General features: G+C 39.1%; 8 protein-coding genes across 16 annotated transcripts; 3 read left to right on the top strand and 5 right to left on the bottom strand.

Annotated features, from left to right (window-relative positions):
- Positions 1–2135: 2135 nt before the first annotated feature.
- Positions 2136–22622, bottom strand: LOC121959109 (actin-binding LIM protein 1-like). Of its 5 annotated transcripts, XM_042508292.1 has the most exons (21): positions 22589–22622; positions 18298–18441; positions 15302–15485; positions 15096–15205; positions 13967–14093; positions 13754–13847; positions 13356–13443; positions 13139–13194; positions 12869–12925; positions 11295–11372; positions 10294–10461; positions 8717–8746; positions 8458–8590; positions 8208–8297; positions 6294–6341; positions 5883–5947; positions 5555–5600; positions 5436–5443; positions 5179–5250; positions 3810–3890; positions 2136–3520 (listed from the first exon to the last, which is right to left on the bottom strand). In XM_042508292.1, exons 1-21 carry the CDS (start codon positions 22599–22601, stop codon positions 3407–3409), a joined length of 1806 nt encoding a protein of 601 aa, XP_042364226.1. In that variant the 5' UTR covers positions 22602–22622; the 3' UTR covers positions 2136–3406. The 5 variants fall into 5 exon arrangements, with proteins under 5 accessions (XP_042364226.1, XP_042364228.1, XP_042364229.1 ...); XM_042508294.1 differs by lacking the exon at positions 5179–5250; XM_042508295.1 differs by lacking the exon at positions 8208–8297.
- A 4359-nt stretch (positions 22623–26981) lies between these two features.
- mfsd1l (major facilitator superfamily domain containing 1-like) lies at positions 26982–35363 on the bottom strand. Its single transcript, XM_042508404.1, has 13 exons — positions 35223–35363; positions 33524–33624; positions 33240–33349; positions 33073–33128; positions 32746–32889; positions 32501–32659; positions 32284–32399; positions 31118–31218; positions 30305–30416; positions 30085–30222; positions 29358–29497; positions 29159–29270; positions 26982–29042 (listed from the first exon to the last, which is right to left on the bottom strand). The coding sequence occupies exons 1-13, from the start codon at positions 35242–35244 to the stop codon at positions 28902–28904; spliced, it is 1452 nt and encodes a 483-aa protein (XP_042364338.1). The 5' UTR covers positions 35245–35363; the 3' UTR covers positions 26982–28901.
- A 1272-nt stretch (positions 35364–36635) lies between these two features.
- Positions 36636–41447, top strand: LOC121959193 (probable crossover junction endonuclease EME2). Of its 4 annotated transcripts, none has more exons than XM_042508412.1 (8): positions 36636–37176; positions 38361–38482; positions 38629–38724; positions 38812–38936; positions 39053–39131; positions 39889–40004; positions 40270–40459; positions 41062–41447. In XM_042508412.1, the coding sequence occupies exons 1-8, from the start codon at positions 36732–36734 to the stop codon at positions 41215–41217; spliced, it is 1329 nt and encodes a 442-aa protein (XP_042364346.1). In that variant the 5' UTR covers positions 36636–36731; the 3' UTR covers positions 41218–41447. The 4 variants fall into 4 exon arrangements, with proteins under 4 accessions (XP_042364346.1, XP_042364345.1, XP_042364344.1 ...); XM_042508411.1 differs by having other exon boundaries at positions 38809–38936; XM_042508410.1 differs by having other exon boundaries at positions 38626–38724.
- A 1280-nt stretch (positions 41448–42727) lies between these two features.
- Positions 42728–50482, bottom strand: spsb3b (splA/ryanodine receptor domain and SOCS box containing 3b). 2 transcript variants are annotated; one of them, XM_042508590.1, is made up of 7 exons: positions 50414–50482; positions 45811–45946; positions 44776–44956; positions 44350–44537; positions 44113–44215; positions 43635–43760; positions 42728–43522 (listed from the first exon to the last, which is right to left on the bottom strand). In XM_042508590.1, exons 2-7 carry the CDS (start codon positions 45937–45939, stop codon positions 42984–42986), a joined length of 1266 nt encoding a protein of 421 aa, XP_042364524.1. In that variant the 5' UTR covers positions 45940–45946; positions 50414–50482; the 3' UTR covers positions 42728–42983. The 2 variants fall into 2 exon arrangements, with proteins under 2 accessions (XP_042364524.1, XP_042364523.1); XM_042508589.1 differs by lacking the exon at positions 50414–50482 and adding an exon at positions 48372–48450.
- On the top strand, positions 49620–54170 carry nubp2 (nucleotide binding protein 2 (MinD homolog, E. coli)). The gene is given in 8 exon segments (XM_042508591.1): positions 49620–49919; positions 50441–50535; positions 50538–50558; positions 51491–51689; positions 51846–52000; positions 52129–52239; positions 52829–52898; positions 53422–54170. Coding segments are annotated over 8 exon segments (807 nt in total). The 5' UTR covers positions 49620–49903; the 3' UTR covers positions 53562–54170.
- A 269-nt stretch (positions 54171–54439) lies between these two features.
- atp6v0cb (ATPase H+ transporting V0 subunit cb) lies at positions 54440–63938 on the bottom strand. Its single transcript, XM_042508592.1, has 3 exons — positions 63668–63938; positions 57742–57925; positions 54440–55477 (listed from the first exon to the last, which is right to left on the bottom strand). Exons 1-3 carry the CDS (start codon positions 63732–63734, stop codon positions 55273–55275), a joined length of 456 nt encoding a protein of 151 aa, XP_042364526.1. The 5' UTR covers positions 63735–63938; the 3' UTR covers positions 54440–55272.
- Positions 63939–68600: 4662 nt separating this feature from the next.
- tbc1d24 (TBC1 domain family, member 24) lies at positions 68601–81143 on the bottom strand. The gene is made up of 7 exons (XM_042508668.1): positions 80966–81143; positions 76192–77302; positions 74421–74585; positions 73841–73904; positions 73094–73189; positions 70800–71046; positions 68601–69822 (listed from the first exon to the last, which is right to left on the bottom strand). The coding sequence occupies exons 2-7, from the start codon at positions 77175–77177 to the stop codon at positions 69668–69670; spliced, it is 1713 nt and encodes a 570-aa protein (XP_042364602.1). The 5' UTR covers positions 77178–77302; positions 80966–81143; the 3' UTR covers positions 68601–69667.
- A 4731-nt stretch (positions 81144–85874) lies between these two features.
- LOC121959076 (alpha-1,6-mannosylglycoprotein 6-beta-N-acetylglucosaminyltransferase B-like) lies at positions 85875–102218 on the top strand. The gene is made up of 17 exons (XM_042508254.1): positions 85875–85900; positions 88324–88439; positions 91114–91243; positions 91331–91479; positions 94025–94089; positions 95360–95533; positions 95642–95806; positions 95942–96111; positions 96287–96418; positions 97209–97342; positions 99120–99256; positions 99466–99621; positions 99834–99980; positions 100559–100675; positions 100803–100877; positions 101042–101202; positions 102020–102218. Exons 1-17 carry the CDS (start codon positions 85875–85877, stop codon positions 102216–102218), a joined length of 2253 nt encoding a protein of 750 aa, XP_042364188.1.
- Positions 102219–116740: the final 14522 nt, after the last annotated feature.

The raw sequence follows: 116740 nt of genomic DNA, 5'->3' as shown, positions 1-116740 counted from the left end.
CTGAAAGTCCCGAAATATTAAACACATGCAACAAAAGCAAATATTTCCATCAATCAACATAACTTGTGGTCAAATGGATATAATAATTACAGAACTGACTACAAAATGCCAAATACAGCTACTAATATGAACCAGTTCAACATTAGTTTGTGCTACATGCATGTGCCTTGTGTTGAAACGTTACATAGGTATACTATGTGCCAAAAAAGACAACAAGGAAATTGCATTATGAATTATTTCTCCAAAGATGATTTTTCTAGAGAAAAAAAAACACTGTTTCACTCTGCACATGCACTTTTTTGCACTCCTTTTTGAGATGCCCTGTAAAAAACTGTTTTAAAAAAAAGAGAGATCAATTAAATAAATTTAAAAAAAAGAATATAAGCGAAAAAGAAAGGACATTTTGGTCATTCATTTTTTAGCATTATTTCACCATTCATTTGTTTCATAGACTATATATGAATATATAAATAATAAATGTAATCTTTATATACAGTCTATGGTATGTGCTTTTGACCTCTTTGATCCATGCTTGCAACTAGCAGCACAGGAATTACATATTTTATAGATGGATGTGAAGTAACACATAAAATGCATTAAAAGTTTACAATTCTGCAAGTAAGTGGCACAGTTAATTTAACAGAGTTTGGATCCTTCTTTGAGATCTGCATTAACTGTTTCGAAAAAGGGTGTGACCTGGAGCAACATCACATTTCTTATGCTGCTTTCAGTTGCGTTTCACAAAGTATTTATACCTTTGAACCCTGAGGAAATTGGTGCATTTTCTTTCACAAACATGGGAAAACACTGACACTAACATTTTACTCTTGCAGATCGCACATAGAATTGATGAATTTAATAGACTTGAGTGATCATTAAATAACAGAAGAAAAGCATGCACATAATACACTTATGATTATTTAATTTGGTTACATTTTCCTATCTGTCTTGTTGTTTGGAGGCTATTTTTATACTGCTACTACTACTACTACTACTACTACTGCATGTCATTGTGATAGTTGCAAGAAAAGAAAAAGAAACATACTGCTCAAATACAAGCTTACGCAAAACCTGGCAAATGTTCACTTTAAACATGGAAAGCAAAGCTAAAGTGATGCTTTGATTCCAGGCTCCAGAGCACCATCTGTTGGTCTTAAATTTCCAATGGCTGGGTCCAAGACTGACTCACGTTTAGAGACGGAAAACATGTTGTACAAATACGTCTGAGCCAAATCAAATAGGAATGTATGAGTGATAGATAGCAGGTGAAGTTAAGTCAGGGAATTTTGCAATTTTTTCCCTACCACATGGCTGGCTTTATGAGAGAAAATATCTGTTGCTTGACGTTGGAATGTGAGGAAAATGTCATGCTTTGCCGGGTACTGGTACACCACCTGACTTATCAAAACTTAGTAGTCACACTAGAAACTCAAATGACTACATTTATTCCATACCAATAGTCAGTTTATCTTATTACACTATTAAAATCATGGAAATTTGGCAGGATGTTGTTAAAATTTTTGGAAGAATATTACAACTACTGATGCAAGTGAGTGTGGAAACTGACATACTTTGGTTTGACTGGTTTGCTTGCATTCTTCCATAATCACGATAAACATAATTATTCTCTTAAACTGAGCCTTCTGTCTCTTGATTTTGAAAGGTAGATAGAAAAGTCGGGTAGTAATTAGAATTTCAACTACATCATCGTCAAGATGATATTTTGAGTAATGTATTCAACACTGATTCTGGCTGAAATCTGCATATTAAAGACATGCGTACTGCACAGATTGAGAACTTATCATGTCTGAAGAGTGTATTAAAGCAGACACAGAATGTCTGTCATTGTGAGCAGATTCACTGAAGTCTTATATTCTTTCATTTTCCAAACTGAGCCAGAATAAATACATATATTCCAGATACTTCTGCAGAAAAGCCAAAAAGCCTTAAAAAATCACCAGAATGCAGAAAATTAGGTGTTTGACGCTCAAAATTCACCAGTGGATGACCCCCAAACCTCCCATTTCATATGTGTGTCCCCCAGTTTGGAAACTAAACCTACGCCCTTGCAAACACAACCTCATTCACTCTGTCCATAAAGAGGCATTAATTAACTCAGTTTGTAAGAAGTGCAAGATTTTATTTAGGGCGCTTGAGGTGATGTGCTGGGACTGCAGTGTGAGGGTATTTACACATACAGTAATAAGTCAGGGGGAAACATTTAATTATTCCAATAAAGAACATTTCAATGATAATTTTGTGACATAAATACACAGTTCTCAAATCTTGGCTGCTTCAACATTTGGAGACAACAAAGTGAGAATCAAGAGTGACAAAAATATAATATCATACAGAAGTGACAATGACAGCAGGGATGAGTTTACCAAAATTACACATTAATAACAATCACTGCGCCATACATCAGGTATCATTACATTATTTAGAGAGAGAATAATATTTATCTACAAAAGCTTTTCATTACAACCTAACTTTAACCAGCTTCACAGCCATTTTAGACACTAATGCCTTAGACTTTAAACACCATTAATACCCTAACCCATCTCAAACTGTAATCTAAAACCAACAACTCTTTCATTTTCAGCAGGCAACTAGACAAATGCATACTTTTCTCATAAATGATGATACATTCTTGTCATTTAATTTTAAACTGCTTCATTAATGTATCTCACTTTTACCCATCTTGCAGTAACCAAGTGCAGATATTTTAGGAATAAAACATTAGTTCCCCTCAAAGATGGTGTCAATGATCATATGATTTTACACAAATACTCCTGAATGATATAAATGAGCATTTTGCTGATCTGGTGCAACCAAGAGTCAATAATAACATCACAGCAGCACATTGTTAAAAGTTTAACCAGTTTATATCTTAGGGGTTAAATCTAGCTTAGGTGGCCTGACAGAAGGATTATCTGCATTGGTAAATGCCACAAAGGTCAACATGAATTGTCAGTTTGAAACATTTTGGTCTCTTGAATCAAAGACTCTCTTTATACTTTTTTTTAATATTTATTTTTTTTTTTTACAATGAATGGACATCAGTTGTTACAGCTGAATTGTCCAATATGAATGTTACTTTTGAGGAAATGGGGCTGACTTAGGAAAAACAAAATAATAATAGCTATCTATTAGCAAAGACTATAGTAAGTTGAGTTCTCATGTTCATGTCTGCTTTGAGGTATTACATTTAAACATTCATTACATTAGCCTACAGAAACTAACTGGAAAATCAATGTTGTATCCAGTTTTCAGGCAAAAAGAAACCCTAAACTTAACCCCTAATGTTTGTGTCAGATGCAAAGAAATAAACACAAAGGGGTCATCAGAACATAAAATGTAGCCCACTACATATTATTAGTAATTTAAAATGGGCATTAGGCAGAATTTAGAAGAGATTTGCCCTCTTCTTCATGTCATTACGTTTCCACAGTGGAAGTACGTCAAACTCTTGAATCTCCATGCCAAAGACCTCAAAGAATGAATCCGGAGAAAGGTGACGCTGCAAAGGCAAAGCAGGACACACTAAAGAGAACCGCAAAAAAGCTGCAAAGTGTATCTGTTTGGTGCATTTCTTATTCTAAAAAAACAGTCATACAGTAGGTTTGACTGAGATAAAATGTCATCTTATTTTTAAGGAAAAGCAATTGTCAAGGAATTTACCAGCATCCTGTTTTAATTATGGTATGTGACGTATTTTACGCAAGATATCACATTCATTTAAAAAATGTAATATTTAAAACATTTTCTGAAAGCAGTCCGTTTAGCTGTGTAAAAATATATTACTGTACCTCAAGTCTTGTTCTGTCGACATCCTTGGGAAGTTTCGCTCGTCCTCTACTGGTGACTGCGAGCAGTTCATATGGGTAGACCTTCAGAAAACAAAGACTGGTTGAGAGTGCTTTATAATGCTACACCTAAATACAGTCTTGTGTATGCTACATCATGAGTTATGCTATGGAAGAAGATTAAGGTCACATGTGAAAACTGTGTTTGTGTTCTGAGTTTAAAGTCAGAATTTTGACTTTTTTTTTTTTACATGTGGCCCTAATCCTCTTCCGAGCTGCTGAGCTAAGAGATAGAGTAAGAACACAGCGTACCATCCATATATGCATCCTGTATAACCATCTCACAATTACCAGGCATAGTAGTCTATAGTACCATTGCTTCAGCCTTCAAGGAAAACAATATGATCCTGCTTTTATGAGCCTTTGTCAAAAGACTCACTATATCATCTCGCATTACAAAGGAAGGATGATAATGACATTGTCCTTGTCACATGCATGCTGTCATTTGTATCACAGTTATTCTTGCATGCAGTCTTTTAAAGGTGCTTTGCAATGAAAACCAACCAGATCCCCAGAATAAATGCTGGAATTATACATTTCTAGAAAACCAAGGATATGTTACACATGTACATTTCATATGTAGCAGATATGTTGAATTTTTATGTTTTGATTTTCATGTTGTGACGATGCTGTGGTTAATGTGGGTTTCAGGGTTCCCATACATGTTCATTGATGAAATTTCAAACTTTCATGGACCCATAATTAAATTCCAATTACCATTCACAATGTATAAAACAAACATTGTTTTATCTCAGACATATTTTACAATTTAAACTTAGGAGTGGGGCATAGCATAGGTGTAGAAACTTTGGGATTCATGATCTTACATGTTAAAACACGCTGTCATAGCAACAAAACTCCAGCTAACTGGCACACACATATCAGAGGTACATTATATCAAGAGCAACAGAATATAAATTGGCCATTATATTTAGCTTATCCACAGAAGAGGACTGCAACAATTAATTTTTTTACTTTTTCAAAACCCTTTTACTGACTCATGGACTTCCACAATCTTGTATTCCAGGCCTGAAAGTCATGGAATACAAGATTGTGACATTCAATGAATTTTCCAGGTTTTCCATGACCACATGAACCCTGGGGCTTAGGTTTAGGCACAAAAACTTATTGGTTAGATGAGGAAAACATCATATTTTGGCTTAAAATACCCAGTTTGGTTGTTACGAACACAGTTGGGAATGTCACAAACTCTCATTAAAGACAGAAACGTACAATAACAACATTTCATTCTGGCATCAGGGCTGTGAAAACTCTCCTCTAGTACACATGGATATAAAATAACAATACTTGCTTTTGGTTCCAATAAATTAGGCATAGACACTCCTCTGTCCATTCGTGCTAATGGATGTTGACCGTCATGGAGCTACAGAATGAAGCAAACACGTGCAATGGGAAAATGTCACGGCGGAATTAATCACTTGTTGAATAGTTTAATGCATACTTAATAAAACATGCTCATGCAGAAAGTGAGTTGAGGTCAGTTCTTTGAAAATGCATTAAACCAAACAGGGTGAGGATTCAAGATCACAAAAAGTTCTTTTCACATACCTTGTAGTCTGAAAGGCAGGAAAAAAGATAAAGAACAAGCAACACAAATTAATTTCCAAAGAATTAGGCATTGATGTAATACTGTAGTGATTAAAAATAATATATGTCTATCTACATACCTCTGAATCTTTCGCTGCTGTATTGGGAGAAGTCAGCTGAGCGTGGCTTAATAAAAAGAAAGAACAGGAAACATCATTTCTGTTGAAGTGCAGTAAGATGGACAAACCTTATTAAGTTTTTTTGAGAGTTTTTCTGGAGCTCCCTATAAAAAACAAAGCAATAAAAAGCATTTGACTATTCTGTAACACCAATGTATCATATTCTAAATGGGAAGTGAAATATAAACATGTGTTTTTGCACTAGATTCAGTCCAGTGAATCAAAGAGATGCCACTAAATCGCTTTACAAAATAATGCTGAAGAGAGGTATCAGTGATAATGCTCTTACCGGATGGAGGCCATTGCGACCATATCCAGGCAAAGAGGCTGTTTGGGATGAAGAGGTTTTTAGATCTGTGTGAAAGTGCAACAGCAGACAGATTAGCTCATCAGAGGTGACGTACAGTCAGACTTGGCTCTTTGCCCAAGTCAGATCAGGCTTTTCTTAGCCTTTTGCTAATTGTTCTCTAAAACTGACTTCTCAGTACTGCACTAATTTTATATTTACAACACAGTTGCATAAGTATAGTTCAGACAAGTGAATAGATAAATGTTCTAGAGATGTGCAACAATACAAACACAATATTTTAAAAGAACAGAACTAAAATAGCAATCAGAAGCTTTAAATGTAATATTTAGCTGCAGCATTAAAATGAACTTTTTGAAATGTTGTACAAAAGAAGGAAAGGTCATATTGTACCTTGCTGTTTATAAATTGGAGGCCTCCTGTACATGTTGAAGCCTTCATCTAGGACAGAAAAGATGCAGTGTTAGCAGATAATTTAATCCACAAAACTCACACAACAGAACCAAATTAATAAATAAATAATTAATAACATTAATTATTTTTTTTTTAAATCACATATTTTTATATATTTATTTGGTTTGATCAACTTTCTCAGAAAGAAGACTGAGACCTCAATCAATGTAAAAGCATCTGCACATGCAATATACTTACTCAAAAAATCCCAGAAAGTCTGATTGCATGTACAATAATTGTAGTGACCTTTACATCACTTATCAAAAAAAAAACCAACGACAAAAAAGGTGATGCCACAATGAGCGTACAACACACCTACAATTACGCAAGTTTTCACTAGGTACACTATGCAGTCCCCCCATAGCGCTCCAGTGAGGTCGGGACTTTATAAAAAGATAGCGACCAGGTGCCAGATTGTGAGCAGCACAGAAGGCATCCAAGACACACAGCACCGAAAAAAAAAAAAAAAAAAAAGTAAATACAGCAGGGTGAAATACCAAACGAGAGTGAATCTGGGGTGTACAAACAGTAATCGACACTCCTGCATAATATACCTTTAAATACAGTTTAATTTTATGTAATAGTGGAGTTTCAGAAATGATTATCAAAATCATTTTAAGAATTTAATGTCTCAAATCAACTGAACATAAACACTCTGACTCAACAAAATAAGGCAACGCTCACTATACAGAAATCAAGGCTGTGTGGATTGTAAGTGGGTTGTAAGTAATGGTCAGTTCCAGCTAAAAACACATGCCAGTGATTACTGGTCAAAGGTCAAAGCTTGTCATATTTCATACACACACACACACACACACACACACACACACACACACACTTTATAAAACGATAAAAAATTTCACAGGTCTGCTATAAATAGGCACAGCTGCAGAGGATTGTGCGAGTGAAGTCTGGAACAAGCACAAGAATATTTACTTATTTAATCAATCAAACTATTTTTAAAAATACCTACTGTGACCTAGATTTACATAAAGGATTGTTTTTCCCAGAAGAATAAATTTGGGGGGGTTGGGTGAGGTGGCAGAACGACAGGAAAGGATGGTTACATTAAATATGTAAAATGGGAAAAGATAGCTGTGTCTGGGGAACTAACTGTAGTAAGATGTAATTTGATGTAAAGGGTCTGAGTGGGTGATTGACTCTGAACAATGACCTCTAGATGTCTCAGTGTTTCTCACAATAAAGTGATTTGCATCTCTGTGCCAACCTCTCCATAAATTCCAACTCCAACCCTTAAGCCACTTTGTTTTTAGTAATTCAGGCATTCAGATAGGAATTCTTATTTTACCATTGCACATACCACAGTCCCAGCAGCATAAAATGTTGCCTAAAAAGAGTAACTAACCCCCCAAACTTTTTCAGTTGAAAGGCAATATATACTAGCATTTAGTAGTGCTGTTGATTGATTGGTCCAACTCTTGACATTAGAGCACAGTATTAAAATTCTACATATAATGTTATAAATATGTACAGTGACTGCCCTCTAAAGGTTGAAACCTGGCTATTGCAATTCAGTTTTGCAATTGGCTGACCCTGGTAGCAGGATCAGGTACCAACTGACTTCTTGTGTTAGTGTAGGGGTGGCAGAGAGGCACTGTGGATCGAGAGGCTGCAGGATTGTGTGACTGGGTGTATCTTAGCCCCCCTCCCAGCCCTGCCCATTTTTGAGAATTCTTTCACATTTCAGGGAGGCACTCAAGCAAAAAGTAGGGGATTTAGTTACTCTTTAAATTAATGTGTTTGATGGGTAATAAAAAAGATAACAAAGGCAAGGTGATACCAGGAGGGGAGAAAGGATGCAGAAAAGCGAGGCAGAAGAGCAGGGGTCCTTACCTTTGGTTTGAGGGAGTAAGTGGTGGTATAAAGGGGAAGTGGGGCGTGTGTCATTGTTACCAGAGAATAAAGAGGGAGAAAGCATCACTTCTGTTTGGTATTCCAGGAAAGAAGTGAAAGAAGGTGTTGTGGAGGCAGAAGAGATAAGGGAAGGTGGTAAAACAAAGAAATAGTGAGCAGAGGGATGCTAATATCTTTACAAAGGTGATAAGAAGAGTGAGATCATTTTACTTTTGTGCACTTTTCTCACCTGCTGGGCGGTGAAAGTGTTGTGGTGATCTGGACAGACTTGGAGTGTAGCTGTGACGATTGTACGTTGCATGAACTCCAAAATATCCATGGCTTGAAGATTTTGGTATGCTATTTCTTACTTCTAGACTCTCCTTGAAAGATGACACAAAACCAGTGTGAAATGCACAACCAATCACGAATAATCAGTGATAATAAGTGCTAAATAAGTATGTTTGCATGACTTTAATATTGGTCTGGCTTATAACACTGATATTTACCTCTGTGGTTTCAGATACGTTTCCTGGTGACTAAATTAGAATGACAGAAGAAGAAAAATAAATGTGTAAGAGAGAGAGAAACACAACATACACTGTTGATATTTTACATGGAAACCTTGTATCTCCACACTTGTGTAACATGAAAAAGAAAAGCTTTTCTAACTATGGAACACTATGCAACATGTAAAATGTGTTACAAAAGAAATACATGTAAAATGTTATCAGTTCCTTAATCCTGAAGCTGAATTTGAAAAATCCCCAAACTTGTTATAGATGTTTTCGTATTAAGACAGAAGTGAAAAGTAGGAAATGACGTGGTTTATTACAAAGGTACTTTTAGCCAATTACTGTATGTGGTTGGGCATAGATCATTAATACGTGCTCAAAGACACTGTAAATAGCAACAAACTCCCTTTGTTGTTTTATCAATTGACTCCTGATTAAGTATGCAAACATTCCGCAGTTGTATTTTATCTGCCAAATTCTTAAAAATGCCAAATATAAGTAAAGAGAAGGATAAGTTGGAAGCCATTTTTCTGCCAATGTGATGACAAAAAAGATCTTGTGAGTCATTATAATGAGAAACTGTCTTGAAAAAACGACTCAGTACCTCAAAACAATGACTTAATATTGAATTTTTTTTTACATGGTATCCCGAAACAATTCCTTAGACTTAGAATCTCAAAATAATGACATGATTTCTCAAGAAAATGAATAAGTATATTGCAAAAATAATGCCTTAGTATCTCAAAATAATGACTTTGTATCTCATAACAATGACTACGTATTACAAAAATAATGTCTTAGTATCTAACAATAATGGCTTAGTATTGCAAAAAAAGACTTAGTACCTCAAAATAATGACTCATTATCTCCAAATAATTACTTTGTATCACAATAAAGGACTTACCATCTCAAATAATTCCTTACTTTCTCAAAACAATGACTCAGTATCATAAAATGACTCAATATCTCAAAACAGTGACTATAAGAAAGAAGAAAATACTGAAAAAATACTGCCTTAGTATGGCAAAATGGTATAGTATCTAAAAAATGACTTAGTCCCACAAAACATTGACATTGTATCTCACAAAATGACCCTATATTTAAAAATAATGAGGAACTTTCTCGAAATAATGACTTGAGATTGTTTGTCATTATTTTGAGATATGTCATCATTTTGATAAAGTTTCTCATTAATTTTGAGATACTAAGTCATTATTTCGAGAAAGTGTTTCATTATAATGATATACAGGATCTTTTTTTCTCATAACACTGGCAGAAATGGGCTTTCATAGAATCCTGTATATCTGCCTAAATCTTGACTTAGACTTGGTATTCAAAGTGTTTTGTTAATGTAGAAGCACTATTGTCCAAAAACACACATTTCACAATTTTTCACAGTAAATGTCTTTGCATTTTGCACAAAACAGACAAATTTTAGAACAACAAAATATCAGAACAACCAAACAAGACCTCACTTGGTTTGACTCATGAATCAAACCAAGAAAAAAACACCAAAACAATGAAACACAAACATGTCACCGCATAGAACTCAGAGCATTGAATGAGGTTACCTCTGCAGGGCTTTGCCTGTCCTGTCTCTTTCCTTTGTCCAAAGTAGAGGAGTTGTCGTTCACAGACTTATAAGATATCATATCAGGATGCTCTATGTCATATATAGCCTTGACTCTGGGAATGGCTGCTAAGTCTCGGTAATCAATGATCTCGTTATCTACTTTTGCCTGGGACCAGGACAGGGAGGATAGGGAAGGATGGAGGATGAGGAGGCACACAGAGGTTGGGAGATAGAGGGAGCAGACGGCATGAGTTACGTCAGGTGAAAGGTCAAAGGCTGCTTATTACATGACTTCAGGGAGGAATGAAACTTTAATCCTACAACACCACAATAGTCTGTCTTTGGCACATGGAGAGAGATTAGCATTATAATCTGCGGCCCGTTTCTGCTTCACTATATCAATTATTTCTCAGGCTTTCAAGTATAAAAAAGGTAAATAGTTTTTGGCTCATATGTTGAGGTGTTTTGTTGGGATTAAAGTTTATTTCTTTTACACAACAAACCAACAATCTATGAACAGTAATACACTGGATGGAGGACACCGAAAGCGCCAGGTTGTATTTATAATCAATCTCAATCTGAATTGCCAATGAATTCAAATTGATTGAGCAGATAAATCTAAATTCCTGTTTATCTTTTTCAATATGTGGTTGACTTGAAAATCTAAAGGCTCTTTATCATTCAACCACAATTGAAATCCCGTTTATCTCTGACAAGATAGAAACTAGTTCCGATCAGTCAAGGTTAAGTTAAAATATATATGCAGTATATATACATGTATGTTTACAGATTGATTTTAAGATTTTTTTCATGTTTTCCACATTGGCTATTTTAAGTTCTAAATTCTAAATGTTTGCCTTCATTTACAAAAAGAAACATCTTGCAAGAGAGACACTTTGTCCATGCGACTCCCCTGTATAAATAAAGGATAAATGAAATGTAAATCAAACCACGGTGAATCGTGCACCATGGAAGGTGGTGATGTTGTCACCAACTTACACAGATGGTCCGACCAGGACTCCCCGGCGTGCACGAGCCCGGCCTTGAACAGGAGCTTTCAGAGGACGATCTAGTGGCCTACAGGAGAAAAAAAAAACAGCTAGGTTAATCTGACATCACTTCCTGCTTCAGCTCAGGTGTTGGTAAACAGCCTCTGTTGTTTTCTCTCAATGCCTCGTCACTACACACACAACTTGGTCCTCACATCTGGTCTAGTTTCCCTGTCATTCGTGGGTAAAAGCAAGCATTAAAATGCAGCAGTGTGCAGTGTGGGACGGGCATCATGCAGTTTATGTGCACTTTTCCACATTGTAATAGGCTTTATTTTGACCAAATAATGATATCAGCCAGACTGTTGTTTTGCATAGTACTAGGTGTATATTACTGTTTGTGAAGGTACTAATGCATGACAAGAAATAACACAGCGAAGCATGCATCAAAGTCAACAGTGAAATTTTTTATTTGCTACAGTTAACTTGTTTTTAAAGTGTTATATGCAGGGGCGGAGCCAGACATTGTAAACATTGGGGGCTAAGCCAAAACCTAGGCAGGTCAAGGGGCATCCTCCCCCAGGTAAATTTTTTTCCCCTCTATTTACAGCAGCTATATGCACTATTTTTCAAACCATCTGAGATGATAGAATGCCTAAAAATCAGTACATCATTGGAGAAAACATGATAGTTGGAAAGGAAAAAATAATCCTGGAGAGTCTATATCATATAGTACTAATTTTAATATTACGTTGATAATATATGATATGATATGTTATTATATTATATTATATTTAGTCATCATTCTGAAACCATATCACAACAAATGTTGAATATGACTAATTTTCACCCTGTTAACTAAAAGAGGCAGAAATTGTCTAATGCTGCTGATTTAGGTTTTTTTGTTTTGTTTTTTTTAGTTACATTCCATAGTTAGGGTATTGCCATAAGAAGCATTACTAATCTTGAACCCTTTTTGTGTGATATTTCACAGGAGTAGAGTTCACAATATTAATGTTGAGTCAACAAATTTCACAATAATCTGTGCCGCTCTTATTGCAAATCAAGGATCCGGTACCAACAATACTAAGTAAATGTTCAATACTCTGAATAAAATATTAGGCTGACAAAAAACAGCATATTACAATCACCAACATGGGCATATATATTTTTATAAGAATTACACAAAGTTGAAGGTATTTTCAAAACCTAAAAGATTCAGGGCTTTTGTAAAAAAACATTTGGGGGTGGAGCTCTATTAGCCACCCCCCTAGTCCGCCCCTGCTATTTCTATTAAATGTAACAATTACATATATTGTATACTGTGCAGGTGCTCCTCGAATTAAAATGTCCTCTTAATAATATTTAGATGCAAGAATATCAAACTAAAACAAGGAATCTTGTCTTAAAAGTGTCTTCTTTTCGCTTACGTGAATTAGCATATAAGATCTACTTGGCCAGCCTGGTGAGAAAAGTGCTGCATGTGAAATAAGCAGAGTGCAGTTAATCTCAAGACATGAGATTACAGCCTGCTCACTCTAGAAAACCATCAGTACAAGTGGCGAGCCCGCTCACGGTATTAACCTTCAGTTCATGTTGAGGGAAAAAGTAAGCAAGAGAAGGTGTTTTTGGTCTGCCGACCTGGGAAGCAAGAGATAGTGTAAGGATAGCGCATATTAAACTCGCATCCTCCTAGAAACAGCATAGAAGAGCTGGATATGTACAGGTATTATAAGAAGTTATGTGAATACATTACGTCATGTCATGTCTTGGGTTGCATATTGCCTATAAGAAACATTAAATGACATGTCACTCATAGAAACAAAGTTGAGTGCTAAGTTAAAGAGGTCTTACCATGTAAGTATCCTCAGTTCTGCTGTCTCTGCAGTCCGGATGCCAAACTGTTGATCCTGCAATGGCAAAATGACCACATGTCAAAAGAAATACACAGTTTAGCAGTGAACAGAAAACAGCTGACACACTGAACATTTAGATTCCATTAAACAAACACATGCAATATTCTCACCATAAATGCATGTACATCCACATAAAAGTACTTTCTCACACTGACCTTGCAGATACATTTCTTCACCTTCTGTGAACATTTTGTTACATCGGCTACATCTTGCGCAGCTGGGGTGATAATGTTTCTCCCCTGCCTATAACAGATGATGAGAAAGGAAAGAGCATAGAGTTAGACAAATTACAGAGAAAAAGAAGTAACACATATTACTCAAACTCTTAACCTTTTTGGATTTGGAGACCTGCTTCAAAAGATCTCCTGAAACTATTTAATGCATTTAATTATCAGCTCAGTGTTTTTGCTGCTATCATCACAAATGTGTCAGAGCCAGCAACCATCAAGTCATATTAGTCACAATAGGTATTACACAATGTATGAAGTTACAAGCAATGTCAAAACAGATGCAATCAAGAGCTTACTCTTCACTGACAGTACAGATTTCTCACCTCTAAGACTTTTCCAGTAATAAACTTCTGACATGCTTCACATTGTACCCCAAATTGAATCTGGTAGTCCCTCTCACAATACGGAACACCATCCCTGAAAGATGAAACACTTGATTAAAAAACACACACAGGTGCTAACATCATTTCTGATTCTGACCTTTATTGTTAGGAAATAGACACAGAAATAATTTAGAGTGAGAGATTTGTGTTTACTTGCTGATGTATTCTCCGCTCAGCACTTTTCTGCAGGCTTTACACTTGAAGCAGCCGAGGTGCCACTGGCCACCCAGCGCTAACAGAGCCTGGCCATTCTTGATGTCTCTGCCACAGCCAGAGCAGTCTGAGAACACACACACACACACACACACACACACACATATATATGCATTTTTTCTGTTCTTCTTAATTATTTTTGGATTACTTAATAGGCCTACAGGGCACAGGCCGCAGGGCCCCCCCTGACCTCTGTGTACAAAGACACTCAAAATAACCACAAAGAAACATAACACGACTAGCACAAGGACACACAAAGAAATGCAAAACAGCTGTAAAGAGGCACAAAGAGACAACAACCACCAAGAGGCTCTAAAAAGAAACTCAAAATAACTACAAAAAGACTAAAAATATCTACAAAGAGATTAAAAATGACCACAAGGGCAAAACAACCACAATAAGACAGAAAATGACTATAAAGAGATACAAAATCACTATGAAAAGGGTCGAAACAACCACAAAGACACAAAATGAATACAGACATGCAAAATTCAAAAAACTTTGAGAGGGGCAAAATGACCCCAATGAGATGCAAAATGCCTATGTGTGTCTTGCTCCTATGTAGAAGAGGTGGTTGGTCCTTTTGCATGTTGGAAACATTGTCTTATAATCCGCCCATGGAATATACATGTATAAACTGAACTATTCGAGTGGCTGTTTACTGTTGATTTTTTAAAATAAGCATCTTTCAGTACAGTTCCAAAAGGACATCTTTTAACCCAGAGGCTTCATGGGTCTGGATCCTCTACTAATCTTTATTCTATCTATAGTTGTACGTTAGATAAGGTCAAGTTGAGATGTAGAGTTGAGTTCTATCATATCTAAGTCCGCACTGAGTCATTGACCTGGGAGGATCCAGTAGGATGATCAGATTTTTAAGGTAATGTCAGCTCAGTGTTGTGGCCACAGCTGGCCGATGTTCACTGCGTAATCCCCTGTCTGATTATGTCTGCATGGGATCAAAGTCTTGGATCTATTTTAAAGCCTTGTTAATAAATATTTTTGATGTCAACAGTGGATCAAATGTCCTGGCTTCCTTAGAGAGTAAATCATGCAGGAGTGCACTTACTACTGGAACACTGGATGTCGTTAGGAGTAGGAGACACGGGTCGGATACAGCGCTGACACAGACAATCCCTTCCACTGAAGGTGACACAATCCCCGGCAGGAAAAGGCTGTCTGAGAAACACAGACAGAGACAGATGTACATCGCACAATTCTTATGTGAGAGTTAATATGCCTCCAAAATCCAAACTTTTTTTTTTTCACAATTACTTGCAATTGGTGCACACAAAGCAGGCTGGGTGGTAGGTCTTCCCCAAGACTGTGACCACCTCTCCCTCTACAAATTCCCCGCAGTTGTTGCAGAGCGTGCCGTGAAGCCTTTGGAAGTCCAGCGGGCAGAGGTAGTCTCCGTTCTTCATGAAGAAACCACTCTGAGCCAGGTCACAGCCGCACACTGCACACAGACCCAAAGTCACACAGGGAGAGACAGATGACAACAGAGACATTGAGGCTGCAACAATCAATTTTATTTTTTTTAAAACGATCTTTGGGTCAGTGGGAATCTTTGGGTGATAATGTAAAAGGTGTCATTTGTAGTGATCATCTGGCCTCAGTAGGTCATCCAAATGACTTGAGCTCAACATTCTGTTTCACTCTTTGCATCAGTCTGGACACACTGCCGCCTTAAACAGTTTCCAGAAATTACAATCCTGTCAGGGACAATCTTGGCAAATAAGGGATTCCGTACCATAGTTGACAACGTAAGCAACCATTCATGGACTGTGCCATAGTAAATTACATGAAATGTAGGCAGAATGGTAATGGTGGCTTCTGAAGCAACAAGTGCTTACTCTAACGTTAGCAGAGTAAACAAAGGAATAAGTGAAGTTATTGCAGAAATAGAGTCAATAACAACAGTTAAACAACAACAGAGGATGCACTCCAGGAGTTTCACAGAGGAAAAGAAGTTTTCAACATTTTTCCGACTGGATTTGGCAAAACCTCGGCACAAATCCAATGTTCACCGTTGTTTTTCCACAGATTGCGCTAATGGAGGACCATGTACGAGAGGCTGCAAAGCTGGGGATCACGGTCGTGCAGATTGGCATTCACAATGACATACAACAGGAAGGCTGCCAGCTGGTATTCAGCAGTCCAGAGGCAGCTTGTTGCTGAATGAAAAATGGAAATTGGAAAATGGAAAAATAAAAATTATAACTTTTTAAGCACTTTTTCCAGGCCCTTTCCTTGTTGGGTCATTTCTTTGTTCGTTGCTCATTGCCTTCCTCCAGTGTTTTTGATAGAAATCAAACTAATTTACTCAGGTTTCAAAGGGTTAATGCAGCTTTAAAGAAACAAACTCATGACAATTTAGTTAACTTGTTCACTTAAACTCTTCCTTTTTGCACTAAATTCTTTTTGCAAAACAAATTATCACACTGCTCTCATCTCTTTGTTACCTTAAATTTTTATTGAGTAACATTTTGACTCTGTAGTGGCCGGATCTCATTCCAAAATTTTATCTTTTTGAGTTTTTTCTTTATTTATGATGTATATTTGATACACCTGCTCTGTTTTTTTTTTCACTTGTTTTGTATTTTGGGTCAGTAACTTAAGTTTACATTTTTAATTATCGCCTTTTACAGGCTGTTGTCATTCTAGTAAGTTAACACCAACTACGTCACATAGTCCATCAAAGAGATGAGATAAATGCTATTCGGGCTGTGTGACCTCGTGATTCTGCCAGGCTCTCTGAAGTGTTTATGTGCTTGACAGGTTACTGACAGGGAGGTAGTGTTTTCTACCAGCTTGTTCAGGGTCATCTGATACCATGCAACCCGCTTCCGACACTGTCCCTCTGAACCTGCCACCACAGAACGCAGAGAGATGCCAAGGACAGATTTATGCGTCTCTATTCCTGTCCCACTGAGACTACCTAACAATATACATTAGTTTACTAAAAAAAAACCAACTATTTAAGTATGAATAAAACCTACAAACATGTGCCTGCATTCCTCTGATCCCAGATATTGTTTAATAAAAATTATTCAACAAATGATTCATAATGCATAAAGGGAGAATTCCTCTTAATTATAGGCTGATAACACATAATTATTACGTGACAATCATTATTCCCTCTCTTTCTGTACCATACAATTTAATGTAGGCCTACTTTAATCAAACTTTATGCATCACTGAAACAAAAACAGCTTATTTCAATTCACATTCATTCAAAATGAAACACTTTGAGGTAAATTCTGATTCAGTGAAGCCCACAGATCCCCAGGTCTTCCCACTGTTAAAATACTGCAGGCATCTCTGCTCTGAAAGTCTCTTTGTGTCCTCTGCGCTGTAAACACCGTAACAATGCGATGAAAGGGCAACAACACGAGAAGCTTGTCGGTTTCAATTAGTGTGGACAATGGCCTGCTGAGGAAATATGTTTTCCACGAAACAAAGTAACTGCGCTGAATGACTGTCTGACAGGTTCTCACAACAGCCCATTGTAGACGCAGAATATTGTGTAATAAATTGAATTTGTGGCACCAGCAGGCTGACTAATGATTCACCAGCAAGTTCTGCTCAATTTAAACTAACATTAGTGGGAAAAGATGTTGTAATGCAACCTAAAATGTCATATGTTACTTGTGTTACCGCTTCCTTGTAAAATTGTTTATATGTGTTTTAATTTAACTGGATTAACAATATTTCAGCATCAATTCCAAATTAAAAATCAAACAGTACACAAGTTTAAATCAACAGTGCCACTCGTCTTTTAAGTTTGTTTTTTAATGTATCTTTTAACTCATCTTTTAATTTTATTTATTTATTTACATTTTTCTCTTTGTCTTTTATTTTAGCCACTAATTTATCTTTTTACTTCTTTTTCTGAATTCCACCCTTCTGTCTTGTTTGTCAAAGCACTTTGTAAATTGTGTTTTTAAAGGTGATACATAAATAAAATTTCGTTATTTTATTAGTACTAGACAAATCCATTAAGGAAATCTTAAAGACATCCATATTAAAGAGCAGCCTTATATTTGTGAAGTGATTTGGAGCAAAAGTCAGGAATTCCTTCAAAGTGTTTTTTAAGGCAGCCATCAAATCTTCTCCACCTCACATGAGGAATTTTGTTCATTGGATTCTCAAATCTCCCAAATGTCCAAATTAAGACTCAAAAAGGGGGCTCTCCATTGAGCTTATAAATCTATTCTGACTGAGATGGAATATGATAGTCCAGAAGTTGTAATATTGATGGTAATCACCTTTGCAGGTAAAGCACTTTATGTGGAAGTGGCTGGTCTGGACTCGCAGCACCTCTCCCTTGCACGGCTCCCCACACCTCAAGCACTGGATGACCATCTTCCCCCCCGGAGGACACGGGTGGCAGCCACCCTGAGCGTGTAGCACTGCAGGAGAGGGAGGCATAAATCAATCAGTTAAGTCTTGACAAATTCTTTAGAGTTGTTTTCCTTGCAGCATGTCATCTAAAATGTAATTTCACACTGCCTGGTCTTTAAACTACTGTCTTTTTGCCTCCTCCTAAAAAAACCCCTGCTACTCTCAGTTTATTAGGCTTGAATGAAGCATCAGTCATATGTAACCCCATGTAATTGTAAATGTGCAAAGACAAGAATCCCTACGCACCCAATTCACCAAGTCAAATTTGAAAATAGTGCTCCTCTAAAACCACTAAAATAATATTTATTTAAATGGACTCTGGTTGTTTTGGCGATATTAATTTCTGAGTTGTTTCTAGTTAACAAAAAGTAGCATGTTCTTAAACAAAAAGGTTGACCTCTGTAGATAAAAACAATCTGAGCCTGTCAGCGGCAAAAACAAGCAGATTTTATTGGACATATAGCCAACTAACGGAGCACAATTGTGACTACATAGCAGCTGGATTCGCTGCTGCTGGCTGCAGTGCTCTCAGTAACAGATCGGTTTCAAAATTTGTTGTTTCCATTAGTCACTTAGACACAAAACATGGAAAAGTAGGATCCAGGTTGAAAAATACCGGTGTTGCCCTTTAAATGTGTTAACATGCTGGCATTTGTTTTAATTTTACATATTTAATTTGCATTGTTGGAGGGAAGATTTTCATTGGCAAGAACTGCTTCTGTAATTGTGCATTTGATAAATAAATAACTTGAAACCCTGTTAATAAGGAAAAAAACACAAAGTAAGCAAGGCTAATGCTATTATTTATGCATGTATTTGGTCTTAAAGTACATTTTTTCAAATACTTCCAGCAGGTTTTATACTTTTCTGCTTCAGTGGTTCATTACGGTACAACAGTCTCTCAGAATTGTCCTGTTGGTGCTTACATAACTGAACGTAATGCACAGACATGCTTTGCTTTGGCACAAAAACACACACACACACAGACGAGCTCACGAAGAAGCCATTATTTCTCACATTAGATCTCACGACAATAACAGAGAGAATATTCGACAAGAGTGTTGCCGCTTGGATACCAAACGTAGTCTCATAATATAACAAGACCCTCAATACTTCTGCTTCTGTCTCTTTAATGGTTATAAGGCAGCAGAAGCAGTGGATGCCTGTACAATCTAATCACAGCCTACTTGAGAGGTCTTGAATGTGATTAGTAGAGGAGAGAGAGGAAAGAATGTGGCACATTGAGAGTGCTGTGTCTCCTTGTGTGTGGAAACCTAGCATACAAAATAGATAGACACATGAGCTTCATCTTTCTTTATCCAGTTTGGCAGAAAAGTCAAACAAATTCTCTTATGAACAAGTTAACAAGCTAGATATGTTCATCGCAGCTGCGCTATGATGCATGAGTTGCGTCGAAACTTATTTGACCCAAACAGAGAGATTTCCTCACACAGTTGGAAAAATATTCAAAACTGTTGCAAACTCAGCCTCGTGAATACCAAGAAAACTGAGTCAGGCACCATCGGTATGTGGCCCAAGTCTGCCCCCACAACAAGAGAGATTTGTCACCATGGTAACATGCATGTAGAAACAAACTAGATTACATGAGCATGCTTCCCAAAAGTTAATGTAAAGCTCACTGTAACTGATTGTACAGTTGTGATGACAAATCAGTGCCCTCGGTGCTGTGCTGATTATTAACTTCAACTATTGGCTGGCTGCTATAATGCCGACAGTGATTAGATTAAGACGAGTGATCCATAACATCCTGCATCTATCTACCGGAGTCTAATAAGTTAGAAATAAATGCATACACATGCAAATATCTACAAACTTAAGCTTTAGAGCAAGATTATGAGACAACAAATAATTTATAGAAACGTTTTCATGACGGCACAAGAAAAAAGAAAAACTTTGATTACAGTCATCTGTTGAAAAAATTGTTTGTAAAAAATGCTGAGATTATTCATGCCAATAGAAGTAATAAAAAGGACATTGTGTGACAGTAATTAAATGAAATCTGATCAATTATTTCTGCCAAACTTGACAAATCCTAGTGGGAATGTAACCTGTTTTTTTAGCCATGGCACTCAGACAATCACTGAAAACTCCAAGCCAAACTGGCCTTTGTCCTGGAAAGCCTCAGATATTTGTGAATGACAGAGCTGTGGTGCCAGCATCACACAGTAACTCTTTGGATTATTTTATTAGAAAAGTTTGAAAGTTTTGTTTTGTTGCAACTTGACTCATGGAGAAGAAAAGCCCATATACTACATTGTCTTGGTTATATACAGCTGTGTGTGGTATTATCCTGTATATAGGCTTATGTATACTATTTGTATGCTTTCATTTTTATGTGTAGAGCCCTCACATGGAAATATTTCAACAGTTCGTCATGTCTTTCGCTCTTTCTTGATCTCTCCCAGAATGTGAAGCTGAGCTGGTGTCAAGTATTAGCAAACGGTAGATTTAGAAAGACAGCAAATGGAGAGAAACCTGAGACAGACAGCTAATCACACAACAACCCACTGTCTCCAGCTATGAAAATCTGCATCTGTGTGTATCCGTGTGTGTGTGTGTGTGTGTACATGTGTAAGAAGTGAGGGAGTATCTATTTTAAGTCCTCAGAATTTCTCATGTAGATGTTTAAATATAACTCGTTCTAATTGTATACGAGGTACAATGTAATAAAATGCAAACTATGCTTTATATACTGTAGGAGCCACTTAAGCATAGGACTATAATTTTTGCCATAATACAATGAGGTCATACAATTACGTTTTATATGGACTACAAGCTTTATTTGATCATGCTACTGTATGTGTGTTGATAACTGTAAAAATAAATTATTTGTGAATAGTTGAATTTGAGAGGACAAGTTGAATCATTAGAAAATTACCTTAACTTATCTTCTCAAATTCAACCAAGCTGAAATTTTAGGGGCACCCTGGATACTAACTTTTTTAAGTTAAAACAAGTTGATTTATTGTTAGTATTTTTATTACGTAATTTATTAATCATCTTTTGTGCTTTCAACAGTCTTGAATGCTTTTTGGGCACAAAGATTTTTTTTAGTGAAATATCATAATGTCATTGTATCAGAATATCGCTGATATTGCCAGGATATTTTTCCTATGCAAAAAAAAAAAAAAAAGATCCTGCACAGTTTCACAAATCCCATTTAGAAAGCACTTGACTTGATTTAGATATTTTGGAATAGCACCTGGAACTAAGGCATGTGTACATGCTTTGATTCAAAATTACTGCTTAAAAAATGCTTAGTTACTTGGATACAACAACACCAGCAGTTTCTTGAGGACAGTAAACAGTATCAGGAGGTTTTTTTTATCTCAACAGTCACTAGTTCAGTGAAATGAGTATTTTTCCAAAACTTTACCCTGACTAACATTGAGTTCCCTGTTGATACAAAATGGAATAATCAGAGTGAAAACACTGCTTAATTCAGAATTCTTAAAATCACATCTTAACTGACTATGATGCTCTACAGCTAGCTGTAACAGCTGCACTTTTCCCCACTTGGCAACCACAGTTGACAAAAATGTCAAATTAAGTTCTGTGTTTGGGAAATGTCTGACAATCAAAACAGATTAAAAGGTATAAGAAGTATAGCATAAAATTATGTAATATGTTTTCAGAATGCACATATCCCGGAGCTTTCATATAGCAAAATATCACCAAAGCCATTAGAATACATACAACATGAATTTTTAACAAGATCTGTGATAACACTGTGCATTTTAATACAATGTATTAATACTTGGTGTAGGATTTAAGAATCCAGGACAAAATCATAAGCAATATTATTTGACCTATCAAATCAAATGCCACCTCACTTAGAAAGCCAAAAAGAGCAAGCACAGCTGACAATTTGAAAAATACAAATAAAGCAATAAAGTTAGCATAACTATATGTCACAGTGATATGGTTCATTTTTTTGAACAAAAATATAAAGAGGCTTTCTGATTTAACCAAAACAATACACTCGATAATAAGTTGCAGAATAAACCATGATGAGTACGTAAAGACAAACATAAAGTCAAGCAGACACACGTCATTTCTTTCTTATCCTATAATACACACATTCTCACACACACACACACACACACGCACATACATATGCTTAAAAATGTCTACCTTTCTCTTTCATGTTTGTGCTGGTCTGTAGAGCGCTCACTGCAGCAGATCAGAATGAGGAGAGGGACTAAGTGGACTGCTGGTCCAAGGGAAGGGGGTGGTCCAAAACACAGAGGGCAGGAGGGTGTGTGTGTGTGTGTGTGTGTGTGTGTGTGTGTGTGTGTGTGTGTGTGTGTGTGTGTGTGTGTGTGTGTGTGTGTGTTCTCAAAGAGCACAGTAGTACGAGTGGCATTAAGTACATTTTGTGACCCCCAACCAGCAAGAGAATATTTGAATCCTAGACATTAAAAGCTGACATAGTTGTGTATTATTTTGAAGTAATATAGGGTTTTGTTTTTTTACATAAACCACAGTCATTGTCAAGCTTCATTAGTTTTTAACCTTTTAACATATGATGATGACATTCACCTATATGATGCTTTTTTTTTTTTTTTTTTTAAATAATAGCAAATAGCAAAATGAAAATATGATTTGTCTCCTAATGCAGTTGATCTCAGTCTTTTTCATGTCTGGGAGTGCTAAATTGATACACAATTAATCACAAATCCCCCATTTGATAAGATTTCTCTTCAAGGGCCATCATCTGAAAAAAATGTGGCTGTTGAATATAAATAAGGTCAGAATTCTAAAGTTGTCGATCACAGTTGAGGAGATAACCGTGAAGGAAGTGAAACCTATGATCAGAGTAGTCACTCTTATCACTCTTATTGATCTCACTTCTATAGTGAATTAAATAGTGGACAAAATTTAAGTCTATCAAGGACGGCTGGTTGAGAACCACAATCCTACGGCACACACGCTTCTTCAGTCTGCATAGTCTAAAGTTATTTAACCTTATAAAAAAAGTACAATATTGATAAGACTGACTAAAAGATTGTGTAGAGGTCAAATGATCTTTTTAGTCTGGCTTTTAATTTGGAGTAATTTTACAGTCTTAATTTTAAGTTTTAATCATTGTTTTTTACATTATTTTATCCCTGTTGTTTATTTAATTTTATACTATATACTTCTATTTTTGTAATTTATTTTTTTCTGTTTTTTTATTTGTTGAAATTACGAACTTTATGTATAATTGTTAAGGTTATTTTTTTAATTTTTTTTAAATGTGTCTGTGCTGTTTTAATTTCGCTGTGTGAAGCACATTTAGGCTGCACATTTGTAAAAGAGAAGTGCTATATGAATAAAGTTGAGTTGAGACAATGTCAAAGGGTCAGCAACAATCATGGATTACTCACATGCCTGTATTTCAGTCTGACTGAATAAAATCCCTTCATATTTACTGAAATAAAGAACTGTGGTGATGAAAATCAAAGCCACTTGACTGGCAGACATAAACGCACACGTGTGCAACACTGTGGTTTGTCTAATAGCTTGATTTCTACTTTTTGAACAAAAATAAAGCTGACAGAATATGTGAAATCCCATCATTATTTAGAATTTCCCTGTTAAAAATCAATGTCATATGATGCATCCACGAAACATTTTGCGACCAAATTATACATTGTAATAACAACTTATCACCCATGGCAACCGCATAAGGAAGTAAACTGGTAATTACCTGACATCTCTGCAGGTATGCCGTCCAGCTTCTCACACAGGATGTACTCGTTGGGGTTGATGAAAGGCAGCTGCTCCATCATTGACTGTTTGGGAATAAGGTAGAGGACCTCTGCAACTTCCCCATCTTCAATAATTGACATGCGTCTCACAGAGTTCTTCCTCTTCACTCGGTCCAGAACAACCATTTCATTGCTGTGGCTGGAGCCGCAGATCCTGCCCAGGTTGCTGAGGTTGAGGAGGCCTGACATGCTCGTGCCGTCGAGGCTCTCGGCGGTGCAGCCCAGGCTGCAGATCGACTCCAAGTGAGAAACCATAAAGCAAATCTCACGATTTTATAAAGTCCTCTGTTGAATGTCACGTATTACGTTGCTCTCTAAGCATGTTACTGACTCAGCGAGTGTGTGTGCATGTGCGTGTGTGTGTGTGTGTGTGTTGTCCATCAGGCAGTTGGTCCAAGACTAACTCCTACCACACACTCCCTAAGAAGATTAAGGAAGGTATATTTTTAGGGTTTATCTTCAGGGTAAACAGAGGATCTGAGTTCAAGGAAGTCTCTCTATCAGGTAACCTCCTTCCCTCCATTCCACTGACTTTTGACTTGTCATCACATGATGCATCCTTAGTGATGGGCCACTCTTTTAGGAAGGCTGCTAAAAACAATTATAAAGTAGCAAAACCAACAGAATAAAAAGGGAAAAATTGTGGGACTATATTAATCTATATATCTGTATTTTCTCATTGTAGTATTTATAGACGCTCTGAGTTTCACTTGCTGTATGAACGGCGCTATACAGATAATATTATTATTATTATTGTAATTCTTATTCTTATTCTTAACGCTGAATATGATCTAGACTGTTATTTTATGTATATTTCAGATTCTAAATGTGCTGGTACTGTCAACCTAATTATTTGAATTACTTAAGAAATCCTTTGTTTTGTTTTGAATGCATTTACTTTCTGTATTTCTTTAACTGTCTGATTTTTATTTGCCTAATGTTTTAATCCTTGTTCAACCATATAAAGCGCACAGAAACTATAAGTGCTTTATAAATAAAGTTGATTTTTATGATGATTATTATTATATACTATACATTATAAATAGTTCAATGTTGAAGTTTTAATCCATATTATTATTATTATTATTATTATTATTACAACATGTAATTTGTCTTTTTTATTTAATCTACTTTTTTCTTTTTCATCTAATTGTTTTGCTGTTGTTTTGTTGTTCTTGTAGGGCTTTATTGTCATGTCATCATATCATCGTGTGTGTTACGGTTATTATCTGCCTGTATTAAATAAATAACATGAAAGATTTTGAGCTGTACTGTATCAACCAGTTATGTATGCAGTTAAAATCCCATTATTTAAGTCTTCGATAAATGTCTGATTACGACTGAATACAAGGGCCAGCTGGACACAAAACATTTAATTTTCAGGAACATTTCATAACCCTCCAACTACAAACATGCTTTTTCTCTTAGTATTCTACTGTTTAATCCGCATGGACTGCCGTCTTTTGAACGCTTAGCTTCAGATCAGGGAATTCTCCACATTTAACCTGGCACAAAGTCAGGGACAGAACGTTTGGCACCCTGAACCTGGATCTTTGGAGTTCTGAAGTATTTGAGGACACAAGTCTGTCTAGATCAGTTTAGGCAATCTTTAATCTGCTTTTAATCAGATCCCCATGCTAAAAAGATTCTCAGATATTTATGTTGATTTTGTGTAAAAATGGGTTGTTAAAATTGATCAGAAGCCAAAGTTTGAAGCTCTAACTGGTAACATTTTTCTGTAAAAATACTCAAATACTGCGAAGGTGTGCTGTAACCTTCCTTATACTCATTAAAAAATACACATTTTCACCTGTAAGAATTGACAAATATAAATCAAACTGCACTCACCCACATTAAATGGTGTGCCTGTCTGTATTTTTAGAGCACGTCCTCCTGCATCTTACTTAGTAGCAACTGATGGATTATACTTTCTGAAATAATAAAAAATAGCAAATTAATGTTAGTGGTAAAATGATTAAAACAGCAATCTAAAATGGTTAAATAATTCTAAAAGGAATGTGCACAGGCTTAAAGGAATAACAGGAAGATTTATGTTTAATTTAAGCATGTCACACTTCCTTGTGGTGCTGCTACATTTGTCTGCAGCTCTTTAAATGTAAACTACATTCTTGCAGTTGTTGACAAAATGATGGATGGGATTTGAGCCACTGTTATCTTGACTAGCTCCCCAAAATACCCGCACAGACTCACAAAAAGGTTTCTGATAAATAATGAAATAGTTACTAAGAATTCAAGTAGCTGAAGTAGAAGGTTGACTATGGGAGCTGAAGAGCTGCAGTGAAAGCCCTTAATGGTACAAAAAAAACCCCACAGTCTTTACAATCCCAATGCTTGCTACAAAAGTGCTAAACTTTACAGATGTGAAATCGGCTCCATCTACTGGCTGAAACGTGCTAAGAATGCTGCGCTGAGTACTGACTGGGAAATTACACTGGCTGTGCTGGTCAACCTGGGTTGTAGTGAAATGTCTGTCTCTTTAGCTGCTTCACTGTGTTTACCAACTCATCCCGAACTGTCTGTCTGTGCTTTGATGCTAAGCAGCTGCTGCACAGTGGATTTTCACAACTTATTCCCTGATGACAATGCCATGAGAGCAGTGAGAGTAACCATTATAATAATAAAGTTGCAGGCCAGAAAGCTAAACAATAAGCTGAAACTCATTATAAAGCTCTGTAAAGCTGAGGGAAGCTACATATGGTACAAAGCAAACATGAGGGTATTATGCTTTTTTTCTTTTAGACATATAGCACAGATTTCACTGTCAAAAAGGAGAACCCCATTTTATTTTTGCTGTTTTGGCAATTTAAAATATTTATCAAATTCCCTTCTTCAAGTTCAAAGTGAAATCACTAACAATGACTACTACTAATAAGAGGTAAAAATATTTCAGTGGTTCTTAAAAAAAATCATTACAAAGACAAATATCACATTTTTGTAACATGCATGTTGACATTAAATTACTTAGTGACCGCAGGTAGCTTTACAGTCAGTTATGGCAGTAAAGAGTTTAAGGTTAAAGGTTAAAGGTACTGCATATGACATTTCGAACATTAATGTAGCAGCTAACAACTATTTGCTGTGTTTGTGCTGTCCGTCGTTGTGGGAGATGGTCCGGCTTTGTATGCATGCTAGTCCCTGTGTGTGCCACTGTTAGTGACTCAGTCACCTCCATGTTGAGAGCTGTATGCAGACAATCCCTGCTCAGACTCTGAATCATAGATATGCACTGATTATCATAACAAGCTCCTTTAATGAGATAACCTAACGTTTTCCTGGAATTGATTTTTCCTCTACTTACCCATACTACTGAAAACCTGCTACTTCAAATATATAGTGTATTATATTGATACTATTTGGGTTTAAATACTGCTTAACAGCGGTTTGCTCGGATTCTTTTAGCTGCTGCATTATCTGCTGTAACAACCACAGACACAATAAAGGGAGGCAATAAGGTGTGCAATAAACCAAGTCCAATTTAAAAACTGGTACATGTTAAAATTATAAAAGTGAAGGACCTGACCTTCTGGTGTCAGGACATCAACTTTGTCCCAAATGTCAGCAAGACAGAGGAGCTGATAGTGGACTTTGGGAAGAGGGCGCACAGCTTCAAGTACCTTAGTGTCCACATCATTGAGGGCCTGACCTTGGTGCTGCATACTGACTCAGCGGTGAGAAAGGCAAGGCAGAAAATAGTTGGCAAAATCGGCGATAGAAAATGCTATTTCATTCGCTTTTCCATCTGCAACTGTTATGCGGATATTATGAGTTTGTTCATCAAGATAAGCTAATTCTCCGGTCAGGTGCCTCTGCTGTTGTTCTGTCAACAGTCCCGTGTGCATGTAAGTGTGTTAAAGGTTTAGTGTGTGGGATTTATTGGTATCTCGTCATGAGGTTGCAGGAGAGAAACTTGACTGCAGATTGCAACCAATTAAACCTTTGCCTCTGTGCCAAATGTGTCGGAGAACTATGATCACTGATGCAAAAACGTCATTGGCCTTATCTAGGGCTAGAGTTTAGTGTGGCCATTCTTGGCTACTGTAGAGTAACATGGCGGACTCCATGGTCGAAGATCCGGCAGGTATGTAGATATAAGCGGCTCATTCTAAGGTAATGGAAGCACAGTTGTTTTTTCAGGCAATTATAAACCAATAAAAACATAGTAATTAATATATAAAAAAGTAAAAACTTTTTTCCACTATTTTCAATTTTTTTTTTTTTACATTTCCACTCAGGTTTTTGAATGCGCAAATTAAAATTGTGCATTAAAAAAGGTGTTAACGGAAACCCACCTACTGTTTCACCTTAGATGCTTAAGGAAATAGCTGGAATTTCTACCCCTGAACCACTGCAGGAGTTTCAGGTGTGGAAACAGCACCAAACAGGACCGCAAAGTCCTGCGAAGAATGACTGGTTTGGCTCAACATACACGAGGCGCTGCTCTCCTCTGCCTAAAGGATGTTTACACCAGGCGCTGTAAAAATAAGGCCGGGAGAATTATCCTAACAGCCTGATGACGGCCTTTTCTCCCTGTTTCTCCCACAGTCATACACATACATTTATTACTATTTCTTTTTAAACTTTTTTTTTTTACTTTTTAACTTATTTGATTACATGTGACAAATTAAATTGATAAAAAGAGAAAGGTCCAAAACTGAGTAAAATGTGAATAAAAGTTAGGAGTTGATAGAGCGAGATCTGACCGCCTCGTCCTCCTCATCCTCATTCTGCTCTTCCTCTGCCTGGTTGAGCGGCTCTCTGTCGGAGTCTCTCTCAGCCTGCCCCGACCTCTTGGTTGTCTTGTTCAGGGTCCCGCCCTGCACAGAAACAGGTGTTAACTAAACACACTGCAGGCTGTGCTAAAGTCAGCTGTATATAGACACATAAAGAACGCATATAAAACGGTATCAAAGCGGCGTGTGAGGTGTCTGACCTGTCTGTGGTCGACAACGTTGAGCAGCACTGAGGTGATGATGCAGCTGATGGTGTTGGCCAACATGAAGATCATCATCCTCTGCCAACGCCATAACGGGATTTTAGTCTCACTGGCCACGGAAAGGAGGAAAACAGAGATGGTAAGCAAAGATCAACATCCAGCATGGACTCAGATCCAGATCTGAAGTATTTCCTACCTAGACTTGGTGCCCAAAATCTGCCCGACGACCAGATTAGACACCCCAATCCCAATCATCTGTACGGAGGTGGCCAGACCCATGGCTGTTCCCAGAGTCGCCTGAGGCACCACGAGGGGAATAGATGGCCACATGCTTGCCTGGATAAAAAACATAGAAAGAAAAAAATAAATAAACAAACAAGGCTTAAAAATTATAATAATTGTGTAAGTATACATCTATGATAATTATAAATATGTTTTGTCCCTAGTTTTTTTTTCCCCCATCAACATTTTCTCTAGCTGTTTAAAAACTAATTTTCTAAATCTAATGATTTCTTCTAATTTGTGTAACATTTATCACCAAGTTGTTCATTGCCCATGTTTTTAAAAGAGATCACATAATTTTGCTCAGGGTTCAAATGTTCAAATGTTTAAATAATGACCATGTCTGTGCTGTTTTCAGATGCCTTTAAAAATTATTTTAAAGGCATCTGAAAACAGCACAAATTATGATACAAAACTCATTCTTTTCACAATTGACACACTGGCACAAAGTTTTGGAACTGAAAAAGAATAAGACGATTCAATCGCTCATAAAATACGGGTCAACATAATGCAACAACAATGTAGCTACTAGTAGAGTCCTTGATCATTTCTTTAGGAATAACTCCAATAAGAAATGATCTGTCTGAGAGAAAGTAGGTGTACATTAAAATGTTAAAATAATTAATTTGACTTTAACTCACAGCAGCAAAGGAGTAGGTGACTCCCAGCCATATGGTGGAGACAAGAGGAGGGACGAAGGTGAAGGCCAGGAGTCCAAACACAGGCAGCGTGAGGACAGCACAGGCCACTGCAAAAATGCCCCGCAGACCCACATAATCCTGAAACAACAGAGAATGTTAAAACCAACTCACCGATTTATTTTATAATGCTTCATATGAGGGTTAGGTTACAGATACTCACGATGAGAATGCCCACGCTGGCTGAGAGAACCAGCGAGCTGTCATAAACCGCCCCGGCGATGTAGGCCGCCTCCTTCTGACTGTAGTCGCTGTATTTATCCTGAATGAATTTACTGTATGGGAAAAGAACAGCAGTATTTTAAAACTTAATTATTATTTTAAGTGTTGGAGTGTTTTTTTTTTTAATCACATTTTCTGATTAGATGTTTTCAGTTCATTTATTTTTCATTTCAAAACAGTTGTGAAGTCCATACTGAAGAGGTAAAGCGATTCTTATGGGATTGTCTTGATTAGGAATCCAATGACAGCGAAAAACTGCACGGGACTAGAATAAAGCGGGTTTGTCTGTAAAGGTAAGACTCATGGGTACCAATGAAACCCATTTTCATTCAGATATATTGAGGTCAGTGGTCAAGGAACTCCTGTGAAAGACCATCCTGTTCTTTCATCGCCAAAATTTAGCCTAACTTTGGAGTTTTATACGTCGCCCTTCCTGAGCATAACACGGTTGACATCACTGGATTTCTTTGGTTCCTTAGTTTCAAAAGATACCAGAATCATCGCTCTAACTTTAAAACTCAGCTTGGTACAGTCTCTCAAAGACTGGAATACCTGCCAGCAATTAACGTGATTTAAAAAGTTATGTATGAATCTTTGTGATAAACGCTTTCATGCTAGGTTCAAATCAATAGATTGGTTTCATAGAATATATACAATCTAAAGAGATTCTTCACCAAACGTCTGTCACTAAAGGTCCTAAAGTAACACTACACCGGCCTTAAAAACCCATTTCAAACCTGAGAAACATGCGTACCTGGCATCTGCGATGAACGGGAAGATGCCGTTGTAGAAGAACATGATGGTGAGAACCAGCAGCCAGTATCTTAGCGACAGGAGCTTTACATCCTGAATCCTCTGCACATACAAAAACACAAAATAATGTAGTCGTTAATGAACATTTTAACCATAGACCTATGGAGACAGACGTGCTCCAACCAGGAAGAGAATCAAAATAATTGCAGAAAATCAAAATGGCGACAAAGGAGACATAAACAACTACAAAGAGAGGAAAACAGCTGCAAAGAGCCACAAAGAGACTCACAGTGAGAATGAAAAGGAGGGAAAATAACCACAAACAGACACAATATAACTGCAAAAAGATGCAAAATGACGACAAAAAGGAGTGCCACAGACAAAAAGTAACTGCACAAAGACTAAAACATTTGCAGAGTGAACTCAAAGCAACTAAAAAGAGAAACAAAATGAATGGAAAGAGACACACAATGGCCACAAAAAGACAAAACTACAACAATAACAAAATCTGTGTATCTTGTTCCTATGTAGGAGAGATGGTGGCCCATTTAGCAAGTCTGTGCCCAGAGGCCCATTGTCTCATAATCCATCTATGAATAAACTAACTAACAGAGGTGAACATAGCCAATTGGTTTGTGGACTACTGGTTTAAAGGCTCCAGTTTGGCATTTTGGCTGTTGCCATCTCGTTTTTTTGGAGCCAGAAGTAATCAAACAAGGATGAGAGGTTGGAGCCATAATGCAATGCTACACCTAAGGTAGCTGAGCCCTTAAGCATACCCTCCTTTATCCTCTATTTTACACAATTTGGGACCATCTTATACAAAATGAACATCTGGATGTATTGAGGAAGACTTGAAATTAGCAATATTTACTGAGGTAATAAATCAAGTGAGAAACAGAGCAATTTTCTCACAGACTTCTTTGGAATTTGAAGTCTTTTTGAAACCAGTGGACTCGCCCCCTGCTGGTCATTAGAAAAAATGCAGGTTTAAGTCACTAATGCATTCAGTTCACTTTCTAATTGTGGAGTCTATTTTCACTTTTTTTTTTTAATACAGTCTATAATTTCAACAAAATAACTGAGGTGGGATACAACATCTGCAACATCCTTGCACTTTTTTAAATTAAGATGGAAACGGTTATCATGAGAAGATACTGTTCGTACCACTTTGCGGGACTCCTCTTGGATGGTGCCATCAAGACCCAGCTGCCTCATACCGATCTTGTCCAGAGCGCTGACTATAACAGCAGATACAAAGCCCAGCACACACAGCAGTGCACCTACAAAACAAAGCAGCATGTGAAAAAAATACTCTTATTTTTTAACATTTTCTTATTATTCAGTCGTGCCATAAACCTTGATCTTTCTATTTATTACCTACCACCCCAGAGCGTCCACTGCATGCCATATTTTTCTTCAAACTTCTGGGTGAGGAAGAAGTTCAGGACTGACCCCAGGCGTGAGAAAGCCAGGGTCAGACCGAAAGCCAAGGCCAGCTCCTTCCCTTTGAACCAGAAGGCTGTGATGCGGTTCTGAACGACTGAGGAGGACATAAATGAGAGGAGAAGTTCAGGGACATTCCTCTGATCAAAGAGTACGTATGCTACTGATGGAGTGCGGCCTTACTGGTCAGAGATCCATTGCCTGATCCGAACAGCAGTCGGCCTGTTAGCATGAGCGGCAGCAGGTAGGGAGTTCCTTTGAAGTGGGAGCCGAGTGCAAAGAGAGCCGACCCCAAAACACACAGCAGAGAAAACAGAAATACTCCAACTGCCGAGAGGAGGAATGAATCAAAATTTAGAAATTATAGGAATAAACACAATAAAAGACGATAAAAATAATATAAGAAGACGACATCACATCAGAGGGGATAAAACAAAGATAAGAAGATAAAAGAGATGGATAAGAGGTCAAGTGTTTCAAATTTTCAAATATGATGTAACGTAGACTTACAGCGGTTTCCTAATTTGTCAATCAGGAACCCAGCCATGATCACGACTACTGCATTCCTGTTGATACGAGAGAAGAGCACCAACTGCAGCTGTTTACTGATAAACCAGAAGTCAATGTGTGTGTGTGTGTGTGTGTGTGTGTGTGTGTGTGTGTGTGTGTCTACTTACGTCCAAGCATAGATGGCGTAAAGAAGATTGTACTGCTGAGGGTTCATCCCCAACCCCTCCACACAGTCCACTGTCCCATTGATCACTGTCGCATTGGGACATGTCAGGTTCTGTCAGATGAAGGGAAGCCAGTACGTTAAGAAATGACCTAACAAGCAAAAAAACTGTGGACAGACTTTGGAATTTTGACACCAAACTGCAACAATCACTTTGAGGTAATGTGGAGAAATCATCGGACACTGATGGTGATTTTAAAATGGCACGCAATGCCACTTTTTACTTACCCCTTGGAACTGATCCTGTAAAACACTGGGGATGTCGAAGCAGAAGTAGGAGCCGAAAGTCAGTAGACAGTTGAAGAAGAGCACCACAAAGCGGTAATACGCTGTGAAAATATAAATAATAAATTAAGAGTGTAACTTCACTCTATATGTTTGTCGAAAGCATGGATAGAAAGATATACCAACACCAATGACCACTTCACTATTTCACAAAAAAAAGATAAGTAAAGCATGTTTTTGAGTAGAAGAAGGACTTTAAGAAATCCTGTCAGCTGATGTTCACCTTTGGTTTTGTACAAGTCCTTTAACTCAGTGGGGAATGTCATGTTTACCTAAGTGAGAAAACAAGCTGTTTGTGTGAAAGAGCTGCAGCTTAATTTAGCTTTCTTAAGATAAGATCAGATAAACCTTTATTGATTTCCAGCAGGGAAATGTTGTTGTTGTAGCGGTACGAGCACAGAAACAAACACAGATAATTATAGGAAGTAATAGAAAACAGAGGTATATGAACTAAAAAACAATTACAATAAAGACAGAAACTATACAAGAGCATATGCAGACAAAACTGCAAGGTAAAGTAACAGTGGTGTGATTATAGTGACTGCTGCTATTTAACTAAGTACACCATACTAATGTATAATGGTACTTAGTGCTTGTCTTTATTAATGTAATAGAATATAATGCAAGAGGCAATGTAACATATTAACATAACTTGGTACATAATGATATAGTAAAATATATGAGACTTAGTTACAGTAAGCTACAGTAAGTACATTTTATCAAGTACTTAAAGGAATATTTCATTCACGATAGTTAGAATTATATATTTGAGAAAATAAGTTACAGAATATATAATATTTTGTCATTTTTACCACTTTTTAGGTACTTTCCTTGTTTGCTTTTTACTTTATTTTTTCCCCTTGTTTTCAGGTAATTATTTGTACCTTTTTTAATAATTTGTTACAAATGTTTATGTCATTTCTTGTTAGGTTGCTCATTTCCTTCTCCAAAACTGAGCTACCAAACATTAAGTGCAAGTATACAGAAATGAACAGCCTGAATGGATAAATGACTTTAGATCAACATGTTTGTGGCAATTAAGACCTCAGAAAGTCTAATTTAAGACTATTTAATGACTTTAAAGGCGTAATATTTATAAAATTGGACCGTTTTAGACTTTTTAAGGACCTGCAGACACACTTAACAGACAATGTAGAGGAACAGTTGAGTGTCTCGAGGATACTAGACACCGGAGATAAGGATGTGTGTGTGTTGAGTTATAATCCGAGGTTCACACATGCTGTACAGTCCGACAGCAGCCGGTACACCTGAGAGAGATCATCCGGTGTGTGAACGAGCTTCCCATCTGCCACAGCTCTTCACTGAGAGGCTGACGGGAGTTATTTAGGATGACCCTGATTTTGCCTTTTCCTTTCCCACTGACTCCAGACTGTCCACTTCCAGAAAAAAAATAAATAGAAATGTAAGATTCATTCATATTGCAAACTGTTATTGCTAACCTCAAGGTTTTGGCAACTTCCCATTTGGTCACATGCGTTCTCCTAACGACACTTAAAGCAAATTGCTGAGCTGGTCTTTCAGTGGCCCAGTTTTTCGGGGAAGTGTATGGAGGGTTACAAGACAAAGGACTGTTCGTGTGGCTGTGCTAAATTTTAGAAAATAAAACTATTGTCAGACGTACCTTTCTCTGCCGGCTGAGCCATTGTGAGGAAAAAAAAGACAACGCCACTTAAAGAAAACTTCACATTCTTCAGTGTTGTTTACATGGACAGCCTAGCTAGCAGGTCCAAGGCTACAACTGTGCGCAGATCGCAGCTTTTTAAACCATATGGATCGATCTGTACTTCCGTTAAAGGACGCAGCAGAGTGTTTGGAAATCTGCGCGCGCAGCGATACTGCAGCTATGTTTTTTTTTTTTCCCCCCTCGGAAACTTTATTGAGAAACATTTTCAGCGCTTGATAGTACACTGGCTATCTTGATTATTTTTAGTCTATGCATATTGCAATATTTTCTGTGTTAAACATTCAGAAAAAAAGAATAATATAAAAAATCGATTTTGTTATTTTTGTCAATAATGTAATGTAAGAAACGGAAATAATGGGCTATTTTTTGTGTAATTTTAAAGAGAAAAAAACAAGACAGGAAGGAAAATAAAAAAGCAAACCTTGCTAGATTGCTCTTTCAATATGTGGACGATTCTGTGATTTTTCCCAAAAAATCATACAGAGTACAATAAGATATATCACTCATTTGTTAATAGAAAAAAATACATTATAACATCTTTAACAACATATGCCTATTTAAATTATGTTTGTAAAATCATTAAGAATTTATTCTAAACCTTTTTTTTTTTTTTTTTTACTTAAATTAGCCTAAAATTCGGGTTCAGATGTACAGACTGCAATTGACATCAATGTAAAGCAAAGCAAGAAATTACAATATTGAGTATTTTAAAAAAGTATTGTATCAATTTAGATCAATGTGGGTGCACCATTAACATTCTTGATGTTTGTCAAATCCCTTGATAACACTTAGGCCTAATTAAAGTTTCTGCCTTCTAATGAAACAATGAGACAAAAAGAATCAACCAAAAGCATCAAATGGATTTTTGTAGCCCACTACTGTGATCTGACTCTGATACAACAAAATAATTATACCTACCCAATATCTAGGCCTACATATTCACATTTTCATATTTTAAGGTCTAATAGCATTATCTAAGTTAGAGTACTGTGTTTCTAATATACTGTCAAGTGTAATGACATAGATAGCAGTGGGTAACAGAAGCATCTTTAATTTTTGGATTTTATCTTTTTTTTAAGTAAAGGTACTATCCCATCTCACCCATCCAGTCAGTGTTGTATCAGTGTCTCTGTTTTGAAATTTAATCCAATAAAAACAATACATATGTCGGCCATAGTCAGCAGCTGCGTCTCTCTCTGCCTTCTGCTGCCTCTAATAAAAGACATCTAATCTCCTCTTTGGTCAGGTTTATTCTGACTCTGAGAAGTTGTAGATGTTTCTAGGACGGTAAAACGCGAATATAAGTAGCGCATTCCTCACCGTTTGTCCCTCAGCGGACACCATCGACATGATATAAACACTGCTGTTTCATGACTGGCAAGTGTTACAAAAAACGATGCGTTCAATGAATTGGGGAGGTTTTTGAATATGACTTAAACATATGAAATGTCTGTGCTGCGTAGAGCTAAAACTTGGGAAATATCTGACTCTGAGGAAAGCGACGCTGAGACACAATCTGATTTAAACAGCGGCGACAACAGTCGCACAGCGACAGTCAGCACAGACTCAGCAGACAGTCAGAGTTGTAACAAACTCCACTTGTCACCCATAAAACCTGAAGCCGGTCAAACTTCTGCCCTGTCTCCTCCGCGGCCAGCTGGACGAGGCACACCGAGCCCCGCAAGAAAACGGCGCACCAAGGAGGAGATAGAGGCGGACAGGCAGGCAGCCAGGGAGAGGAGGGAGGCGAGAGACAGGCAGAGAGCAGCCAGAGCCCAGGAGAAGGAGGAGAGGAAACAGGAGCAGCAGAGGAGGAGAGAGGCTGCGGAGAACCTGAAGAGTCTCCGGCCGGAGAACTGCCTCAGGTGTCTGACTGTCTGCATAGATCCAGGTACACTATGCTGCCTTCAATGGCTGTCGGAAAATGTTCAACCTAACACTAAACTCACAATGGAGAATTTTGTGAGAAAAGGGTTGGGTTTTTTTAAAAATTATTTTTAATTTATGCTCCAAAATACACAGTGCAGTACCATAAACAAAAATGGATATTGATCGAAATAATATATGTTATGATAAAAAAGAAGAATTATAAAAAATGCTAATATTTTGCCTTTTTTGTTATTTGTATGTTTTTATTTTATTTTCAAAGTTGTTGACAACTGTACAAGTAGAGGAAGTACAAAAAAACCTGCTGGAAGTTGGATAGTTTATTGTATATTAAATGTTTTAGGGAAAATGTGCTCTATTATTAGAGTTTCTCTTGTTATTTTTGTATCCCAATGAATTAAAGTGCATTTTGTTACACTAATAAAGCAGGGTTTCAACAATTGTGTTTTAATGCGCAGCAACTGAGTAATAAATAATAAATAAATAAAAACTTTGGAGAATAGTGTTGTCACAATACTGGAACTTTTAACTTTGATACAATAACTTGAAAAATATTGATATTCACCATTGTCCAGTATTAAAGGATTCTTTACAGTCATCGCAGCCATGCAAAATGTGAAAAGATTGAAATTAAGTACTCAGGTCCCTGTGATCATTGAATAATTATACTACACTGGGTTATCAAATGATTACTTAAATAAATAGATAAAGTGAGCAGTGTATTATGTATACAATAAAATTCTAAAATGTTAAAATCAAAAAAAAGTTACTGTTAAATTAGCAGCAATTCGTGCTCAAAACAACAAGGAAAATTAACATTGAGGGCAATGTACTATTTCTTAATAAACGATGAACATAACAAGGCTATAGTATGAAAACAACTTTTCTTTTTGTAGTAAACATTAACAATAAGAAAGGTAAGAAAACTGTGTATCAATACTGCAGAAAATTAATATTGAAATACTTTTACATATTCAGTCAATATGTATTAATAAATATATATTTTTAACAAAACTATTAGGCAAGGGCAATTTGTATATACAACCTACAGTTTACAATGTCTCAGCCAACAAGGACCACGAAAAGGCATCATCTGACCAGGTTATCACTTCCACAAAGAGGAGCGTAGGCTGAAATGCTGCATATGATTATGTTTGTTCATCCCTAAGTTTTTGTGCTTTTCTCCAGCTCTTCTACAACAGGATGGCTCGGACGTCTTGCTGGACACCCTGACTACCTTTGATTGGAGGTTTAGCATCGAGAGCCAGCAGCTCCCACACAGCATCACATGGACCAGAGATCCGCCTCAGGTAGGCACCTCAGGCCTCCATAACATAGTAAACCTTTGAATAATTGTGATATGTTAGCTGCATAACATTTATTAATTTGCTGTACTCACATGTTTCTACCTTTTCTACCTTCTCCAGTGGGATCATGACTGTTTTGTCTTTAGCAGGGAGAAGATGGCAAGGGCTCGGTGGTGGAGGAGGAGCAAGTGCTTCTGGTGCTGGGTCTGACAGACTTCATGGACTTGGTGGTCTCTGTGAAGAAAGTAAGAAGCATTTGATGTTCTAATAAATTAATTTTGATGGAAGCCTAAATGATAGCTCTACTTCATGTTATATTGTTGCCACAGCAGATGCTCGACTGCGACGACGAGGAGACAGGGGTGGAGTCTTTCGTCAGTCCAATTTTGGAGTTCCTTAACCGGGGTGCCAGGAAAGTGGTAACGGTTTTAGTAACGGACTCTCAGCCAGATTACAGGTGAGTGTGTGCGTCTGTGAGCATGGCCTCTGATAGACAGTTACTGTATTATTTACTAACTCTGTGTTGGCTCTCATGTACATTCTGACCTGAGTTATTGGTTTACTAACCAACAGGACCAATGCTAGTGGCATGCAAGTACTAGATGAGACACTACAATCTAAACTTGGGATGGAGAACGTGGAAATTGAGGAGGTCAGTTTACTTTGAATCTCAGGATTTATCAATTTTATATATTCTTTTTGTAGATATTTTGCCACTCAGCTGCATGTTTTCAGAGGGTTGGTGGGTAAGAGATGGCTAACACTGTATATCGTAAAACTTCAAATATAAGCCGAGTCTGAATTACTTGCCCAGTCCCTTTTACTAACCCGGTGTGGGGACACTTTTTGACAAATAACCATCTTTCTCAATTAAAAGCCTTGCCTGATTGCCATGCAATTAATTTTTATAGAAGCTCTTTGGATGTATAAAACCATGTTGTTGGCTGACCACTGAAACTAATGTCAGTTAGCTGCTTAGATCATGCAGACAAATATAAATGTTTAAATTTTGTCGATATGGATATGCTAAACACAAGGTTTGCTTGGTAAGACTCTATCGTTCAATCATACAGTTAATTTTACTGAAACATTGAGCACCAGAGGAGACAGTAATACCGGCACAGTAAACAAGAGAGACGCAAAAAAAAGTTTTAACTAAATAATTCGATTGTTTTTACCATCTTTGCTGAGCAACAGTTTTGTGTGAAAGAAATAAAAGCCTGTCCCAAATGCATGCCTACTGAGTTCAGTGGTTTAGGCAAATAATAGCCCGGGCTATTAATTGAAGTTTTACGATACACTTAACATATTCCTGCACACTTTATGGTATATGAGCTTTAAATTTTGACTTTTCAAGCTTGAGTACAGAAAATGATGAGTTTTGTGGAATTGTCTCCATTTCTCTCCAGGTTCTTGTGTACCTTCAGCTCAGTAAGAATATCTCGCTTGTCTTCCTGGATGGCTGGCAGGAGGTCACGAACCATGTGTGTGCCGTCACCAAGGCCTTATCAAAACGCCCTTTTAAGTACGCAGCCACTCTGGTCTTGACACATGAAAAGACATAAAGTACCATCAAACATTACCTGCCCATTTCTCCCTGAAGTTAATATAGTTATTTACTAACCAAAAAGCACTTACAGAAGTGTGGTGGTACTGAATATGATCACATTACATCTTGAACTGCTTTAGACCATAGGAATAACATAAGAATTTTGAAAACAGAAGTAGTACCCCTTCAATACCTGACTAATCCTACCTCACTTGTAAGATGTCCTTCCATGTCCTTCCAGACTGCTGACGGAGCGAGCAGAGCTGCCTTTCTGCGTGGACGGTTCATGGGCCAGCGGGGTTCGGGTAGAGCGGGACGGCTCTGGGCTGATCCAGGTCTGGAGCAGGCAGATCCAACAGCTGAACAGAGTCAGTCCTGCTGTGGCCTCCGCTGTGACCGCTGCCTACCCGTCTCCTCAGCTACTGTTGCAGGTACACCTGAGTGTGCTTCAGTTCCACCATTTGCATGGTTGTGGCATTTTGGATAAACTTGTGAACTACTTTGCCTTTTAGAGTGGAATAATTATGTTTTCAGGTTGTCCGTCCATCCCATTCTAGAGACAGTGATATTTTCAGAATACCTTGAACAAATTCCTTAAAATTTGACACAAATATTTGGTTGGACTAAAGAACAAACTGATTACATTTTTGTGGTCATGGCCAAAGGTCAAGGTCACTGTAACCTCGTCTGAGGGATTGTCTTGAAATTTGGCACAAACTTTCACTTGGACTCAACAATGAACTTATTAGAGTTTTTTGGTCAAAAGTCACCGTAATATCACATTTTTCTCATTCCCATGAACTCGATATACCAACAACACTTTGGATGATTTTCTTTAAATTTTGCACAAACATCCACTTAAATTCAATGTGATATTTTGGTAGTTAAAGGTCAAGGTCACTGTGACTTTTCCTTCATCTGATTCTCGTAACCGTAATATCTCAACAAGGCTTAAAGGGAATATCGTAATCAAATTTGGCACAAAAACTTTTTCATTAAGTATAAAAACCAATCAATTTCCCTTGTTTTTTAGGCGTACCAGAGTTTGGGGTCAGAGGAGGACAGAAAGGGGCTGCTGTCTGGTCTCCTGGTGAAAAGTGGAGGTAAAGAGAGACGCATAGGACCGGAGATATCAGCCAGAGTTTACCGCTGCTTCACAGTCCAAAACCCACAGCTGGTCTTGGACTGATCTGTCCCCTTGAGAACGAAATGGATGGACGTCAGCAAGGACGAATTTGGTTTCTAATGACACTTCCTCACCACTTTGCTGCTGATGTGTTAATGTTGATGTTAACAAGCTAAAAATATGCCCTAGATATCATGTTCACCCTCCAGCAAAGCATTATTTAAACTTATTTGAACCTTAACCGATTGGAGGAATATATCAAGTAAAATAAGAAATTAATGTGACTGATGATGTCTTATTTTGGTACAGTATGTTTGATTTTTTTTTTTTTGCTCATGTGTGAAATATAAAATAAAATGACTACTACTACTATGAAATAAGCTGCAACAGAACTTCTCATTTTTGTTTTATTTTAGAGAATTTCCTCAGTAAGAAAGTTCATAAATAGAAAAACATTTTTTCTTGTAAAGCAAGAACACAACCACCGTTGATATCCACCCAAATGCTGATTACAAAACACATTTACAAAAAGTTATTTCCAAAGTATCAAAAAAGCAACTCCTTTGCCCCTGGAGTCTATTCCTGAGAATAACATTTTTTGTAGCTGTTTCTGTCAGTCTAATCTGGCAAACATTAAGCCTTACAGAGAGAGTGACTAGCTTAATATTATTATTAAAGCTACAGTAGGTAACTTTGTCATGTTCCTCTGGCTCCTCCTAGTGCTCCTAATGGCATTTGCAAGAATCCTCTGTGCCTGACTAAAAGCAACCAGTTAGAACCGAGACGTCTCTAATGCACGGAAAAGACAAGTAAATCCAACTTACCTCCAGGACCAACTCTTGTCGACTGCATTTCTTTCTTTCTTGTCTTTCTGCTTACTTGTCTTTGGTGTGTACGTTGTGCCTGAGATTGACACCGCGTTAGAGACTCCTCCTGGCACTGACTGTTTTTTTCTGTTCAAGCACAGTGGTTTGGTGCAAATGTAATTAGGAGCACTACGAGGAGACAGAGCAACATGATTTTTTCCACAGATCACTCGTCTCATGCATTACTGTCAGGATATAGTGACAGGTTGGCAAATATGTGTTATTTTTGTAAAAGTTACCTACGGTGGCTTTAACCCATGACAGAAGTTGGCAAAATGTGAATGTGACCTAGATGTCACTCTAAAATCTCATCTTAACCCTTTGAAACCTGGAGCGACATCACTTTTCTTGTGCTGCTCTCAGATGCCTGTCACAAGTATTTCATCTTTGAACCCTGAGTAAATTAGTGGTTCTTTCAAATGCATGGGATAAAGGGAAAGAGGAAGTTGGACTGAAATGTTGCACAAATTGCAAGAAATTCTATAATTATCATAATTACATATTTTGATTAAGTTACAAAATGATTACAAACTTTAAGCACATTTCCAGGTTGTTTCCTTGTTTTTTTCCCCATGTTTTCTTTTTTTTTTTTCCTACTTACTTTCTTATTTTCTTTACTAATTTTCAGTTACTTTTCAAATTTTTTTTTTTCAAATTTTAGGATAATTTCTTCTTTCGTTGCCTCTCCTTTCTCCTTGCCATTTTTCCAAAATAAATAAAGCCAATCATCTCAGGTTTCAAAGGGTTAATAAAATGTCTGACTCCCCTCTCCCCATTCACTGATAAAGTTGACACAATTTTGCTAAATAAAACAGATGCAACAATCCACTCAAAATGTAGATTAAGAAATATTGGCTAAAAGATGAGACTGCTCTTATCTCCATGATTTCCAACAGGAGACGTCAATGGCAATGGTAGAACAGCTGTGTGCCAAACACTTACAAATACGTTTATGACTACTTGTCATGTCCAGCGGCATCTTTTGCATTGGTAATCCTCCGGTTCAGAGCAGCAGCTGTCGTAATCGCTGCTGGGAGGAGTTGGAGGGCAGTGGCAAGTGCAGGGTTGCGTTTGAGGTGACATCTGGCAGGTGCACTGGTGCGGGACTGTATCGATGAGCGGGCTGGTGCGGGGGCTGGGGGAGGCGCAGGCACTCAGGGTGGAGACTGGGCTCGGGATGGGGCTGGGGCTGGATGGCAGGCTCATGTCCTCGTGGAAATCCTCAGGCAAGTCCTCATGCTGCTCTGAGGCTTCGGGGCTGCTGCTGAGGGTGAAGACCCAGCCTAGCTGTGTGTGGAGGAGGGTGCGCAGGCCCGGGGGCAGCTCCATTGTGTTAAGTACGTCGGGGCAGCCGGGTAACATTTGGCGGAGCCGGGCACAGCAAAGATACTGCAGGGAGGTGGGTGTGTAGCAAGCACGGATCACCTTCATACTGCTTTTAGCTGCTGTGGAGCACACCATGGGGTAGAACTTCTTGTTCTGCAGTCTTGTGGCAGCAACACCTGTTGCAGCAGGAGAGGATGAATACACTTGAGGATTAAGAGCGAACTAAAATACAGTTTTTTTGTATTTTATGTAGCTTAGAGGACCTGCATGAATTACAGAGAAACTTACCTATGCAGTGCCGGTTCTTGTAGAAGGTCAGGGTGCCATGCCAGGTGTCCAGGTGCACTCCGATGATGGAGCCCTGGCCAAACCGAGAGGAGAACTTCACTTTGTCCCCTTTGTGCTGCAAGAGACCTTTTAACAGATAGATTTAACAGAATAAATTCCCTTAGGGTACTCTTGAGATATCCCGTTCACAAAAAAGCGACAGACGTACAACCTGAAAATATAATGCCTCCAGCCACAGCTATCGCCAGTGTGGAGGCATAAAAACAATGGGTTGGAGATTAGGGTTGAATCACAACTAAATAATACCTAGACATCTGAAATATGGCAAGAGGTCCCAACAAGACACTGCTTTAAAATACTTCAGTGAAGGACAAGCACCTCAAAATTAAGCACAGTACTTGGATAATTGTTCTTTTCATCACACGTAGAACAGATGACTGATAATTCACGGTATATGTTGTTCCCTGTGTCCTCTAACCTGTGTAGGAGAGCCCCCAACTGTCTTCGTCGTGGCCCAGCAGGCTGCCAAAGCTGTACTTAAACTTTTCCAGGTTCACCTCTGACGTCCCGATTCCCACCATCTACACCGACAAAACAGTAAAACCCAGGATCAAAACAGGTACATTGGCTGTAGTTCCTCACTAGTGACAATTTGCAATGATTCTTAACATCCAAAAAAAAGATTTAGGCACATTTTCAGCCCACTGCTACCCACCATATCGGTTCCATAGACTGGAGAGGTCATCTTGACTTCCCAGAAGTGCTGGCCGTCTGCGAGCTCCTTGTTGCCCCGGATGGCAGCGGTGCCGCAGCTGTAGTCTGAGTGAAAGCTCACCTTCCTGTTGTCGCAGCTGAGGAAGGCTCCGGAAGATTTGAAATGCTCGTCCCACTCCCAGTCAAAGCCTGGGAACACGAACACATAAATGTCTGTAGTAGCTGGATAGCTGTGATTTAACTGGAATATCTGAACAACTGTTGGATGGATTAAAATAGCTAGTTATATGCTCACATTAAAATGCTTTCATAATAATGTAAAATCCTGTATTAGTCTGCCCAGCTTCAACGCTGTAACTGTGCCAGTTTACTCTGTGCCCTGCTGTGTTCACATGCTGCATTACTGCATTCATCAGCCTTTGCTCACCCTCATCCTCCTCCCCACAGAGGCAGTCGCTGCTGACGCCGAAGCCCGGGCTGAGCTCTTCCTGTCGCTCACACTGGCAGAAAGACTCCCCTGTCACCGGCGCTGTGCTGGGCAAGACCACCACCTCAGATACGGTTTGAGAACTCTCCAGGTAATCCACCTCAGACTCCACATTGCTAATCTGGTTGACACAAAGAGTACAAACAGCATCTTGTGAGTTTGTAGATGTGGCCATGGTCCGGGGATGTTGGATGGTAGCAGGGAAAGGTATAACAGATCCAATGGAGAGAGCTTAAGGATTTTATTCAAAAACTCCACTAGTAGCCCTGCTGCCTTTTTGTAAAGAGTAACGTTTTGGTAGCAGCGAGAAAACCTTAAAGAGTCTGGACTGAAAAAAGTCTTGCGATCTGGCACTCGACAATCCAAAGAGTCAAATGAGAGCCATGTTTCAAAGACTCAAGGAAATAGCCTTTTCACGGTTCCTATTGGTTACAGAGGTCATGTGTGCTAGAAAGTAAAATTAGACCCCTTCCAAAAATACTAAGCCTCCATTCCTTGCCTTTGGAGACCTGACCATGTCTTACACACGGACATTTCAGACAGGGGACAGTCCCAGTGGAAAAATACTGGCACTCAGGTAGAATTATACATGGTCGAAGCATGACTGTTCTGACAGTGGCACCCAAAAAATCTTTTCTATAGGTGGACAGATGGGGCCAGTGCAAATCTTGGGGTGACACACCAAAACCAAAAGCCATCACTAAATTTCAGGCATTCTATTATGCTGTTTAAGTATATAGGTAGGCTTGGGCGGTATCACAGTATTACTATATGCCAGAGTATTTAAAAATACCAAAGATATGTTTTCTAATACCATCATAAAAACAGACACCCCCTCTTTCTAATAACACCTTAAAACTTCAACAAATTTGCTGGATGTCTCATTATCCAGTCATACCAAAAATACATTTGATATGTTTTTCCATTTAAATTTTTTCTGATCCACACTTAGCTCCACAACCCCCCGTGTCTCACCTGTGTTGTCGTCTGGCCCTCCCATTCCTCCCTGTCAGACATCTGGATCACTGCCATGGCATCTGTCTCTTGTCGTTGTTCGCTCCAGGCCAAATGCCGAGCACGGCCGTTCCGGCCTCGTCTCAGCATGGCAGCTCTGCAGACAGCAGACCCAACACCTTTATGACCAGCTGGCATTTGTACAGTAGGTCCATGTTCTACTTTTTATGTATGTCACGTCAGATCAGTGTCAAACTCTTGGTTCACAGCTTATTTCTTTGTTGAGGTCATGTTATTTTTCATACATACATGTCCGTTTAGAAAGAGGAATTAAGGAGGGGCAACCTGCCTGAGGAAATAAGGCTTGCAGAATTAGAGACTTCTTTTTTAAAAGCACTTCTTAAAACCCATTTTTATAGACTTGCTTTTATATGATGTTGTCGTTTTATTTCTTATTGATCTAAATTCATTTATTTTACCTATTTTATTGTTTTTTTATTTCTATTTATTTTTCCTTTTATTGTGGTCTTATTGCTTTTGTTGTTTTTTGTCTGTTTGTTTGCATTATTTTAAATTGAAATTTTTAAGTCTGCATCTTGCATTATTTGTCTTCTATTTTAATTTTATCTTATCTCTGCACTAGTTTTGTCTCGCTTGTGTTCAGTAGAACTCTTTGGCTTTCTGTTGGAGTATTGCCTTCTATGTATCCCATTTCTGCTTTTGCTTTGTTTGTCAAAGTACTTTGTAAAGTTTTGTTTTTAAAAGTGCTATATAAATAAAAAATTATGAATTATTATTATCAATATTATCATTACTAAATATTTCAGATTGAAGAGGGCTTTCTGAAATTGACAGCTAACAGATTAAGCTTCAAAATGAGATCTCAAACAAAAACAAAATTAAATCCTAAACCGATTAAGACTCTGAAGACGGTAGCTTCTGTGGTCTGACTGACAAATCATAGGATGGATTTTTTTTTTTTTTTTTTTGTCTTGTATTTCCAACTCATTGTAATGAAAATAGCTGAGCTTTTTGGGCTTCTCAGTATGTGTTTTTCCAATGCCTCACAAACCTGGTTGAACAACCAAAATAAGGTCAGTTAGAATGCTGAAGAGTAAATAGGAGCTTCAGGCTTTTCTCGGCTCAAGGGTATTCACGAACCTTTACCCTCCTTTCAGTGTGAAGCTGCAAAATATTCTTGTGAGGATGTCCAGTCACATACAGACTTGCCTCTTTGTGCGCTCGCTCTCCTATTTCTATCCGTCCCCATATGCTGCAGTTGCAGAAGGAAGTGTTTCCATGCACTTGTTTAACCTTTAACCCAACCCTCTGCTTTTCCACTGTGGCAGCATGTCTGCTCGCTAGCTTCCTCTGCAGATAAGGTCACCTGACCCAGTGACCACAATGTGTACCAGTCATTAACATCACAGATAGTTTTATATCTTTGTTTTTACACCCCTGCTAATATTGACCGTTCCCACATAAGTATGTGACAGTTTAATTCACTGCATATGAAAGTTTGGCATGGGAGGCTCTTCAAATCATTTTTTAAGCAGCGGGGAGTGAGTTATGTTTTTGAGTTTGGCTTAATGAAGGCCTTTCAGCATTCTGCCTGTATCTAATAACACAAGCACAATTCTTAGCTGTACATTTTTGGTAAACTTCAATCTTTATGGTTCCAGATTTATTGACTAAAAACAAAACTGATGAATATCTTTACTTAAAAAAAAACATAATCCATGTTAAATTGTTTAACCACTTTCACAGCCAGTAATCAATCATTACAATCAATTTCCTCAACTGCAGTATTTTGTTTGTCTGTAATGTATCCCTGTTCACAATTAATCAAGCTCAGACTGAATCACTTGTAGTAACAAACTTCTTGTTGTATCACAAAGCATTCACACAATCACACATAATAGATTTGTTTTATATCAATATAACATATGGTTGACGACCTCAACAAGAGTCTTTATTTACAAAAACGCTCTACCTGAACCTGATAGCAAGTCTCGGTTAATGCCACACTGAACACAGCAGCTGGTGGCTGCTTTGCAAGCAGGTGCAGGAGATAACTGCCAACAATTTTAGATTAGTTAGTCTACCGCTAGTCTCACTTTAATTGGGCTTTACCCTACATACTGTGAAGGCATCATCTGGACAGCCCAGTAAAGATGAGAAACTACAGTGCCCTTCTCAGCTAATGTTCTGACTGATATGATATATATGCAGCCAGAAATGGACTGTGACAGTGACCTAAATTACTTGTAAGTCTCAGATATTCAAATACGGAAACTCACACCACTGTCCATGTCCTGTCCAGGCTTTCTATTCAAATACAGCCAAAGCACATTCTGTCCTTTCTTAGCAATCCACTTCAGAAAGTCTGTTTACTATACAAGCCAGTGTAGTAACACTACCTAAAATTCTCACTGCAAGTCTAATACCATCAGCTTGAATGTTTTAAAGTCTCAGTACATACTGAATGTATATTCAGTAATGCTGTATCTTTATCTTAAAACTCAGTCGACCACAACTGCAGCATGAATATCTCAATTTTTAGCAGCAGTTTATGCTCTTACCTTACTGTAGTCTTTCTATACGCTGTTTTGCAGTGGCTCATTTGAATGCCAGTGTGTCCTCTATATCCCACAGAGTGACAGGTGCAGTTTGCACTCTGTCCCACTTCACAGCAGGCTAGAGGTAAAACATTACTTCTCCACGCCCTCACCGTGTGCTCATTTGATAAGTCTCGTGTGGGAGGAGGGGTTTATGTTAATGTATTACCTTTACCTTACTGCGTAACTACATACAGTATGTGATAATACAAGTGCCATTTGTGCAAACGTGTGGTATGCTGACTTGATAAAAAATTAAGGGGAATAATTAAAAGTAAAGGGAAGAATGACGGAAAAGCAAATCTCCACGGGTCAGTTTACTTTTTTGGTCTTTGAACTTTTTTCCTTCAGTCTTTACTCTTCACTTCTCTCACTAACTTTTTTTTACACCCATGCGTGGCACTTTTTTAAACCCAAGACCAGACCAGACCAGAAAAAACAACTGTTTCTCAACTATGTTTTTTTTGTGGTAATTTATTTATTTTATTTGATAAGAGAAAAAAAAGTAATGGCATCTCGGTTCTGTTGTATAATCCATTCTGACCCACAACAACAACAAAAAAAAAAAAACAACTAAAAATGGCTTGTTTTTAATTTTCATATTTTGGATTTTGAAATGAAAATCATATAACTATTTTATTTTGTCATTTCTGTTTCTGACAATGAAAATTCAAAGACCAAAAGGTACACTGACCTCCAGGCAAAAGCAATTTATAAGCAAATATTATCAGACATCCATCTCAAACAGTGTATAGCTACTGCTGCTGTTTTTTAAAATTAATTTTCTTTGAAGCAAAGCTCTATAAAAAGTTAATTATCTGAACATAAAATCCAGATGTTCGGAAAATTAGGCAAACAAGTTAATTCAATATGTGTAAATTACATAAATACTTATGTCCGGAGCCAGCTATTTGCCTTAAGTAATAATAATAATAATATAATAATAATAATAATAATAATAATAATAATAATAATAATAATAATGATAATAAATGTATTTGATGGCCTCTTTCACAGAAATAAAATTCCCAAAGTGCTTCACAAAATGAAATAATACAGCAAACAAACAAAAATAAAAACATGCAATCAATAAAAACAACAACAAAAAACAACAACAACCAGACAAGTTACAGACTACTGAGGACCCACAAGGAAACACACAGTGGAACAAGCACTAAACAAATTGGGTGGAACAAAGGCAGTTTTGAAACAATTTGTTGTAATCTCAATTAAGATTAAAAATCATCTAAAACACCAAAAGAAGCAGAAAGAGAATCTCATTGTGCCATACATTTTGAGCGTTTGTGGTGTGATTGAATGGACCGTGGTACGCATTGGCAGCCTATTGGTGGCTGTGACATAAAGGCGGGACTTACGGGACTTATGCACTGTGTGATTGGCTAGGTGGCGCATGATACGGAAATAGTTGAGCTTGTGATCTGCGATTTACAATAGATCCATGGTGCTGTGTTGTGTGCATGTAACAAAGCCAAAATATGGAACAAAATAACGGTAAGTTACCTGTCAACAAAGTCCAAGAGGAGTTATGTCCTTGTTTTAGCTCGTAAATCTGTACTTTAACCATACGGTCGTTCTTGGCAGTTGTCAGTTGTAAAAAAGCTGCTGCGTGTTTTATAAGAGATACCCATTTACAACTTAGCTAGCAGGCTAGCTGAAGCTAATTAGAAATCAGGTGGAGATTCAAATATTTAGCTATTTCATTGCTAAAATGTTTAACAACGGAGCTGAACATTTTATAACCTCGGAACAGTTATTGTTTGTATTAAATATATCAGTTACACAGTTAGTAGTTGTAGTTACAAGTTATGTGAACTTGTGAACTCGGCTGATGAAACATGCATCCTTTGCTAACTGCGACTTTTTCTCTTTGTGACACTTTTTTGGGTCGCTTAGACAGTTCAAATTACCTTCTCTCGTGACAGTTACTCGCATTTAGAAACTCTAGAAATAACCTCCACGTGCGTGCTGCGCTCATGCCAACTCACCCATTTTTTTTCTCCTTTGCATGTTAGACGGGAGCTTGGCCCAGGTCAGGCCATGTTGTGTTGGTGCTGTCCGGAAAGGAGGTGTGGGCAAGAGCACCATCACCACAGAATTAGCACTAGGCCTCTCAGGCATGCTGGGAAAAAAGTGAGCTTCAGCACCTGGTGAAAATGTGTGCAGCAGAAATCAGGGTGTCAGTATAAGCTGGCATGTGGATGACCTGTAAAAACACACAGAGGAGCTGTCTACACGTGGTTGTGACGCATGTCCAAATACATAACTTTAAATATCATGTAATAAATAGTCCCATGTTGCACAGCTGTGGAAGCAACAAAGAGATTAATATTTATATATATAACAGCCACTGGATTTATAACATTGAAAATATTTTATTTTATGTTTTGTATGTTTTTTTTTTTTTTTTGTTGTTGTCCTAAATTTAACTATTTGAAAATAAAAAAATTTTTTTTTGATTTGCAATTTCAAAGTCTTATTGATTTTTTTTAATGATCAAAAATGCTGTGCCAAAAAATTAAGTTTTCAGAGCAATTAAGGTTGCTCGAATTTGATTGGTTATATTCAGATCTAGAAATTCCAGTTGACAAATTTGACTAGTCAAAACATTCAGGCTTGATTGCCTAAGCTGCCCTAGATTGATGTTGCCAATTCGGAATTTTTCAGCTTGAATTTTCAAATCTGAATTTGACCATAAACCTTTAAAAAAAAAAATCTGAAACTTACATTTTTGTATCTGAATTTGTGAATATTGATTAAAATACAACAAATAATTTAATTCTGATTGGAAATCAAGAAACGGTTTCCAAAATAAGACATTTCAAGGCTTTTTGGTGTAAATTTCAATACCTTAGTGGCTGTAAAACTTAAAATACTCCTGTTGCGTATTTGCTTCCACAAACCATTTAGCACTTTCACACTTTTACATTTAGCATCACTCTGACCACCAATATTTATCAGTTATTTTTCTTTCTGTGCACAATTTCTGAGTATTGATCATAGAAATGTCAAGAGATGAGCTGCACAAGTAAACTGACCGTTTAATAAAAGTCTGTGTTCCTCAGGTAGGCATCCTGGACGTTGACCTGTGTGGCCCCAGTATCCCCCGCATGCTGAATGTGAATCAGACGGATGTGCACCAGTGTGACTCAGGATGGGTGCCCGTCTACACTGACGCCCAAAAGAGCCTCGCCCTCATGTCCATCGGCTTCCTGCTGGAGGACCCAGATGAAGCAGTGGTGTGGAGGGGGCCCAAGAAAACAGGTAAGCTATTCTCCACAACTTCTGAGTACAGCACCGATTTTAAGATTCTTTACTCGAATTCTACACCAATCTGCGTGCTGCGTGTTGTGCATTCGAGCATGAACTCACATTTTTCTGCCCAACATCTGTTCCGTCTGTGACTGTCCTGTCCAACAGCAATGATTGGCCAGTTTGTGTCGGATGTAGCATGGGGAGAGCTGGACGTGCTGCTTGTGGACACTCCACCGGGGACGTCCGACGAGCATTTAGCGGTGCTGGAGAACCTTAAAAAACACAGAGTGGATGGAGCCATTTTGGTCACCACACCTCAGGTACCTATTAGTCTGAAGAGACCTCACTGCTCACGATAAGAGGAAGAAGAGTAACTTACACCGACCAAAAACCGTTATAAGACGCATGACATGAAGTGACAGTGTTTCTGGACTTGTGTTGGCTGCAGGCCGTATCCACGGGGGATGTGAGGAGAGAGATCACCTTCTGTAAGAAGACAGGTGTACGGATTCTGGGCGTCATCGAGAACATGAGTGGCTTTGTCTGTCCACACTGCTCCGTATGTAAACTTTGATACAGTTCACATGAGAAACAGCGACACTTTCAATTGAAACTACATTTACAGTGATGTGCATCCAAGTATGACAGAGTACGAAGGATTTACAGTTCATCTTACATTTAATTACGATACTGCCTATTTTAAAAATGCATTAAATAGAGTTGCAGCAATTCATTTATGAGCTGTAACCTGTTAAGTTAATTGCCAACTTATTTATTAACTAATTAATCCAGTTGTCATTTTTACGACAAAAAGTCCAAATGCTCTGATTCCAACTTATTTTATTGATTTATTTATTTTTTGTTTTGTTTTTTAACTCCTGTTTGACTGTAAACTGAATATCTTTGGGTAGTGGACCAACAACACATTTGGGAATGTCAACATGCGTTTTGGAAAACACTGATAGAAATTTTTCACCATTTTGTATTTTTCAGTTAACCAAGAAAATAATCAAAGCATCAAAAACAATGAAAATACTAGTTTGTTGCAGTCTTAGTATGCAATTAGATCTCCACCAAAATCCATACATGATTTTGTTTTTCTTCAAATTTCAAAATATATTTTTAAACAAATATTCTGTCTGTTTCAGGAGTGCAGCAATATATTCTCAAAAGGTGGCGGCGAAGATTTAGCCAAGCTGACCGGATCAACATTCCTAGGTGAGATCAATGGGACCGAATTGCACGTAATGTTCGCTTCCAGCCACAAGGTGTCACAACACTCTGAGTGCACATCACTCCTCACCAACCACTCATGATTTAGGAGGCATTTTGCGACACTGCCATGCTGCTAAAATGGTCGGTCCAGATGTCAACGCAGCAGCAGGTTTAAAACACTTCAGTGAGGGCATGGTACATGCTTATCAATAATTCTTAGCAAATTAATTGATCATTTAATGGTTTCCCTTTGCGGCTATCCGCTTTGCGTGCAAATCAATCACTTGAGTAATGATGCAGCTAATCGAGCTCACCCTGTGGCAGTGACAGGCCAGCTGTAGCTGACAGTGCAGCACAGCTTTAGCTATGCAAGTATTTGATAAGTTATTGCCACTGGATTCTCACTATTGATTATCATTTATTAGTACATGATTTGGGAGAAAATAAGAATTTCTCTGCAGTGCTGTGAAACTACGGTGATGCTACTAATTGGTCCAGGTAATCAACATTATCTTTTCTGTTTTAGGTTCTGTGCCCTTGGATCCTGCGCTCAGCAGCAGTATAGAGGAGGGCAAAGATTTCATGCAGTCATTCCCCGACAGCGCCACCTTCAGTTCCATCAGCAGCATCTGTCAGACTCTGCTCAACAGCCTCCAAACAGCTTGAGCCATGAATGTTTTTGCTTAAGTCTGCATTGTGTTCACACATGAAGAAATATTAGTAATTATGCAGATGTAATTTTTTTTTTATGTTGCATTGTTCTGTACAGATAAACACAATATAAATGTATTTACTGATCTTGTTTTATATCTTATTAAAAATAACTGTCTGCAAACAGTGCAAGAGGCTGTGTGTGCCATAATCTTTCAGTGCTGCAGCTGACTTCTGGAGGCATCAACCATGGTGTGAAGATTACCAGCTCTCGTCGCAGTTTTACAGGAAGCGGAATATACTGTAAAACGGCAACTCAGCTAATCTGCAGCAAATTTAGGGCCATCATTTTGTCAAAAATGCCAAGTCATGCTGCCTGTGTAACACTCACAATGTGCCACAGTAAAATATACAGCACTGCGTTTGGAAGCCAGTCAAAATCTAAGATGGAATCTTCTTTAATTCGATTGTGACAGACATGTCGACACATCAGGATAACTTCAATATCAGTGGTAATACAGGATTGTAGATTGGCGCCTTAGTAAAATGCATCAGCAGCAGTTCCATTTTCAGAAAACAAACTCCAGATCAAATTAGACCAGTCCAGCGCAAAAGTAGGCCAAACTTTGAACACTAATCTCACTGGATTCCTGCTGCATGCTACAAACGATACCAACGAGCGTGTCATTTAAACTTGATTTGTTGTTTTTTTAGAGGATTCTTTATGATCTGGATTAAATCTTCTGAAACTAGCCTGCTCTTCAGCTTCATATCCAACAGCAACAAAACACGGAAACCCATGCAGGATCTTAATGGCTGGAATGTGGAAGAGATGAGGTACAGCCACAGATGAGGAGGGGAAGTGGGTGAATAAGATGGAGAGGAGATGGAACTTGGAAATTACACTTGTGAGACCCAACACGGGGCACACACACCTTTAATGCAAACAGCAGTACTACAGGAAAAACACTGAAGTTTGAGAATGTTTGCGTAATGATTAGAATACAGCTACACACAAAAACTCCCACTTCACCAGCAACATACTAAAGGCAATCTTAATTATTAAACCAAGAATTACATCCAGAGGAATTCCAACCACTTATCACAATTAACCCACAGTGCATTAAATCTATCTATGTAGATATTTATATGACTGTATATATGTATAATATATCCTGGGGGGGGGATTAAAGACTTTTGCTGCATTAAACAGTTCAATGAACAATTTCTTATAAATAAAAATCAGTGGAAAAAAATCTTAAGTCCATATACATTTCTCTTTACAAATAGATCCTCAAGATTAATGCAGAAATTGTGTCAACTCCCGAGTCGATATGGGAGGAGAAAAAGCTGTGCGGCCCTTTGGTCAGCTCTCTAAGACCAGAGGCCGAGCTGCCTCAGCTGGCCTCAAGGCCCGAAATAAGTGGAGGGAAATAAAATGGAATCTTCATCATACAATTTTGAAACACACGCACACGCACACAAGACAGACAAATCACTACATTGCGCATTTACAAGTTGACTATCAAATTGGGACGACTGTACACATTGTTGAGATAAGACCATATTTATGGAGCCATTTGAATTTTTTCCCGCGCCTTCACTTCTTTCATCTTGAGTGGCAGAGATTTTTTTTTTTTTAAAATTTTTTTTTTTTCCCCGTTTTACACTTTTTCTCCAGCAGCAACATAAAGGACAGATCTTGTAGTGGAGATGTTTTGGGTGTTTATTTTGTTGAGAGAATGAGGGCGACGATGAGCCCGTAGAGACCCAAGACCTCGGCGAAAATCAAGATGAGGATCATGCCCACGAAAAGCCTTGGCTGTTGAGCTGTGCCCCTCACGCCCGCGTCACCCACAATGCCGATTGCGAAGCCTGCTGCCAGCCCGCTGAGGCCCACACTCAGCCCGGCGCCCAGGTGGAGGAAACTCCTTAACACACACAGACAAGTGTTCGTCAGAACAAGAGATGCTGAGGATCTGAGTTAACAATTTCAGTGGTTGAGAGAATTTTAACAAAACATGCGAAAGTCAGAACATTGTTTATAGCTGTGCAGCTGAGATCAGAGCCTGAAATGCAGCATGGAGCAAATGGTTTGTCTTACAACATACATATAACATAATATACGACAAATAACAGGGCTGTGGTTTAAAAGCTGTTAAAGTGATGAGGGGTTGAAGGTCTGGGTTTTGTCCCTACAGACTGCAGGGCTGCACTGATTATGACTAAAATGATAATCACAATTATTTTGATCAATACTGAGATCAAGATTATTCACTTTTAGTGACAAAATATTTTCACCGCACTTTCACGTTTAAATAAATAGCACTGCTTTTACTTCCATGTTATGCTACGCTCCTGCAAATGTACAAATCTTTGCATCCAAATAAAATCTAAAATAAGGCTCTTCCGCTGAATTAAGTTCACCTCCTACAGCTACATATTTGCTGCTGTATTTTCATTTCTTTCTTCTTTTTTTTTTTTTTTACAGTGGCCACGGTACTGTGATACACTGCAGCGTCGCCGTCATGGATGTCTGATGTGGCTTAAAGGACGGGCAGTCAGTGAGGTAATGTTTGCAACGGCAAAGTGAGAGTAGAGTTTTTTTAAGGTGGTTTAATAAGTTAGTTATATTGCTTTGCGGCACAAACACAAACGTCATGCACTCTCTGCATATGATTTGTTCTCTCCTGAATCCCAAATACTTCCAAACAACGGATAATGATGGTTGTTTAGAGGGAAAATTTAACACAATCTGCCTCTGCACGGTGCTCGTGTAGCGGTCAGCTCTTTAAATGTGATGGCTGCTGTTAGTTTAGGAAGCGCTTGATTTGATTTGCAGCAGTTTTCTTTTTTAGCTGAGCCCGCATGTTTATTTTACTGTGGGTAGCCAAAATTGTGATTGTGATTAATATTGGATTAATGCGCAGCCCTAACAGTCTGCTGGCTACAGTTTTTCATGTAACCACATCCACCGTTTCTGCTCGATTTACTGTTGCTACAATATTTAAACTGACCCAACAACAAACCATTAAGAATCTCTCAAGGTGAACAATTTTTTTTCTCCAAAAAGGAATTACAGTGAATACAGTACACACTCATTGGAGACATGCTCATATTTTCAAGTTAAATACCAGTCAGATTTACAGGATAGAGGGCCTCCACACAGAAAACGACTAAATCTATCGTTTTAATAATTGTTCCAACTCAAATGGATTGCAAAGTTCACACAACTATAACGACGACAGTGGTGAACAATATAGTTGAGCTCACTTTCAGAGTGATTTAATGAATGACAAACACTGGCAACCAGACAAAGTCCCTCCGATTTTACAGGGTGTCAAGTTCAACATGGCATCACGTTGCAGAGAGACTCATCATTGGGGTAAAAATAAAACAAAAAACACCCCTGTTTGACAAACAGCTTTTATAAAACTACTATCAAGAAGACAGACATCTGGGATGCAATCGTGCTCACTCTTAGAATCAGTAAAATGTTTTTTCTTACCATTATTGTCATTTTTAACGGTAAGGAGGAGATTACTGATAGCTGACAGTATTCCTTTTTGTTTCTCTGTGCAACATTTGACAGTAACAGGTCATCCACATCCATTTTTTCTAAGCTGCTTTGGGCCACAGTTTACAGCATGTTTGGTTCAGTGTGGATGCTTGCATCATTATCATTATAGTTACTGTTACAGCGGTTTGGACGGCCCTTAAGGCCACAGCGTTGTTGTACCTTTATTATGATTCTGTGCTTTAAACAACATGTTACATTGAAATGAGACAAGATTTATGATGATTGATGTATATTTCACAGAGTGTGTTAAATAGTTTTGAATTCATAGATCTAGTGGAGCTACAAAAGGGCGGTGGCTACACTGATGAATTTGTCAACAGGAAAAATGAATTGTTGATTCTGGTCTCTTTGGGGGCTTTATTATGATAAAATAACAAAGAAACAACAGCTTGTTTGCATTTGTTTATCGGTTTTTGTTATTGCTTATGCCAAAACTGACAGGTAAAGTAAATGGGCCTTTCCTTCTCAATTTTGTCTCAGAATAAAAACCTTTGATTTCTACAAACCAAATCAAATAAGGAAAGAAAAAAACATCTAAACAATTTGTTGACAAATGCATCATAAGGAAATGAAAAACAAAGGAAATGAACACAAACTGTGGTCAACTGAACTCACTTGTAGAGGGTGACTGTATCTGTGATTTGGTTGGCAATCAGAACTGCTACTACCAGGCCGTAGATGGCTATGATACCCGCCATGACCACTGGGATGATGGACTTCATGATGAGCTCCGGCCTCATCACGGACATGGCGGCTATCCCTGTACCGCTCTTGGCTGTGCCATAGGCTGCTCCCAAGGCTTGTGGGGAAGAGAGAGAAGATAAGTTAAAGAAATCAGAGTGCACACACTGCATTGGCAGTTACAGGAAGTAGACTGACGACAGAAACCACAGGGCACAGTTGAAACAAAGGTAAAATAAGAGATGTGTAAATAATCGGGCGACTAGTAGTTTCTGTTCCCCTTAAAAATCAAGCGTGGCTCCATCTGGGAAATTTTGCCTGTAATCTCAAAAGGGAAATAATCCTGTTCTTTCTTACACTACAAGACCGAAAACCTGCTTAGTCACATGTTATGTCTCATCTCCTCAAACTGCTTCAGCCCTTGCGATTTCAGAATAGACCCTCCCAGACCGCTGCAGAGTTGTAAATCACCCTGAATGAAAAAGCCTCATTAGGCTTAAGCACACAGGGAACTGCTGACATCATAAGAGAAAAGAAGGATACCACATCAGTATAAAATTAGCGGAGGAGGGACTAGCAGTACACACACATCTGCTGTGTGCAATCTTTAATCCAAACTAGTCTCTGGCTAGCATCACTGTAATGTGACAGGGAAGGAGGAGAACAAAAAGCTTCGTCAGCATATTAGCTCCGTCAGCCTGTGACGCCGAGGAGAACGAATCGTTCCACCTACGTCACACACAACCACGTCTGACTGCAGGAGGAGAGTGAAAGAGAAAAATCAATAACCAACCTGCTCTGAAATAAGACGCCACATATAACCACATATAGAACAGCAGCCATCTATGAAGGACTGATTATAACTATGCAAAACAAAGGAGAACTGAATGACACCGACCTCATTTATATACCTCAATCACAAGTTTGCCTCAGGAGAGATCCCTCCTCCAGGACGGACAAACGTGCAATAAATATACGTGTGTAAAGACTAGACAAGCACGAGTCTTTCACAATATCCAGTGAAGCCCGTCGGAGCAAGACAGTTTGTCATGAATCAGAGACAGGCTGGTTTGACAACATTTCCTCTTATCAGAGGTGTGTGTGCACGCATGTGTATATGAATGTGTTTATTTCATTAACTACAGCAAACAAAAGATAAAGCCAAAGCTCAAAGACACCTATGCCCACATAGCATCAAATATATTGGTCTACACGTGCTGTGGCAGGGCTTTCATTATCCAGCAGAATTTAACACATATTTAGATGTAATTTCTCCTGCAGCAGTTGAAGACACTTTATATTTTCACAGATTTATAGTTAAAGCCATCATCTGGTCAAAGCTAGTGGCTGCTTGTATGCAATTTGTGAACAGATCAGTCAGTAAAACTTATGTAACTAAGTAAAACATCAACTACCTTGCTGCGCAGTACCATAAAAAAGTGAGCAAAGATGCACCTTTGATTTGCGCTGCTGTTCTTGTCATTGCCATCAGCGCATAAACGAGGACCTGGTGAATTAGTTCTCTTGACTAATCATAGCCAACATACTAATGATGATTAAATGTGAAAGGTCTGCTGAGATAAAATCTTGGACAGCCTTGTGCATATAGCCCGAGGGGCCCTGCCCTGTGTTTGCTCATTTCTTGGGACAATGTGCCGAGCTACCCTGCAGATAGTTCTGGTTAACACTCGCTGTGAGGCTTTTTGGCAAACAGATCTAGAAGCAGACAGGGAGATGATGCAGGCCAATCTTCAAATGTGCAGGTGGCAGCCAGCCACGGCCCCATCTACTTATAGTGATTCATCCCCCGACTGATGCTATCGATACAAGGTTAAATCACTCCTGCCCGTTTACGGAGATGTGTTTAAGTATTGCTGGGGCTGTTTTTTGCAAGCCCTGACTAAATCCCTTAAATCCAACAAAAACTATATGACACACCACATCAAACAAACTGACTTGCATGAGGAGGGAAACACAAACTACCTCAGCGACTCAATATAAAAAGTGACCAAGATAGCGCTTACAGTTCAAATATTTTTTTCCCAAAATACACCTTGTATTTTAGCCATAGAAAACACCTTTGAGACAATGTTTTGGAAACAAAAGAACTCCTCTCAATAGCTGATACTTTTGGCCAGCGTAACATGTTACCGTCAGTAAGGTTATCCTCCGACTCCATTCTCTCTTGTTAAGCTTGGCCTCGCTGAGGTGTGATGGGTGAGGGTTGACGGGGAAACCTCAAACACTGTCATCCTGTCCTTACTGTTAAAGGTTTGATGTGTGGCAGAGCGGCTTCGGCAGTGATGTGGAGGCACAACCTCTGGGTTTTAATCCTAATCCCGTCAGCTTAGGTAAAGAGCTTTTTTTTCCCCCTATTTCTTTTTTTACTCTCTGCAGAATATTTGATGTATGGGATGCCCTTGTGACGTCTTGTGATGTCAGAGCAGGAGGTGCATCTGGCTGGGGATGATCTTGCATGCAATAAGCCCACGCAATGGGCAGCAGGCTGGTCTGCTCTCACTAGCGGATAAATGGGGAAGCATTGATTTTCAGGAAAGGACAAAATCAGGAAGCTCATGGTTGTAAAAACATCACCTGACTTAGAAAACCAGCGTGGCCTACACTGTGTAAAAATGTGGGGCTGCATGCAGAAATCATTAAATTTGCTGACCAATACATCAGAAGCTGAGGGATGTCTAGAGCATACATGCTGTCGTCACTTTTTCATGAACGGTGTTTGTTCAAGAGAGAAAGACGATATGAACGCATATTAAAGGTCAAGCAATTTAAGAGCACCATTTATTAACAACCATAATGTAGAAAAATAAATTCCTTGGTGACAAATTATGTGTTACTTGGCGGTCACACTGTACAACTGCACAGAGAAATGAAGATGGCTGCAGAGCAAGATTAAGCTATATAGCAAATATGTATTTTAAGTTGATGCCATCATCAACCAATCACTATGAGTAGATTTATCAGTCATGTCAGTTATCCAAGATAAAACTTTGCTGGCAGAAAAAGCAGGAAATAGGGACTAAAGTATGACAGTTTTAGGGCCACACTGAGGGAAAAAAAGAGACTTTGAAAATAAAGCTGTAATAGTATGAGAAAAAAAGTCATAATATTTCGACTAAAAAAAGAATTAATATTATAAGAATAAACTCAAGTAAAAGTTGCAATTTCACAAGAATAGAATTGTAATTTTGCGAAAAAGAAATAAACACATTGCCAGCAAACTATGAAACACGCGAGAGCACAGGTGGCCTCCTTGGCAACCATTGTCCCCGGTGTCGTGCCGTGCCACACACAGTCAACAGGTAATGTCATTTTAAACACGTTGGACGTTTAACGGTTTTGCTCATCCAGCAAACCCAGGTTTACAACTTCATTCTCGTAAAGTTACGACTTTCTTCTTGTAAAAAAATGACTTTATTCTCATAATACTATGACATTATTTTTGAAATCTAGCTTTTTTTCCCTTTAACGTGGCCCTTATCCTCCGTCATAGTTAAGATAGAAATGGGGGGCATGGAGGTGCTGCATAATTGCAGCACAGCTATCAGGAGAGTGGTGGTTCTAGTCTTGTTAAGGATGCTACTTGTCTAACCCTGAAACAACAACAATCACCTGACACCATAAGATTGCAGCAACTTGCAGCCTGTACCAGGTAATTGCCAAATACTGCAAAAGAAGTGCCTTTTAGGGTGGGAATATTTGAGCCATCCACTTGGATAACTTGTGATATGAATTGGTCATTATTGTTCAGATTTTTCAGACTTGATAACAGATCAGCCACCCCAAAATATGACAGATTATGATACTGACTGCAGCTATAGTCATTCAGCTTCTGTACTTTTAAGTGGGTAACATAAAAAAAACAAGTTACAATTAATTTATATCAGTGACTCCATAAAACACTGTAAGATCATTAATGCTAAAATCTGAATGATAAAGTATCCCATCCATCCGACCACTACCTCATTCCTTCCTTGTCCCAGCATGATCCATTCACTACTAGCTAATTCCCCAGCTGTCACTCCTTCACCACTTCACTAGTAGTACTACTAGTCTCATGGGACGCCACCAACCGCCTTTGCCTATCCAGCTGGTTCTCACTTCCTGTTATGGCTAGACAATAGAAAGATCATATAGCACAGAACTTTTTTATTATAAGGAAATATTTTGCCTAATTGTGGTCCCACAATAACATAGAAGTTACAAGGTCGGATTTCTCTGATATTTTTTTAAAAACACTGAATCTCGAGCTGAAAACATCACACACAAAAAAAACATGTAAATACATGCTTTTCACTGACTATTAAATAGGAATGTGGATTTATCAATTAATGATGAGGGGCAAAAAAGAAAGGTGAAGATTATTCTGCTGGAAAAAGCTATTTCTAAATAGATTTAGAGGTCTTACACTGTAGTCATTAACTGATTTCCCTACACGCAAACCAATACATCATTCATTGCCATAAATGAGACTGTTTAGCCAAAAAAGGCCTCGAGCTACAGCGGATCAAGCCCTCTGCAACATGGTCAATTATTAGCTTGTCGATTTCCCATATGAGCTGCACCCATCCCACCAGTCACCCTGGTCACATGGGCCTTTGCTGTGATACAGCATATTATACACACGATGTAGCTCTAGTGTTAGTTTAATGGAGGACAAATTATAAACTGGGGAAGCATCCATAAAACACATATGACCAATAAAAAAAGAAGCCAGTTTCAAAGTTCACTGTATGTTCCACTTCTGACCTCCTTGCAAAAACAGACAACAGAAGTGTCACATCCTGCACCTTTAGTCAAAGTTCCCACATTTTCTTTGAGCAGGTTCACCACTAATTTGTAAACTTTTGCAATACAGTAACATTTCATAAAATCGGATGGTAATTCCAAGTCAGAAGTCTTATCATGTGATTATCATGTGACCTTGTGTCATTTCTTTGAGCAATGAGGAAGTTGACCAGCTGATTCGGTTTCCAATGGCATAGTTGTAAGAAAAAGAGGGTTTCAGATTAAAATAACTTGCACTAAAGTAGATGAGACACCACTTACTTGACTGATGCCAAATTGAGCAAAATAGCAGTTTACGCAGAACGACGTCAAATCAATAATTCAATGCCATTGGATCATGATCTCTACATAACATATTTTCCACATAAAACATCACCTAATGCTTTTAGCACATATAAACCCTGTAGGCAGCAACAGTTACAGTGAAATCTGGCAGAAAATGTGGGATTTACCCCCAACCCATAAACCTCCTGCTAGGTGTGGAGAGCTAACGAGCATGAGGGATACAAAGAATACAATTCGACACTTTTGTAATCATTATAAACCATTTAACACTGCTATAAAAGTTCAGCTACATTTTCTGATCAGTCAGCATCATTCATTGTATGGTCCTTTCCGATCAGATGAAGCATATTACACACAGAACCGAGCTAAGCTAACGTCAAAGCTAACATATGCATTCGTCATCAGCTAGCTAACTACTTTTGCTTCGTCTTTGCTGTTTGTCGTTGAAAAGCAGAAAGGCGAAAAAAGGCCGCACTATCTAACTAAAACTAATACTACACACAAGCGTGTTACAACTAAACTAATGTAACTGTCTGCCCCAGCTAGTTGTTACGTCTAAATAAATGACAGCTCAAAATTAGCATTGCGACGTTAACATAGCAAGGCTAGGCTTTTACAAGTGAGCTTCAAGACACGCACCGTGGTTGACAGTTCAAAGCATCCTGTTGGGAGTGATATAAATGCAGAAAGGGTTAGCAGCAAACGCACAAAGAGACACTTGGTAACTGACAAACAGCTTAAATATGATGTGTAATCGTGTGATAATTACCGCTGAACACCATAGCCGCAGAGGCACCCATCACTGCGAAGAACGGGGAGTATTCAGGCGCCGACATTCTTACTCACACAATATAAAAATAAACTAAATATACAAAATTAATTAACAACGTCGACTCAAAAAATCGCACTTTGCGAAACCAATCGAAGGCCACAGGCTTGAGAGGAGAAACCGAGTACACCAGGAACCGTCTGTCCGCCTAACTAGCAGTGTAAACGGGATAGTCACGACTCTTCTGATAAATACCCGGCGCAGCAGCACAAAATGGCGAAGCGGAAAATATCACCTGACTGGCCGTACGGATAAAACCTATCATCGACTGGGTGTGGGGGGCGCACTAAAACAAAGTTCGTTAATGATACACCGTGCCACTCGGCGACTTTGTGAAACAAGAAATGGCGACTTAAAAAGATAAATGGCTCGTTCTATTCAAATAAAGTGTGTTATGTTTTTTGTTTCTTTTTCATATTTTTTTGAAGGTCACCCCTATTGGGCATCACTTTGGTGTGATCCGCTGCAGGCTTCCCCTTTCATATGTACGCATTCACCCTTCAAAAGCAGGAGGATGAAATGATGGGGATAAGCAAAGAGGGTGTGGAGACACTGCCAGGCTAATGAAAAAAATATATTTTGTGTTATTTCAGCCAAAATCAAGAAAATACACTTTATAGTATACTTTATACATGTCATAAGCCAAAGTGCATGTAATCTGCTCCAGGACAACCTCACTGTTGATTAAAGAGACCTCACCCAACACTAAAACTCCAAATGCTGCGTATGTTCAAGCCATAGATTGTATATAACATAGTTGTATACAGTCTATGGTTTAAACACATTTTTGCATTTTGCACCAGGGCTCTACCATGCAGCAGAGGGTGGGTTTACAGTAAGCTGCGACATGCAGAAACGTGGAGTGTGAGAGTGAGAGAATTTGAGGCTGAGTGTGTATGGTTGAGTGTGTATGAGGAGGGGGGAGGGAACAGAGAATCCCCCATCCAGTGTATAGCTCCCAGCAAGAGCAGAGATCCAGAAAGAGGAGGGGTCGAAAGAAGCTAGGACACCATGGGAGTAATGTGTGTGAGTCAGAGGAAGCGTGTGCAGTCCCCATGCCTACTCTTCCTCCAGTCATCCATCCATCCCTCCATCCTGCTCCCTCTGCATTGCCTTGTCCAGTCATCACTACAGAAGGACCCCTCCCTCTGTATCACTGTAAAGCTCCTTCACTTATGATGCAATTTCTACACCATGTTTCTTTCACTTTACTCGGAAAACATCTCACTAAATGCAAGGTTGCATTCTGCAATGAGAACAGATCATTTGCAGGCACAGGTGATGTGCAGTGATGCAACAAAAAGGTCACAGTAAATGAGATGATTTTCACTGGGTTTTCTCTTCCTCTGCCGACTGACTTATTGATCCAGGACTCGTTTAGGTGGACAGGGATGTAGCCCTTTTGTTGAGGCCGGATTATGATGTTCCTGCCTGAGATACACACTCAGTGGACATTTGCAACCTGCTCATTTGACATCATGCAGCAATATGATAGCCCATGTGCTTATTGTTTCTTGTTTATTTTGTGGATGTTCTTGTCCTTGAGTTGCACTGATCAATAGTTTGTAACAGGTATATTTGGATGGATGGTCCTTCAGATGATGTTTGAGGAAGGCAAACAGGGAACTGTGAGAAGTTCTCACAAGGGCATGATTCAATCAAGATACCTGTCAAAATGCACTGTGAAGCATTTGTTAATGCACACAACACTGTGATTAGATATAGAGGCAACACTGTTGATGTGAATCTAGATCTAGATCCTTTATCTTTACCTGGTTCTGGTACTTAATTATATGATCAGACCAGCTTACAAATCCACAAAGAGTCATATTTTGTGTTAGATTTTGCACTGGATCTCTTAAGGGAAGTCACTGAGCAAAGCTAGTCTTGAGTTTGACGTCTTCCCTGTATGGGCTGGTTTCAGTGCGACCAAAAACATAACTATAGGTCTTTCGTTCTGACTGGAATAAAGAAGTCAATCTTTTCTCACTCATTTCAGAAATATTAAGGGACTGTTTGTTATTTATGAGAGGGTGAGGATGGTGCAAAACAGGGGAGGAAATTCAAACAGGCTACATTTTTCCAACAGTGGGGAGGGAGTTAGATTTTTTTTATTTGGCTTGGTTTATCACAGTGAAAACAGAATTTATCCGCAATGACAGCTGATAATGTAATTTGCCAGTGGCAATCTAGTATTATAGAGCCAATGGTCCAAATGAACATTGAACATTGCAGAATGCAACCATAGACTAAACAGTGGACATAGCTATTGGTTTGTGGACTGCCATTTTGAAGCCTTAGGTTCCGAATTTCTTCCATTGCCGTATTAGTTTTTTGGAGCCAGAAGTGACCATATTTGGACCAGAGCTTGGACCTATGGGGGAGCGAGGGATGGATCTGACTGGAAGCTGAGGACACCATTGGCAGAAAGCCTGTCACCCAAGCAGCCCCACCCTTAAATATGTGTAACATTTGGCCGAATAAAATGTAACCTCTGTACAGTTATCATGAATGCTGAAATTAGCTATAGAATCCAAAATAGTTTTTTGTACCGGGCTGTAAACATGTTAATTTCTGTTGTGAAGATGGACATATTAACGTTGGGGTCAGTGGGGAGTTACTCAGATTTGCAGCCATCTTCATGTATCCATTCAATGAACTGAAACTCAGAGGTTGCTGCTTGATCCTAAGCTTAGTCTAAATATGATTGTAATTTATTTTCCAGCATTCTGTTAACATGATGAAATATATTTGAAGGTCCATGAAGGGTCAAGCTAAAGAAAAAAAAATAAGAGTACAGTCCCTGTGGAAATGGAAGACATAATAATAATAATGATGGAAGTATTGTTGTTGTTATTATTATTATTATTATTTATTAATTTGCCATGAGCTCCTCAGTCTGCCTCCTAATCCCCTGTCCATAGCCTCATGTTATCTGAGGCGAGGGGACTGGTCAAGCAGAGACCCATCTCAGTGTAGTGTTAAATACTTAAGCATCTTACTCGATGTTGGAAAGCATGGTTTTCAGGAGAAGCCGCAGACCAACACCCAAAGGAGCAGCTAAATATAGGAGTGCATGTGTGATTAGTGAAGTGTAATTCCTGAATGAAGAGCACAGCCATGGCAAGATGGAGTCAATGCCAATTACAAAGAAGGAATTACTCCACCACTATGCCTGCTAAGATACTGAATTCCTCCAGATGCATCAGGCTGGGCCGCACCCAAAGCAAATGAATTGGCCATACATTTTAATACAGCTTTAATGTACTGTATTGATGGGATGCCGCCATACTGACATGTTTACATAAATGTTTGTATGTCAGCATATCTTTCTAAATTTTTACTGTGTTTAGCAGTGCCTGTGAAGTGTATCCCGTTTCTTTATTAAAGGCATAATTCAGATTTTTTGAAGTGGGGTTGTATGGGGCAATTATCCATAGTCATTGATTTACATACATTAGATGTCAGTCAACACGCTTCCAGTTTGGAGAAGGAGGCTGAAGTCTGACGCGGAAGCAAAGTAATGTACTGCTGTGGATGGGCATCAGCAGCACAGCCGTCTAAAAAAAGTCCCACCTAAGAAAATCAATATCAGTTTAAGAGTACACTATATTTAGAGTATTTTCCTTAACCTTTTTTTTGTCAGACAGCCTGTTCCGATGGGGAAGACATTAACTGCTTCAGTTCCCCATTTATGCTCTTGTCAAAGCCAGCTCGAGCTGCTGGTCTACCACTGCTTTGATCAGTTAGTTAGTGTTATAGTGTCACCTTGGTAAGTCTGAACTAAACCATTTAAAAGCTAAAATCACACAATAACACAAACACATTTTTGAGGCAGCGGTAGACCAGAAGCTTCTGTTTATTGATGTTAAATCACTGCTTTTCTCAGTGAAGCTTGGCTTTAAAGAGAATAATATAACACCTTCATTTTCCGATTGGAAATCACTGACATTACAGTAAGGCAATGAAAATAGTCTAAATAGAGGTAACATTTAAATTGATAAGGATTTTTTTAGGTGGGACTATTTTTTTTAGAAATATGTTTTGTTGTTACCCCCTCCACAGCAGTACATTGCTAAGCTTGCATGTCAGACTCCAGGCTGCTTTTCTAAACTGATGGTGTGCTGACTACAAACTACTGTATGTAACATACTGTCTGTGGATAAGTAACCCACACAGCCCAACTTCAAACAATCTAAACTATTCCTTCTGCAAAAGAGCTGATTGTTGAAAAGAGAAGGCTTTTACAGATGTATTTGTAGACATATCTGACTCATCTCTGTTAAATATTTTCCAGTCATGCAGTTCGCTGTCAGCTTCCACAAAGCAGACATTCAAACAAAAAATAGACAATGTGCATCAAGCAGTGTGAATGAGTGATTCAGTAGTCATATAGTTAATGTTTTAAACCGAGACCTACTGTAGAAGTCATTTAATGCATCCACTAAAATCAATGTAAAGTTTCCCAATTTCTTAAATGTTGCAGCTATCTGAAAGTTTTTCTTTAAAGAAAAGAAAATTTGTTTTTTTTAATGTACTTTTTAAAAGGTTTGCATTAGTATTCATCATTAAAAAGTTGCACTAAAAATGAATTTAATGAAAATGATTGTATGACAGGGGTTTTACTATGTTATTAAAAATGTGACTTTCATATAACATTTATAAAACTTCATTTTGGGAGACACTAGCTGCAACTACTGGGAGCAGAGTAAGATTAGGGGGTCGAATTTATGGTCAGCTGACTTTAAAAGGCATCTGGCACACTTCTGTGAGAGTCTGAAGAAATGTAACTCTCTTTGCAGAGACAGAGATGTGATAGCTTTGGAAAAAAAAAGGCAATAAGTAGCGAGACAACGAAACAAAGACCACATCATTTGAAAGCACATAGCTGTATTTTCACATGTACAATATATTTGTAGTTACTCAATTTAACATTCACTGGAGCACATTTTGAACATACAGATATAAACAGGGTGCATAATCCCAACAACACTTTGCCAAATCGGCACATTTTGGACTTCTTATGTAACTATGTTCACAAAGGACGGAAGTCACAGGAAAAGAGGCAAAAAAATGAGGATGAGAAAACTGCATTTATCTTCATTGCTCATAAATGAAGAACAGAGTTTTTTTTCTGGGAAAAGTTTCTACTGTTATTCACATGAATATCCATACACTACAGAGGGAAGAAACTGCCACTCATTCAAAAGGAGGCTCTGACACTTGGTGCAAAATGGCAACACTCAAATTCACCACTAATATTCACAAACATTTTACCACAGTAATTCATCGCACGTATGTACACCAAATCAAAGGAATTGACTATGAACTTAGCTGACTTGAAACTTTACTACATTTTAATCTTAGTTTTCCATCATTTTGTAGAACCTTTTACCATATCAACTCATAATTTCACACTTTTTATCTTAGACGTTATGGTCTGGTAAATAACAAAACTGCAGAAATCGCTATACAGTAAATTTGGCAGATTGAGCTACTTCGAATGTTTCAGCTCAGCATGACCACAAACACGCTCCACTTTACATAGCAAAGAAAAACAAAACAAACAACTAAAAAAACCTTTTAGTTGATTCCGACCTCCTTCTTATTACCAGACACTTATACATAATTAGCCATCCATAATACAAATTTCAAAATACAAAAATAAAACACACATAAACATCAAATTTTTGTTCACATGTTGAAATTTGGATTACCTGCATAAATAAATAAAAAATAGCTAATCATCTATGACTTTGCAGGACGGATGTAATTCTTTGTATATAACTGTGTTTGCCACCTTTAACACTTAACTGGACATTTAAAAAACAAGATTTTTTACGTTTATGTGCTTAAATGCTCAAATTTGTGTGCATGAATATGCAACTTTCCATGTCCGTATAGATCAACGTACATTTTTGTGATTTTTTGTGTAAACCATTATGAGGCCATGGCATCCTGGAAGCCCCACGATTCTAGCAGAGAAACCTGGAAGCTCTCAGCACACAGGGGCGGGTTGTCAAAGGTGGCACACCTGCCAGCGCGCCCATGGTTCAGCTCAGAGTCGATATACAGAGCGTTGCCGTCTCCTCCCCCTGATCACATACAAGAGCACACAGCTTGTATTAGTATCAAGTTACTACAAAGACCGCATTTCTACAAATGGCTTTCACTTGAAAAACTAGAATAACAGCCTCGCGGTCAGGTTGCACATACAGTGTAAATACATGTTTGTAAATACATGGATGCTTCACACACATCTTCCCCCCGGCAGTTCAGAAGATCTATATATTCAGCACAGTTTCAAGATGGTCATCCAGGATTAGTGTCACCAATTCATTGTCTGTCCAAATGTCTTCCATTTGGTTCCAGAGATATGATGTTTAGTAATGGCCAGAAAACGTGTTTTTCATCATGATGTCACAGTGAAGTTGATCTTTTGGATATAAAATGTCATCACCTCATAATTTTATTCTGTTCAACATTTGTGTGTAATTTTTGGGCCTTAGAAGCATATGAATTCTTGGGTTATGGTCAAACACATGTTTTGTGAGGTCACAGTGACCTTGGCCTTTGACCACCAAATTACAAATAGTTCATTATTGAGTCAGAGTGGATGTTTGTACCCAATTTTAAAAAATTTCCATAGGGTGTTCTTGAGATTTGTGTTCATTGGAATGACACAGAGGCAAGGTCACAATGACCTTGACCTTCGCCCTCTAAAATCGAATCAGTTCATCATTGAGTCCCTGTGAACATTTGTGCAAAATTTGAAATAACTCCCTTGAGGTTTTATTGAGATATCACGTTCACAAGAATGAGAGAGACGAGGTCACAGTGACCTTGACCTTTGAACACCAAAATCGAATTACTTCATCGATGAATCCAAGTGAATGTTTGTGCCAAATGTGAAGAAATTTCCTCAAGGCATTCTTGAGATATTGCTTTAACGAGAATGAGACTGGTAACCCGAAAACATGATACAGGCCACGTCTACCACCAGCACAGAGGCATAAAAAGGGACAAGAAATGCAAAATACACAACAACGATATAAAGTAATACAGCACTCACCCACTATGATGGAGTCAAAGTTGCCAGCCATGAACATGGAAGTATTCTTGGAGTTAAGGTTGAAGTGGCGAGCCGAGAGGAAGGGCGACAGGTCTCCAGCAGGTTTCTCTGGCTGCTTTAGGATGTTGTTGTCTGAGTTTTGCCCCTCAGAGGAGGCTGCGTCTTCCTGGACCTCAGTCTTGATGGAGGAGGCTAACTCAGGGTGTCTGATCACCACCCACTCATAACGCTCCATCTCTGGCTTCAGCTAGCAAAAGAAACAGCCATTTATCATCTATCACAACCCTGAGCATCACACATTAAATGGAGTAGTGCTGCACATTTGTTTAGATTAGAAGAAATTCCCATTTTCTTAACAATATCACACCAGTACATTGCTATTAATATAATTCTGTAGCTTCCGGTAGTGTTCCTTATATGTTCAAATCCAAAAATTTAAATCTTTGTTGAATTGTGTATGTTTTAGCATCAAAATGCCATTTTCTCAAGCCTTCCTGAAACATTTTACCATGTGACCTGACAAAGGTTTCTACAGGATAATTACATAGAAACCCATATACTGTGTGAACGCCACATTAGTTTGGTTTCGAAAGTTAAAATAACATTTCCTGTCTATAGTCTGGTGACTCTAAAAAGGGCTACAGTTTCCTGTCAGAAAGGGCTGTCTGACAGCAAGGTAAAGTGGTTAAGTAATGTAAACATCATGTGCACTGAACTAATACTGATTTCTTTTAGGTGGTCCTTTAATAAGGAGGATAAAATATGTTTTATGTTTTATATGTTTTGCTGTCGCCCCTACCACAGCCACCAAACTCAATTGGCAGTCATTTTACCTCACAGAACAGAGTTGCTGGTCCACTGCTGCCTGTAATTTCTTAGTTTGTGTTACTGTGTGACTTTTGAGTCCAAACAAACATGGTGTCCACAGCAGTGGGCTACATTGTTTAGCTTCTGTGCCCTGGTACTCTGTTTGCTTATTCTAACAGGGAGCGTGCAGATCATTGTCCAACTGTGGGTAATACACAGACTATGGATCTGTAGATGTGTTTATACAGTGCAAATGCAGTGTTACATTGCATATCAATGTGTATTTCCCTAAGTTAAATAAAGGTTTAATAAAAACACTTCCTCTATCTCCTCCTTTATGCTTACGCTGTTGGGGAACTGTTGTGTAGAGGGAGGGATTAGAGGGGAGGACATCCCTGCTATAACCTACGTCACCACTTTTTGATAACAGCTGAATGGGAGTTTCTATTTGTAAAACAGGAAAAAGACAGTAAACCAACCCTTTAACCATAAAAGATACTTCATGTGATGACCTGACTACTATTTTTTCGGAGGCAAAAAATACACGCCATTATTCCTCTCTGTTACGACCGTCCCTGGCTGCACAGGTTTGAAGACACAGAGGAGTTGTATTGATGAAACTTAATCTCTATTACATATAAATCCACAACTTAGACTATCAAATTACAGGATATTGTAACTTAAGCTGTACTTCGTGTATAAACTGAGCTTGGGAGAACTGCTTTCAAATACAATGCTCCTTACTAACGGAATAAGCTGCAAAAAAACTAAATCTCTCATTTTAAGACTATACCCAAGTATTTTTATTTGTAAAACTAATGTCAAACTTGTTCAATTTCCGCATACCGAAAAGGTATACATTTATTCTTTATACTTGTGTCCTTATAAATAAAGGATTTAGTGAACCAAATAAAAAAAAACGCACACAGACATCAGTCCTTGCTAACGTCTCCATTTTCTTTTGGTGTCAGGTGAGGGCCAGGCCAGATACTACTGGGTCAGGTTACAGGAGTTTCCGATGTGTGTGTACTTCAGTATTAGCGTGAGAGATGATGGTGTTTTCTGACTCAGACAGCCCACAGCTGTGCAATGACACATACCCAGTAAATAATTCATACACAAGGCATTAGAGAGTCAGTCTGTTCTGCTATTTCTAGCCCAGGTGTTCTTAAAACTAAAGATCAAAGCAGAATAGTAAGATGTGCGGTTGTTTTCGTAGACATATGTCTTTAAAGGCAATTCACGATACATGTCAGTATGATGCATTGTGACCTACTAGGCAGGCTTTTCCAGTGGGAGCCTGCGGCCTGAGTCAAATGCGGCCAGTGACACAGAAATCCAGAACATGTGAAAACAGAGTGGATGGTACACTCTGGTGGCTAAAATGTGGTACTGCTTAAAATGAAAACATTCTGCTTTCTATGTCCAGAACCCTCGAGGTTTGTTTTGTCGACGAAAAGGAAAATAGTAAGTAGAAATAAACTCACTCTGAAGACAAAGCACTCCCCTGTGCCGAAGAAGCTTAGTTTGTTTCCTCCTCTCTTGCGCTCCTCCCAGTCTGTGGACAGGAAGGCTCCACATACCTGAAGCAAAAAAGCAGAATGGTTATCAATGAGTTCATCTTTTTGATTTACTCGTCTAATGGCTTTATTCTCTAAAATACTTGAACAGTCACACTAGTAGAAGACCGCTATTTATTAGCTTACAGTGTTTGTGCGGAGATCTGTTTGTAGCACCATAATCCAATCAAATGACAGCTGTGTAATCATGACCCCTGACACCAGTTCACAGGGCACAGAACAAGGATAAAACCTGAGGTTTTTAAATGCACAAAGCTACTTTTTTATATAAGTACCTATAGTACACACCAAATGCAGTAGCTTACTTCAGTTCATCTAGAAAGTTCTCCCTTTTTACCGTCTCTGTTCACCATGGAGGCATGCATAAAAAAACAACATTTTCTTCACGACTTCACAGCAACACGGGGTGAATAATTGATTTATAGATGCTCGTTTTGTGGATGAAGTGTTCCTTTAAGACAGTTTACCGATCTTATCATCATTACATAAAATATCCGATGGTGTGTTATGAGGATGTCATCATGTTGTTTGTATAAAATTTTCATCATAATAATGTGCACCCTGCATCCCCTCCAACATGAGGGAAACAAAAGAGTTTGCTGTGTGTATGTGTGTGTATGTGTGTGTGTGTGTGTGTGTGTGTGTGTTGCTTACATCACCATCTGTGGTCCGGATGAGGAGCAGAGTGGGTTCATAGCCTTCACAATGTTGGTAGAATCTGGAAGAAAATGTTAAAGTTTAATTCATTGCATTTAATGAAATAAACATCCAATTGTGAATCTAGGGATTAACCTTTAGATTTCTATATTTTTTTCAAAGCACACCTGCATGTAGAGTTGAGTCAGGCGCTGTTTAAATATAGAACAAAACTCTCAGCTAATGGCTTCTTAATTATATTATAGAAGACTAATTACTAGTGTTCCACAATGGCAGGCCTGCTGGCTACGGCAGACAGTCTGTTCTACTTATAGAAGACATTTAGGCAAAAAGTAGACTGACTTTATGACAGCAGTCTTAGAACATTAATTCTTGCAAGTTTTATTTCAAATATACAGCTTTGTTTTGCTTCTGACATATGTTCTTTAGTTTTTGCTTTCATGTTTCCATTCAACTTTCCTTTAAGCCTTTTGGCCATAAATCAGATCCCAAGAGTCAATGCAGAACAGTGCCGGAAATTTACACTGTGAGCAGCAGCCAAAAGCTGGATTAATGTACTGAAATGAGCACTGTGTACCTGTTCAGGCTGCAACCATGGGTGGAGGTGGTGAAGAGGAGTTGTGGCTGGCACAGTGCGAAACGCTCAGGGATCCAAGACCAGATGTCCCGCATCTCCTTGGCACTGACAATCTCCGAGGAGAAGGAGTCAGGGTTAAGAGCCAGCTGCACGTTCCCGCCTGGAGATGCCCAGAAATAGCGACACAGGAAGAGATGGAGAGATACAGAATGTGAGGCAGATCACACAGCTGGTGATGCATAAACCTTTACAAGTAATTTCAAGCAGAAGATGGTGACTGTATTCAAGGTAAATTGTATTTTTTTTTAATGAGTTTGGTATAATATCATAGTGTATGAAGACCAAAGTGCAATTGTGAAATCATATCTATTGCGAGGGTAAATGATTTGATAGAAACAGAAATGAGTGGAGAGTGGAAGAGAGAGGAGAACCCACCTAGCACTGTGAAATAACCAATGCAGAAAACACAGGAGTGAAGTGCAGATGAGACAGAAGACGGTGGATGGAAAGACATGGTTGAACCACACAAAAAGGAAACAAGAACATAATGTGAGACAAGAATGCAAGAGCAACTTAAACCATTCCCCAGAGCATGCCAGAGTATAAAACTTAAAAAGAACAGGACATTCTTACCAATGTCAGTTTGACATTAAATTTATATAAAAATCTGCAGGGCTGAATAATAATCAAATCAGATCATGCTAAGTCCTTCATGACAAAAATATCATGTTATACATCCATAAACCTACATATGCATTTTTTTTTATCACTGTATTTTGCTGGTAATCTCTTTGATTATTTTGGTCACTTAAACAATTAGTATAGGCCTATGATACAATTATAAGACTATTTGACTGTTCATCAGTCATTGTGGCTTCAGGCAGTTGTCAGTCAGCTGTCATCTGTTAGCGGCTCAGTCGATGTGAAGTGTCTGCTGCTGAACAGAGGGTTGTGGGTAAGAACAGTCAGAAAAGCATGCTGGCTTGCATACTGCAAAATGATCGCATGTAGTAAAAAATCTGAGTACTTCTGGCATACTGCATCTGTCATACTATATACTGGTACACACAGTTAATCTTTTTCTGGCATGCTATATAAAGTGCATTCTTAACTCCAATCTAATGCTCTGCACTAAAATGAGAGAGCTGTTTGAAGCCATGGAGCGTTCTGTTTCTCCATGAATTAACGAATGGTTAAGTTCATTACACTTCACTTCGTTGGGCACTTTTCTGCTCCTTCTCCCCAGACACGGTGCCCTGGGCGCACTCTGACACTCTGAGAGTGCGGAGCTTCAAATTTACTAATGGTCCAATTTGTGTCAGAGTGAGTGTTTCCGAACGCACCCACAGTATTGTAGGTAGGGGCATTTTCTCATAAACTTCAATACAATTGGGCTTCGTTTTGTAACCACAGTTGCCCCCTTCTGGCTACTGGAAAGAATGCAAGCTATTGGCATTATCCACAAGGCAGGGCCCCCCCCCCCCCCCCCCCCAAAAAAAAAAAGAAACCCGAATGGTAATGAATTAAGTTGCTGGTAAAATTTGAATATTCAATAGTCATTTGGGTGGTGGGCAGAAAATTAAATTTTGCACCCTGACTTCACTTTTCAGACCCGAAGGCTGCGTCCACTTTGTTGATACAGTCTATGGCATATACCATAAAGCGAGATATACAGTAGAAGTTCCAAATAAGGCCACTACTGGCAGCCTAAATTTATAAGGCAAAGGAACGCTCAAAGTTTACGACATAAATATCAGATGATTGAGTTTACCGCTTCTGTTTGACGGTGATTCCTTTCTGTTGCAGGGACTTTTCATTCGTGAGCTGCAGCAGGGTTATCTCCTTACGGCTAAATAGACGGATGGAGAAGGCCTTCTCTAGCAACTTGTCAGGTGTGACGGTGGAAGCAATGCCCTGGATGAAAGCTTGAATGTCCGCCCTGACATTGCCTGAATCCTGCGGCTGGTTGCCCTGGCCTCCCTGGGCTCCTGCTTTATGCTTGCGGTAGAACTTGAGCAACGCAATGGCCACACGGAAGAGGACCTTGTAGCCCTCCACTAGGTAGACGTCCAGGACCCTGACCGCATGGCTGAAAGGCAGGTCACCCAACACCCAGCGCTGCCAGTCTGAGTAGACTTCAAGCACATCCTGGGCTGTGGCCACGATCAGTTTGTGGGCTGCTGTACAGTACTTGTTGGCCAGATCACCAAAAGTCATGCAGCTAGACTCAAAGCCCAGGAAAGTCTGATCCAGCAGTCGTTTGCCTGGCTCGTTGCAGGCCAGTATGCGGCTGATGTGCTCAAAACACTGAGCCTCGTCTTTGCTGAAGTGCAGGAGCAATGACGTAACAGCGGGTAGTGATGGGCAGTGGGAGATATCTGGAAACTGTCCAGCTACGCAGTTGATAATCTGGTGGGCTGAGGCTACTGCCTCTGCCTTCAGGCAATACCGTGGCAGTGGACTATCATCCACAAATTCTGGGAGCGGGATGTTTGAGGAGGGTTTTTTATTGGCTGCACTTCCCATAATGTCACGATACACTTCTGCATCTGGGGTAACTGTGCGGCAGGGAATGGCTTTGATGAGCTGCTGGTAGACTTGTGCCCGTAGTTTGTGGTTTTTGGCCCAGTAACCCTGCCGAGCCATCTGTTTGAACTCTTTCAGGTCTTTACAGTCTACCTTGGTGGGCCCGCTGCTCTTGGCCAGATCCCCCATCTGGTTCCAGTCCACAAAACTGCCATACTCTTCTTCAGCCATAGTGCTGGAAACTTGATGGACTGCCTGAGTGGGAAGAGAGGAGAGATGCTCCGAGGTGTTGCTAACCTTCTGTCCTCCACACAGCCGATATTTAACCTGTTTTTCTTAGCTGCCCATGATGGCTACTGGAAGACAGAAAGGAGAAAAGTAAGAGAATAGTGAGCATCATCACAAAAATATAAATAAATAACTGCAAAATCAGCCAGTCTAGACAGACAAACATGTTTTAAAATCTCTTGAAGATCTTATACAACACTAACCCTCTGTGAATTCCTATGATTTTTTCTTACTTAGCTCCCTCCTTGTCTATGACACCAATTAGTTGAGGATAATACGTAGACTTATGTTGACATGTTTTGAATAACTGTTTCCATAACAGTGCATTTGCAACAAGTTAGAGGGGATGTATGACAAAATGGCCACAGTAAATCTGCACTGTAAAACAACATTAGCCAATTTTACTAATCTGGTTATGCCCTGGTTAAGATCTTCAGATGGAAGATGCATGTACATCATGCATGTCATCTGAAGAGAAAACAAATCAAGTCAACCCGTAGCTTGAATGGAATGCAATGCAAGGCTATCTTATGACAGCCGCAAAGCAACTTCAGATGTCCTGTGATGCACAAATATACTGCAGACAGATTTAATCGACAGTGCAAGTTTGATATTAAATCAATTAAAGTTGGATCACTGGTGGTGAGGAGAATAAAACAAATGTTGTACACTGTGAGGGTTTCCAGTCAATATATCTAAAAACTGACTGTAATACAATAATCAGATCATTTCCTGCCATGTTTACCCTTCAGATAAACAGATATGCATGTCCAAAGATCACTTGCAATGTACAGTTCACCAAGAATGGATGTTATACAATCATCAGATCCTGTTACAATGTTCTTCAACAAGTCACATGGAGATGCATGTCCAAAGATCACTTGCAATATCCTGAAAATGACGGTCATAAAATCATCAGATCATTTCACACTGCCTTACAACAAGTCACATGATTATGCATACCAACACATTACAGCATGAAAAGTGAAAGCATTTACCGTGAGTCTGCAGAGATTTACTGCCTTACTCAGAGAGTGCATGAACTTCAATGTTGCCATTTTACCTTTGACACAGGATGTAATTTGTCAAATGTAGACTTGAATCCAGACCCAACAAAAGAAATGGACTCTTTGGCATTTTAGTCAATTAAACATGTTGTAAGAGCAAGGAATTATACAGTATATGCACATCATTAATTCTATTTCTATGCTAAGAACACTTGCTCAGATGAACGAAGATCCACCATGTGTATATATATGGGAGGGCATGGGGCCATTCAGGCTACAGTAACATAAAATGCTGTTGAATGAGATGGAAAACCAGTCTGGCCAGCCTTTAAACCTTGGTGCTGGTCATTTAATATGAGGTCACTTACCCCATGATGACAAATTAACTTTGCACACTGTACAGGAAGGCTTGGCAAAAACAAAATGGGTCCAAAGAGCATTGGAGCTCTGGCCCTGCAGAGTGGTGTAGTATTGTGCTCATACAGCTCCTCCAGTGGTGTCATTAGGCCTGTGCATCAGAGGCTTCTGCCCCGAAGGTTTTATAAATAGCTCAGGATCTAAATATGTTGGCTATACGTATATACACATTCAAAATAACAATAGGCCCACATAATAAAAAGCCCAAGATCTAGTAATCTTTCATTCCGTTCAAACAGTTCAGGGTCCCCATACATTTAACTATGGCAGCCTGCCACAATTAAAACATTCTCCGCCACAAACACATTTTCAGTTTTTGGGTCGGGACTGTTCATTGCTTTGAGATTGTGTATGGTGTGAGCATGGTGTGAAGGATATCTTGCTAGGCTCGACTTTTGTTAATGTCGGAGGCCAAAGTGGACAGTCGGAGCGATGTTTAAAGGACTTTTGGCAACTCTTTACATGACAAGCATCTAACAAGGTATTTTATTACACTTTTGTTGCTCATGTTCATGCTTACCACCATTTTTGCAGTTTTCTCTCTTTTACATTACATTGTGTACAGTGTATTGATGCATTCTCTTGAAAGTTTATTCTTAAAAAATTGTTTTCAAGGTGTAACAAGCGGGGGATGCTTCAGAGAGACAGAAATGCCCAATAAACGCCTGTTTGAGAGCATCATCGGTCTGTGTTGTTGTGAAAGGAGCTACACTGTTTCTACTCAATATTAATTACTTAAAAGTACTTTTAACAGTAAATAGGGTGGCAAAAAAAAAGTTTGTGTTCTATTAAAAAAAAAAAATCCCAGGGGACCCCCCTACAGAGACCTGGGCTGAGCTGTCCAAAAATCCTAGAAACGCCCCTTCCCTTATGTTATGATGATTGCTCATTTGATAGGTACCTGTCCAGATCGTAAAGTTAGCCTACTTCACTTTCATTATCAGAATCAGACGTACTTCATTGATTCTCAGGGGGAAAATGTGGTTCACACAAACCGCACAAAGTGTGTAAAAAATATAAAACAGAAATAAATTAATAATAAAAACAATTAGCACTAATATGTGAAAATTTAAATGATAAATATATATAATGTGCTGAGTCTTTCAAGTGTGTACAAATATAAAATATAAATACAGTAATAATAAGAAACACTTAGCACTAATATGTAAATATTCAAAATTATAAATATGTATAATATACTGAGTATGTCAAGTGTTTAAAATTTTAAAACTATCTGCCTTATGCTACAATATAATGTATAAAACTAATATGTTATTGTTATAAAAAGTGTGTGATGCTACAATGTACAATACGTATATACATGAGTATGACAAACAATAATATATGCAATATATATAATCTGTGTAACATGTTAAAAATAGCCTGCACTTCGGAGAATATTGTACATTTGAATAATTGCACATAGTACTGCTGTAATTGAATAATTGCACCAAATACTGCATATGCTTGTATAGGTCTACACTACAAACTACTGTCTGTTTAATGGATGGGAAATAAGACTACACTGTATGCATTTTGTATTTCATGCGCAAAGCCATCAGTGTGTTCATGTTTTTTGCTTAAATCCTTGACAAAATCTGAAGACATACAATCGTTGTGACAGCAATGCTATAAGTTGCATAGCTCTCATCTATTGCAAATTTAAATTTTATAAGGAAGCTGACTTCCAGCGTTAGAGGAAGCTTGTTAGAGCAGGCACATTAAACTGCACCTTAGCTCTGCAAAACTCGATCGACAGGGTTAGGTAACATTGCTGTGGGCTAATCAAGGATATCAGTTTTATCTTGGAGGCTCAGCAAACACAGATAAATAGACATTAGCAAAGAAATGGCAAACGTTACAGTGTCATCTCACCCCTGAGCTGTACTCGTTAACATTGTAATGTCATTACACACTGGAATGACAGCTGCAATTGCAAGCAAAGCTGCCTAAACTGTATTTTCAGTCGAATGACCCGTTTATCGCTAGCTAACCAGCAGATGTGACAGTAGAAAGCTACAGCCTTTGCACACGGGTCACAGAGTATTTAACATTACCGCCCGACTAAATCTGATACACCCTTTTCCGTTCACACTTGCCAAGTTAGCATTGCTAGCGTTAGCTAGCCGCAAGCTGCTCCTGTCAGTGCATGTAGAAGCTAACGGGACCCTCAACCAGACACAAAACTAGCAGCCAGACAACATGACACGCAAGACAGACATAAAGCCATGCAAATATCCGGCAAAACAAAACAGTGTAAATTTGTTGGCTAACGCTGCTGCTGCAGCTAGCATGAATGTTACCAACCACAATTCAATTGGTCCGCAGGCTGTCTTGGAGTTTGTTGATGTGAGGAGATTTCAGCTTGAATTTGAGGAAAAGCGATGCATTTAAAGCACAAAGCTCGCGACGGGAATACGACTAACCTCCACCACACGAGACCGAAGACTGGTAAGCAAATAATGAATGACTGACAACTGGTAAACGGACGTTATCCTTACCTGGATGTGAGATGTCTTGAGACGTGAGGCTGTATTCATATTAAGTTTCCTCGCGCATGCGCAGTGGCTCCACTCTCAGTCACGGTCGGCGTCTGTGAGCGTGCAGCTGCTAAAGCTGCACAGAGGGGCTCAGGTGGGCTGGTTAAATATACACTGTTTACAGTCACTTATCTGTAGGCTCTGGTTGATCCACAAGGACTTATAAAACAGTCTGAAGATTTGAAAGACTGAGAATGAAAGCTAACTATATTATACACACACTGTAGTCATAGATAGATAGATAGATAGATAGATAGATAGAAAGATACATGCACATCATGAAAACTACACATGTTACAACAATACTGTGCTGAACAGCATTATAAAAAATACAATAATACATATTCAAGCATAAGTAGTATTGAGGGCTTCAATGGACAGTGGGACAAAGGAGTTTTTGGACCAGCTGTGTCTACTTAGAGGGACTCTGCCTGTGGGGAGGAGCTGATATTCAGTGTGAAGAGTTGGATCTGAAATTATTTTTTTCTGCCTGTCCAATAATGGTGTGTTGAAAGATATCTTGAAGATTGGGAAGTTGATGGACTCCCATAATGTTCATGGCTGTTTGTATCAATTTGTGGATTTTGGCCTTTTACTGGACTGTCAAGTTACCAAACCGTGTAGAGATCCTATAGTGCGGGAGGCTTTAGTACGGTGTGTTAGGATATGAGCTGCACTTACTGGGTCACGCCAAAGGTTCAGAGCTTTCTCAGGAGGTGCACAGCTGTACTTTGGAGGAGACGACTTCTACATGGGCCCTCCACACTAGATTGCTCTATATATGATTATCAGCTATGTCAAACACAAACAGACACACATTTTCATAAAACATGAAAACTGGAATATACTAGAAACACCACATGATATTAAAACCGCCAAAATATGACAATGTCTTATTGTGCACCAAATGTTATCATGAGGGCAATTTACTCTGCTATGACCGTGTACATGTTGCATGACAGATCACAGTATCAGATTTTTCTTGTTTACTGGCAGACATGCTCTGTCAAATAATATGGTGTAGGGACAGAACAGGACAGGAAGCACCCTAGTGTGGTCAACAAACCCTGCCTTTGTCCTGTACTCAAAGCAAACGTCAAAACACACCCGCCAAACACATGACAGTTATTACTGATAATTTAATTGTAGGACCATGATTGCCTTCCAGAGCGACTCAGGGTAAAATGTTGTTCGGCCTTGTCTTGTTCCTCTTAAACATGGCTGATGTTTTTTGTTTTTTTTAATGTCCTCATTTACTTTGACCTTCTTAGTACTGCAGTAATGAAGAAGATTGTGCCTGATACAGGTCATCTTTTAGCTTTAGCCAAAGATTTTGCAGAAATCCATCCACTTCACAGCATCCATGACACTTTTAAACTTCCTCATGATTTTGTTCTGCTCTCCTGAAGATGTCTAAAGTGGTGTCCACAACGTGACGGCTTAAAACAGTATGTGTTGATCTATTTGGAACTAAAGTGTGTTGGAAAGAAGAGAGCAACACATCACATGATCATGATGATCTGCAAGAACTCCATATCATTTTGATTTTTTTTCATGTTTCATTAACATACAAATCTGCAACATTTAGATCAAACTGAGACATGAAAGTGTGTGTATGTATATGTATGTGTTAGTCATGTGAAATGGGTGTGTGCATGCATGCACTGTATTTGTGAGTAGGGAATTATTATAAAGGAAATGGAGGGGAAAAAAACTGTCAGCAAGTATGTGTGTGTGTGTGTGTGTGAGAGAGAGAGAGAGAGAGAGAGACAGACAGACAGACAGACAGAGTCAGACAGATGGGTGTAAAGCCAGTAAGCCTTTAGGTTCTAGCTTATGGAGGTTTATGTTCATCAAATCCTCCCGCTCTCACACTGCTTGACATCACTCCAGTAACCCCGCCTCATTCTCTTATCACACATGCACACACACATGCATGCGCTAGTGCACAAATGCACACACACATGCATGCACTAGTGCACACATGCACAGAGGAATTCACTCTACATACTTACAAATAACACACAACACAACACAAAACCAGGACTTAAAACACATATTTCATTTCAGATCTAGCCTGCAAGATTTGTTCAGTCCTGCAAGGTCACAATTAAAATGTACATGGGTTAGACCAGTTAGTCCAGTGTTCTCTTGTAAATATGCACTAATAAGCTCAGTATATGCTGTAGACATACAATGATGTTTGAACAATTTAATAGACATCTATAGCCTGAAGAGATTAACATGTGCAGGAAAATGTGCATTTATATTGTCTCTTAACAACTGTCCACGAACATGACACTAAATCTGCTCCAGTTGCACTGTGCAGCTGCCCGTTGGCTAAAAAAAAGCTTCAAAAAAGGTTTATCCACAAAAATTGAATGGGTGCTTGTTCTGAGTGTACGGATACATTTTCTGTTTCACAACTGAAAACACTACAATAAAAGCTCATTTGGGTATCAGTGGATACACAAAATCAGGTTCTCATTCATGGTCTATGGAGCAGCTCTAGACTTGACATCACAAGTTTGAGACTTACTTCTCTGGTTTCTGGCTTTGAATGAGAGTAGCTTATGTTCATGAATACTGATTAAACTTTCCTAGGCCGTGTATTTTTCTGTAAGCTCATAAAAAGGAAATCATTTGCCAGCAACAGCTTTTATAATGTGATGACATGTTTCTTTGCTCTTATTATTGTGAATAGATAATTTTGTTTTTTAACCCACTGTTGGTTGGCTAAAAAAGCAAAAAATGATTTAAATAAAAATATTGATCCCATTTATGCAAAAATAAGCATGAATGGAATCGTAGTGGCATATGTTAGAGTAACTGATCAATTTATTCATAGAGCACAATCAGGAGATAATCAATGATTGAAACAACATTTAGTTGGAGCACAGCCTTTAACTCATTGTCCTTTCCTTTTTAAAACAGTATGAGCTGTAGAGTCTAATTGCAGCTAGAGGACTTCCTAGAAAGGTTCACCTCAGCTGACACGGTGCTGTCAGCCAATCAGGGTTCAATGTTATGTCTGCTTACTTGTTTATCCGCAGCATCTGGGCCTTTAAGTTCACTGCTAATGTTGTCCTGGCCCATTGGTGCACTCCCTGTTTTTAGCATCACTGTTTGTCAGCTAATTCAGCAACATATGTGTCCTATCTGTCTCTGTCTAAATGATTAGTTGGGTGGTGTGGAAACTTTTGGCCTGCTGTATGGCACTGTGATCTGTAGTCCTCCCTGTTTACTGTTGCATATTTATTCTCATGATCATCCTCTCAGATACAAACTCTTAAAGTGGTTTGAAAAAACATTATAGTTAAGCTGTATTTACTTTTATTTACTTTCCAGTTCAGGTTCTGGTCTGCAAGAGCACCTTGGCACTATGGTGCCCTCCTCTGGTACCTGTGAGAGTCTGATCTAATCTGTGGTCAACCTGTGTGGCTTTTCCACTTACTCCCCATTATAGTGCCTTTCAAAAAAGTGCAAGTTTTATGATTGTGCGTGATTTTGTAAACCAATATTGTGACTATATTAAAAACAGTTGAGGCTCAGTGAAACATTGTCTGTCAAAAGTGTTAGACCCTCTGATAACTATGGTATGGTTTCTCTTTCACACATCCACTCTAGCACTTAAAAACTGGAACATCCAAAGAAATAAATTGCTGTCTGATTGAATTATTTGACAACTGTGTTACAACGCAGTAAGTCACAATAACAATTTAACTTTGATTGTTATTTATAAAGTTTCCACTGGGCATTTTCCTGGTTCTATTATTGTGTTTACTATTGTTACTGTCATTTAATTTGTACTGTCTTTTGTCTGTATTGTGCCATTCAGTGCCAAAGGTTTGCACCATTTGAGCTATTTAAATGAGCTCCCCGCTTAAGTATCAATTCACAACCGAGGCTTAAGTCTAGCCAGCTGGACTGAAAGAAACTGTGTCACCCAATAGCGTGGGCTCCATTGTATCTGTGAAAGGCCTAAGCAGCACTCTGGGTATTGTTTTCTTTAAAGGGGAGTCAGGTTACCTTGACAACCGCAGGATGCCTACCCACAGGCCCTAAGACAGAGAAAGGACACGGCCAGAGAAGGAGGGAAAGAAAGCGAATGAGACAAAAAAGGAGGCACGATACTTCCCAGCCCCAACTTTATTTCTTTTTTTTTTAGTTTGTGTGTTTTGAAAATAGGCCTGATGGCTGCCAGTGGGTTGGGACGGAGACCCAAGGAGGTGAGGAAGTGTGTGTGGTTGTCCGTGTGCTGGTTTGTCTTGTATGCTGAGCTACTGACATCTCTGTATCTGTCTCACATTGACTCACAAAGGCAGTGCTTGCTTTGGTTTCAGTATTTTTGTCAGTTTAATGAACATGTTTAACACACTTGCAGAAAGATCACAGGCTGAAAAGGCTTTTATGGCCAGTCATGCTGACAGTAGCATTACTTTGATATCTATTTTTGCCTACAGACTTTATTGATGTAATTCATGTGGAAAGTGTGACCATTCATTTGCAATATAAAGAAAGTTCAGTGGATCTTTAAAGCTTTAACCTAAATATGAGTGAAAATTCTTTAACCATGTTTTTCTCTGCCCAAGACGTAACTATACATTCATTTCTTACTGGGATTTGAAATGTCCTTGTTTTGACAGTAAGATCCAGCATCCTGTAAACGGTGGGCCATGCATGTTGCACTGCGACCACGCAGGTAAGGCTCAGCTTCATTAAATCAGTGGCCAGTAAGTAGTAAAAATGCACAGTAGTAGCAGTGAGTAACCTGTTGAGATTTTGCTTTACTTTAGCACATTCATTTTCATTTTGACAGCTGATATGTCTGGGCTGCATCCAGATACATAGCACCAAATTCTGGGGCCTATGCATGAGAGTTCTCTGTGGCCCCCCACTCTTCCTCTCTTGAATTTTTTTCTTCTTTTTTTCAAAAACCAATTTCCCTTTCATGGGAAGAGACATGACAGTATATGTTGGAGCTCCTGCAGCATATGCCGTCACTTATTCAGCTCTGTTTAGAAACTGATCTATAGTGTAGGGCCAGACTAAACTATTTTGCACTTTTAAAGGGTGAGAAGGGCCCCAGAAAGCCTCCACATTTTTTAAGTACAAAATTCAGTCTTTCAACCTATTTATTCAGCCATTTTTATTGCAATAATAGGTAAAACATTGCAACAAAACTAAACTTTTCATTCTAGGGTTTTCTGGTTTCCCCCTCCCATTTAGGCCCGGGTAATCAGTCCAACTTCTCCGACTACAGTGTTTGAGGTGTCACCTCACACTGTTATGCTTATTGTCAAAGCACAGCATAATGTGCAATTGACATTATTATAATTACAGCTTCCTCTGGAGCTGGATCTCCACAGCATGTAGTGTCACCTTGCCTACAGTTTATATCTGGCAAACAACATTTGAGCATGTTAAAACAGATTTGAGTATGTTAAAACAGATTACAAAGTAATTTCTCCTGGGCAGCTTTACGGCTCTGCTTCTTTTCCATTATGTACAAGCCGTCAACCAAAGACGTGTGATGTCGCGATGAGTGCTCTGACAGCTTTGATGAAATGCAGATTGATAGAATGCAACGGAAATGATTTGTTTGAATCTGAATCCAAAGCTTTATAGGCACTAGGAGAGCCTTGATACTGTTTGCTTGGCTACGCCATGTTTCTTTGGGTAAGGATTGGCGGGTTTACTGGCCTGATGAAAGTGAGAGCAAAGTCTCCCTGCCCCAGTTAAACCAAAGCTGGGAGCCCATGTGAGCGGTGTGCAGACACATGTTATAACGGCACATCATGCTTCAGATATTTGTTTTGACACACCAGGGTCCTCACGTGAAGTCATGGAACAGTTTAGTTTCTCCACATTCTCAGTGTATTTAGCGGAAGGTGAAGTCAGGCTGTAAGATTTTATTGCATCAAATCCACTCTTAAAATCTAAAATATGAAGTAAAAGGGGGATTTAGCTGGCTGGTTATGACACATTATTTAAGGTTGCCTTTTATATCATGTCCATTGTGTGACCATTAAACACAGAAAATATAATAATCTGGAGCTGTTCACTCCAACCAACCTCAACCATCTGCTGAATCTATGCTTATTAAAAATGTGATTCACAAGACTGAGCTTGAACAAAGATTTTAGCTCAACTTATTCAAGCAAACAGACATTTTATTTTTTATTTTAAAAAGTACCCATATAACGTGAGTCAGCTGTTACACCAAAAATTGAGAATGTGCTAAAATCTAGCAGAAGTCTAAAGATATCTCAAATTAGCTGAACATAATGGATAATGACTGAATTAGTTCTTGAAACTGTGAGCTAAAAGTAGGCTAATCAATAAATCCTTGAAAAAAAAAGCAAAATGCTGACTTAAAATTATTTGAATTGTTAGCTTAAAGTAATAGATAAATGCTAGAAATGAATGTTTAAATGCGTGAAATTGTTTACTAAAAGCAGGCCTTATGGATAAGTTCTTGAAACTTTGCGTTGGGAAGGTTACTTTTAAAATGTAATAACTCAGGTTACAGATTACTGGTTAGGCTACCCTGTTCAAAATAATATAATAATATATTTTTATCAAAGTAGCACAATGTAACTTTGATTGCCTTTTTGATAAATGTTTTAAACTGGAGAAATAAAGCTCAAAATATCCAGAAATAGGGCAGACCAAAAGACAGCATTCCTGCATGGTGAAAAAAAAAGAAAAGCAACAGAAAGCATGTTATTTTCTACATGTAAAGTTTTTACAAAAAAGAATATTTGGATGTAACCCCTTTGTAATCACTAACATTTTAAGTGGTAACTCTTATTTAATTACCTATGTTTTCCGTGATACTGTAACTAATCACAATCACAATTTTGTAAATTAATTACATGTAACAAGTTACTCCCTCCCCAACACTCGTAGGCTATGAATGCAAACTTGACCACGCCGACATCAACTTTGACAAGTTAGTTACATATCAAAATTAGTTTATAGTGTTAATTGACATCCAGTTTGAAATAATCACAGGTGGTGTCATGGGGCCCTTGAGTTCAGAAAAGGTTAAAAACCACTTATGCAATGTTTGCTGTTTGTTGAGGCATTTCAAGAGATTTCTCTGTGTATTGTGCCCTCTAGTGGTTGCCTGGTGCTTTGTCTGTGCTTGTCTGCGTTCACCCTGCTGCTACAGAGCCTCTGGGTGCCGCTTGAGATGACCAGGGACGAACCTGCTGGGAGGTCACCTGAAGAACAAGGTCTCTCTCACACACAGACACACACAGTTGAGTTTAGAAGTGTACAACTGCTTGAAAAAAATTAGGCCTGACCTTTATTTAATAGTAAAAAAAAATAATAATAAAAATAAATAAATCCATGCACTCTTGGACAAACTTGGTGTTTAAGCAACACTGATTATGAGTGATGTAAATAAGCACATCATAAACACATCAGCCAGTACTGTATGTTTTGCAGGAATGTACTGTATCTCCAGGGGATAAGACCTGATGTGACTGTCATCTCAGTGTTAGATGCAGTTTTGTACACAGTGCGCGGTGGGTCCTTCCAATGGTCCGACAGTTGTGGGTTTGTGGCCCCTGTTCAACTCAGTTGTCTGGCTAAACTGTTTCCCTTAAGGAGGGTATTTAAGGGGGCAGGAGACAAGGTTGTTTGGGCAAAAGCTTTCTTCCTGGTTTACAAGGAAGAGACAAATGTTGTCAACACTCTCCTCCAGAGTATGTTTTTCTGTGAAATCAGCATTGTTTCTTTTGCACCCGAGGAATACATTTGCATCTTCTGGCACTGTGCTTTCCCCTGGCTTTTTGATCTACAAAACGTCATCAGGAGCATTTTGGAAATTGACTCAGCAAGCTTCATTCTGTTTTAAGTTGTTCACAACTTCTATTATTAATATTCACTTGTCAGGAATGTCGATGTAATAATAGTTTTGTTTAGTCATTCTAATTATTTATCATAATTTTTTCTTCATTTTGATAATGATTTCTGTTTCAAAGGGGGAAAAAAATCTGATACATATTCATGTTGCATTTGTTGTCTGTAAGTTTCTTTATTAAAAAGAACTTGATTCTTATTTATATGGAACTGGCTGAACCCATAGCCCATTTATACATGTCAATTCAACAATCAGTAAAAGTTACCTTCTTAATGAGGATTAATAATCAGAGACACAGGCTTAATTTAAGTCAAAAGAAGCATGTTTTTTGTAGAAGCCTTAGATAAGATCAACCAGTTTCAAAATGTCATCACATACGAGGTCTTTTTATCTAAACATCCTGATCATTTTCTTCTCAAATTCTAGAAAATCTGTTTTTAGCAGAATATAAAACCCAATGATGCATCTCAGACAGCCACAGACCCACAACTGCTCTGTGCTTTGAGAGACCCACCACGAGTTGTATACAAAGAACCACCCAGCACTGGTCAATGGTTGTGTTGGAAAATATGTCACATGGAGGAAGCTGTTGGTCAGCATGTACAATTAGTCTGGCTCAAATTTAGCAAATGCTCAGTTTTGGTCAGTCTCCTTGAAAAGTCATCCATCTGACCAAGTTATTTGATTTTGTAAATTAACATTCGCTCTGACACTGAGGAAGTTTATATGAGTTGATTGCTATTGCATCAAAAAATGATATTGTGTTTGGAAAACACATAAGCTTTGTACTTCATATCTTCTGTCTCTATGTAAGCTGACAATGTGCAAAAACGGCCAATTTGACAATGGTTACAAGTTTCTAGTTTTTAAGCTAATATGGTCATATGGTTATCTACACAACTGGCATTCAGTTGTTACAGGATCCCACGTCTTTCCTCCCATTCATATTTCATTGTGTCAGTGCCCAAAAGGCCACTTGTAGTTTAGAGAACAACTACAAGTGTTGTTGGAGCTCTTTGACCTCTTCAAGACTCTTAGTTTCCATGCACCTTGGAAGTTGGCGAAGTTGTGCCAGAAACCTCCACTCTGCTTTTACAGTGCCCAAAGGGCCAGTAGGCATGTAAATTCTGATATTCTGACAGTCAGCTGAGCAAACAGACATAAACTGACATCACCAGTCTAGTGGATTTGACATTTAATCAAAGGTCAAAGCTCTATTCCCAAAGAGATCCTCACTCTGACCTCAAAATCAACCTTAACCCCACTGGCAACCCCCCATGAAAAATACACCACACAGTGGGTTAGTGTGGCTCAGCATTATTCATGCATTTTTCTGCAGCCTGGAGGTGTGTAATGTGTGTTTTAGATGGGAAGAAATCAACATGTCACCTGAGTCACAGGACTGTTTTCTGATTGGCTATGGGTATTCTCTGGTTGCTCTTTGCCGCTAAAAGTTAAGCTATCCCCAATTTGAGCCGCCATTGCAGATTAACATATACATGTAGCTCACCACAGGCTGCACTTCCTACCTTGTACTTTACATTTCGTCACTTCTTGGTGTGTTTTTTTGGCATTTTCACAAAATTTATGTTTTTGACAAAGGGTCTTGTAAATGTTGTAAGTCTTTCTTTGAATACACTAGTGAGTGATTTCCAACATGTGGGTTAGGACTCACTCAAGATCAATTATAGCAAAGGTGAGTATAATCAGGTTGCAGGCAAGTAGGGACAGGTGTCAGTTCTGAGGTAGAGCAGAATTCGTAGAGAGAGACTGGGGTGAGCTCATGTTCAGTACAGTATGTCCTTTCTCTATATAAATAATATATATATATATATATATATATATATATATATATATATATTATATGCAAATGAAGCAGCATATATATATATATATATATATATATATATATATATATTGCTGCTTCATTTGCAGCAGGTTAAAACATAATACACATGTTACTATTTCAACATGATAGGAGGTAGCATATGATACTGTACATACATGACTGACCCTATTGTATATACTCTTTGTCACAGGTCAACGTGGTCTTGGCTTTCGTAGGATGGCTCTTCGCTTGGAGGCTTTGAGTACTCAGGTGCAGAGGCTGAGCAGAGAGAGAGATGTCAGCCAGCTGACCAGAGATGATCTCAGTCTGTTATTACAGAGGTATTCAACAGCATCTGAGCCTTAACATATTACCAAAATATAGCTTACTGTGTTTGTTCATGCAGCGTGGTTACATGTGTTTTCCAGCTTTAGACAAGACCAACAGGGTTTAGCACGCTTAGTGGAGAGGGAGCTGAAGAAAGTGTCCCAGAGACTTGATCAGCTCAGCCATCATCAACGACATCACTATCAGTCTAACACACTGTCTCCACATGATGACCTCAGACTACACACAGGTACTACACAGTCCAGAACTTTATCACATGGAGTATGTCTTGAGTAATTGGAGTTGTTTAATTAGTCTTTATTTGTGTTGTTTGTTTTTTGGGGGGGTTGGGTGGTGGACACAAAAAAAAAAAATTAAGTTATGACATAAAAGCATTAAACCTGCACAGGAACAACATGGTCATGATTATGATGCTCTATGATATAGTTGTAACTAGAGGGAAGGTAGGTGGGACTCAAGGTGTACCTGGGTAACAGGTTGAAAATACAGATTCATTTGTAAGACAGATAGAGAAGTGACTTCCAGTCCAAATATTTTAAAGTTTTATTTTGGTTGTAAACAACTGTTAAAAACAAGATTAAAGGTGATTAAAAACTTTATTAAAAAGGCCTTTAAAATACTTTGTAAAACAAAAAAACAAACAGTATTAAATAGTTAAGATTCAAACAATGAATTAAAAGGTTAAAAAGACTCCAGAATGGCAGATACATTTTTTTATAAAAATATTTTTTGCCAAGACTTAAAACTATGCTGGCTCTGGGTATTAATATAAAACTATGAAATGAAAAATAGGAGCGTGCATACAGGCAGACTGTGGGGACCTAGATCCCTAAAAAAAACACAAAACAAAAAAGACACCAAAAACTCAATTTAATATCACCACACGTGCTACCCATAAAGGTGACAAAACACAACACCATGGGCCAGCTAAGCCCAGAGTCAGCACAGGGGGAAACAAAAAAATTTCAACCAGGTGGTATAATGCAGTGGCTCTACCTTACAAGCACTAAAAATACAGAGAAACAATTATACCATGTAACAGACAAACTGACTCGGCAGGTGAAAGTAAGAAGGTAAATATAAAAAATTAAAATAACACTGCCTGCCACGACATAAACAAAGCTAAACAGATAGGCCTTGCAGAATATCTGCTATCTGTGCACTTTTTTTCTGGATGGAGACTTTAGGAGACATTTTCTTGTTTTGATTTGGTGGACAAGCAGATACCCCAAAAACAGAATTGGATTACAGCACATAGGGAGGATCTATGATAGTCATAGGGCCTGGGAAATCATCTGAAATCATCACCAAGCAGTGATGTTGCTCCAGGTTTCAAAAAGGTTAAATGGCCCCTGGCCTCCTGTAATTTTGCAAAAGTGGCCCCTGGGCAAAGCAAGTTGAGTATCACTGATCTATGGGGTTTGAATAAGCCTGCCTGGGCCCCTGCAGTGAGATTTGGACTGAAAAAAATAGGTTATTAGGCTATTACATACAACTCTTGCCTAGTTAAGCATTAATTTTATGATGCACTTTGCTAAAAGCAGCTCATTGTCCAAGCTAAGACAGAGATTTTAGAGTTTGTTCCAGTTATAACATGCTTTAACATTCTGGCTACACCAAATAAATACACTCTCCCCTCCCTGCATGTTGCCAGCTACAATAATTGCAGGCTTCTCTGTGGTTTACTGCAGTGGTAGCGTGATACTTGGAGCCAAATGCACGGTTCATAGCCTCAATAGAGGTTAACCACACAGTGAAATTAACAAGCTGTGATAATGGAGGGTGTGAATGGTGGGGTTAAAGGGCAGTGGGTGCAGGTGGTTATGGGGGATGGAGTCCTTGAATAGAAGTTTAACAAGTCCCACAGAGCCAGTGTTGATCAACTGGCCGTGGGGAGGGAAAAAAAAAGTTTACATCTATGCTACGACCCTCCTGAGAGGTGTCAGGTGAGAGTCGGGTTACGCACCCTGGTTGGCACGCGAACGTGTGTGTGGGCAGTGGGAATCAGAGCTGACCTCCATTCCTGAAAAAGGGAATTCATAAAGCTTTGGCCACCATACTGTGCATGTGTCGACATGCACACACATGCAGAATGTATGCACATGCCACCCGCATACATACAAACACACACTTCCCCATCACCAGCCTGATCGCCCCTTGCCCTCCTCCTTTCACATTACCTCACACCCATAAAATACGACTGAATTACCAGGAGTCCTTTCACCGGCTCGTCTACTCATACTCTTGTTTTTGCAGAGGGAGCACTTTTTTTTGCTGTGGTCCTATAGCATATCACTGTTTTTGGGCTTTCACACCTCGGGTTTTCTTATCTTTTTTTCCCTCTTTTTACTACGTTGTTTTACACAGTTAAGAGCTGTGTATCTTGGCCACGGCTAGCATTGTAAAAGGGTTTGTTTGGTAGGAGGCAGGTGGGTCAGGTGTGTGTGAGCGTGTGTGTTCATTTCAGATGATTGACATTGGCTACAGATGGTGGGGGGGCTTACGGGAAAGGGCCTCTGAGAACACACTGCTTCTACTCTAATGCCTCTTACACGCATGGCAGCACTATACATCGTGCTGATGGCTGCTATTCATAGTGAACATTTCAGTCCAGAGGCTGTATATCAAAGTTAATATCCACTGTTCTTCATTACCACTGTTGAGTCGACTCCACAATGTGCTTTTTGTTACTAAAGCCAGGATTTAGGAATAATGATGCATTCAAAATGGCCACATAAAGAAAAACTGTGTGACAGCTAATATCTTACCCACAGGGCCCAATGAGAGGTGTGAGGTGCCAATGGACTCAGCATATCCGTTGTGTGCAGAGAAAGTGGAGGTGAGAAAGTGGAAATACATGTGCATAAAATTAATGGCTCTGTTTGCACTTTCATAGTTGTATTAAAGTACTTACCTCGACTTAAAGGGGCAGCTCACCCCACAAAATCAAACATTCATATTTTTCGTCTTACCTGTACTGCTATTTATCAATCTAAATTTTTTTGGTGAGTGTTGCTGATTGTTGGAAATATCAGCTGTAGAGATGTCTGCCTTTCCTGAATATAATGAAACTAGATTGCACTTGGCTAACGGTGGTCGAAGTGCAAAAAACAAAAGCATGAAAAACTCAACAACAATGTTTCTTTGCAGAAATCATGACCTGGTTACTCAAGAGTATCCACAGACCTTGTTGGAAGCAGTTTCATGTAGAAACTATTTTCTCTCTACTGAAATATACCCACCAACCGTATCACCACGGTGGTCCTTCACAGTCCAACCCAGTGAAGGAATGAAGGTTTCACTGAGCGATAGGTCAGCCAAGGAGGATGCCATTAATGTTTACATCTCTTGCTGTGCTCCCCAGCAGGCATTGAATGTCAATGGCATCAAAAAGAGGTGGGACTCTTTCTTCAAACTGATGTTAAATTTTGGTTGGAATGAAAATACTTAACAACTTAAAACCAACAAAATTAAATATCATTTATCGTCGGAATTCTACATCAAATTGACGTCGGATTTAGATATCCTGACATTAAATTTTGGTCACCCAGTTTCACAGCCTAAATTCAGTATCAGTGATTAGCATATTGATGGCCAACTGAGTCTCATCCATAAGTGGATGGATACTTCCCTCTGCACACTGATACAGCCGGTGGATGTAATTTGGTAGAAAGAAAACAGTTCCTACATGAAACTGCTCACAGCAAGGTCTCAAGGTCAAGGATTTTCTTGAGTAACCTTTCTTGAGTTTTTCATATGTATTTTTTTTTTTTAGCTCTTGAAGCACCACAAGCCCATTTTAGAGACGGGAGACATCTCTAGAGATGATATCTCCAACACAATCAACTCACACCAAAACAATCTAGACTAATAAATTGCAATTTAGGTAGGCCTTTGACAAAAAACATGAACTTCTGATTTTTGGTGAACTGTCCCTTTAATACTTTAAGTTTATATTTAATTCCTAGTGTATAAGCTGGATATGGAAATACCATTTAAAATGATGGGTGTTATGATACAGCATGTATATATTAAATGTTATTTATGATTTACTTTACCAAAAATGTGCCTCGTTATTTGTGGTGATTTAAAATCCTTCTCTCTGGCAGTTCCTGCGGGCCCGTTGGCAGTCAGACACTTGTTATGCCTTTTATGGGGTGGATGGTACCACATGCTCCATTTTGACATACCTTAGCCAAATAGAGGACTTTTGTCCCCCTCGACTTGGAAGAAACCACTCTGCGCTGCCATGGCACCAGAAAGCTCACTCACAAACACAGCAGGTATATGACGTTGAGTGATTAAGCTCATGATAAAACATTTCTCCATCATTTCTATTAGATGCACAAACTTTTAGCTACATCACTGTTTCATGCTATGATTTTACACAGGCAGAGATTCGTACCACTCTGAGCCCGCTGTATGAGGTCATCAGCCGCAGCGGTCCTGCCTTGAACTTCATCCAGTCCAGAATAGAGAGGATGTCTGAACGGTGGATCCATGCTGCTGTGAGGATGAGGCAAAGCAGCAACAAGACACTCTCAACCCAGATGAGGGTATAACCAGCAAAACTACCCCAACATATGTTAAGATGAATGAAAAACACACCTGTGTGATCATAATGTTTATGTAAAGGGTTGTTAGCATCCATAAAAGCTGGATTTTGGATTTTCCCATCTCCTATCCTTCAGGTGCTGCTTTATCCCGGTGCTCTGGCTGGGAGTGTTGGCAAGCGTTTTGAAGCCCTAGTGGAGAGAGGAGGTCCGCTGGGAGAACTCGTCCAGTGGGCCGACCTCAGTGCCTGTCTGACAATCCTGGGCCACAACTTAACCTTCAGCATCTCACAGCAACAACTCCACAGGTTGGCACCACTGTCCTATACTTGGAAAGTACTGGTTATTTATATGAACAAAGAGTATTTTAGTAGTTGATTGCATTAAGTATTTCTGGTCTGTGATTACAATGAAGTCACGATTAGTGCTGAAAGATGCTGAGCATTTAATGGTGTACTGTGTGTTTTATTGTGATTGGTTTAGCCTGGTAGGTGCTGCGCCAGGCAGAGGCAGTTGTCCAATTCAGAAGCCACTGACCTTTGACCTCATCTACACTGACTACCACGGCCTTGCTCACCTTAAAGGTGCCATGGGACTGGCTTTTCTGCATTATCGGTATGACCGCAATTTTCTAAATTATGTTTAGAAAAAGTTATCCCTTCTCCATTTTCTTAATAAAATTATATAATAATAATATCTTTATTTTTAATTTACACAGTTAATACTCTTTGTAAACAGATATCTGCTTATGAATGCAGAATCTGAAGGCAACGGTGCAAAATTTTGGCAACAGATGGGTTGCTGTTTTTAGCTTGACTAGTATTGGCCAGTCATGTTTGAGCGAGCTTTTGCTGCCTGCAGGTCAAGCGTCTGTGTGGAAAGCAAAAGAGGCAGAATGCTTTGGCCCAGATATCTGCTGGCTACACTGCATTTCCTAAATAAATTATTGGCCATCAAGCACTCCAGGAATGAGTCCTCAAACGCAGAAATGATTTTTTTTCACTCCAGGGTCCTTCTTCTTAAAGTAAATGAAATTTTTGAATGGGTTTTTTGACGGATGCCTGGAATAAGGTTTGTATGTAACACACACTCAAGAGACTTTCAAGTTTTCTTCTAAAACATGAAATACACCACTCATGAATTTTGAAGCTTTTGTGTCTTCAAAATAGAAGGTTGCATCACAAGTGGCTAAATGAGACAATAGAACGTCATTGCGCCGAACACGGCTTTACAGTCTTGTTGTGGTGACTTTCAGTCATATGACTGGTGTAGTTTGTTTGTAGCCTAACGATGCTTTTTTTTTGTCTGGTGTTTGCATTTAGGCTTTAAAAATCATAAAAGTGATGTTAATTTTTGAAGATGATCTTGTTGAGCAAAATAATGTAAGTTAAAAAAATTATTCTAGGTGTCGCTTCAGAATCCTGGACTCTTTTGGCACTGAACCAGCCTTTAACCTGGGGACTTATGCTCGGAGTCATGGATATAAAACACTATGGGGCAGCTGGGGTCTGCAGCCTATGCAGTACATGACCATGTTCCGTAAGTCTGTGTATATGTACTTGTATTTGTATGTGTGTGTTGTCATGTATTACTGATGTTGTGGGGACATGAGTCTAGCAACATAGTCACATTGTGGGGACTCACGTTCTTTTGAAGGACAAAGTGCAAATCCCAGATGACTGCAAATCATTCAATTTTTGGGTGAAGACTTGGGTTTAAGGTCAGGTTTAGGGTTAGGCAAGCAGTGTTCAGGGTTAGGGTTAGGGGGTTACGGTTAAGGTGAGTCTCCAGGTAATGTCCCCTGAAGTTAATGGAAATATGACTGTGTATGTGAGTGTGTTCCTATCTGTGACACTGTGACACTGTATGATACCAACGCCTACAGTACATTGATTAAATGCACTACATCCTACTCACACACACACACACGCACACACATAGAGACACACACATTTACAGAAATATTTATATCTTGAAGCTACGGCACTGATCATTCACATACACCCCCTAAGCGTCCTCACAGTGAGAGGATTAATCGCTGAGGTTAAATGAACTCGGTGCCCAAACTGAGTTTTCATTCCAACACCTCTTCCTGTCATCTTTCCCACCCTGCCGGGAGATGGAGACAAGCTGGACGCCCTGGGCTGAGCGCCACCTCAGCTTGGAACACTGTTTATTTGTCCTGCTGAGGGGGAGACAGGGATGGATGTTAGGTGATGGTAGGGAAGGCGCAGAGAGGGAGAAACAGAGACACAGGAGGTAGAAAGAAGCTTGAGAAAAGAGCAGGCGGGTGTTTATGCTTCTGTTTTGACATGGAGAAAAGGGGAAGATAGTCGATTAAAGGACAAACGGACGAGCAGACAAAGCAGAACTGAAAACCACTAAAACCAAGAAACCAAAGAAACTTAATTCCTTTACTGCCTCCCATTACACCCTCACATGCTGCATGATCTTAATCTTATCAGTGGCCAGTTGCATATCTCTGTTTATCTGATAGGTGAGTCTATACAGGTGTTGGAGACAAGTGGGAACAAATGGAGCTGAAATGAGCCAGGAGGAAATTATGTGCTGATGTACGGGTGAATGAGAGGAGATTTGGCAAAAATCTTTTAAACATGTACCTTGAATGCAAGAATGACACACACACACACACTAGCAAATGCTGTAGAACTCAAAGGGATGCTTGAACACGAGTTCACACACATACCTTTGACGGTACATTCCTATTAAAGTAAATACTCATCTTTCACCCCTTCTTTAGTCTGTCAGAGGGCAGCAGGGTGGCAGCTGCCTATCCAAACAACTAGAGCTTTTCATTTCCTTTAACAGCTGATGTATTCTGCACAGACCATTTTTCTTTACTTTTTTGTGCTGATTTTCAGGTAATTCTCTTGTAACTTTTTACGAAATCCTTTTTGATTCTGGGTAATTTGGTCAACGCCTTCCTCCCATGTTTTTGAAGGAGCTTAAACAAATTTGATCAGGTTTTAAGGGGAGATTTTAAGAGAGAGTTAGGGACATCTGTTGGCAGACATAACCTGAAAATCAAAGCACTGTGTTTTTGTAGAATGAGATGTTTATATCTACATATGAAGCGAGTCCTCTTCCATGGAGTTCTCCATGTTATTTCTACAGTAGCCCAGAACGGACAAACCAAATACTGGCTTTAGACAGGCCCATTTGCATTTTTGCCTTTTTGCTTTGGCCACTGTAGTTCTCCAACACACTGAGAGAAGTTTCCATTCTGCAACCTGTATTTAGTGGCATCTAGTAAAGATGCCACTAAATTCTTCACTCTGTGATCTGCCATCTCTAGCTCATACTCCTGATAACTCCTTCCTGGGCTTTGTGAGTGAGGAGGCAGCGAGCGAGGAGGTGAGGGAGGATGAGCCACACGCTTTCAGGAAAGAAAGGATAGCAGTTGTCTACGGCAAGCAGGACTACATGTGGCAGGTATAATGATCAAAAGAGTGAAGCATATGTGTGTAGAAAAGTTTTGAGTTAGCAAGAAACATGTCAAGAAGCAAGTAATAGCACCATTTTACATTATAAGATTTCACAAAGCCAGCATGGGTTTTTAATAAATGCTGGTCCAAAAAAAAAAAAAAAAAAAAAAAACAATATCTGTCCTGTATGTTTTTGTATGTTTGTGTATATATCAGGGTAAATCTGAGTATGTGAAGGTGATCAGTAAAGAACTGGAGACCCACGCTACAGTCTACCAGCCGCCAGCACTCACCTCTAATCTGCCCAGCTTCATCACAAACCACGGCCTGCTGACTCAGGAACACTTCCTACAACTTCTCCGTAGAGCCAAGGTCAGATAACAGTCAGTAAATCAGTATCTTTTTTGAGTGCATCTATTGTTTCTTAAGAAGACCATCACTGAGAATTTGTGACATGATGATGTTGGAGTAAATAGTGGCCCCATATGGATGGATCGCTTAAATGCTTATCCTACCTGTTGTGCCTTGCAGATCTTCATTAAGATGCAAAATAACATGTCTTCTCTTTGGTGCTCCCCTCTCAGGTGTTTGTAGGTCTTGGGTTCCCCTATGAGGGTCCAGCTCCCATTGAGGCAATAGCTCTGGGCTGTGTCTTTCTTCAGCCACAATTTGACCCTCCACACTCTTCAGACAACAATAACTTCTACAAAGGCAAGCCCACCACAAGACGGGTCAGTCAAACTGAAAAAAAAAACAAACAAACAGTTTAAATAGGACATAATTACTGTACCTCAATTTTAAGGGGCACTGCCCATTGTTCCAATGGACCAAAATTCTGAGGCCATGTTAGTTCGTAAAGCCATCCCTTCGACAGCCCATTATCCTCAAACAATGCACCTTGCTCAGAGGTCGTGTTCCTCCAACAAAACACACTCTGCTTTTAGACAACCAAATGACCAGAAAAAAAATGTTTGCATTGTACATTTCTGCAAACCACGGATACGTTACATTTATCATCAACCCTGTAGTAAATCTGTGGTTAGATTTAGGCACAAAAAACACCACTTTTTGTAGCTCATAAGCTGCTGAAAAAGCAGAGACAAGTGGAATATACAGTATATATTTTTTTTTTGAGAAACGGGACTTCTGAGCGATGGATGATGGTTTTTGGGATAACAGGCTTTTGGAGAAATGGGCTATTTGACCAATGGGACATTTTCGGACTATCAGGGCTTCAGAATTTTCCATCAGGACAGTGGCATGGCACCTATTTTAAGACCCAAAGACAATTAATAACTTTGGATGACAGATCTCCTCCCAGCACCCTTATGCTGAAAAATTCATCGGCAAACCGCACGTGTGGACTGTAGATGTGACCAACAAGACTGAAGTACGGGAGGCCATCAGAGCCATTCTACGCACAGAGGTGGTGACAGGAGAACAAGCAGTTATGTTGTTTATACATGTACATAGACACAGTTCATAATCTTTTAAATTTCAATCACAATAGAAAAAGTTTCTGTGTGTGTGTGTGTGTGTGTGTGTATTTGCAGGTGAAGCCTTTCACTCCCAGAGAGTTCACTTGTGAAGGGATGTTGGAGAGGGTTCAAAGTTATATCACTCACCAGGTAAAGAGACATAACCCCACATAAAAGACCCCTTGCAGCAATTTTAGTGCCCCTTCTACTTAATAGTGTCCTGACATGGCCTGATCTTTAGCAAGAAGCCGTTCAGTTGTTGTTTGATTCAAACTCTTTGCATTGTCAACTTTCTTTCTTTTAAACCCCTATAGAATTTTTGCAGTAAATCTGTTCCTACTTGGCCACCAGAAAGTGCTCTAAGGGTGCACCTAGGTCCTCTGGGTCAGTCATGCGTGAGTGTGTGTCAGCGGTCCTCCCTTGTGTGTGAGCCTGCTCTGTTTCACCACCTGAACAGTCCTGCTACGTTCACCAGGTGAGATATCAGCATATGGCATGTTTTAGAATTCGGGCTACATTTTGCATCTCCCAGATATTTCCATTGTTAGGATTTAATAATTGTCTTTACATTTATAAATAGATTTATACATTTCAAAGTCAGGCAGAAAATGTTTTTTTTTTGTTTTTTTTTAAATAAAGGACAAGTGTTATTCATGTCAGCTCTGTTACCATCAATGTCAACTCTGTTGTTTTCAGATTTTGCTTTAAAAAAAGATCATTACATGTGTTTTATCATTTACAAATTGATACATTCTTACAACATGAAATTTCAAAGCTTTTTTTCATTTATAAAGCTACATTTAGAGAAAATGCACACCATCAATAGTTCAGTTTAGTGTGTTGATAGTTTTATTCAGAAACAAAAACTCTGTATTTTATCAGAGTTAAAGTAGAATTTATGGATGCATGGAGACAAAGGTTAGGGAAGACAAGATTTTTAATTGTAGGACATTTGCTAGGTATATATACATATATATATTTATTTACTGTTAGTACCATGATTTTCAGAATAAGTATTTTAAATCATACAAGTGTAAGATCAGCAAATACTGAAAATGTTAAATTTAAAGAGTGATCTATAATTTAAAAAGTTTCATGGAAAAACAGTCATGACTATTTTTTTTCATTTTCATATGTACTTGTAATGTACCCGCAATCCTATATGTACATGCTCAGAGCTGCAAAATTACCTGTGAAAGGATCCCAATATTGTCTGTGAGCTTACTGCAACTTTGTACATGCCATTTGTGCTGTATGCAGCTGAAAATGTACTTTCATTTCCCATTTTGTAGACTCAAGATAGGCTGCTCGAGCATGGCGAAGGAAGTCAACCACATGTTTCCTTCCTACAGCCCTTGGGGCCGACAGTGTGGCCTTCAGCAGGAACCTCTGCTGTTTAGTTGTGCTGGTTCTGACCCGTCACATCGCAGACTATGTCCCTGCAGAGATCACCTTCCTGGACAGGTGGCACTGTGCCCTGACTGCTTCTGAATGACACTGAAAGAACTCAGGAGGTAGAGTGAAGAGAAGAGGAAAAGGGTAATGCGTATTTCGACCAAAGAAAGCCAGCGGCCCTGCCAATACTATTGAACGCTTTGTGGTTTTGCGTTAATCTAATGCCAAAGTTGACAAAGTATCTGCACTCTATTTTTATAGTTTTGTGCACATTTAAATGAGTTGAAAAGCAACCATTTCAGTACCCCGTTAACTGACTGAAGGAGTCATCTCAGTCAGCATCACTGGCATTTAATATTTCACAACAATCTCAGTTAAATTATCACAAACACATCAAATGATAGGTGTTCATCCCTATGGAAGTGGACCTTTGCGGTTGATATTAATAAATAAATATGAAAGAAGATGGGCCAAATGGGTAAAGTTTGCTTAGATGAAAAGTCAGATATGACAGGGTGTATACACTTTCTTGGCTTTTTTTCCCCTGTGACAGTCATACAGTCACACAATAATAATGGTCATTTGGGCAGTGAAGTATTCCTTTAAAGTACTGACGGATGATGAATTCAAGGCCTGGTCATGCTGCAGAAATAAATCCCTCTTGTTTTTGTAGCTTTTCCTTGATCCCTTAAGCAAACAGTCTAGATGAAGGCAAGATGCACTTTAAGGAAAAGGTGTTACAGTGTTTTTAAATGAATATAAGTGAGAAGTGGCACTTATGACTCTAATTCCCTTCTCTTGTTAAAAATCATATTCTGCATTGCACTTCAATATTATGTTAAATAAGTATCTAATCATTCATTTGCTTACAGTAATATATCACACTGGTCAGTGTTGCATGGGATTACCACTCATGTAACCCCTCAATGCATTGCTGGCTGCAAATATTAGCCCGGTTCTCAGAGGAGAGTGGGTGACAGCCTAAGTGATGAGGCTCATTATCTGAGTGAATCATGGGTAACCTCTGGATGCCTTTGGGAGGTCATAGCCATATGACCATGATTATACTGTCATATAAACCATTGGTTCCCAACCGTCTTTGACTTAGGAAACCCCCTCAGCTCTGTTTAATTCTGTGCCCCCCGTCAGTATAGGGAGAACCTCATTGTTTGTCTTTCAAACTCATATTTTGCGTCATTTAGAGCGGGAAAAGAAGTCACTGAAGGAAGGATTAATTATGTTTTCTTGAGTTATTTTACTAGAAATTATGATTTTGATCATAACAGATGACTCATTTTGCCCTGAGAACTTGCATTTGCTCGAATATTATTCCTTGACTGCCTCATGACCTACAGATGCTTAAAGCCCCCCAAGGGTATCTTGCACCCCAGGTTGATATGAGCAAACATGGAAACTTTGCATTCAGCGATTTGGATACATGACACATACAAAGAGAAGTTTTAAGCCTGAACGTCTCCAGTTTTAAAGCCTCAAATGGTCACACAGACTTATCCCATCATCCCTGCATGCTTGTGAAAGAAACAAATGATAGCAACCAAAGGCCAAACTACAGTGTTGTAAGTGATGGGGTGCTGGATTAACATGGCGCAGCTGTTACCAAAGATGGCTCCAACAATGGCAACAAGCTGCTATTTTGAACAGGGTCAATGGGAGGTTTTTCTTGGAAAGGACGCACTCATGAATGTTAATTGGCAGAGCAAGAGACCTTTTCTGCCTCGATACACTTCATGTGACCAGAACATATTGTCACTCAGGGATCAGACCACTCAGGACTGCGACGACAGGACCGGTCGACAATGTGATTGACCAGTAAAAGCCTGTGAAACGGTCCATGAAAACAACATTCGTGATGACTTTGGTGGACTCTGGTGAATTCATTTGGACCTGTCAAATATGACTTTTGCTTAATTAGCTGAACGGTCCAAAGATGATGGAAATGAACTTGTATTCACGTCAAAGAGCTGTTTGGATTAAAGGAAAATAAAATTTGCTTTTGACTCATAGGGACGTCTTTGAAACTAATTTTTGGAAAGTGATGTGTCATTTCTGGATGAGTCATGTTAATTCATATCAGTTACATGTGTTATGGCATATAAAAGCTGTCACTCACCTCCCAGGGGGCTGATAGTAGAGGGTTCAAACTGAGGGTTGAAAAACAGTGCAGTGCAGATATGGAGCAAATGTGTAAATGTGGACAGACAAAGATTTTTGTGTTCAACGTGCCTACTACGTTCATAATGAACAGGACTTTATGGGAGTACAAAATTGGCAAAAGTCCATGTATGTTAAAAACCCATTTGATGTTGAAATGTAGTATGATATGCTTTGACAAGACAGTGATATGGATCATCTAGCTAATCGTAGTCATCTGGGTTCTATGATTACTGCTACAAATTGGTTTTATGCCTAAATAATCTAATTACAGTGAGGGTTTCTAAGCAGATCAGAATCCGTGTGATTGGAAATAGACAGACAGACTGATTGACAGATAGATAGATGAAATATATTAATATATTTTATATATATTAATATATTTCGTAATGTCAGTTAGCAGCTCTGTGAAGATGTGATATTTTAGCACAGCAAAGCTTTGATGTAAACACTAATGCTAGCACGGCAACATACTCACAACAATGCCATTCCATTGTTCAAATGGCCCAAAGCTCAAAGTCCAAAGCCCCAATACCCAAAAAAATGTCCAATTACAACAAGTGCCCATCTATCTAACCTGCTACTCCAAAAACAAATGCCCATAGAGTGCCCAAGGAATGATGTTTTTCTGCTGGCCAACCTGGAAGCTGATGTTGCCCTGGTCCCCTTGTCAAAAAGCCTATGTGATTTTTCTATTGGATTTCAGATCATTGCGGAAAATTAGCTCTGTAGTCAAGAAATGTTTATGATACTTTAACATTTTGTTCAGCAAAATAGTTCTCTTTACACTCTTTACAAATCAACAACACTTTCAGTATTTTTGAAACCTAAACACAATTTCCAGAAATAAAAAGCTATTGCTGGGCCAAAAAAAAAAACTACACTTTGGTCGCGTTGCCACCATGAGGCTTTGGCGATGACATTCTGTAGTCTAATCTAGCCACTTGTTAGCAACAGTCTCTTTAGGGACACCAAAGCTTCTGGTTGTTGAATCACCCATTTAGCATGTTTTTAGCAACCTTTTACCACCAGCATTTAAACCACTGAAGCCAAGTGTTTTCCATCGACCCATCCCTGTGTTTCTAGCAAATTTGGTGCACCCAAATGTGGTAAACTTTCTTTATTTACCTACACCCAACCACACATTCACCACAGCATTGTTGGCAAATGTAACATATCTGTGGTTAACAAAAACGTACAATGCAAACATTTTTCTACCGATTCGGTTGGCTTACTGCAGGGAGTGTGCATTTGTTTTTGGGATAATGGGCTGTGGGAGAAACGGGCTTTAGGTCAAATGGGACATTTTTTGGACTAACTGGGCTTCAGAATTTTAGGCTGTTGGAACAGTGCACAGATCCTCTAACGCGACAATGTTTATATACTGATGTTTAGTCAGTAGACTATCATGTTTACCATATACGATATTGTAATTTAGCACGTTAGCATGTTGACATTTGCGAACTAGCGTTAAAAGTACAGCTGACGTTGATGATAATTATAAACCAGAGCGTGTTGACCTGTTGATGACACTATAACTGAAAGTGAAAGGATAAACAAAGTGATTAGATGTCCTCCCAAAGGGGACATGAACTACAAAATTTCATTTTAGTGCATCCAATGGTTTTTGAGATATTTCAGTCTGGACCAAAGTAAGGGACAAACCAGCAGACTTCCATAAAGCCATGTCACTAACATGGTTAAATGTACTGCAATCTATACTTATATGCCACCTCAGCAATTGAAATAACGATTAGACGGCTAGAAAATAAGAGATGATTGATGGACTAGAAAAAAAATCAAAACCCTTGAGAAACCATGAGAGGAAATGTGAACCTGTGTCAGGGTCAGCCAGACATCATGGAACGTTCACGCTCCAGTACAGGTTCAATAATGTTTGTCTGAGTGCTTTTTAATTTTACATGAGAGACAGGAGCTCTTTGGCCACATAGGGACTCTTTCTCCTATACCTTTTAACTGTGGAATGTGGTGGCAAATCAAACTTCACTGCCAAGAAAAACGAGAGATCTCATAGAAGAAAGTCATACAGGAGAGTTTTACTGAAATTCAAACTTTCAACATATGCCATGTCTGTCGCTTTCTGTAAAAGATAAAGACTTATTCTGAGAAACCTCGTGTTATAGAGATGTGAGAGAACACATTTTTTCACATACATCACTAATTTACTCACAAGTTGGGGGTTGTAAAATAGTTTACATTTAGCCAAAATGATTGCCCTGCATCAACTTCAAGTTACATAACCAAAGGGGATATTATAGACATAACTCATCCGTGTCCTTTTCTATCTGGGAGTTACTGGAAAATGTTGTAACCACCCAAATTTGTAGTTATTGCTGTATTATATTTGCATGACTGTTTACTATCAATCACATTGTTTACACTGAGTCTTCAAGTGTTTCCCGATGTACTTCTTAGGTCTAATCAAACACCACTTAGACTGACTGAATACCCCCTCTTTCCTCATTTTATATGGTCCCCTGTCCGCTTTTTCTTTTCCTTCCAAATTTCTTCACATACCTTTTACTCTTACGGAACCTCTATCCATGCTATATTGCCATGTAATAATTTACACAGAGATAAGCCAGCGTGATAGGATTGTGATAAAGACCCTTCATTATGCCAGCTCGCCCTTATAAACAGAACCAAAAGATGGTGGCATGGTGCCTAAATAACCATTTTATTGCTCATACCACCTAGTTGACAGGAACTGCTGCCCCTTTCCCTCTAAACAATCTAACATTATAAAAAAGATGCTTAGATGTTTGGATTAATTTGTCTTTAGACGTTTAGATTTTGGTTATTCAAGGTTAAAAAAGTTTAGCAGACTGCTAGTCTTAGCCTAGATGAAACAGTAAACAGAATCTGTGTATATGACAAAAAAATAAACACTCATAATGTAAACTTTGGGGTATACAGTACTTTTGTTAATCATTTACAGGTTTTTGTGTACTTTTTATATATTTAGCGATTATTTTAAAACATGGTTTAAAATCAGGCTATATGTGGCCAATAAATCCAGGTCTATAACAGGGCTAAAGGTTGGAGACGATGTTGAAATGACAGTGGGTTGCCTCTCCAGCTTTGTTAATTTGCAACAGCAGGTTGTTCCCTAAAGGGGGCAGTGTGGTCAAGCTAAACCAGCTAGCATTGGTCTAGGTCACAGCATACCAGATACAAACCTCTGCAACCTGTTTGGTAGATGACAGGGATGAAAACAGACAAAGATTAAAAATAAATAAATAAATAAAAAACATTTAAGAGAAACTTGCTTTTTGCATGTCTGTTAGAGTTAAAGTAGGTAAGTAAGTAACTCAATAAAGCTTTATTCATATAGCACTTAAAAAAAAACCCAGACAGTTACTGAGTGCTTCACAAACACATACACACACACTTAAAAACATATCAGCGAATTAAAGAATTAATTGAGTTTAAATGAATTACAATTTGGAACACAGTATAATGAGGGACAGACAAGACCAAAACAAAGAAAAACATTGCACGTGGAGTTGCTATAGAAAGGCTTGCCTATAAAAGTGAGTTTTCAGTAGACTTTTAAAGCAGTCCAAGGACTCAGAAAATCTAATGGAGTCGGGGTGATTGTTCCAGAGGGTAGGGACTAAAACAGCGAATGCACCATCACCTTTTGTCTTAAAGAGCGGGGGACAGATAAGAGACGACATCTGCGGATTGGAGTGGTCGAGATGGTAGCATAAGGAACAAGATCAGAAATGTAACTGGGGGCAAGGTTGTGCAGGGCTTTGAATGTTATCAACAGGATCTTACAGTATATTCAGAATTTTACTGAAAGCCAGTGGAGGGATGCAAAAATAGGTGTTATGTGGGTGCAACGGCTCGTCCTAGTCAATAGTCTTGCAGCTGCATTTTCAACCAGTTGTAAACAATTTAGAGCAGCTTGAATAGGGCATTTGTAAAGGGAATAACAGTGATCTAAACGGGAGAAAATGAAAGTGTGTATTAGTAACTCAAGATCCTTAGTAGATAACAAACATCTGATTTTGCAATATTTCTTAGCTAAAGAAAACAGGACTGCACAAGTTTAGTCACATGACGGTCAAAAGTCATATGCTGATCGAAGATAAGCATGAATGCTGAAAGGGAAACAGAATTACTCTAAAAGTGCGAGGACAAACAGAGACACTTCCAGGTTTCTCCACAGGTAGCTCACAATTTAGTTCACCCAACACACTTGCAAACGGGGGAAGGGAGGAGAGCAGCTTAACTACCATAAGAAAGCAGCTGCTTTTATTGAAACCTGTTATTGGCGTGCCAAGATTACACTGAACAACAACAACCCTCCTCCCTGGAAGCCAATAAAATACCGACAACAAACACTTGGCTTGCCTACAGCGCTGTTAGAAGCCACAGAGGTTGGCCTTAATGATACTTGGTAACTATTACAGACTATTAAACTGAAGGAATAAAAAAGGAAAAGAATGGGTGAGAAAGAGAAGGGCGAGAAGAGCAAACGCTGATTTCATTCAGAAGTTGTTTCCAGGCATAATGTAGGTAGCTGACTCATTGTTGGGCAAAGATATGCATTACTTTAGTGTGTGTTGACAGTGTTTTTGTGTCTGCCTTAGAAAAAGATAAAATAGTTCTGTGCCTGATGTGCTGTTACATCCATCAGCAGCACACAGTACAGGCCAGAGAGTTGTTGTGTATGCTTGAGTGGTTGGGGGCATGGCACAGGCCTTTTTGTGATTTTCCCCAAACGTCTCGTGTCAGTATTCCAGCAATCTCACCACACCTGAGTAACTCTGAGGCAGACGTGATCCGGCCCATGTCTCGTGTGCCTCTATGTGTGTGTGTGTGTGTGTGTGTCTCTAGATAATCCCATTGTCTTTATGTATGTATTCAACTGAAAGCACTTTGTGACCTCTAGGGGACAGGAGAGGTCATCCACGGAGTGAGATCTTAGCAACAGCAGCCACAAGATAAAATGTTATTTCTGTGGTGATTTTTAAGTGTGCTGCAAGATTCAAATGTAAAATGCAGGTTCCATTTGTGCCTATGCAGTGAGGAAAGCTTGGAAAAGGAAGAGCACAAAGGCTACAGAAGAGAAAGTTGTGAAGAAACACAGAGCTACCAGCTAACGCCTGTTTGCCCCAAGAAAGCCCTTGTCATCTTTCATCCTACACCTCTGAATTGCCTTCATTTTCTGGGGGCCCATAAATTGGCTCTTATTGTCCCATAAATGGCTCCTTTTGGGGTGGGATTTATAGTGATGGGTGGCAATGGAGTGTGCGCAGGGGGGAGGTTTAAAACCCACCTTTTGATGTCCCCTCTGCTTAACAGGCAGTGCAGACGCGCCTGCCCATATGCTACATGCTGCCTTTGCCACACACTGCTAGCGTGCGACTCTCTCACACACAGGCACATTAAAAGATATTAAACTGCTTTTCTGCTTTCATTCAGAGTCATGGGATGTAACAGCCGAGCAGGGTGGTTCACGTTAAGCTGTGCCACTTCCTCAGCTGTAATTAAAGCTGCCCATGGAGGGGGTCTCTAACAGTCTTGTTTTGCTACACCTCTGATCCTGACCTTTTAAAAAAGGAAAAGGCAAGGCTTTTTTTCTGACACCATGAAAAAGCTTGAAATAATATAATGTGGAGTTTATTTGTAAGTTTTGATGTGGTTTTTATGTAGTTTTTTTATGATAAATGTGCACAAAGTATTTCACAGGTGGTGACCAGATTCATCAACCCAAACAAACACCATAGACTTGTTAAAAAGGAAAATCATGCAAAACAGCATAAAAAAAAAAAAAAAAAAATCAATAAGGATTAGGCTGTATATAATATTACATACCTTCATACCTTCCTGAAATTTCACTGTGGTATACGATATATGACGGTATAAGTGTGCAGTGCCTTGTTAACTGATCATAAAACACTTCATTCAAACAAAATAAAACACACCTAAAACATCTTGGTTACACTTGCTCCTAATCTAGTTAGTAAGTCCACTGTTTTAATGATCGCCAGCACTGGTTTGGTCTAAATGTATCCTTAATTCAGCAAGTCAGATGTAAAAAACATGCTATTATTCCCCATGCACTCTCTGACTGCTGAACGCCGGCTGTTTACAGTCCTGTAACTTATCCCTCCACCACTAGGTGTCGCAGTGTCTTTCAGCTCAGCTGCCTGTTCCACCAGTAGAGACTGGAGACTGAGCTCTGGTGGTATGTGCTGTACGTGACATACAATGATATTAAAGAGGAGCGCCTGTACTTATGATGATGTCACAAAATTAAAGTCTCAGCTCGCTTTGGCACTGCAATTTTGGCCCAATATACCCCCCTGGACCACCCTGACAGTGGTAAGACAAGCCATGATTTTTTGATGATTCTAAGATCATCTTGCCAGATTTTCCTGTTGTGTGAAGTATCTGCCTGGAAGTCCATTTTGGTTGCACTGATTTCAAATTGCAAAAATTACGCATCTGATATGATGTTTGTTTAGAAGGGGACAGGTTTATAATGCAGTATCAAACAGCATTATAAAATTAAGTATTATAAAAAAAACGCCCATACTGTGCCTTTTCATTGATACTCCAACACTGCTGTATAGTGTACCACTATGGTAGAAAATGTAAAACACAGTTGGTGTTCAATTGGGCTGCGATCTGGTGACTGAAGGCCGCAGCATATGTTTCCCATCATTTTCATACTGAAACATGAAGTGACCCCCTCTGCCCTGAATAGAAGTGCCTGCATTAGTTGTGTTATTTCACCAATCTATTTTGATTTTTCCTTTAAATTGTTACCAGCCTATTAGGCCTAAAAGCAGATTTGGAGTTTGGAGTTAGAAAGCAGCCAGAACAGGATAAGCAGCTGGACCACTAAGCCTGGCTAGCACTCCAGCCTGGAGTGTGACTGATGATTGTCCTTAACACAGTGCATTTACAGAGAATTCCAACCTTCTCTTTTTTCACATTTTGTTTTTGCAGCCTTACACGAAAATCATTTTTTCTTTCATCAATCTACACTCAACACCCTGTAATGACAAAGCAAAAACAGGATTTTGAAAGATGTAGAAAATTTATTTAAAAAAAAGAAGACACTGGAAAAAATCACATTGACATAAGGGTATTTGGGGATTTTCTGCCACTCCTCTCTGCAGCATTTTTATCATCACAGGATCTCTGGTGCTCAGCCAGAGTTACCATTGGGTTCTTGAGTCACCCCCCTTATCAAGGCCCTTCTACCCCAGTTGTTTAGCTGAGCTGCATGTCTGGTTCTAGGAAGAGACCTAGTTGTTTTTAAACTTATTTCATTTAAGAATTATGGGGGCCACTGTGCTCTTGGTGAAGCTCAATGCAGCACACCTTTTTTTTTTAGCTTTCCTAAAACCTGTGCCTCAACAAAATAATTTCTCTGAGCTCCACAGGCAGTTGCTTCTACCTCTGGTTAGTTTTTGCTCTGCTCTGCATTGTCAGCTTCTATAGACAGGTGTTTGCCTATCATGTCCAATCAGCTGAACTTCGCACAGGTGGACCCTAATCAGGGTGCAGAAACATCTCAAGGATAATCAGGAAAAATGGGAGACACCTGAACTCAATTTCAAGTGGCACAGCAAAGGGTTTGTTTGAATGCTTGTGTCAATTTGATATTTTCTCTTTTACTTTTTAATAAATCTACATCTAAAATCCTGTTTTTGTCTTTCAAACAAACTCTCACACAAGTTGTGCAGTATAATCCAAAAGTCATCTCTCCACTCATATGCTCAGTATTTCCCTAAAATCACCAAAACAATACAATTAGGAATGTACCAACTGTAATAACAGAAGAGTGAAAAGAGGAGGACAGAAAAGTTATTGCAGCCTGCGCATCTGTTAAAAATGTTGGCTACAATGGATCTGTTAACATTTTCTTTTTGTTTTTAGGAAAACCTTTCACTCTGTTTCCTAACATTTGTGTCTCTCAGTTTCCTCTTCGTAGTCTCTCTTAAGTAGGAATCCGTTTGTCCTCTCTTACTCCTCATCTCCCCTCCTTTAGCCCCCCAAACTAACACCTCCGCTCTCTTTTCATTCTGGCTTTTCAATCTTTCTTCCCCTTTTCTGCCCACCTCTCTCTCTTTCAGAGGCAGATGAGCCAGGTGATAGTGACAGAGCCAGCTGTATGCCAGTTACCACGGTGATGACAGCTGCCAGCCCAGGTGCACGGGCAGCTGGGAAGCCTAGGAATTTGAGTGTGTGTGAGAGAGGGAAATGTCTGTGGCACCGGTATCTGTGTGTATGCATGTTTCTGTGTGCGACAGAGATAGGGGGGAGAAAGGGACCTGGGTGCTGCTGAGGACACAGGTGTGTTAGTGATGGTGGGAGCGTGGGAGAAGGCTGGGAGAGAGGAGAGCAGTGGTGGGGGGATACATTGACCTTTGACCCTTTTCATCGACTGGGCAGTTCCCAAGATCCATCTGCAGTGACTCGGATGTGTCTCAAAGTCTGGTCTTTGTCTAGACGGTTGTCCGTCACTCAGTGCTTGGCGACCGTGTCTCGGCGAGCGTAATTGAGTCAAGACATGAAATCATAGCAGGAAACACGCAGCGGGCCTAGTTAGCGCTCGGATGACATCAGCTTGTTAAATTGGAGCCTGTCAAATAAAACAAGGTTATGAGATGAACCAGAAAGATAATGAGTAAAATCCTTACCATTCCCACACCATTTTCATTTCTTTGCTTTTCATTGACGGTTAAAGTGCTATTGAGTCATCACAGCAAAGCACATTCCTCCCGTGGTGCACCTGTGAGACAAGCACAGATGATACAACTGCCATCCCTTCAAACAGCCTCCTTCTCTCCTTTCTTTTCCTCTCTTTCTGTCTCTTCTGGGAACATTCCAATCGACTCCTCTCGCGCACCTTCTCTTCACCTCCTCCCCCTCCCCTTCCCTCCCAACTGCGTTCCCTCTCCTGAGAGCAGGAGGCCGTGGTGCCATCACTCACCACTTGGTGATAACTGGCACAAAGGGGGCCTTGGTGGCCCACGGCTGCAGCCACTCGAGGTGCACCGCCACTGGGGAGAGAGTGGAGGAAAGTCCCCCGCCTCTGCTGATTCCCTCCAGTCCTTCGTCCTCCCCACCTCCTCACATGATGAAAACTCTGTCAGTGCGGATTAGGATGGAGCGGTGTGCGTCGGCAGAGGGAATAACGGTGATAAAAGCTGTGCCGCAGCACCTCTGAACGTCCATCTCTCTTTCAACTTACTCACTATTTGTCACTTTATACCAATTTTGGGATTCCAAATCTTTTCATGTTGCATTCACCTTGCCAAATCGCTGTTAAGCTTCAATTTTTTTATGATGAGTTTTAATGGGTTCCCATTTGGACTGCGAGAGCATTTTGATGATCAAAGGCAAACTTTTTATTATATCCCTAAGTAAGTCTTTGAATTTATACTCCACACAGACAGATGGTAGTAAAACAGCATGCTCACAGTGACAATATAGCATACTTTTACTGATTCACAGTGTGTGGTCTCAACTGTGTTGGTTACATTTTCATATCTAAAGCGAAACAGAGACTTTCCAACTCCCCCTCGTGTTTCAAAGCAGCATTATTGTTGGCATCACTGTCGCAAAGACAACCCGATCAGTTTGTGTTTTTCTCAGAGCCTAGCAACCACCACAGTTTACTTTCACCACCATCCACTTTTTCCGCTATTGCGGATAAAAGGGAAAACGAATCTGCTATTCTCTTCCTGTTTTGGTTGGGCAGCGGTTGACACACTTCCTTTGTGCCGTAAATCAAGCCTTAATTTTCCCAGGAAATTGAATCTGGTTGCAGGCAGAGTTGCATAGTGAAAGTGAGGCTTAAAACAAACCAAGCTAACAGCGCAAACAACTGGTCACAAATGAGCAACAGCATTTTTTGCCAACACTAGACATCAGACAAAAGCCAGAGTCTGTGTTATATTTAGTTGCTGCGAGGTGTAAATTGAGATGGCCCCGTCTGCATGTCCACATCTGCTTCTAAAAAGAATAGCGTGCACTCACTCCGCAGCAAAATCTGGGGACCAAAACGACACTGCACAGCACACTGACTTGGTCTCTTTTGGAGTTAGGGGTCCTTGGCCTGAAAGACATTGAAGACCCTGATGTACCAACATTTGGGATATATAGCAGAAAGATAGGAGCTCCAGAGCCAGTGTGAACCGTGGGTGATGACGAGGAAGGAAAGGAGACAGGATGACGATGGTGAGCGCCACCACAGGGGCACAACACTGGAGGATTCTGGGATAGGGATGGGGGCATTAAGTTGGGGAGGAGGGAGTATTCTCAGGCTGGCACAGCAACGGTCTCGCTTCATGGTGAGTGAAAATGGGTGCTGAAGAAGGGTGGTGGGAGGGTGCGGGCTCCGAAATTGATTTCATGCCGGAGTCAGACACAGCCCCAAGGAAGGAATAATATGTGTGTGTGTGTGTGTGTGTGTGTGTATGAGGAAGAGTAAGAGAGTCCAATGTGAATTCACAATAGCAGATGCAGAGAGGGAGAGACAGGAAAAGAGAGGGGCCGACCTGCATCAAAGAGACTGGATCTGCATGAGAAAAAGCATGTTGCTATTTTGCTGTTGACATCGGCGGCAGGCAGGGCCACAGAAGTGGCTGTTTGTTGTTTGCCGATTTTTTCGGTTCCGCAGATTCCCAAACTACACATCCAGTGAACCACATTTTCAATGACATTACATCCATTATTTCCACTCACTGTGTCAGTTAGCATCAAACAGATCTAAAATGGGATTTGTGGAAACCACAAATGATAAATATTTCCATGAGCAGTGAAAAACGCTTGGCCAAAAGTAAACTGAAACAAAGTTGAACTAAGTTAGAATCTTTATTAACCCTTAGGACACTGACACTAAAAGCCAGAGTCAACCATCAGTTAATGTTGGGCCATTGTTGAGTGTCTATCGTCTTCGTTTTTGCTGTGTTTTCCACAATTTTTGCACTAGTCAGCCCTTTTTGCCCCCTGATGGATTTTTTTTGACTGATCCTGCATGTTGAACTGGCATTGGAAACAGCAGAGCATGTGGTGAATTAAATCACTCTGACTGGTGGTTCAGCTTGGTGCATAAGAAGAAAAATGGAAGTACAAAAAGCAAACAAACAGCTATATTCAAGAGGGCGTGAGAATAAGACAAACTTGTTACATTAGGTTTGAGTTTTTTAGTCATTGAGCTCTGTAGCTGAAATGGTTCATAACTTTTTGCATTACTGTTTGCTGGGGCATAAAAAAATCAATTTCATCATCAGGTTGTGTTTTTAATGTGCGAACTGGCTAACTAGCATTTGAATCTGTCCTATTCGTTTTCTAGTTTCCCTTTTTTTAATGATGAATACTATCACCATCTGCTGATATTGATTTTTTGAAGTCACGCAGACGCAGAACGTGCTGGTTGCCATTGGCTATATTCTTTGTGTGTGTTCAAGTACAACTTTATGGCAAAGACAGAGGTGAAGTGAGGCGACTCAACAGTTGGCTTTCGTCTCCACTAGTTCTTTGATGTCACTTTGGTGTGTCTGGGCCCTTAAAGGACATTTAATGTCACTTATTGAGGATCGTTTTACGCCCCAAGAAATATATTTAGTCATATTCAACATGGACCACCAGCTGAAAGGCACCTATAAAATCTCATCAGTGCACATTGCCATTTATGTAAAACATATGCAGCAGCAATCTCAACACCCTGCAAAATAGTGAGACCTTGAGGAATGGATTAGAACATTGGGGAAACCTGCCATCTAACAGTCATTTGAAATTCAGGCTGTTTCCTCCCTCTAATGTTTCCCCCACACACACATTCATGTGCACAATTGCACGCTTGGAATCCATCTCTTTTAAGTATTCTCACACACGCATAAGTGCACATGCATGTACACAGACACGCTCACCAAGTGCATACCTTTGAAGAATGTTTTGAATTGGTCTGCAGACCACAGATCTGCAAGGATGCCTTTATTCATACCCATTACACCTATCATGAACTCAACTGCTTTCTTCCGCTCCTCCTTCTTAAAGTTTTGTCCTCCTTGCCCTTACTTTCCGTCACCCTCTTACTTTTAGACCATCTTTCCCTTGATCTCTCCTTCTGTCCCTCCCTCAGCCTCTCTCCATTCTCTCTCTCTCCTCTGTCCTTTCCCCCCTTCTTGGCATCGGCGGCAGCATCTCTTTTAAGGCACATGTCAAGGGAACTGTCTGCCGCTTTCAAAGGCTTTTGTGTCCGGCCTTTCTTCCCCTTAATTTGGTTTCCCCAAAACACTTTCCCATAGCATGGCCGTCTCGCCCCTTTTCTCCCAGCTACCCCTCTCCTCTCATCTCTCCCTCCCTCTCACTCTTCCAACTGTCCTAAATACTTTTTTCCTAAAGACGATAAGCATGAAAGTCAGGATATCTCGGACTTTTCTGTAATA

This window comes from Plectropomus leopardus, chromosome 19 (genome assembly GCF_008729295.1).
Source record: "Plectropomus leopardus isolate mb chromosome 19, YSFRI_Pleo_2.0, whole genome shotgun sequence".
Lineage (NCBI taxonomy): Eukaryota > Metazoa > Chordata > Actinopteri > Perciformes > Serranidae > Plectropomus > Plectropomus leopardus.
The sequence above is the reverse complement of the archived record's forward strand: the minus strand, read 5'-3'. Positions and strand labels throughout refer to the sequence as shown.

Bases quoted from the DNA above. Each gene is read 5' to 3' on its own strand.
- LOC121959109 (XM_042508292.1), bottom strand. The intron at 13,848-13,966 runs GTAAACACAAAT...TTCATCTTTCAG, and splicing joins AGCGGAGAATACATCAGCAA to GGATGGTGTTCCGTATTGTG. The intron at 6,342-8,207 runs GTAAGGACCCCT...TTTCTGTCCTAG, and splicing joins CTTACTCCCTCAAACCAAAG to ATGAAGGCTTCAACATGTAC.
- LOC121959193 (XM_042508409.1), top strand. From the start codon at position 36,732: ATGTCTGTGCTGCGTAGAGCTAAAACTTGGGAAATATCTGACTCTGAG. The intron at 38,937-39,052 runs GTGAGTGTGTGC...ACTAACCAACAG, and splicing joins GACTCTCAGCCAGATTACAG to GACCAATGCTAGTGGCATGC. The intron at 40,460-41,061 runs GTACACCTGAGT...CTTGTTTTTTAG, and splicing joins CTCCTCAGCTACTGTTGCAG to GCGTACCAGAGTTTGGGGTC.
- atp6v0cb (XM_042508592.1), bottom strand. From the start codon at position 63,734: ATGTCGGCGCCTGAATACTCCCCGTTCTTCGCAGTGATGGGTGCCTCT. The intron at 57,926-63,667 runs GTAATTATCACA...CTTCCCCACAAG, and splicing joins TGCGGCTATGGTGTTCAGCG to CCTTGGGAGCAGCCTATGGC. The intron at 55,478-57,741 runs GTGAGTTCAGTT...GTGTGTGTTAAG, and splicing joins GATACAGTCACCCTCTACAA to GAGTTTCCTCCACCTGGGCG.
- LOC121959076 (XM_042508254.1), top strand. From the start codon at position 85,875: ATGCATGTTGCACTGCGACCACGCAG. The intron at 95,807-95,941 runs GTATAACCAGCA...CCTATCCTTCAG, and splicing joins CACTCTCAACCCAGATGAGG to GTGCTGCTTTATCCCGGTGC. The intron at 100,676-100,802 runs GTGGTGACAGGA...GTGTATTTGCAG, and splicing joins GAGCCATTCTACGCACAGAG to GTGAAGCCTTTCACTCCCAG.
- tbc1d24 (XM_042508668.1), bottom strand. From the start codon at position 77,177: ATGGCTGAAGAAGAGTATGGCAGTTTTGTGGACTGGAACCAGATGGGG. The intron at 74,586-76,191 runs GTAAACTCAATC...TTTCTGGGCATC, and splicing joins ATCACCGTCAAACAGAAGCG to TCCAGGCGGGAACGTGCAGC. The intron at 73,190-73,840 runs GTAAGCAACACA...TTTTTGCTTCAG, and splicing joins TCCGGACCACAGATGGTGAT to GTATGTGGAGCCTTCCTGTC.
- spsb3b (XM_042508589.1), bottom strand. From the start codon at position 48,412: ATGAGCCACTGCAAAACAGCGTATAGAAAGACTACAGTAAG. The intron at 44,957-45,810 runs GTGAGACACGGG...TGTGTCAACCAG, and splicing joins AGGGCCAGACGACAACACAG to ATTAGCAATGTGGAGTCTGA. The intron at 44,538-44,775 runs GTGAGCAAAGGC...TCGTGTTCCCAG, and splicing joins CTGTGGGGAGGAGGATGAGG to GCTTTGACTGGGAGTGGGAC.
- mfsd1l (XM_042508404.1), bottom strand. From the start codon at position 35,244: ATGGCTCAGCCGGCAGAGAAAG. The intron at 30,417-31,117 runs GTACGCATGTTT...TTTCCCATACAG, and splicing joins CCGTTCATCGCAGATGCCAG to TAAATTCATTCAGGATAAAT. The intron at 29,498-30,084 runs GTGAGTTAAAGT...TTTTTTATCCAG, and splicing joins TCACCTACTCCTTTGCTGCT to GCAAGCATGTGGCCATCTAT.